The following is a 144,179-nucleotide window of genomic DNA, read 5'->3' as shown; positions in this document are numbered from 1 at the left end:
TTATTATTTTTATTTAAATATTTTAATGTAAAATACCTTTCACTCACTGTCAAACGCGTGTTGTCACGTAAATTTTCAGCTCACCATTATTAATGACACATAAATTTGGTCAATGGTCAAAGGGGTTTAAAATATTATGTTCTAATTAGTATAAGGGTCTAGTTGACAAACATGTAAGTAGAAGAGTTTACAATACAAACACGTACAAGTACAAAGGTCCACTAGACTATTCCGCCTAATATTTAGTGAATTCGAGGCCTTAAAAACCGTGAGGCCTAAAGCAAGTGCTTTACTCGCTTTAGCTTTCAGTCACCCTCCACTTATATATAAGAGTAACTTTCACATGTTATAACATTAAAATCATATTTGTATGTTATAACAATAATTTGCATAAATGTGCTCCATAACAAACATAAATTTGTATATTTTTCTACATATATACAAAAAAATAGTTGTATAATTCGCTATACATATACAAAGAAAGCAGTTGTATACTTTGCTATACATGTACAAAAGAAAGTAGTTGTATACAAAGATCAATTGTATAATATGTATATGTATAAAACGAGAAATGGAGAAAGGCAAAAGAAAACTAGGCAGACAAAAGAAAGTAGTTGTATAATTCGCTATACATATATAAAAGAAAGCAGTTGTATACAAAAGTCAATTGTATAATAGGTATATGTATAAAACGAAAAATTGAAAAAGATAAAAGAAAACTGGGCAGAAAAATATTTGTTTTGTATAATAAAAAGTGTATAGGATGAAAATATATGTAATTGCATGTGTATATACCATTCTCACGCTTTATACAAACAGAAACACAATTTATACCTTTCGTTTCTGTTTGTATAAGCGAGAGGGGCGAGAGAGATCTGGGAGAGTGGCGAAGGAGATCTGGGAGAGGGGAGAGAGGGGTGAGAGGGAAACGAAAATATATGTATATATACAACTTTCTCTCGATTTATACAAACACAAACACATTTTATACATTAATGTTTGGATAAAAGTGAGAGAGTCAAACGAGATTGCCACTTAACAAGAGTGACTAGAGAGATTTCACCAGGAAAAGAGGCGAAAGTAGCAATAGTTTGCTATAGGGTACAATTAAATCAAAGTATATTTATAGCATTTAATTTAAATTAATAATTTGTTATTATATACAATTTTTTCTATATATAAAGCAATAAGTAGAGCAGCTTCCGATAGTATAAGTCTTTTTGAAACTAATTTTTTTTTATATATATCACAAAAAATTGAGATGATTTATCGACAAACAAATATTTCAATATGGTTAGGGATGGAAATGAGTTATGAAAAATATAGGATAACACATTTTGGCTAGTGTGAGATCTTCGCATTTCACAGTGAATTAGAATGTGAAGAAGTTATTGTTTAAGGAATTATGTTCTAATTAGCTTCAAATATCATTCAAAACAAAGAGTGTCCAATCAATATCAACAATTGTTGGTAAAATTATATGCTACACACACTCTTGGTTGATCTCATTTCGTATTTATTTGTTTAAGCCTAAAATAACATCTTTTACCTGCAATAGTCAATCAAAGATTGGAAAATAGAGACATTAATTCGTTACTTGCATGGCACCTTAATGACCCGATCTCATGCGGAATCCTAAAAATATTTCCTCCTCTGTTCTTAATTTATAGGGAAAATTATATGAAATGGCAAACATTCACAACTAATTATATCATATGGGTATAGTTTAATTTATTTACATTATATAATTATAGTTTATTATTTTTTGCTATATTTTAATGGGGCCCACAACCTATTATGTAACCAATTGTATAAAAACCTTATTTTCTAATTTTGTATATAATTATACACAAAATAATTTTCTCTCTCCTTTTCACAATTAATTTTCTCTCTCCTTTTCACATTCTGACGTCTTCTCCTACATTTAATACTCCAGCTATCCGGTTTGAATTTTGAATTTTTGTCCAAAATTTCAACAATCCCTCCCGAAGTTGAAGTCCCCTCCCCAAGTTGAAGTCAATTTCGTAAGTACTCCTTAATTTTAGTTGATTACCTCTTTTTTTTCTAACTTATTTAAAAATTGTATATGTGTTCTGTTTATTATTTTTTTCATATATTTTGATGAAATAGTCGATTTTTTGTTCTTGATAGATCTAAAATTGGTCAAACAATGAACGAATCATCTACATCTTTCAGGATTACCAGAGGTACTCCTTTGCATGTCAATGTTGTTGACATTTTACCATCCTTTTCAATGGAGCTAACTCAAGAATTTGGGGTTAATGTAGGGTCTTTTGGAAAATCAAAACAAGTTATACAAGAACAAACCATGGAAGAGCTAAGATCAAAGAAAAAAAACGACCCTATGGCAGTTCAACAAGTTATAAAAAATGCCAAAGCTAGAGGAATTAAAATTGTAAAAGGAACAAGAAAGAGGAAAGATGTTAACATTGAATCAGAGGATAATGATTCTGAAGTTGTCGGATCTGATGAACTTTATAATCATGAGGTACTTTCTGAAAACATAAAGTTAGATACAATTTTTTGGTTAATTAGTTGTCAATATTCAAAAAGTATTAAATTAATTATTGTATATAGTATATTCCATGTTTAGTAATTGTATATAGTATATTACATGTTTATGTTATTTTTGGTTTTTGTATATATATACAAAATAGTAATTGGACTTAGTTATACAGATGGAAATTTTGTATATATGATTGGAATTTGTATATTAATTAGTTATATACAAATTATTGAAGTTATTAGTTTTTGTATATTGTAGTAGTTATATATAAATTATTGAATATAATGGCATGTTTAACTAATATATTCATGTACATATATCAATATAAATTATTTTTATTTTTTTATATATATATACAAAAAAGTAATTGGACTTACTTATACAAATGGGAAATTTGAATATATGATTAGAATTTGTATATTATATTAGTTATATACAATTATTGAAGTTAGTATATATTAAGTTTATATACATATACAAAAAATGATATGTATATGTCTGTTTTAATAGCTGGTAGTAGGGGATTGTATATTAAAGGCTCATTATTTTTTTATATATAAATATATACACAAAGTAATTGGATTTAGTTATATAGATGGGAAAATATCATACATGATTATAATTTGTATATTGTAGTAGTTATATACAAATTATTGAATATAATGTCATGTTTACCTAATATATTAATGTACACATATCAATATACAAAAAAGGTAAGTTCATATATATAAACAGAAATTAATCTGTGCATGACTTATTTTTTGATTTTTTATATATATAGGTAAGTATATATATACATAAATTAATTTGTACATGACTTATATTGTTTTTTTTGTATATATATACTATGTTTATTTCATACACTTTTTTTTATTTTTTAGGTAGTCAGATATATTTGCAAGAACCGTGAAAAAAGGACAATTCACATGCAATGTTATACGCAAATCAACACATTGAATGAGCTTCAGAATAAACTGCCTCCAAATCAATATAATCGTATATGTGCATCATCGTGTTTTCCACAGTTAACAGAAATGAGACGACATCACGTGCAAGCACAATTGTTTAGATGCATTATGTTGAGGGAGTGTCACGACCCAAACCGGGTTGCGACTGGCACCCACACTTACCCTCCTATGTGAGCGAACCAACCAATCTAACCTTAACATTTCAATATAATATCAACAGAAAGTAATGCGGAAGACTTAAACTCATTAAATAAAGACCAATTCATTAACTTCTAAAATTCAACATCTATTATTCCCCAAAATCTGGAAGTCATCATCACAAGAACATCTACGATCAAATGACTAAACTAAGAGTATTCTAAAAGCTAAAAATACATAAGAAGCTAGTCCATGCCGGAAGTTCAAGGCATCAAGACTTAAAGAAGAAGATCCAGTCCAAGCTAGAAGCATTAGCTCACCCTGGATTTCCGATGTAGTAAGACTGGCTTGAATTATTGTTGAGTTGAAGACGATGGCACGTTTGCTGCACTCCACAAATAAACAAGAAGAAAACATAAAAGTAGGGGTCAGTACAAAACACGGGTACTGAGTAGATATCATCGGCCAACGCAAAATAGAAATCAATATATACCAAGTAATATCATAAAATCAACTATGATACTCAACATGTAGCAACAACAAATACTATATCATTAACAATTACCGTCAAGTTCACACATGAGGACTCAAGCCTCGATACCGTACTCATTTGGGAATCATGTTCATTAGATTGAGTATATTAACATCTTTCAAGATTCATTATCTTTATTTCTCTTGTGTCGGTACGTGACACTCCGCTCCCTCAATATTCATTAATCCTCTTGTGTCGGTACGTGACACTCCGATCCCCTAAATCTATGTGTCGGTTCGTGACACCCGATCCCCTAAATCTATGTGTCGGTTCGTGACACCCGATCCCCTAAATTTACGTGTCGGTTCGTGGCACCCGATCCCCTAATACTACGTGTCGGTTCGTGACACCCGATCCCCTAATACTACGTGTCGGTTCGTGACACCCGATCCCCTAATACTACGTGTCGGTTCGTGACACCCGATTCCCTAATTCTACGTGTCGGTTCGTGACACCCGATCCCCTAATACTACGTGTCGGTTCGTGACACCCAATTCCCTAATTCTACGTGTCGGTTCGTGACACCCGATCCCCTAATCTCCTTCCATCAATTCATCAAGCCTTCTTTCTTACCAAGGCATCATCAATTTCATTACTTTATTTCATCAAGCCTTCTCCCTTACCAAGGCATCATCATTAAAAAGAGATTAGGTTTTTATCGAGATTTGGGATTCAATAACTTCATCATGCTTAATATAATCACAATTATATAATCACGTTCATGCATGCATACAATTAAGCACATAGCAGGGTTTACAATACTACCAATACATATCATTCTCTATTAAGAGTTTACTATGAAAGCATGAAAACCATAACCTACCTCCACCGAAGACTAGTGATCAAGCAAGCAAATTCCCAAAGCTTTGTGTTTTCCTCTTCGTTTCTCCTCTCTCGATCAATCCTCTCTCTCTCTTTGTTCTTTCTATTTTTCTTTATTCAAACCCTCTTTCTTTTACCCTAATTAGTATATAATTAAGAATAAAAGATAGCAATAATGACCCACTAATTAACTTAAGGTTACCTCTTTTAACCCCCAAGTAATTAGACTTATTAACATTAACCCACTAACTTTATAATTAAAGCAGGAATAGTCAAAAACGTCCCCTAAAACGTATCAAGAAATCCGACCCAGACTAGGATTACGCAGTCTGTGACAGCCCATCGCGCCTGCGACGGTCCGTCCTGCTGCCCCGTCACAGAGTTCAGAGACTCAATTTCTCTGAAGAGTCTGTGACGGTCCGTCACACCTGTGACGGTTCGTCCTGCCATTCCGTTACGAAGTTCAGAGAGTCAATTTTCAGTACCTAATTTCAGATTTTCTAAGTGTTTTGAAACGAGACCCTGCGACGGTCCATCGTGCCCATGACGGTCCGTCGTGGGGTCCGTCGTTTCTGCCAGTTTTTCCAGAATTGAAGTCTGCTGATCAAAACGACTAAACAGGTCGTTACAATAGATACCAATTTACCCATCGTTCGTCCCCGAACGATCACAAGAAGGAAAACAAGGACGAAAAGGAGTACCTGAATCTGTAAACAGGTGTGGATATCTTTCTCGCATATCAACCTCTTTCTCCCAAGTGGCTTCTTCAACGGGTCGATTCTTCCATTGAACTTTGATGGATGCAATCTCCCTTGATCTCAACTTGCGAATTTCTCTATCTAGAATGGCAACAGGCTCCTCCTCATAAGTCAAATTTTCGTCAAGCAAGACTGAATTCCAACGAATAATATAGTTTCCATCCCCATGGTATCTTTTCAACATAGACACATGAAATACCGGATGCACTCCGGACAGCCCTGGAGGCAAGGCTAACTCATAAGCCACCTCCCCTACTCGCTTAAGTACTTCAAATGGACAAATATACCTTGGGCTAAGTTTACCTCGCTTACCAAACCGCATCACCCCATTCATCGGCGAAACCTTCAACAAGACTTGTTCACCCTCCATGAACTCTAAGTCTCTAACCTTTCGATCTGCATACTCTTTCTGTCTACTTTGAGCCGCTAACAACTTTTCTTGAATATATTTCACTTTATCTAACGATTCTCTCAGAAGGTCAGAACCCCAAGGTCTAACCTCAAATGCATCAAACCACCCAATGGGAGACCTACATCTTCTCCCATATAGTGCTTCAAATGGGGCCATAAAAAATGCTTGAGTGATAGCTATTGTTGTAGGAGAACTCTGCTAAGGGTAAGAAGCTATCCCACTGACCACCAAATTCTATCACACATGCACGAAGCATATCCTCCAACACTTGAATCGTTCGCTCAGACTGACCATCGGTCTGAGGATGGAACGCAGTACTAAGGTCCAAGCTAGTAACCAATTCCGCATGCAATGTTTTCCAAAATTTAGAAGTAAACTGCGTACCTCTATCTGATATGATGGATAGTGGAACCCCATGCAACCGAACGATTTCTGAGATATAGATCTTGGCTAACTTCTCGGCATTGTAAGTCACCTTAACCAGAATAAAATGAGCAGACTTAGTTAACCTATCAACAATCACCCAAATAGAGTCGTACTTACCCATCGTCTTTGGAAGACCAACCACGAAGTCCATTGCGATTCTCTCCCATTTCCATTCCGGAATGGGCATCCTCTGAAGTGTTCCTACGGGCCTTTGGTGTTCATACTTTACTTGTTGACAGTTTGGACATTTGGCAATAAAATCTACAATATCACGCTTCATTTTACTCCACCAAAAGTGTTGCTTTAGGTCACGGTACATCTTGGTTGCACCCGGATGTATTGAATACCTTGAACTATGAGCCTTTGTCAGAATGGTGTTGATCAAATCATCGACGCGGGGTACACATACCCTTCCCTTAATCCTCAAAACACCTTCCTCATCAATTTGTGCTTCCTTAGCCTCTCCTCGCAACACTTTATCTCGGATCCGGATCAATTTTTCATCATTAAACTGCTTTCCCTTAATCTTGTCAAGGAAGGAAGATCTTGCCTCCACGCAAGCTAAAAATCCTCCCTTCTCATTTACTTCTAATCTCATAAGGTCGTTAGCCAGAATCTGAACTTCTCTAGCCAATGGGCGTCTAGAAGCTTGCAAGTGAGCTAGACTTCCCATGCTTCCCGCCTTTCTACTTAAAGCATCCGCTACAACATTCGCCTTCCCCGGATGATACAAAATAGTGATGTCGTAGTCCTTCAGTAGTTCCATCCATCTCCTCTGTCTCAAGTTCAAATCTTTCTGAGTGAAGACATACTGAAGGCTACGATGATCCGTGTAGACCTCACATTTAACCCCATATAAATAGTATCTCCATTGATTTAATGCAAACACTACCGCGGCCAATTCCAAATCATGAGTTGGATAGTTACGTTCATGCACTTTTAATTGTCTTGAAGCATAAGCAATCACATTCTTCTCTTGCATTAGCACTGCACCCAAACCCGAATAGGATGCATCACAATAAACAATGAAGTTCTTACCTTCTACGGGCAAGGTGAGAATGGGTGCGGTAGTCAACAAAGTCTTGAGCTTCTGAAAGCTTTCCTCACACTCATCCGACCATACAAATGGAACATTTTGCTTAGTCAAGTTCGTCAGTTGGGAAGCAATAGCAGAGAATCCCTTGACAAATCAGCGGTAGTAGCTAGCTAACCCAACAAAGCTCCGTATTTCTGACACATTAGTAGGTCTTATCCAATTCTTTACTGTCTCAATCTTAGATGGATCCACCATCACTCCCTCCTTAGAGACCACGTGTTCCAAGAAGGACACTGAATCTAGCCAAAACTCACACTTGGAGAATTTGGCATAAAGCTTCTTCTTCCTCAATAACTCTAACACCATTCTCAAATGCTCCTCATGTTCCTTCTTGCTCTTTGAGTATATCAGTATATCATCAATAAATACGATCACGAAGAGGTCCAAATATGGCTTAAAAATCCCGTTCATCAAGCTCATGAACGCAGCAGGGGCATTCGTAAGACCAAAAGACATCACTACAAATTCGTAATGCCCATACCTCATTCGAAAAGCAGTCTTTGGCACATCCGTTGCCCGTATTTTCAATTGATGATAACCGGATCTCAAGTCAATCTTAGAGAAGACACAAGCACCTTGTAACTGATCGAACAAGTCATCAATGCGAGGAAGAGGATACTTGTTCTTTATGGTTACCTTGTTTAGTTGTCTGTAGTCTATACACATTCGAAAACTCCCATCCTTCTTCTTTACAAACAAAACAGGAGCACCCCAAGGAGATGCACTTGGTCTAATGAAGCCTTTGCTCAACAACTCTTGAAGTTGTGATTTTAACTCTCTTAACTCCGCGGGAGCCATTCTATAAGGGGGTATAGAAATGGGGCGAGTACCCGGTTCAAGATCAATACAGAAGTCAATATCCCTATCTGGTGGCATACCAGGAAGATCTGCAGGGAACACATCCAGAAACTCACGGACCACCGAAACCGACTCAATCGAAGGTACTTGGGTAGTGTCATCCTTGAGATGTGCCAAGAAAGCTAAACACCCTTTACTAACCATTTTCTTAGCACGAAGAAATGAGATGATACGCACCGGATTGGAAGTGTAGTCACCCTCCCACACTAACGGATCTGTCCCAGGCTTGGCTAACGTCACCGTTTTAGCATTACAATCCAAGATCGCAAATTGCGGAGAAAGCCAAGTCATACCCAGAATTACATCAAAATCATCCATTTCTAAGATAACCAAATCTACATAAGTGTTGCTCCCCACAAAGTTCACCAAACAAGGCCTATATACCTTTTCAACTACCACAGACTCACCCACCGGAGTAGAAACACGAATAGGCATATCAAGTAATTCACAATGTAAATTTAGACCATTAGCAAATGAGGAAGATACATAAGAAAATGTGGATCCAGGATCAAACAATACAGAAGCCATGCAATCACAAACCAGAAGATTACCTGTGATGACAGCATCAGATGCCTCCGCTTCAGACCGCCCAGGGAAAGCGTAACAATGGGCCCTTTCGTTTGTTTGTCCGTTGCCCCTACCATGTTGTGATGTAGTGGCTCCAGTTTTCCCATCACCTCGACCATTTTGGTGACCACCATTACCTCGACCACCACGTCCTCCAGAATAACGGCCTCTACCATGACCACCTCTACCTCTAGCCATTGGGGGTCTATAACTCTGTTTGGGACAATTCCTCCTAATATGTCCAGTCTCCCCACATCCATAACACTCTCTAGAGTCAAGCATAGGCCTCTCAGAGAATTGTTGACCGGTCTGAGGTGGACCCCCAAATACAGTCTGTAGCGAAGACTGAATTGGTCGAACTGAGTAACCTCCGGAACCCTGTCCTCTAGAGTAAGAACCATTAAACTCACCTCCCTTTCGAAACCTCTTTGATGTCGATGCCATGGTGAATTCATCTGGCTTCACTCCTTCCACCTCTACCACGAAATCTACCACCTCTTGGAAGGATTTTGCCGTAGCCGCTACCTGTAAGGCTGAAATCCGCAACTCTGACCTCAACCCCTTCACAAAACGACGAATCCGCTCTTGTGGACTGAAACAAAGTTGGGTGGCATATCTAGATAGTGCACGAAACTTAGCCTCATATGCATTGACCTACATCCTACCTTGCTCTAGGCTCAAGAACTCATCCCTTTTCCTATCCCTCAAAGTCCGGGGGATATACTTCTCCATAAACAAGCTAGAGAATGAGGCCAAGTCATAGGTGGTGCCTTTGTTGGTTGACACTCAACTTGTGACCACCACCACATTTTGGCGTTCCCTTGAAACTGATAACTCACGAACTCAACACCAAACCGTTCTACTATACCCATCTTGTGTAGTAGTTCATGACAGTCAACCAGAAAATCGTAAGCATTCTCAGATTCAGCACCCTTGAAGACTGGAGGTTTCAATTTCAGGAACTTACTGAAAAGTTCATGTTGATCATTTGTCTTTATAGGTCTAGTAGTCAGACGTGGAAATGTGCCTATGTCCAATGAGGCATCCATACGAGGAGCCATAGTGGATGCATGTTGTACCTCTGAAACCGGAGGTGTTGGTGCAGAAAACACTGGAGGTGCCTGACCTTGATCAGACAACCCACTGAGATAGGCGAGAACCTGATTAATCATCTCTGGGGTAGGTTGGGGTGGCAATCCCTCATTCTGCACTTGTTCATTTTTCCCATCCTCCCCTTCTCTTATTACTTCCTCAGTCGGTGGAGGAGTCACTGCCGTAGTATCAGATGGGCTAGGTGCTCGTCCTCTTCCCCTAGAGGACGTCCTCCCACGACCTCTTGCCGCTGCTCTTCCTCGAGCTACAACCCAAGTGGCTGGCTCAGACGCACCCTGTCCCGCTGGTGCTGGTGTTGATGTTGGCGTAGTCGTTGCTCTAGTTCTAACCATCTGTGAAATAGAGTGAAGATGGTCAGATACCAATTTCTATCACCTAGATACCAATTGGACCCAAGTAATAGCACGAAAGAAGAAAGAAAGAATGGAATTTTCCTAAAGTCTTATAGCCTCTCAAGGAAAAGTAAAGGCGTCCCCCTACCGTTCCTTAAGACTCTACTAGACTCGTTCTTGTGTGATGAGACCAACGAACCTAATGCTCTGATACCAAGTTTGTCATGACCCAAACCGGATTGTGACTGGCACCCACACTTACCCTCCTATGTGAGCGAACCAACCAATCTAACCTTAACATTTCAATATAATATCAACAGAAAGTAATGCGGAAGACTTAAACTCATTAAATAAAGACCAATTCATTAACTTCTAAAATTCAACATCTATTATTCCCCAAAATCTGGAAGTCATCATCACAAGAACATCTACGATCAAATGACTAAACTAAGAGTATTCTAAAAGCTAAAAATACATAAGAAGCTAGTCCATGCCGGAAGTTCAAGGCATCAAGACTTGAAGAAGAAGATCCAGTCCAAGCTAGAAGCATTAGCTCACCCTGAATTTCCGATGTAGTAAGACTGGCTTGAATTACTGTTGAGTTGAAGACGATGGCACGTTTGTTGCACTCCACAAATAAACAAGAAGAAAACATAAAAGTAGGGGTCAGTACAAAACACGGGTACTGAGTAGATATCATCGGCCAACTCAAAATAGAAATCAATATATACCAAGTAATATCATAAAATCAACTATGATACTCAACATGTAGCAACAATAAATACTATATCATTAACAATTACCGTCAAGTTCACACATGAGGACTCAAGCCTCGATACCATACTCATTTGGGAATCATGTTCATTAGATTGAGTATATTAACATCTTTCAAGATTCATTATCTTTATTTCTCTTTTGTCGGTACGTGACACTCCGCTCCCTCAATATTCATTAATCCTCTTGTGTCTGTACGTGACACTCCGATCCCCTAAATCTATGTGTCGGTTCGTGACACCCGATCCCCTAAATCTATGTGTCGGTTCGTGACACCCGATCCCCTAAATCTACGTGTCGGTTCGTGACACCCGATCCCCTAATACTACGTGTCGATTCGTGACACCCGATCCCCTAATACTACGTGTCAGTTCGTGACACACGATCCCCTGATACTACGTGTCGATTCGTGACACCCGATCCCCTAATTCTACGTGTCGGTTCGTGACACCCGATCCCCTAATACTACGTGTCGGTTCATGACACCCGATTCCCTAATTCTACGTGTCGGTTCGTGACACCCGATCCCCTAATCTCCTTCCATCAATTCATCAAGCCTTCTTTCTTACCAAGGCATCATCAGTCTCATTACTTTAGTTCATCAAGCCTTCTCCCTTACCAAGGCATCATCATTAAAAAGAGATTAGGTTTTTATCGAGATTTGGGATTCAATAACTTCATCATGCTTAATATAATCACAATTATATAATCACGTTCATGCATGCATACAATTAAGCACATAGCAGGGTTTACAATACTACCAATACATATCATTCTCTATTAAGAGTTTACTATGAAAGCATGAAAACCATAACCTACCTCCACTGAAGACTAGTGATCAAGCAAGCAAATTCCCAAAGCTTTGATGTTTTCCTCTTCGTTTCTCCTCTCTCGATCAATCCTCTCTCTCTCTTTGTTCTTTCTATTTTTCTTTATTCAAACCCTCTTTCTTTTACCCTAATTAGTATATAATTAAGAATAAAAGATAGCAATAATGACCCACTAATTAACTTAAGGTTACCTCTTTTAACCCCCAAGTAATTAGACTTATTAACATTAACCCACTAACTTTATAATTAAAGCAGGAATAGTCAAAAACGTCCCCTAAAACGTATCAAGAAATCCGACCCAGACTGGGATTACGTAGTCTGTGACGGCCCGTCGCGCCTGCGACGGTCCGTCCTGCTGCCCCGTCACAGAGTTCAGAGACTCAATTTCTCTGAAGAGTCTGTGACGGTCCGTCACACCTGTGACGGTCTGTCCTGCCATTCCGTTACGAAGTTCAGAGAGTCAATTTTCAGTACCTAATTTCAGATTTTCTAAGTGTTTTGAAATGAGACCCTGCGATGGTCCGTCGTGCCCATGACGGTCCGTCGTGGGGTCCGTCGTTTCTGCCAGTTTTTCCAGAATTGAAGTCTGCTGCTCAAAACGACTAAACAGGTCGTTACAGGGAGTTGGAAGGTAGTTCTGTGAATGCATTACTTTTTTTTTTTATATAAATGGCACAACGCTTCGATTCACAATACGGAAATTTGCCATTATTTCTGGTTTGAATTGTTCTGATAATGCTGCTGACTTCTACTTTGATACTGATCAACCCAATAGAATCATCGATGAGTATTTTCTAGGGAATTCTCCTGTCACTAAAGCTCGTTTGGCTGAAGCTTTTAAAGCAAAGGTATCGGGTGACAATCAGGAAGATGCATACAAGTTTGAGATTCTATATCATATACATGAGTTTATCATGTCCGCAGAACCTATTACAACAACAATAGATAGGTTGGACTTTGATCTGGTTGAAACAGGTAGATTTATGTATTATCCGTGGGGTCGGAAGACTTTTAATGAACTTGCTAAATCCATAAAAAACAAGATAGAGCCATGTGGACAGTACAACAGAATTCAGGGTTTTCCACTTCCAATGCAAGTTTGGTTCTATGAATGTTGCTCATATGTTGATGACAAGATTGTTGTCAAGGTTTCTAGTCACATTCCTCGGATTATCAATTGGGTGACTAAGAACGACCATCCTCGGTTTGATTATTTCATGAAAACAATTTTTAATGATGCAGATAATCCGGTATGCATTTACTTAATACAATTTGTAAATTATTGATGTTAGTATACATTTACTTACTACAAATTGTATATTACATTTTTATTATATTGATTTATAATTTTTCGTTATTATGTAGATTAAGTTTAGAAATATTGAGCCAACAGCGATGGAAATTAAAATCCTCAAACTTCCACCATCGACAAAACAATCAATTTCTCAGGGCCTGCAGACTGATCACAATAAAGTTACAGATTCGGATGATGATTTCAAAAACCCGCCCAGTATAACAAGAAGAAAAGGAAAAGAAAAAGTTATTAAATGTTCTTCACCGATTAGAAAAAAAAAGCAATCTGTTACAGTCATCTCCATCAACAAATCCTCAACAAAGGCAATTAAGACATACATACGAAGATCAATGGCGCGCAAAGCCACACCTTCACAGTCCATTAATATCAACAGTGTTGCGAAACACAGTGATGCAGGTACGTCACACAACAATGAACATGTAGAGCATAAAAGTGTACAAGACAGAATACAAATGGGGCAAATTAAGAAGTCAACAAGCATTACAATTTCGCGTGATGAATTTGAAGCATTCAAAAAATCAGTAATCAAATATACAATTCAAATATACGTTATTTGAAAAGATTATATACAATTATTAATAAAATATGCACCTTTTTCACATAGGTCAAGGACGAGTTCGCTGATTTGAGAAAAATGCTTGAAGACAAATTCAAAACAGTGTTGGAAGCCATGAATTCAAAGGTATCACATGTATAAATTTTTTGTTTTAATTTTTTATATACAATATACTTTATACTAATGAATACAGTTGTATAATTATTTTTTTTGGTTAATGTCATCGATGATGATCAACAATCACCCATCGGAGATATTCATCACCAGCCCACATACACTCCACATGAACCCCAAAGTCAATCTGCAAATTTGACAGAACAAGAGGTATTATTTTGAAATATTTATACATTAATTCAGTTTATACACATATTGAAATGAAATAAATTTTATATAAGTAATTTCAGTTTATACACACATTGAAATTAAATAATTAAGAAGTATATAATAGTATAGCTCTAATTATAAATCAGCATATTACTGATTTTTATACTGAATATACTACAACATATTTTCTTATATTGTTTTCATTATTTTCAGGCTACATTTGAAGATGTCATGCAAGAAACGCATATCACTCGTGTTCATCAGTTAAATACCAAGTCTTCACAGTTAGGTGCACAAAAAAACCCGATAGGTCATCCAAGTGCATTAAAAGATCGTGAGGTATCCGTAAATGATTATATACATTTTAAAATTTATTATAATGTTTTATAATCAATTTGTTGGATATTTAAGTTATTATTTTCTGTTTAAGCTGGGAGATAACTTGCATGAACTAAACCAGAATTCCCCACTGTTGGATCAAGTTGTTTTGGGTGATAATTTGAATGATGTAAGTGGCACTGCCTCACAAGATCAATTAGTGTTGTATGCTAATGTGGATGCCCAGCAAAATGCCCAAAGGGAAACTGAAAGTAGCTCAAACAGTCGGGTAATATATAACATATACAATGCTGCATCTCACGAGCGTATTGCAGAAGCAGAGGAGTCTATTATAGTTGCAGCGCCTATACAAATGGTATACATGCCTGATTCAAATCAGGATACAGTTGTAACTGAATCACAGGATGAATTGCCAGACCATCTTCTTCCAAGCGTGAACACACTGCAAAACATTGTATTACAAAAACAAGTTGAAGCTGAAGTAACACCCATGCCAGCTGTTAGGCATAGACGCCCAGGTCCATTCAACATATCTCCGTACATGACTTCGTTTGGGTCGGACGCTGGTAAGCAACAATTTTTTATGTTTACATTTTCATAAATAATCATATTGTTTGCATGATGTAAATATTTATATACATATCTTTTTAGGTAGTTCGTCCCGACAACCAGTTGTGTTTTACATGAAACATCCTTTTGTTTCATTGTCTGATACGGAAGAGTCTGATTTGTTTTCAAATTTTTGGATATGGCTGAAAGAAGACTTACTCGTCAAGCATTACAAAAAGTAACATATATATATATATATATATATATATATATATATATATATATATATTTGTATACACTTGCATTTTTAATTGTTTGTTTTGTGTAGTTATTTTGTATTATGTATAATAGGAACTATGCGGAGGATCGCTACAAGAAAGGAAAGGCAACATTACCACAATTGTTTAATTTTGGTGTAGCGACAATTGACAACAAGAATTGGTTCTACAATATCGGGTTTGAGCGCCAGTTGATTGATAACTCGGTATGTTTCCGTTTTTATATTATTAAAAATGTTTAAATTAAATGAAATTGTATAATGTATAAATTATAATATTGTTAATCATTATATCACAACACATAGATGTCTTATTCTACTATATAAAGAAAAAGGCCAAATACTCCAACAGTAGCACATACAAATTCACAAATCTATGTTGCAATTTCAACTCTGTTTTTCTAAATGCTTGGAATGTATATTATGGAATAAAAGGTGACCTTTCTAAGGAAGTCTTAGACGAGATGATTATTGATTATATTACTGGATACAAGATGCTAGCGTATGCACCACGACACACAGTCGATGATGTATTCATCCTGGTTAACTTAGAAGGCAGGTTACATTGGATTCTGATTGTCATATCTTTCAATGATCGATGCATCAAGGTGTATGACTCAATCAATAATTCTCTTCACCACTCATTTGTTGTCAATCACATCAAGAAGTATGCACAACTTATAGCAATGTATCTTGTAAAGTCTGATTTCTATCTGGAGAAAGGTCTGGATATTGCAAGCCACCATCGATATCAAGGTCATACCGTATATGATTCATTCGAAATTGTATATGTGGAAGACCTTTCCCAACAACCAGCTGCTAGTTTGTAAGTTCAAAAATTCAATAAATTTATATTATATTGAACATAGTTACACTTTAAGTAGTATAATAACATTTGAACTTTTTTTTTCGTATATTTTTTTAGGGACTGTGGAGTGTATGTTGCGTCATACGCGGAGTTTTTGAGTGAGAGGAAAGACATTCCAGCAGATTTAGACCCAGAAGAAATTCGCCTTAGATACGGTGAATTGTTGTGAAATTACGGCAATCAAAAGATACAAGCCAGAGCTGTCAGTGATAGTGAAGCGCCTTTAAAACCCGTCAGGAATCGCACAGAAAACAACAGTTCTGAAAGGATTACAATCCATTAGTTTTACACCTTAGTTGTAACATTGTTTTGGTTTTTAGTTGACAGTTTAAATATTAGTTGTAGATTCTAAACAATTTTACCATAACTTTTGTTTTAATTAACTCGTAATATCATTGTCCTTGTTTTGAACTATCATTTTAGTGTTAAATATATGACACTATCTTTTTGTGTTATTTGGTATAACGTACTATATATATATATATATATATATATATATATATATATATATATATATATAATTTAATTGTATAAAAACTACTTTTAAAATAAAGTGTCTTACATATATATATATATATATATATATATATACACACACACACACACACACATTTTTCTATACAAATTAATGCAATTAATATATTTTAGGCTAATAATGTTTTATATTTTTTTATAAGATCTTGTTCTTTACTGTTGAACATTTTATCATGTTGAGTACATATATACAAATTCCATTTACGAATTGTTATAACGAAGATATATGTTATTCACTTTATTAATTGTATATATTTTATGGTCACACTCATTTCATTGTATAAGGTATATACTATATATTAGTGTAATGTTGTATAACGTATTATACAAATAAATACATACAGATACATTTTAGTTGAATATATATATATACATATGTAATCTAAATATGCACATACAATCTTATTTATAAAATATATATATATATATACAAATTGCATTTACAAAATTGTATAACAAAAGCTATATTTTGTTCAGTTTTTTATTTGTATATAGTACACACTAGCACGTATACTATGTATTTTATTGTATATGCACATACAATTAGGTTGCAATAAATATACATATATAATCTTATTGAATAAATATATACATGTACAAATTGCATTTACGAATTTGTATAACAAAAGATATATGTTGTTCAGGTTTTAAATTGTATATATGAATATACTAGCACTTATTCAATGTTTTTATTAATTGTATATGCATATCAATATATGTTGTTCATGTTTTATTTGTATATAAGATAAAAGAGTTTTATTTTATAATCTCTACTTGTTTAGTGTTGAACATTTTACATGTTGCGTATATATATATACAAATTTAATTTACGCATTTGTATAACAACTATATATGTTGTTCAAATTAATTATTGTATATCGTATATGCTAAAACTTAATGAGTATAATATTTACTTTTGTATGTCATACAACACACACATTAATGTACAACACATAACCAAATAAAGACGTAGTTTAAGTAATATGTATACAAAAACAAAGATTTCAATTAATTCATAATGCATATAGTTTCAATTCAAATTTAATTAGGAAAAAACAATCAGCCTTAAACATCTTTTGGCTTATTTCTACACGAACGCCTATTGTGACCTGCCATTCCACATGTGCTACATGTATTTTTCCCCTTAATCCTTGATAACTCTCTTGCTGTTTTTTTCCGAGGCTTACCCTTTGGCCTGCCAGGAGGTCGTTTAAATTTTGGAGGTAATACGTCATCAACAATAACGCTATCCAAAATCAACCATGTTTTTACATCCGGCAAAGGATGTATAGGCATATTATATGTCTTCAACATTGTCTTTGGTTTGTATAAATCTGAGCAATATTCATCTGGTGGTAGACTCTTCCATTTCAATACCGCCCAAGCATGTTCACAAGGTATTTCCTCGTACTGAAATCTTCCACATGTGCAAGTTTTTTTTATTAGATAGACTACAAAATATCTCCCATCATCATTAACATTATGAACATATTCCGTTGACGGTACAACCTGCTCATTTATAAGTACAATTAAATGAAATGATGTTCACACTAATATATAATATACAATTAAATTTGGTCAACACTCCTAAATATATACTTATTCTTAAATATTACCGTCATTCTTGTGCTCAATGCTTCATTGTCTGATAGTATGTCATGGTATTTTCCAATCAATGATGTGAATGTGCAGGTTGCTTCCTTCTTGTAGTCATGATTCCACCTTCCAAATAATAACCTTACCTCTTCGAGAAATTCAAAAATAGGTAGTTCTCTCGCTGAAACAAGTGCTGCATTTATACTCTTAACAATATTTGATGTCATGTGTCATCCTCTATGTACTTGTGCATAACAAAGAGCCCATTTTTCATATCCAGCTAAATCCAAATACTCTTTCACTCTTATATCTTCTTTTTCTACAGTATCCATTAACATATCAAATTCATTCTTTGTGCAAGTTTTTGCCATTGTATAGAATACACCAGATAACTTCTCATGAGATTTTCTAAACTTTTTTTTGAACGTTATTCCATAAATGCCGCATATAAGCATAGTGTGGGACATTACTGTATACATTTGTAACAGCCTTTATAATGCTCTCATTTCTATCAGACACAACACACATGTTACTCCTCTCACCGTATGCTTCTTTAAGTTGCTCAAAAAACCAAGTCCAAAGCAACATCATTTTCTGAATCAATAATACCATACGCAAGTGGAAATATATGTCCTACAATAATATCAAAATCATATATTAAATGTACATATACAACAGATTCAAGTATATACATATACATTATTATATATATATATATATATATATATATATATATGTATGTATGTATGTATGTATGTATATACCTGCGCCATATGTCGTGCTTGCTGCAACAAATGTCCCATTATATGGACCTCTCAGATGACTACCATCCACCACGACTACTGGTCTACAATGATTGAATCCTTGGATAATGTATTCAATGCAACAAATAGATACAAGAACTCATTATTCGTACTCTTTTTCATACGTATATGAGACCCCGGGTAAGTGATATCCATCATATACAAATACGCAGGTAGCTTTGCATATGATGCAGCTGGTGTACCCCTCAAAGCTTTCAATGCTTTCTCCCTGGCCCTCCAAGCCAACATATAGTTAACATCAACTCCTAGATCAATCTTAACATCTTTTCTTATATCAGCTGGTGTATATTTACGTTTATGATCTACAAATTTAGGTTTCACAATCCCTCCTATTAAATTGCTAGTTACATGTCTTTGCGAATAAACTCTATCTTTTAAAAGACATGTATGCTTTCGGTTGAATGCTCGAATTCTGAACATTCCAGATTTGTTGATATTAGAGGCCTTCATTAACCATTCACATCCTTTAGAATAACATTCCATAGTGTAGCTGCATTTGATTTTTAATATAGTATACAAATTTAGTTTACAATAGGCAATACAAACATTTATACAGTTTAAAAGTCAATATTTTGAGAGTCACAGTACCTTGTTGAGTTTGACCGAGTAGTTTTATACTGAAATCTCTCTTTAATCGCATATCTTTCCATGACTGCTTTCAAAATTGATTTTTCCTTGTATACTTGATCAACCTTAACATGCTTATTAGATTCATCTGAAATCACCCAAGTTGTATCAATCGATACAAACGCAACATTTGTATCCTCCGGTTCAACAACAATCATATCAGGACAATCATTTTCTCCAACAGTTGCCAACACCCCCAACTCTTTACACTGAGAAATCTGTTTATTACATGAATTCAAAATAGTTATACAAATAGGAAATTTGTTAAAATCAGTGTTGACCTTTTTTAGCATTACGTACACTCTGACACCCATGTCATTGTGTATGACCATTCGTTTATTGCTTTCTTCAACCTTGTAATTAATCTTCAAAGTCTTATTATTCATATCAACACCAATCTGTTTGGCAATAGTAGTATAAGAATCAAGAAACGTTGACTGTTCCTTAAAAACTACTCCCTCTATAGTATAATCAACGTAACTATTTGTATCGTCCCATTTTCCAGAATGCATAACCAAGATAGCTAATGAGCCCATTATCCGTACATTTATGACAAGAATATATATATATATATATTTCAAATAATTCAAATAGATCATATATACAATTAATACAACAATATTTATACAATCAAATTATAGAAACTATATACTATTATTCTTTTTAATATACAAACACTACATCTACAATAGTATATAAATCTATAAAAAAAAACACATGTTTTTTGAATATATACAATTATGACCACTGATTATATCTTTTCGATTACAAAATATACAAATTATGCGAATAACATATACAATTACATGAACAATATATAATTGTATATTACGAAAATTCAGCTTAACAAAATCATATTTTGAATTTTTTTTAAAAAAACACATCACACTAACGAATGAACACAAATATACAATTATGACCACTGATTATATCTTTTCGATTACAAAATATACAAATTATGCGAATGACATATACAATTACATGAACAGTATATAATTGTATATTACGAAAATTCAGCTTAACAAAATCATATTTTGAATTTTTTTTTAAAAAAAACATATCACACTAACGAATGAACACAAATTAAGCTTAACAAAATCATATTTTGATTTTTTAAAAAAAGAAAACCACATCACAATAACGAAAGAAAACAAATCTCAATTTCTAAATCCAATTTAACATTGTATAGTTATTGCAATAATAAACAAGAAATTTCATCGAAAAAAAACTTACCTGTATTCAATTGCAAAAATTGCTGAACTTCAGTTTCACAAAGAGCAAAAAAAAAATATTTTCGTTTCAATTGCTGTATGAATTTTTTTTTTTGAATTTGAACATTTAGCTTAAAAAAAGGGACGTTTCCCTAAAATTGTGGCATTATCTTAATTTATTGTTACAATATTTAACGCTTCAGTTACAAACCACTTTTTAAAATAGAATTGTATAAATAAAAAAAATAAAAACCTTTATATACAAAACTAAAGATACCTAAAATAACTAAACTATACCCATATAGTGTAATTATGTAAACTATACCAATATAATGTTATTTAATCAAATAAGTTTGTCATATATGAAATTTACCCTAATTTATATAACTGAATTTAATTTTAGTTATTGTCATACAAATATCTAACTTATTTAAATCATAAATTTTAAAGAAATAAAAAATTCTTAAACTTTGTTAAGTCAACCTAAGGATACATGTAGGGTTGAACACAAAATATCAAATATCGAATTTCAGAATCAAACCAAAATTTTAGTAATTTGGCATTCGTTATAATATTCAGAAGTAAAATTTTAGATTTACGATATTCAGATTTGGTATGAAATATTAGTGATTTGATATTTGTTACTTCCCAAATGCCGTATTATTTATTTAATGAGGGTCATATATGATCAATAGGTTTCGTCCATTACTCATTAGAACAAATTAACAAAAAAGGTTAAAATACTAAACATAAACAACCCAAATCATATTTTTTTTTAAGATATGCCAATTTACTTTTCTTGATGTTTTCTTACTTGTCTACAATAGAGGAGCCACACTATGTTCAAGGGGTTCATCCGAAATTCCTTCGGCGGAAAATTATATTATTTTTATATGGTTAAAATAATTTTTTAGGTATATATAATAGATGTTGAACCCTCTTTGGCTATTTCATATGTCTATTTTTTTAGATTTTGAACCCCCTTATCGAAAATTCTGGCTCTGCCTCTGCTTGTTGATCTTCTATATGTTGTGCCTCAACATAGAAAAATAAAAATAATTGATACAACAGATTTAACTTTGTAATTCAATCGACTACAACTGCAATACGATATTACCAAATACCGTATCGAACTAATTAAAGTTTGATTGATCGAATTACCAAATGAAAATTTAAATATTTATTATTTGAAATATATTTTTAGCTACCAATTATTAAACTCGAAATTGAAAATTTTTGAACTGAATACCAAATGTCCGCTCCTATTCAAACATGTGAAGTGGGTATAGTTATAATTGACATGTGAACAACCTAGCATGAAAAATGATAAGATAAAATGTAATAGATTTAAATTTATAATACAATCGGCTACAACTTTAAAGCGGTATTACCTAGGACTACGTATGGTTGCTTTGGTTCAATTTTAAAGGTTATCAATTTTTCTTATTAGTTGTCGGTTCGAAGAGATGCTAATCCGTAATCAAATCATTAAGATATTGGCTTATTGGTTATTGGTTTGTACGTTTTTTATCGTTATCATTTTGGTTTATCAGTTAAACTGTTAAGATTTTATACAAAAAAAATAAATTAAAAATCACTTGTGACAAACCAAATGAATCATGCACATGAGTTTTACAAGTTACATTTTGCTCAAAAACGAACATTTTTACATTGTAGAATAACCAAGTATTTGTGACTACAAAAAATAAAAGTAGGAAACCTAACTCTAAGTGAAGGACTTTATATACAAAAATGGTATAAAATATAGTTATTTAATTTACTACCGGCTTATTGGCTAACCCGTTAAGAGAAAACCTCAAACCGTTAAGAACCGATAATCTGATAAGAAAAAAAATAATCAAAACCCTTACCAAAGTTGCTAAATCAATAATCCAATATGAGGGATAAACCAAAACCTTTTTTTAATTCGAATTATCGATTTCGATTCAATCTTGAACAAACCTATTACCCAATACCGTACTGAACTGAAGTTTGATTGGCCTAAGTTACCTAATCAAAATTTAAATATCTAATATTTGATATCTACTTTTAGCTACTAATTACCAAACTCGAAAGTAAAAAATTCTGAATACCAAACGTCCACTCCTATTCATGTAAAAATAAAATAAAAAATGCTGGCTATGGGGTTCGAACCCATGCGCACTTGTGTGCAGAAGATCTTAAGTCTTCCCCCTTAACCTCTCGGGCAAACCAGCTTCATGTCCAAAGTTTCTAAAAAACCATTTTATTGTATTTGACTCTTATTTCTCTTTGTAAATCAGAAAATTTCATAAAAGTACTCTTACATAACTTATATTAGAAAATACAGCCAATTTTTTACCTTGCAAATCTGTTACCAAAATTCAATTTGTTATATACAATAATATGCATCTAGTATACAATACCATACAAAACTTTCATATTGATATTTATAAAAAGGGTCATATTTGTGTTTGTACTCTCACAAATAAGTTATATTTGTCCTTCTAGAGTACAATAGGGCTAAGTATGACCATTCTAACTACAAGGAAAAATATCACCCTATAGTTGGATGAAAAGAGCCAATATATTAAAAAATATAGCAAAGAGCTAATATGACTTTTTTGTGAGAGCATAAGAGCAAATATGACCCTTTTTGAGAATATACATACACATATATTAATGACATGAGGATTTAACGCCATAGGGATCAATATGACCATTTTTAGAGTACAAGGAAAAATATCACCCTAAAATTGGATGAAAAGGGGAATATGTTGAAAAAGTATTGGAAAGGGCTAATATAACTTATTTGTGATAGTAGTACAAAGCAAATATGGTCCTTTTTGTGAGTTTAAGCGCAAATATGATATTTTTTTAGAGTACAAGTGCAAATATATTGATGACATGAGGATTTAACATTGTAGGGATAAATATGATCAATTTTTTAGAAAATAAGGGCAAATATTACCCTGAAAGTGGGCGGAAAAGATAAATATGTCGAAAAAGTATATCAAAGGACAAATATGACTTATTTGTGAGAGTCAAGGTCAAATATGACCCTTTGCCGTATTTATTTTTCAAAATTATTTAAAAACTGGATATATAATATTATATATCCAATATACAATATTATACAAAACTATAAAAGATATATATACACTCATATACAAGAATATATAATCTTATATATTTTGTACAAAAATTTGACTTCATTGTTTTTTCTTGAATCTAAGGACCAAATTCACAAAAAAAAAAGAGAAAAATTTAAAAATGTCAATATTTTAGTATTTAATAGGACCACTTAGTCAGACTTTCAATATTTATTAAAAATGTCAATATTTTAATTTATTATATTGTTGATTTATGTATTTGTTTTTCTTTGATTTAACTTAATAAAATACAATTAAGAAAATAACAAATTAGAGAAAATCAAGGGAGAGAATCATTCAAATTAAGTAAATTGTGTTGAAAATATATTATTACTTACTTTACCGATTAGGAGACTAAAATAGATACAAATTCTCTCGTCTTCCTCATCATCCATTAACGACTTTCTCCATTGATGATCCTCCTTCTTCATAGAAGGCAAGACAACTGATCAAGGTTTTTGCCAGAAAAAAGGAGATCGATACATATTAAGAGACTAAGATGACAAATTCTCTCATCTTCCTCATCTTTCATTTACGACTTTCAATTCTTTATTGAGGATCCTACTTCTCCGTAGAAGACAAAACAATTGATAAAAAAATTTACCGAATAAAAGGAAATCGGTACAAACAAATAAGCATAAAAATGGAGGTTGGGCTTCAAGCTATTGAATTGGTGCTGAACAACACCAAGGTTGTTAGATGTGTTGCTACAGTCCAAAATTTGGAATTCTTTTGAAAGATTATTTCAAATTCAAAGTGTTTTGGATACAACAATTCAAAATTTTGTTCTGAAAACATTTTGACTTTGATGCAACAATTAAAAGATCAAAATTTGTATGTTATCCGTTTCAAATTTCTATGTTTGTTGATACAAAATTTGTATTTCTTGTCTGTGTTCGAAAATACATTTGCATCTAAATATAATATATGTAATAAAAATTGTATATTCAAGCAAATACAATTTATAATACAATTAAGTTCAAAATATATTTTTTACTTTGTGATCTGTTTGGGATACAAACAGTAAATGATTGAATAGTTTTGATCTTTTATGTTGGATGCTTGAAATACATAATAATTTGAAATCCTATTTAGTTGATGTTCTATAATTAGATATTGGATATAATATATTTTTGAAATACATATCAGATAAGAAATACATTTTTTTTCATGAAATACAATTTTCTTTTGAAATACAAAATTTGATTGTTACTATGATTGAAATTTGTATGTTTAGATGACTAGAATACAAATTTTGTTGAAATTTTAAGAAAAACTATACGTTTCTGTAAAATATACAACCCAATGTTGTATTCTTTCGAATGAACACGAATTTAAATAAGTATATCGATTATTCTGAATGAACACGAATTTACATAAGTATATGAATACAAACATGCTTCTTAAATAACTACAAAGTCATTTGACATATCTATTTGAATGAATACAAACTAATGAAGAGATATAAATTTTATTATACAAACACAAACATGAAAATATTAATGAATACAAATACACATATACATATTGAAATGAGTACAATTTAAGAAAGGATACAAGATTCTAAAGAAATATAGTTACTTTGTTCTTAAAGGACTACTGATCAATTTGTAACAATTTTTAATAAAGAAATACAAATATTATTATACAAACACAAGCATGAATCCTAGATATGTAACAAGAACCTAGAATATATCGTTCCAAAGGAAGCTCGGGGCCATTTTGTTACAAGAAGTGTGTAAACATGTTGATGGACAGGCAAAATTGTGGATTAATTGGGAAGAAATGCATGTACAATGAGACTTGTTGTACAGGAAAGTGTGTTAACACTTTGTTTCACAAGAGACATAGTGGTGGTAAGGTAACAAGTGTCAGCTATACAAATTAATTAAGGTTTGAGTTATTTGAGGAGAGGGAATAAAGGGAAAAAAAATTGTATGAGAGAGAAATGATAGTAAAAAATTTAGAGAGAGTATTTTTTTGAAGAATTTTTTTTTTCCAATTTCTTGAAAAAAATGTCGGAAGAGAAAAAGTTGGGATTTGATAATGACGGATAATTGAAAGAGTAAAATATGAGAGAGAGAGAAATTAACTTTTTTAGGCAAACTCATCGATGGCCATCTAAACTTGGTATTAATTTTCAGTTACACCTCAACTAAACTTTGTTCACTTTAGACACTTCATGTTATGTCTCGCTGTGTCAATTTGACACTTTTTGCTGATATGACATAGTAAGTGTGATACACTCACTGGACGCGCGTGAGAGCTTCATTTTACCAAATTTTATTTTATTTTTCTCCTTCTTCTTCCCCAATTTTTGGATACCATTTTCCAAGCTTAAAATTTTTCCATGGTGAAATAAATTTGACGATGCCACAAACAAAAAGTAAATTCTAGTGTCCTGAAATTTTAGGCTTTAATACTTTCACTTATTTTGTTGTTCTTCTTCCTCAAAATAATATGAGAAAAATCAACATAAATTTTAAGAAGAAAAAAACACACTCAAGAATGGCAAGAATTATATTTTCAGTTTTAGTATTCTAATCCATTTGTAATGTGTTCTCCCATCATAATCACTAAAAAAAGTCTAGATTGAGACTCCATATATATATATATTAAAGCAACAATTTTTTAGTTGCATTGTTCCAGAAATTCAGGCGAAAAAAAAAAAATCCCCGAAAAAAGTTAAACAAGTACATTACTACATTCACCAAATTAAACATTCAAATATCAATTTACCACCAAAAACGTTCTTATCACACGACATTCATAAACTAAAGAAAACAAACAAAATATAGCTTTTTCTTTTGACACATTTGGATTGGAGAGGGTCGGCCTGGTGGTGGGTGGAGAAGACAATCTTGGTGAGAGAGAGGGTTGGGGTTTGAGGTGGGGGTGGGATAATGGAGAAGACAATTTGGGGTGGAGGCGTGAGAATAACTTTTTTTAATTAAAAGTGTTTAATTTTTTTAAAAAAATTATTTAGTGAAATAATTGTCACATGTCAATGAGTCATTGGTAGTTTTTTCTCCTACTAAAGAAATCATCATTTAATAATTTTTTTATTATATATGTCATCTGTTGTTATTTAATTCGTAACTTTGACACGTCATTGCGACTGTGTTACACACACCTTACAAATTTGACAGATTATCAAAAAAGTGCTTAAATGACACAATTGAACATGATATGAGGTGTCTAAATGAACAAAACCTAATTAAGGTGTCTAAGTGAAAATTGATGCCAAGTTTAGGTGGCCACCAATGGGTTAGATCTTTTTTTTTTTAATATGAGAGAAGTAAATTGTGATACACACTATTTCTAAAAATAATGATATTTTGATATTTTTACTAATATTTTAAAGTATGGAGATTTTTACTAATTATGTTATATTTTTTGACTAGATTGCTATTTTTTTTTTTTAAAAAAAACCTCAAAATGTCAAGACCCAAACCGGGTTGCGACTGGCACCCACACTTTCCCTCCTATGTGAGCGAACCAACCAATCTAACCTTAACATTTCAATATAATATCAACAGAAAGTAATGCGGAAGACTTAAACTCATTAAATAAAGACCAATTCATTAACTTCTAAAATTCAACATCTATTATTCCCCCAAAATCTGGAAGTCATCATCACAAGAACATCTACGATCAAATGACTAGACTAAGAATATTCTAAAAGCTAAAAATACATAAGAAGCTAGTCCATGCCGGAAGTTCAAGGCATCAAAAGACTTGAAGAAGGAGATCCAGTCCAAGCTAGAAGCATTAGCTCACCCTGAAATTCCGATATAGTAAGACTGGCTTCAATTACTGTTGAGTTGAAGACGATGACACGTTTGCTGCACTCCACAAATAAACAAGAAGAAAACATAAAAGTAGGGATCAGTACAAAACACAGGTACTGAGTAGATATCATCGGCCAACTCAAAATAGAAAACAATATATACAAGTAATATCATAAACTCAACTATGATACTCAACATGTAGCAACAACAAGTACTATATCATTAACCATTATCATCAAGTTCACACATGAGGACTCAAGCCTCAATACCATACTCATTTGGGAATTATGTTCTTTAGATTGAGTATATTAACATCTTTCAAGATTCATTATCTTTATTTCTCTTGTGTCGGTACGTGACACTCCGCTCCCTCATATTCATTAATCCTCTTGTGTCGGTACGTGACACTCCGATCCCCTAAGTCTACGTGTTAGTTCGTGACACCCGATCCCCTAAATCTACGTGTCGGTTCGTGACACCCGATCCCCTAATTCTACGTGTCGGTTCGTGACACCCGATCCCCTAAATCTACGTGTCGGTTCGTGACACCCGATCCCCTAATTCTACGTGTCGATTCGTGACACCCGATCCCCTAAATCTATGTGTCGGTTTGTGACACTCGATCCCCTAATTCTACGTATCGGTTCGTGACACCCGATCCCCTAAATCTACGTGTCGGTTCGTGACACCCGATCCCCTAATTCTACGTGTCGGTTCGTGACACCCGATCCCCTAATCTCTTTCTATCAATTCATCAAGCCTTCTTTCTCACCAAGGCATCATCAATCTCATTACTTTAGTTCATCAAGCCTTCTTTTATCTCAAGGCATCATCATTAACAAGAGATTAGGTTTTTATCAAGATTTGGGATTCAATAGCTTCATCATGCTTAATATAATCACAATTATATAATCACGTTCATGCATGCATACAATTAAGCACATAGCAGGGTTTTACAATACTACCAATACATATCATTCTCTATTAAGAGTTTACTATGAAAGCATGAAAACCATAACCTACCTCCACCGAAGATTAGTGATCAAGCAAGCAAATTTTTCTCCAAAGCTTTGTGTTTCCCCTTCTCGATCGGCTCTCTCTCTATCGATTCCCTTCTCTCTTTTTCTGTTCTCTTCTTTTTCTTATTCCAACCCTCTTTCTTTTACCCTAATTAGTATATAATTAAGAATAAAAGATGGCAATAATGCCCCACTAATTAACTTAAGGTTACTTCTTTTAACCCCCAAGTAATTAGACTTATTAACATTAACCCACTAACTTTATAATTAAGGCAAGAATAGTCAAAAACGTCCCTTAAAACGTATCAAGAAATCCGACCCGGACTGGGATTGCGCAACCTGTGACGGGCCGTCGTGCCTGTGACGGTCCGTCCTGCAGGTCGTCGCAAAGTTCAGAGACCCAAATTTCCACCAAGGGTCTGTGACGGTCCGTCACACCTGTGACGGTCCGTCCTTCCCTTTCGTTACGAAGTTCAGAGAGTCGATTTTCAGTACCCAATTTTCAGTTTTTCTAAGTGTTTTGAAACGAGACCCTGCGACGGTCCGTCGTGCCCATGACAGTCCGTCGTTGGGTCCGTCGCCTCAGCCTGTTTTTCCAGAATAAAATCTGCTGCTCAAAACGACTAAACAGGTCGTTACAATAGATACCAATTTACCCATCGTTCGTCCCCGAATGATCAAAAGAAGGAAAACAAGGGCGAAAAGGAGTACCTGAATCTGTAAACAGATGTGGGTATTTTTCTCGCATATCCGCCTCCTTCTCCCAAGTGGCTTCTTCAACGGGTCGATTCTTCCATTGCACCTTGATGGATGCAATCTCTCTTGACCTCAACTTGCGAACTTCTCTATTTAAAATAGCAACAGGCTCCTCCTCATAAGACAAGTTCTCATCAAGCAAAAATGAATCCCAACGGATAATGTAGTTTCCATCCCCATGGTATCTTTTCAACATCGACACATGGAATACCGGATGTACTCCGGACAGCCCTGGAGGCAAGGCTAACTCATAAGCCACCTCTCCTACTCGCTTAAGTACTTCAAATGGTCCAATGTACCTTGGACTTAGTTTACCCCTTTTACCAAACCGCATCATCACCCCTTTCATTGGTGAAACTTTGAACAAGACTTGTTCACCCTCCATGAACTCTAAGTCTCTAACCTTTCGATCTGCATATTTTTTTTGTCTACTTTGCGCCGCTAGAAGCTTTTCTTGAATAGACTTCACTTTCTCTATCAAATCCTTCAAAAGGTCAGTACCCTAAGGCCTAACCTCAAATGCATCAAACCAACCAATGGGAGACCTACATCTCCTACCATACAATGCTTCAAATGGAGCCATATCAATGCTTGAGTGATAGCTATTATTGTATGAAAACTCCGCTAAGGGTAGGAAGCTATCCCAATGGCCACCAAACTCTATCACACATGCACGAAGCATATCTTCCAACACTTGAATCGTTCTCTCAGACTGACCATCGGTCTGAGGATGAAACGCAGTACTAAGGTCCAACCTAGTACCCAATTCCGCATGCAATGTTTTCCAAAACATAGAAGTAAACTGCGTACCTCTATCTGATATGATGGATAGTGGAACCCCATGCAATCGCACCACTTCCGAGATGTAAAGTTTGGCTAACTTCTCTGCATTGTAAGTCACCTTGACCGGAATGAAGTGAGCAGACTTAGTTAACCTATCAACAATTACCCAAATAGAATCAAACTTTCCCAATGTCTTGGGAAGACCAACCACAAAGTCCATTGCAATTCTCTCCCACTTCCATTCAGGAATGGGCATTCTCTGAAGTGTTCCTCCGGGCCTCTGGTGTTCATACTTTACTTGTTGACAGTTTGGACACTTGTCAATAAAGTCAACAATATCACGCTTCATTCTACTCCACCAAAAGTGTTGCTTTAGGTCACGATACATCTTGGTTGCACCCGGATGTATAGAATACCTTGAACTATGAGCCTCTGTCAGAATAGTGTTGATCAAATCATCGACGCGGGGTACACATACCCTTCCCTTGATTCTCAAAACACCTTCCTCATCGATTTGTGCTTCCTTAGCCTTCCCTCGCAATACTTTATCTTGGATTCACCTTAGTTTCTCATCATCAAACTGTTTTCCCTTAATTTTGTCAAGAAAAGAAGATCTTGACTCCACACTAGCCAACAATCCTCCCTCCTCATTTACTTCTAACCTCATCAAGTCGTTAGCCAGAGTCTGAACCTCTCTAGCCAATGGTCGTCTAGAAACTTGCAAGTGAGCTAGACTTCCCATGCTTACCGCTTTTCTACTTAAAGCATCTGCCACAACATTCACTTTTCCCGGATGATACAAGATAGTGATATCGTAGTCCTTTAGTAACTCCATCCATCTCCTCTGTCTTAAGTTCAAATCTTTCTGAGTAAAGACATACTGAAGGCTACGATGATCCGTGTAGACCTCACACTTAACCCCATATAAATAGTGTCTCCATTGCTTTAATGCAAACACTACCGCAGCCAATTCCAAATCATGAGTTGGATAGTTACGTTCATGCACTTTTAATTGCCTCGAAGCATAAGCAATCACATTCTTCTCTTGCATTAACACTGCACCCAAACCCGAATAAGATGCATCACAATAGACAATGAAATTCTTACCTTCCACTGGCAAGGTGAGAATGGGTGCGGTAGTCAACAAAGTCTTGAGCTTCTGAAAGCTTTCCTCACACTCATCCGACCATACAAATGGAACATTTTGCTTAGTCAAGTTCGTCAGTTGGGAAGCAATAGAAGAGAATCCCTTGACGAATCGGCGGTAGTAGCTAGCTAACCCAACAAAGCTCCTTATTTCTGACACATTAGTAGGTCTTACCCAATTCTTCACTGTCTCAATCTTAGAAGGATCCACCATCACTCCATCCTTGGAAACCACGTGTCCCAAGAAGAACACTGCATCTAGCCAAAACTCACACTTAGAGAACTTGGCATAAAGCTTTTTCTCCCTCAACATTTCCAATACCATTCTCAAATGCTCTTCATGTTCCTACTTGCTCTTTGAGTATACCAATATATCATCAATAAATACGATCACGAAGAGGTCCAAATATGGCTTAAAAATACCATTCATCAAGCTCATGAACGCAGCAGGGGCATTCGTAAGACCAAAAGACATCACTACAAATTCGTAATGCCTATACCTCATTCGAAAAGCAGTCTTTGGCACATCCGTTGCCCGTATTTTCAATTGATGATAACCGAATCTCAAGTCAATCTTAGAGAAGACACAAGCACATTGTAACTGATCGAACAAATCATCAATGCGGGGAAGAGGATACTTGTTCTTTATGGTTACCTTATTTAGTTGTCTGTAGTCTATACACATTCGAAAACTCCCATCCTTCTTCTTTACAAAAAAAACCGGAGCACCCCAAGGAGATGCACTGGGTCTAATAAAGCCTTTGTTTAACAACTCTTGAAGTTGGGCTTTTAACTCTCTTAACTCCGCGGGAGCCATTCTGTAAGGGGGTATAGAAATGGGGCGAGTACCCGGTTCAAGATCGATACAGAAGTCAATATCCCTATCTGGTGGCATACCAGGAAGATCTGCAGGGAACACATCCAAAAACTCGCGGACTACCAAAACCGACTCAATCGAAGGTACTTGGGTAGTGTCATCCTTGAGATGTGCCAAGAAAGCTAAACATCCTTTACTAACCATTTTCTTAGCATGAAAAAAGGAGATGATACGCATCGGATTGGAAGTGTAGTCACCCTCCCACACTAACGGATCTGTCCCAGGCTTGGCTAACGTCACCGTTTTAGCATTACAATCCAAGATCGCAAATTGCGGAGAAAGCCAAGTCATACCCAGAATTACATCAAAATCGACCATTTCTAAGATAACCAAGTCTACATAAATATTGCTCCCCACAAAAGTTACAAGACAAGACCTATACACCCTTTCAACTATCACAGACTCACCCACCTGAGTAGAAACAGGAATAGGTATGTCAAGCAATTCACAATGTAAGTTAAGACCATTAGAAAATGCGGAAGATACATAAGAAAATGTGGATCCGGGATCAAATAATACAGAAGCCATGCAATCACAAACCAAAAGATTACCTGTGATGACAACATCAGATGCCTCCGCTTCAGTCCGCCCAGGGAAAGCGTACCAATGGGCCCTATCATTTGTCTGTCCATTGCCCCTACCATGTTGTGATGTAGTGGCTCCAGTTTGCCCATCACCTCGACCATTTTGGTGACCACCATTACCTCGACCACCACGTCCTCCAGAATAACGGCCTCTACCATGACCACCTCTACCTTTAGCCATTGGGGGTCTATAACTCTGTTTTGGAGAATTCCTCCTAATATGTCCAGTCTCCCCACATCCATAACACTCTCTGGAGTCAAGCATAGGTCTCTTAGAGAAGTGTTGACCAGTCTGAGGTGGACACCCAACTACAGTCTGTAGTGAAGACTGAATTGGTCGAACTGAGTAACCTCCGGAACCCTGTCCTCTAGTGTAAGCACCATTAAACTCACCTCCCTTTCGAAACCTTTTTGATGTCGATGTCGTAGTGAAGTCGTCTGGCTTCACTCCTTCCACTTCTATCACAAAGTCTACCACCTCTTGGAAGGATTTTGCCATTGCCGCTATCTGTAAGGCCGAAATCCGCAATTCTGACCTCAACCCCTTCACAAACAGGCGAATTCGCTCTTGTGGACTGAAACATAGTTGGGTGGCATACCGGGATAATGCACGAAACTTAGCCTCATATGCATTGACCGACATCCTACCTTGCTCTAGGCTCAAGAACTCATCCCTTTTCCTATCCCTCAAAGTTCGGGGGATATACTTCTCCATAAACAAGCTAGAGAATGAGGCCCAAGTCATAGATGGTGCCTCTATTGGTTGACACTCGATATGTGACTGCCACCACATTTTGGCGTTCCCTTGAAACTGATAAGTCACAAACTCCACACCAAACCGTTCTACTATACCCATCTTGTGTAGTAGCTCGTGACAGTCAACCAGAAAATCATAAGCATCCTCCGATTCAACACCCTTGAAGACCGGAGGTTTTAATTTCAAGAACTTACTGAAAAGTTCATGCTGATCATTTGTCATTATAGGCCCAGTAGTCAGACATGGAAATGTGCCTATGTCCAATGAGGCCTCCATACGAGGAGCCATAGTGTCTGCATGTTGTACTTCTGAAACCGGAGGTGTTGGCGCAGAAAACACTGGAGGTGCCTGACCTTGATCAGACAACCCACTGAGATAGGTGAGAACCTGATTGATCATCTCTGGGGTAGGTTGGGGTGGCAATCCCTCATTCTGCACTTGTTCAGTTTCCCCATCCTCCCCTTCTCTTATTACTTCCTCAGTCGGTGGAGGAGTCACTGCCCTAGTATCAGATGGGCTAGGTGCTCGTCCTCTTCCCCTAGAGGACGTCCTCCCACGACCTCTACCACGGCCTCTTGCCGCTGCTCTTCCTCGAGCTACAGCCCCAGTGGCTGGCTCAGACGCACCCTGTCATGCCGGTGCTGGTGTTGGTGTTGGCGTAGTCGTTGCTCTAGTTCTAACCATCTGCGAAAGAGAGTGAAGATGGTCAGATACCAATTCGTATCGCCTAGATACCAATTGGACTCAAGTAGTAGCATGAAAGAAAGAATGAAAGAGTGAAATTTTCCTAAAGTCTTATAGCCTCTCAAGGAAAAGTAAAGGCGTCCCCCTACCGTTCCTTAAGACTCTACTAGACCTGTTCTTGTGTGATGAGACCAACGAACCTAATGCTCTGATACCAAGTTTGTCACGACCCAAACCGGGTTGCGACTGGCACCCACACTTTCCCTCCTATGTGAGCGAACCAACCAATCTAACCTTAACATTTCAATATAATATCAACAGAAAGTAATGCGGAAGACTTAAACTCATTAAATAAAGACCAATTCATTAACTTCTAAAATTCAACATCTATTATTCCCCCAAAATCTGGAAGTCATCATCACAAGAACATCTACGATCAAATGACTAGACTAAGAATATTCTAAAAGCTAAAAATACATAAGAAGCTAGTCCATGCCGGAAGTTCAAGGCATCAAGACTTGAAGAAGGAGATCCAGTCCAATCTAGAAGCATTAGCTCACCCTGAAATTCCGATATAGTAAGACTGGCTTGAATTGCTGTTGAGTTGAAGACGATGGCACGTTAACTGCACTCCACAAATAAACAAGAAGAAAACATAAAAGTAGGGGTCAGTACAAAACACGGGTACTGAGTAGATATCATCGGCCAACTCAAAATAGAAAACAATATATACAAGTAATATCATAAACTCAACTATGATACTCAACATGTAGCAACAACAAGTACTATATCATTAACCATTATCATCAAGTTCACACATGAGGACTCAAGCCTCAATACCATACTCATTTGGGAATTATGTTCTTTAGATTGAGTATATTAACATCTTTCAAGATTCATTATCTTTATTTCTCTTGTGTCGGTACGTGACACTCCGCTCCCTCATATTCATTAATCCTCTTGTGTCGGTACGTGACACTCCGATCCCCTGAATCTACGTGTCGGTTCGTGACACCCGATCCCCTAAATCTACGTGTCGGTTCGTGACACCCGATCCCCTAATTCTACGTGTCGGTTCGTGACACCCGATCCCCTAAATCTACGTGTTGGTTCGTGACACCCGATCCCCTAATTCTACAGGTCGGTTCGTGACACCCGATCCCCTAAATCTATGTGTCGGTTCGTGACACCCGATCCCCTAATTCTACGTGTCAGTTCGTGACACACGATCCCCTAAATCTACGTGTCGGTTCGTGACACCCGATCCCCTAATTCTACGTGTCGGTTCGTGACACCCGATCCCCTAATCTCTTTCTATCAATTCATCAAGCCTTCTTTCTCACCAAGGCATCATCAATCTCAGTACTTTAGTTCATCAAGCCTTCTTTTATCTCAAGGCATTATCATTAACAAGAGATTAGGTTTTTATCAAGATTTGGGATTCAATAGCTTCATCATGCTTAATATAATCACAATTATATAATCACGTTCATGCATGCATACAATTAAGCACATAGCAGGGTTTTACAATACTACCAATACATATCATTCTCTATTAAGAGTTTACTATGAAAGCATGAAAACCACAACCTACCTCCACCGAAGATTAGTGATCAAGCAAGCAAATTTTTCTCCAAAGCTTTGTGTTTCCCCTTCTCGATCGTCTCTCTCTCTATCGATTCCCTTCTCTCTTTTTCTGTTCTTTTCTTTTTCTTATTCCAACCCTCTTTCTTTTACCCTAATTAGTATATAATTAAGAATAAAAGATGGCAATAATGCCCCACTAATTAACTTAAGGTTACTTCTTTTAACCCCCAAGTAATTAGACTTATTAACATTAACCCACTAACTTTATAATTAAGGCAAGAATAGTCAAAAACGTCCCTTAAAATGTATCAAGAAATCCGACCCGGACTGGGATTGCGCAAGCTGTGATGGGCCGTCGTGCCTGCGACGGTCCGTCCTGCAGGTCGTCGCAAAGTTCAGAGACCCAAATTTCCACCAAGGGTCTGTGACGGTCCGTCACACCTGTGACGGTCCGTCCTGCCATTTCGTTACGAAGTTCAGAGAGTCGATTTTCAGTACCCAATTTTCAGTTTTTCTAAGTGTTTTGAAACGAGACCCTGCAATGGTCCGCCGTGCCCATGACGGTCCGTCGTTGGGTCCGTCGCCTCAGCCTGTTTTTCCAGAATAAAATCTGCTGCTCAAAACGACTAAACAGGTCGTTACCCAAAAATGACACCTTATCACCCAAACTTTTAGATTTAGGCTTGTCACTACATAACCAATCTGTTGCAACAATATTCACTTGAAATATAGCTTATTTGTAAAAAATCCATTTTCACAACTTTAAAGTTTCAAACTTCAACAATAGTTGAAAATCATTTCTCTATTGGATTTGTGAACGAAAAATTAATTTGTTATGCTTGTATTGTTTATGCAAAGATTGTTTCTCATCATTGTTCGGTTTTGTATACTAAAGATAAAATATATTGCATAATATTTTTAAAAAATATTTGTACCCAAAGATAACCTCCACAAATATGCATGACGGAAAAGGTGTAAAAAAGATTTTGAGGAGCAATTGAGTGTTTAATCATGCTAATACATGAGTTAAATCTATTATCAATAACATGAATTTCTATTTATTAGTAATACACTCTTCAATACATAATAAAATGTTACAGACATTAGTTATACATAGGCGGAAAAATCCTAATCAACTAACTAATTCATCAGCTCACATGTAGTGGCGGACCTAGGATTTTCGTTTAGGAGGTTCAAAAAATAAAAATATAAACATGTAAATAAGTCTTTCGAAATAGAACCTTTGAATTAATTTGGGTATAAAATCACATTTTTTGCATGTTTTTAAAATAAAAATAAACTGAAACTATAAAGGAAAATAAATAAATGTTGTTGCAAGGATTTGAACTTGGGATGTACAACTTAATATTTAGGGGTCGTACCATTGAGTCATCTATTTTTATTTGTTATGAAAGGTGTTCAAAATATATTCATTTACAAAAATACAAAAAAATTACCATATATATCGTGTATTTTTTTACTGAGAGTGTTTGGGTGAACACCCTGGACCTAAGGTGGGTCCACCCCTGCTCATATACCAGTCTTTCTAACAAGTAAAAACCAAGTAATAAACTAATTATGTAATAATCAATCTAATCAACCAACTAATAACCAATAAACACTAGTAACCAGTAAATCAATATTTGAATACACCCCCTCAAGTTAAAGGGTGTAGAACATTAAGTACACTAAGTTTGCCCAAAAAATACAAATATAGAGCTTTAATCAACCCCTTTATCAATAAGTTCAAAAAAAAACTTTGAGCATGAACATAGACATTTTCAACCACCCCTGCTTTGATCTTATTCCTCATAAAGTGACAGTCTATTTCTATATGCTCGGTCCTTTCATGAAAGACTGGATTGTTGCCAATCGAATGACTGATTTAGTATTGGTAGGTTTGTCTTGTAGCCAAACCCCTTTCTCTATTATGCATTTTAAGTAACAACTCTAGTAGCTGCCTTCCAATGTTACTTCTTAGGGAACTACATAAAATGATTAAGAGTTTTTATTGCATAACTAATATGTGATCTAGTGATGGTGGCATTAAGAAGCTCTCCAAAAAGTCTTTTGTATTGAATAATATCATTGAGGACAGTGTCTCTAGAGGAGCTAGTCATTGAATCATGTTCCACTAAAGTGAGTCTCAGGTTGGATTCAAGAAGTGTAGGAGCATGTTTAGCATCAACAATGCTCTAACATGTATTTTCTTTGATTCAGAATGACACCCTTTGAAGATCTCAATACCTCAATACCTAAAAATACTTGATCTTACCTAGATCTTTTAGCTTGAACGGCTTACGTAAATTGTCCTTAGCTTTAGTGATCAGTTTTGTAATTATTACTTGTGATTCATAGATCATCCGCATAAACTATACAATTACTAGATCTTCACCCTTATTCAAGGTAAATAAAGAGTAATTATGTGCACTTTGAGTGAAAACAGAAGCCGATAAGGTAAAATTGTATTGTTGGATCGATAACTCAAGATCTTTGGTATATATCCATATCAAATGAAAAAATGAGATCACTTCTTATGTACTCAACATGTCCTAATGAGTTTTAAGTTTCATGGTTTAGTGGCTTGCTTAAGGCAATACAATGACTTGAGAAGCTTGGACACTTTGATTGCACCTAATTTTTTAAAACCTTCAAATATTTACATTTGCACCTCTTCATCTAGATCATCTCGGAGAAATTCATTGTAGACATCTATTTGATATATATTCTAACCTTTATACACGATACTATGACTATTATAGCAACATGAGAAATTGTATATCCTTCTATTTTTATATACCTTTTAGCTATCAGTCTGAACTTAACCACTTCACCATTTTCCTTATCTTCCATCTTATATATCCATTTGAATTCAACTGTATTCACTCCCTTTGACAAGTTAACTATCATTTAAGTATTGTTAGTCTCAAAAGTTTGAATGGTTTTGTTTCATAGCTTAAAGCCACTTTTTATCTTTGGTTGTATGTCAAACGTATTTGTATTCTAACGTAATAAAAAACCTTTCTCAAAATAGATTTTATAACAAGGAGTTAAGGTTTCATAGCAATGATGATTCACCATAGGATGTCTAGTACTGCTTTGCTTCTTACTACTAGTGATGGCATAGTCCTTCATCCAAGTAAGTGATTTGATGCTTCTTGAAGTCCTTCTGATGAGAGAGTTGCAAGCATCAACAGTTTACGAAAAGAGGGTAAAACCACTTCTTTAGTGATGTTAGTGCTTGAATAATCTTAGATGAAGGTTGTAGTAATGAATTATCATTAATGACTTTTTTTGAGCGTCACTAATAGCCAGAGCATATTCATTATCTAAAATAATCGTGTATAAAATATGAGGTTCACTAGATCAATCAACTACAAAGGATAACCAAAAGAATGAACTGAAGGATCTATCTAAGATAATACTTGAGCAAATGAAAAAACTTCCTCCTGAAAATCACATCTCTATTCACTTAGAGTTTATTTGTTCTGATGTTCAACAATACATGGCTCTTTTGTAGCTTTAAGTAATTTATAAGGATAGCATGAAAAACTCGGCCTCCAAACATATTAACTTTTTTGGTAACACTAAGGCACAACAAACACAACCTCTGATACTTAGATGAGATAGAGTTGGTTGTATGAAGTAAAGAAGCTCATAAGGACTTTTCTTGTCAAAGATGAGGAGGACATCCTATTCATCAATTATATTACAACTTTGATGTCATATTCCCAATATCTAATAGACAAATTTAGCTTTAGCTATATTGAGAATGTGTATATGCTTCTTTTTTACCACACTATTTTTTTATTGTGTATGAAGACAATTACTTTGATGTAAGATACCTAAATAATGAAATAAACATTAGATCGATTCTTTTGATAGCAACAGTGGTTTCAGATTTCAATTCTACTAAATAAATTAATATATACATTTTGTTTTCATGTACAATTGTTAGAGGTAGTGCTTCTTATCCATAGTATAGGTCTTACAAGGTCCATATAATAAATTCATATAAACAACAGCAGAACTCAAAGATGTTCTAGAGTTACTAATAGAAAATTCAAGTCTAGTTTGTTTAGATAATGGACAAATTGAATAATTGTAGAGTACTTCACTATATTTATTACTTTGAACTAGATTTAAATGTCTTATGACTTGAATAGAAGCATGTTCAAGCCTTCTATGCCACAAATTGACATCCTACACTATTGTCTCTGCAGTCATCATTTTCTGATCATATATTACTTCATTCCTATGCTTTCATGCAATTATACCATTAAATATATACAATCCTCCATTTTATTTTTCATTCTCTTTAACCTTTCCATTGAAAAAGGTTCTGAAAGACACAAAATTCATTATACAAAGATATAAAGCATGACAATTCCTTTGTAATTTAGGAGACTGTTAAGAGGTTGATCTTGAAGTGTGATACATATAAGAAATTTTTCTACCTCATTATCAAACATACATGTTTCAAGATCACGATTGATTTCTACCTTGTTTGTAACACCCCGTGACTAGAAAGAAGTTAAAAATTGGAAATAGTCTTCTTTTGGAAAGAATATAAAAATCTGGAAAATCTGTTAAGTATGTTAAGTTAGGTTTTTGGTCAACTTCAAATGACCATAAATCCTATTTCAATATGAGTTAGGTGCATTTACAGATATAACATGAAAGATCTTGGATTAATCTTTCTAACGCCACTGAGTTCTTACGATTTCAAGTTTGTATGAGTGAGATATTTTCATTTGAAGTTGGGATATTCAAATAAGGAAAGTGTAATATGGAATTTAGAAGGGCATGGTCTTTTCCATACCCCATGACTTAATTTCATTTTTTGGTAATTAATTGGGATCTAAGCTAATAGAATTTATTTTACACTTCTATGATATTGAGTTAGGTTTTTAGAGAAGATAAAAAAATAAGAGAAAGGAGGAGGAACAAGAATCATCAAGTTCTTCAAGAATCTATTGTGGATTTTGTCAAGGAGTCATCCCTACGAGGTATGTGAGTTCTTACAACATTGCATTCATTCACCAACGCGTCAATCATGTTTACTTGAGCGTAAATTCATCCTAAAAGTTAAAAGTTTAAATATTTTTTATGTGTGTTCTTGAATTTACATTCTTTCTTGAATTGGGATGAGTTTGAGGAGTTCTTGAGAGTTTAGGGTCGATTTTAGAGTTGTGTTTGATTAGATTCTTGTGTATGTCACACCTCTTTTATTTTTTACAATGATTGAGGATATGACGGATTTTATAAAATATTTTTTTTGAAGAGTCGCTACTCGGTATTGAGTTTTTTAGGTGTTCCAAGTCACCTGATTGTTCTTAGTTTAAAATTTAAAAAAAAAACTCTTTTTTTAGCTACGAAAATAGAGATTGGGTAAGGAATTCTATTGACCGGAGAGAAGGTATGAGCCCCCCACGAGTCCCGTGGTTCTAGCACGGTCGCGTTATTAACATATATTTGGCTAAAATAATTTATTTATTTATTTTGGATAAAAGTGGAAAAATTGTATTAATTACTATTTAAAAAAATTTGATTGGCCTAAGAGTGTAATCGCACACAAGATCTCTTTTTTTTTTTTTACAAAAGAATACACACGAAGGATCGTAACCGAACACACGATGGTAATTTGAAGTTTTATCTTATTTTTTAAAGAAAAAAATACAATAATTAATTACTCAATTTTTTTTAAAAAAATAATGATAAAAATGCATGAAAGAAAATGGTGCAACATATATACCAAGAAATGATAAGTATTTATTTATTTATTATTATTAAAAAATTTCTAGCATTTACATTTATTGTTTTACCAAAAGAAAAAAAAACAAATAAGTTTTACTACTAGACAATGACAACAAAAGAAAAAAAACTTTTACAAAATTACAATTAAACACTCTTTTAAACTAAAGATATACTAGTTTTAATTTAATTTTTTTTATATTGATAAAAATTTAAGAAATGACCAATTTGGTAAAAAGAAAAAAATTTATAAAATGACTACCTTGACTTATTTGATAGAAGATTGCAAAATAGCAAATTTTCTACTTGTTAGATTATTAAGTTAAATTAGTCAAATTTGTATTTTTACTTTGATAGTCAATTCAAATATTTATTTAAGAGAATTTATTTTTATTTTTTTAGAAAAAGATTATATATATATATATATATATTTTTTTTTTTTTTTTTGCAAAAATAACCAGATTTACATTTTTCTTTTGTTGCAAAAATGACCAGATTAAACCCTTTTGCAAAAATGACTAGTTTTATATTTTTTTTATTTTTTTTCTTCAGTTCGTTTTTAAAAAGAAAGTTACCAAAAATCTAAAAAATGTGATTGTTATATTTTATTTTTTTTTACTTTTTTTTTTTACTTTCTAAAGTTAACATTTAAACTAAATATGATTAATAATATGCATGTACATCATAATAAACACAATCATATGAGAAACACTATAGAATAAACTAATAAAATTTACAAACTAAATAACATAAGGATAAACATAATCATACGAGAATCAGAATAAACTTGGTAAAAGAAATCGACAATTTTTTTTTAAAAAAAATAAAAAGAGCATAAACATTAATTCAAGATTACATTGAAATGTAAAAAGAGATACCTAGAGTTGATGTCAAGCAAATAATAGAAGCAAATTCAATTGAATTTCCAAGATAACCCTAGAGAAATATCTTCCTTTTTTTTTAAGAAGAATTTTTTTTTCTTCCTGCAATTTTCTTCCTATCTTTTTTTCTTTTTTTCTTCCTCCAAAAAAGGGGGTTTAAATAGATGTTCAACATTAAACCTCTTACTTTTCTTGAAAACTTAAGAGTCAATGCATGCATTGGACTTTTTGTTTTCCCAAAGTGCCTCCCAATATGGCCAATGAATTTTTTTTAAAAAAAAAAATCAGATTAATTGAATGATTCATTTGCCCTTTTAGATGACCCATTTACTTTATTTATTAATTGAATATAGTTATATGAGTCATCAGAAAATAATAGGCTCAAATATCATTTAGATGACCCATTTCTTTTATTCATTGTTTGAATAAGGGAAATGTAGCTAACTAGTCAAAAAAATTAACTTATTTAGTGATAATATCCATACTTTAATAATATTAGTAAACATGTCAAAAATGTCATTATTTTAAAAATAAATAATTATTTTGATATTATTAATATTTTCTCTTTCATTATTTACACCTTTTTCTCTCTCTCATAGATTACACATTTTCCTATATTTATATAATTGGATAGATATTAATGTCATTTTAATTTTTCTCTCTCTTTTCTTAAGCTTATCAATTTCTCTCTCTTACTTTTTTCTAATCAAATCCCCAGATTTGTCTCGCTTTTCTTACTCTTCTTTTCAATTTCTCTCTATAACATTCTTTCAAATCAATTCCACAGATTTTCGATTCAATATATTAATATTTTCTATTATTCTCATTTAATTTCGTCGCAAGATTTGATTTGAAGATTAACATTGATTTGGGTATTATTTTTTCAGATTCCTTATTTATTTACTTACTGTGATTTTACTGTTTTTTTTTTAAAATTATTTTTGTTTTATTTTTGTTCTTAAAACATTTTTTAGGGTTTGAGACTACATAATTCTCTCTTCAATGGATGTTTTCAAGAGAGTTACTAGAGGTATTGGACAAAATAATCAAAGTTCTTTCGATTTTCATCATTTAATTTTTTTAAACTCAAGAATTAAACAACAATGTAGGTTCAGCTTCTAAATCTAAGGAGGATATGCGACGGGGAAAAATCCGTTGATGTGCAAAATCCCACACAAATTCATAACCATAAAGTTAAAGAAAACCAATTTGTTGGAGAAGAGATTTCTTTTTGCATGTTCTCTGTCTTGCATGTTTAGTTTAATTTGTCTAGTAATTTTTAAGATTCAAAAAAATTCATGTTACAATGCGTTTGGAAGTGTATATGAAATTTTTATTATGTTATAGTTAGTATTTATTTTTGTATTTCATATATTTATTGTATTTTGTGTTCTGTTTTTTTTGTATGTTAGTTATGTCAATGTAACACATTGTATGAGTTTGATTGTGTATATTTCATAGTTTTAATGTTTTTTGTATTCATAGATTTGGAAGTGTATATTGAATTTTGTTGTTGTTTTAGTTAGTATGTATTTTTGTATTTCATTGTTTTATTGTATTTTATATCCATAGAATTGTATTTCATATATTTAATTTATTTTGTATTCTTTTTTTTCGTGATAACTATGTCAATGTACCACAGTTAGTATTTATTTTTGTATTTCATAGTTTTATTGTTTTTTGTATTCATAAATTTGGAAGTATATATTGAATTTTGATACTGTTTTAATCAGTATGTATTTTTACAATTAATAGTTGTATTCATTCAAAAAATGTTGAATTATTTTTGAATTTGACGTTTTTTTCTAATTTGTATTTATTCTAAAGGTATGTCAACTAGTTATGTATTTTATTTAAGAATGAGTACACTAAATATTCAATTATTTGTTTTCAATTTTATATTTCATTCATTTTTTCATCATACTATTTTTTTTGTATTTTATATATTATTATACAAAATTTTTAATAAAAACTGGAATAAATAGAAATACAAATAAAATAAATATTGAAATGAATAAATACAAGATTTTTGAAAAAAAAATAACTATAGGGGAAAAATATATGAATACAAATATATTTCATAATGACTATATAGATAAATTCGGCATACCTATTGGAATGAATACAAACTAATAAAAAACTATAATAAATATAAATTAATAATATTGTGGAATGAATATAATTTTAAAAAGGTAAAAATTCCGGAGAAAAAAAAAGAACAAAATTTAAATTTTATTTGAAAATGTAACTGATGAGAAAATTAAGGATCCTTACCTTTTTTTTTTTAAATACTCTCTCCCTTGATTTTCTTCCTTTTGTTATTAAATAATTATATTCTTTAAATAAAAAATAAATAATAAAAACAAAAATAAGACACATAACAAACTAAAATTTGTCATTTTTACTAAATATTGAAAATGTTGCTAATGAGCACTCTTAAATGTTAAAATATTGACAATTTTGAAAAATTTCCCTTTAAATAATACTTAATGGGTCATCTGAAAATAAAAGGCCCAAATGTCATGCAGATGACCCATTTCCTTTAGCAAAAATTGTATAAAATAGAAAATTAATAACCTAAATTAAATGAAATAGCTAGGGTTTGATTTAATTGTGCTCCATAGCAAACGTTGGCAAAAATTTGCCAGGCGTCTCTCTCCCAGATGTCTCGCTCACCACTCTCCCATTTTCGCCTCTCTCGCTTTATACACAGAAGTGTATAATTTCTGTTTTGTATAAAGCGAGAGAAAATTGTATATACACATGCAAAAATGTATATCTTCGTGTTATACACTTAATTATATAATTTACAAACATTTTACTTCAAATATTGCAGAGAAAAAGGCCAAAAAATTATACAATTGTGAATTATACAATTGCAGTGAAATACAATTTTTTCTAGCTTTATACAACAGAAGTGTATATATTGTGTTTCTGTTTTTGTTAAAGCGAGAAAAATATATGTCTTCTTGCTATACACTTATAATTATGCAATATACATACATTTTAATTCGATTCAACTGTATTGAAAGCTAATTATACAATTGCAGCGAAATAGGCCAGCGAATTATACAATTTAGGCCAGCGAATTATACACTTTTATATGTATAGCGAATTATACAGTTTTTATGTTTGCTATGGAGCGCAATTATGCAAAGTTTGCTATATTATACAAATATGATTTTTTTGTTTGCTATATGTGAAAGTTGCCCTTTCTTTTATTCATTGTTTGAATAATAGCTGATGGGCTATCTAAAAAAATCTAAAATAGGCCCAAATGTTGACCCATTTCATCAAGACCCAAACAAAGTAACCCACTGACACAAAATCTAAACATCTAAACAATTTTAAAGATCAAACATAACAAAATAATGCATAAAAAAGTAAAAAAAAAAAAATATAAAATGAAATAATAAATAAATAAATAATAATAATACTTCAAGCAAATCATCAACATGATTAACTTAAAGAACATTAATAACACAAATCTGATATCAAACGACTTATATGGTCAAACGAAAAAGATAATGATGAATTTGGATAAAGATTGAGGGGGGGGGGGGGGGGAGATTGACATAACTTCTGGATAAATGAAGGTCGCCGAAAAACTTTGTCAGAAAATTTTTTAACGGATTTTGAACTTAAAATTTATATCAAATGATGGCCCTTGAAGAGCTCTACACATTTATGTAAAGGGTTTGGGATGGAAATGATCAGAACTTTATAAATCTAAGAAAAAAAGTAAAAATTCATTTTTGGTTTCCTTAAATCTACTAAGTTTGACTATAGATATGGATGAAAGGTTTGTAGATTTAGGTAGAGGAGGGTGAAAGGAAAAGATGGTAAAATTTTAAAGATTTTTCGGCCAAAAGGTGGTGGCCACCGGGTGGTGGCGGCGGCAGCGGTGGCCGACCGACGGCATGTTAGCAAGGGGAAGAAGAAAAATATAAAAAAAAATCTAAAATAAAAAAATGCTAATTTTTAGAGTTTTGTATTTTTGTTTGGATCCAATAATAGCCCTTGGATCAAAATATCATGAATGATTGAGATTCAATCTTGACCATTTCAATTGACCAGGTAAAAATCAATTGGGCCATCAGAACTGATCTAAATTAGCCCAATTTAAATAAAATTGGGTCATTTGAGCCAATAAAATAATAAAAACAAACACCCAAAATACAAATAAAAATGAAATTCCTTACTAAAATATTACAGGAGTAAAATAAACACGTCAAAAATTAGGTGTTCACAGCATGCCCCTCTTTGCTTGGAAACATGAAGAGTTTTCAAGCAAAGAAAGTGAACGAAGTGGCTAATTTTTTACTATTTCAAACTCCGATGAAGCCATTTTTAAAAAGATGATCGAACCTTGCTTCAGAGGTTGCCTACATATCCTTAATTAAAAGAAAATCAGATCAGTGTAGTTCTAGAAACTTTGACAGCCGAAACTAATCAGAAACGATGGCCAAAAGATTGCTTCATATTGCTTGTCATCATCTACTGTTTAGAGTTACAAAGAAAAAAGTTAGAGAACTATGTCTCTCGACATTATAAATGTTACAAGATCCCTAATTGATGTATCTTCTTACGATCTTGTCGAGATCTTTCACTTGCTCTGTGCATTATCTTTGAGATCGATCTTCATGCTGTCTTGGCGGCTGGTGGATCATTCTTAAGTGCGTGTTTTAACATGAGTTGGTTGTTGAATTTCAAAACTCAAGATCACAAAATAAAGAACCCATGAAGAATATGTTTCCTTTTAAAAAAAGAAAACATATGAGAATTTTGAACTAGGAAGTATAACCCTAAAATGAATAGGTTAAGTGAGGCGTGTTTCCTTGAGAGTTCCAAATAAGACGCATTGTCATAAGATTGGATGTATCCCCAAAATGTGAATAGGGTGTGTATAACCTATGAATGTTGGTGCGTATTGCTCCAAATATGCATATGGTGTGTATTGCCCATGAATAGAGAATTGATCTGTATTGCATGTGAATAAGGATTGGTGCACCTTACATATAAATTCAGATTGATGCGTATTGTACGAAATTCAGACTGGTGCGTATTGCACATGAACACAAGATGATGTGTATTGCTCATGAATAAAGGATGTGTGCTTGTTGCACGAAATTCAGAAAGGTGTGTATTGCACATGAACAAAGGATGGTGTGTATTGCCCATGAATAAAGGACGTGTGCTTGTTGCACGAAATTGAGGTTGGTGCGTATTACACAAAATTCAGACAGGTGCGTATTACACATGAACAAAGGATGGTGCGTATTGCCCAAGAATAAAGGACATGTGCTTGTTGAACGAAATTCAGACAGGTGTGTATTGCACATGAACAAAGGATGGTGCGTATTGCATATGAACAAAGGATGGTGCATATTGCCCATACATAAAGGATGTGTGCTTGTTGCACAGAATTCAGATTGGTACGTATTGCACAAAATTCAGACAGGTGTGTATTGCACATGAACAAAGGATGGTGCGTATTGCCCATGAATAAAGAACGTGTGCGTATTGCACAGAATTCAGATTGGAGCGTATTTCCCGAAACTCTCGTATTGATAGGCAAAAATGTGAGTAGAATGAGATGAAACACCAAACATTTGAAGACATTGGAGATCTTCCTTTTTGTGATGTTTCCTTTTGACTTGTAACCCTGCATTTCTTTTTTTCTTTCTATGTTGAGCAAATGAAAGAGAAAATTGTTAGTTTAAAGTGGTGGTTGATTTGTGGCTTTGGTTCTCCAACGACTTGACCATACTCACGACCAATTTCTCCAACTCTGCTGCAACTCCTTGGTTAAGCAACCTTTGCATCTCCCTCTTCATTAACCAGGGGCCTTGATCTTTTGGTACTACCAAATATCATGGTGCGAGTGATGTCCAAAGAATGATGACCTTCATGATTTTTTAGTGAAGATCTGAGGTGTTTTTAGTCCTTGTTCAATGACTTGTCAACTCAGATACTCAGCTTTGCTTTTGGGAACCCGTAGTAAGCTTTGCACTCTTTACTTTATTTTGTCAAGAGATTATATCAAAAAGAGAAAAAAAATATCAAACTTAAGAGTACGAAAGATTGGATCAAGAAGACTATAAACTTAATGAAGGGTATTCCTTTAAAAATGAGAAAGAGAACTTATCTGAAGGCATATGTCGACTTTGATTGAACCATGCCATGCACTTGGACTTGCCCCCTGATCCGTTTGAGTTATTTAGTTCTCAAAATCTGAGTCATCGTCAATTGATCTGTGTGCCCTTTATGCAGAGGTGTCGAGAAATGATCATCTTTGCAGATTTCATTCATGATGTTCTCTCCCTTTATCTTAAGTTGTCCCTTTATCTTAAGGTGCCTGTAAGATTTTCACTTATAAGATTTTATTATTATTATTTTTTTGTCTTATGATGCCTATGAAGGTTTTCACCGATAAGACTCTCTCTCCCTCTCTCCTCTTTTTATTTTTTTATTTTTTTACTTACTTACTTATGGTACCCCCAAGGGTTTTCACTCGTGAGTTTTTTTTTCTTTTTTTTCCGATGTTGCCTTTGATGATTAATATCATTTTCAGATTTGACCAAAAATTCGGTTGCCAGAATAAACAGAATTACAATCTGACATTATTCTATATTAAAAAAATTAAAACAATGCCCCAGTTTTCTGTAAATACTGGAAAAATGATTTTTTTATATGATCGAACCCCTAAAGGGTTGCCTACGTATCCTTTCAGAATCAGGTCAAACATAGTTCAAAGTTCTGAATGAGATATTTTTGAAGAGTTGCCCCTAAACTTGTCGCAAAACCTTAAAATGCATTAGATGTAGTATCTTTTGACTAAATCTGGATTAACAATCATGCCCGTGATTTTTCCTTACACATCAGTAAGGTGCAGGGCTCCTTTGGACAATACTTCCTTGATAAGATATGGACCTTGCCAATTTTGGGCAAACTTTCCCTTGGCTTCTTCTTGGTGCAGGAGAATGCGCTTTAAGACCAGTTGACCTACTTCAAAATATCTTTAGTGCACCTTTTTGTTGTATGCACGAGCCATCCTTTGCTGATAAAGCTGAAAAAAAAAGACAGTCGTCAATTGTTTCTAGTCTATTAATGCGAGTTTCTCTAGTCGGGTTTTGACCCATTCAGTATCTTCAATTTCAGCCTCGACAATAATTCGAAGAGATGGAATTTTGACTTCCGCTTGAATCACAACCTAAGTACCATACACCAGCAAATAGGAGTTGCACCAATAGAGGTACGCATTGCTGTGCGATATCCTAAAAGTGCAAAAGGCAGCTTCTCATGCCATTGTCTAGTGCCTTAAACCATCCTTCTAAGAATCTTTTTGATATTCTTGTTGGCTGATTCCACAGCTCCGTTGTGTTTTGGTCTTTATGGAGTAGAATTGTGGTGCACAATTTTGTACAGCTCGCATACCTCCTTCATCAGATTACTATTGAGGTTTGCAGCATTATTTGTGATGGTAACTCTTGAGATACCAAATCGACAAATAATGTTTGAATGAACAAAATCCACGACCGCCTTCTTAGTGACTGCTTTGAATGTTATCGCCTCCACCCATTTGATAAAGTAATTAATTGCAACCAAAATGAATCGATGTCCATTAGAGGATTTTGGCTCAAGTGGTCTGATTACATCCATTCCCCATGCAACAAAGGGCCAAGAAGCAGTCATGGGGTGCAACTCTGAATGAGGTGAATGAATGATATCACCATGGATTTGACATTGATGACATTTTTTCACAAAGTGAAAGCAATCCCTTTCCATGGTAAGCCAATAATACCCTGCCCGGAGTATCTTTTTTGCAAGGACATATCCATTCATGTGTGGTCCACATCCCCTAGCGTGTACTTCATTCATAATTTTCTCGGCTTCTTCAGTATCCAAACATCTCAATAAATTCAGATCCGGAGTTCATTTATACAAAACATCCTCGCTAAAGAAGAAACCATTAGCCAGACTTCTAATAGTTGTTTTTTGGCTTTTGTTGGCATGTTCGGGGCATCTCCCTGTCTTCAAAAAATTCTTGATATCTGAGTTCCATGGCTCACCATCAGGTTCTTCTTCCACTGTATTACAATAGCCATATTGGTCCCGAACTTGAATCTCTAATGGGGTGATGTAAGTGTTTCCCAGATAGGGAAGCATTGAGGCCAATGTAGCCAAGGAATCGGCCAAATCATTATGAAACCTGGGGATGTATCTAAACTCTCTGTACATGAACCTTTTGCTAAGATCTTCAACACATTTTCTGTATGGAAGGAGCTTGAGGTCTCGAGTTTTCCATTCGCCTTGAGCTTGTCGGATAAGCAAATCGGAATCTCCTAACACAATTAATTCTTGCACACCCAAATCTATTGCCATATTTAGGCCCATGATGCAAGCTTCATACTCAGTCATGTTATTTGTACAAAAGAAGAAAAGTCGAGCTGTTGCAGGGTAATGTTGCCCTATGGGCGATATTAAAATTGCCCCAATTCCTTTGCCTTTTGTGTTGGTTGCTCCATCAAAGTACAATTTCCAGGCTTGATTTCCATTTGAACCTAATTCCTCAATTGAGTTAATCTCTTCATCTGGAAAATATGTATCCAATGATTCGTAATCACCATCGACTGGGTTCTCTCCAAGTGGTCTGCCAAAGCTTGGGCTTTCATTGCAGTGCGAGTGACATATATAATGTCAAATTCAGTGAGCAAAATTTGCCATTTCGCGAGTCTGCTAGTTGGGATTGGCTTCTGAAAGATGTACTTTAAAGGATCCATCCTTGATATGAGGTAAGTTGTGTAGGACAATAAGTAATGCCTTAACTTTTAAGCTACCCAAGTTAAGGCGCAACACGTCCTTTACAAAAGGGTGTACTTGACCTCATAAATAGTGCATTTCTTGCTCAAGTAGTAGAAAGCCTCCTCCTTCCTTCCTGTAGCATCATGTTGACCGAGAATACACCCAAAGGAATTATCTGTTATTAAAATATATCGAAAGAGAGGCCTGTCAGGTTCAGGCGATACCAACACGGGATGGTTGGACAAATACTCCTTGATTTTTTCAAAAGCTCATTGAAAATCTTCTGTCCATCTGACAGCAACATCCTTCTTCAGAAGTTTGAAAAATAGGCTCACATGTGGTTGTGAGTTGAGCAATAAACCTGCTGATGTAGTTCAACCTCTCAAGTAGACTCATGACTTCGGTCTTATTTTGTGGGGATGGCAAATCTCGAATGACCTTTATTTTGGAGGGATCCAATTCGATTCCACTTCTACTGACAATAAAACCCAAAAGTTTTCCAAATGGAACTCCGAATGCACATTTTGCTGGATTAAGCTTGAGGTCATATCTTAGCACTCTTTCCAAGAATTTTCTCAGATCTTGCACATGATCAACTTGTGTTTTAGAATTGATGATTACATCGTCGACGTATACTTCAATTTCTTTATGCATCATATCATGGAACATGGTGGTCATAGCTCTCATGTAAGTCGCCCCAGCATTTTTAAGTCCAAATGACATAACCCTGTAGCAATAAGTTCTCCATGGAGTGGTGAAAGCAGTTTTCTCAGCGTCTTCTTCATCCATCAAGATTTGATGATACCCCGCATAACAGTCCACAAAAGATTGCATCTCGTGTTTTGCACAATTTTCAACTAGGATGTGGACATTTGGCAATGGAAAGTTGTCTTTTGGACTAGCCTTTTTCAAATCCCGATAGTCAACACAAACTCTTGTCTTTCCATCCTTTTTCGGCACAGGAACAACATTTGCCAACCAAATAGTGTAACGAATAACTTGGATCACCTTTGCATTCAGTTGTTTCATTATTTATTCCTTGATTTTTTCACTCATGTCCGGTTTGAATTTCCTTCTTTTCTGTTGGACGGGTGGAAAATCAGGATAAACGGGCAACTTATGAACCACTAAATCAACACTCAAACCTGGCATGCCATCGTAAGACCAAGAAAATACATCTTTGTATTCAAACAAAAGTTGTATTATTGCCTCTCTAATTTCCTGATTGATATGTAAACTTATTTTAATTTCCTTAACATCCTCGGAACTTCCCAAATTGATTGTCTCAGTTTCACTAAGATTAGGCTTCGGTTTGTGCTCAAACTATTACAGTTCCCTATTAATTTCCCTAAAAGCCTCTTCTTAATCATATTTCACCTCTTGACTTGGTGATTCAAGAATAAACAACTCTTTGAAATCAGGGAGTGAATTTCGCATGCATGTCATGTTATCAAAACTGCATTTACAGAACTAAAAAATAGAGAATAAGAATGAAAAAAAGACAAAACTTACTAAGAAACTGAAATTTCATTTCATTGACATCAAAAAAGGACGGAAGGGTTGACAATAACAAAATAATTTGAACTATTCGGGCCACAACCCTGAGAATAACAAAAATACAAAAGAGTAGCAAAACAAACTACCACGACTCCTTCCTTATAGGGAAAGGAGTGGCTTCCCAATCGCTTAACTCAACACCTGAGCCCACGCATATTGGCATGACTTGTACCTTCACCAACTTGGACCATATTTACTTCACAAAACAACTGACTGAGATCCTCAATAACTTCTTCAATGTCATCAAGAGTGAATGAATCTTTCAATTCTAGACCTTGAGGTTTGATAAAAGAATGAGAAATATGAGGAAACGGTTGTGGCAACGACCAATCAATACTTTTGTAGTTCTTAGCTTTATCTCTATTTCTCTTGCTTTGTTTGTATTCGAGGCCAGAGGTGCCTTGGTTTCCTAAGAGAGTAATGGGATCCACGATTCCTTGCGAATATACTCCCAAACCTTTACCGAGTTGATAACCATATTTGAGCATCGTCGTTGCTACCATTGAAGCGGAAGAAGAGATACATGATTGGATGATAGATTCTCCTTCTTTAAAGAGATCGACTAATACAACCTCAAAGGACTAGTAAACAACAGGATCACATCCTTCGTTTGCCTAAATGTATGGGACAGATGGATCTATGTAAAGAGGTAATTCATCTTCCCCATGAACAATGTTGTATTCAAACATGACAACTTGTTATAGAGTTGATGGGACGGATCGAGCCATGTGGATCCATGGCGTTCCTAGTAGAAAATTATAAGATGTTTCCATATCCATTGCTTGGAACACAATCGTAAAGACTACTGGCCCAATTGTCATGTTTAACTTGATTTCACCAATGGTATCCCTCCTTGAGCCGTCATAAGCTCGTACAAGTACATTACTGGGTGCGAATTCTGTCAATGTTAACTTTCAAGCTTTGCAGCGTAGAAAGAGGACATATGTCTACCCTTGACCCTCCATCTATCATGACCGTCTTTACATAGTAACCTTCACATGTCACTGTAAGATGCAAAGCTTGTTGTGTCCAGCTTCCTCCTAGGGCAACTCATCATTAGTGAAAGTGATGGCTTTTGCCTCGAAAACGCGCTTGGTCATATTCTCCAACTGATTTACTGTGGTCTCTTTTGGCACATGTGCTTCATTTAAAACCTTATTCAACACAAGGCGATGTTCTTCTGAGTGCAAAAGTAGAGGCAACAGTGAAATTTGTGCAGGCGTCTTCTTCAATTGTTCCATGACAGAGTAATCTGGAAGCTTAAGCTTTTTTAGAAATTCTACATTTTCTTCTTCAGTAAATGCTTTCTTTAGTGGTACTTCAATATTTTCAGTCATCTTCCCTTTTCTTACATCTTCTGGAGAATAACATCTCCCAGAGCGTGTCAAACCCCCCGCTTCATCAACTTCTTCGACAATCTCCTTTCCTCGATAAACCACTGCGGTTTTGTTATAGTTCCAAGGGACAACCTTTGAATCAATTACTGGAAGCTGTTGAACGGGCTTAACAAAAATAGGCTCTTTTAACTTGGTCAAGCCACTTTGGTCATGTTTTGCTAATGAAAAGCCTTTTGATACATGCAACTTTGGCATAGATGCTCGAACTTCAATCCCCTTTAATACTCTCGGGATGCACAAGACTTTGGTGTCAAGATTGACACCTTCCACACTCAGAGATGCAACTGGGTCTAAACTCTTCATTGACTTGTCTTCTTCTCCGATCTTCTTAAACAACTTTCCCATTTTGCTGAGGATTTTTTACTCTTGATCATCACAAACCATACCCAATAAGTTGTTTTCAGCTGGAAGTGGGTTATTGGTCACAATGGGGGTGTTTTGATCATCTGTCACAAGAAAAACTCTGTGCTCGATCAGTTTTTTTATTGCTCCCTTCGAGGTCCAACAATTATCAGTGTTTTGTCACGGGGCTCCTGAATGGTATTCACATCTTTCATATGCTTGGAAACCAGGAGCATTTGGATTCAAACGATGTGGTGGGATACCCTGAATCACTCCTATCTTTCTTAACTTTTGAAACAAGCTGGAGTACGACTCTCCAAATGGAGTGAATTTCTTTTTTTTGTGCTTGATCTTGAGCATAATTCTGCATAAGAGGAGAGTTGTAAGGGAACTGATAGGGTGGCCGTTGTGGGCGAAAGTTTCCTTGATATGGGGCCCAAAAATGTGGTCGATTGGGAGTATGCACATATGAATGAGCATTTAAGATCGTGTACGGAGATGGAGATACTGATATTGAGGGGCATAAGGGTAGTAATGCTGAGGATAGCTAAGTTGTCCCTAAACTGATGTGTAAGGACAATTAGACTTTCTCTGAGCTCCCCTTGACCCTGATGCCAGTGAAATAACTTCCTCTTTCCTTTTACGATTTCCAAAACTTGTTGAACCACCTTGAATGGCCTGTGTGGTAGCTTTGATTGTTACCTGGCTCACGATCCTTCCTATTTTGAGACCACTTTTGACCATTTCCCCAATTTTGATTGTTGTGTGAAAAAGTCTTCCCATTGCGATTGTGAGGTGGTGGAAGTAGTCAGGATCTTGAGCCTCTATGAAGATATCAACCGATTCTTGCATATTTAATGCGGGCTTGACTCGGGCTGCTTATTCCCTCCATTTGATAGCATATTCTCTGAAGCTTTCACTTGGTTTTTTTCTTGTATTGGAGAGTGTATTACGATCTGGCACAATGTCGACATTGTACTAAAATTGTCTAAAAAAATCTTGAGCCATATCATCCCATATGTGCCAGTGGAAAATCTCTTGGCCTATAAACCATTCTGAGGCAACACTAGTCAAGCTCTCACCAAAATAAGCCATGAGCAATTCTTTTTTACCCCCTGCACTGCGAAGTTGATTACAGTATCTCTTAAGATGGGCTATAGGATCAGCGTGTCCATCATACTTATCAAACTTAGGGGTTCTGAACCCAGGTGGCAGGTGGACATTTGGGAACATACATAAGTCTTTGAATGTGACCCTTTTGTGCCCTCCTAACCCTTGCATGCTCTTCATGTGTTGCTCGATGCTTTTCATTTTTTTCAACATTTCTTCTTGCTCTGAGACTGGAGTGGGCCTCTCAACATCAATGGGGGAGCCAAATTGAACAAAGTTAGGGCCCCCAAATTCTATCCCAAGAGTATAGTACTGCTCCGGATGAGTGGTGAATTGTCCCTCTTGAGCTGCTCTTTGCGTCACAGTCGGTTGTGGGAGTGTATAGACCGGTGCAGTTGTTGTGACAGTGGGAGTATTCCTGAATGGCATGCCTTGAGGACGTTTTGTAGATGGCTCGGCCCCACAATTATCAAATGGACCATACCCTGGAGGGAAGAAAGATTCTGATATTGGGACCTGAGAAAATGAAGATCGGATACTAGTGATCTCAGGAAAACCAGGAATAGACGTTGGTGGTTCTTTTCCATTGGCCCGGGCTTGCCATAATATGTCTCAACGTCCGATTCTCTTCAATAGTGACTGTCTCTCTTGTTGTTGAATCAATTGGAGTATCCGCTGGATTCACCATAGTTTCAGTATTGGTTGTCATTGACGCTCTTACCTTAGACCTGGTAAAGTACGGGTGCTCTACCAGTTTACCACAAACCAACTAACGAAAGATAATTAGAGTTGATGTAGAATGAACAAACTTGTTAGGGGTTAGACAATTTTATAAATCAATCACACACTTATTAATCACATAGTAACACGAGTACAGAAGACTATTGTTTCATCCCATCTTTGCTTTGCTTACTGTCCCTTTTTTTTTGGAAAAAATAAATAGTTTTGAAAAAAAAATTCTGATCGGACCCTTTAGAGGTTGCCTACGTATCATGTTACTGCATGAATCAGATCATTACGTAGTTCAAAGATTTAGACAACTCAAAAAGATTAATTTAGAATTCGTTCACCAAAACTTCAAGAAAACAACAAAATTAAAAGGTTTAAACACAACCCGGATCAACATAATATCCTTAAACACCAAATTTTAAACTAAAAACCAAGTCTTTCAACAAATAAAATAAAACGAACAACTAAAAAAACCAACTAAAACTTCTTTTCAATCTTCATCACTTTCTTGGGGCTTTATTTTTCCTCCCAAGGTCTCATACAAATTCAACAACACCTTCGGCAGATGGGGAACAATGGTCCGTGCTTGCTCAGTCACTTCTTGATCATTCATCCGGCATTGATTTTTAATAACATATGAGGTTTGCTCTGCCAGTTGATGAACTTGAAGTCTAGCCCTTCCCATGTTTTGATGACAGTCATTTAATAAAGCCTGATGATCACCAAGATTATTCCTCAAGAGGGACTCTCTCCCTTCTGCTGCTTCAAGTTGATGGCGAAGTGTTGCTCTCTCGATGATCACTTGTTTTTTCCCCTCTTCGATATCAACATAATGATTGATTTTTCTCTTACATTCTTATAACTGATGCATCCAGCATGATCTTCTTTCTCGAATTTTTCCTTATGCCGCTTAAGTTCTCCCTTTTGATAGTGCACGACCTCTTCGGATGCCACTAAGTCCCTCTTCAATCGAGAGATCTCAAAACTCTGCTCCTTTTTTATCTGTCGTGCCAAGTGGATTCTACTATGCAATTCTTCCTCCAACCGGGTTAATCTTCCTTATGCATGCTTCAATTCTCCTTCCATATCTTGCAACTCTAACTTGTGATTTTTTCCTATTTGGACCTGTACTTCTTGTCGTGCAATGGTTGCTTTGGCCTTCTCCAACTCTTTTTTCAAATGTGTTATAGTATGTTGCTCTTTTCTTTTTCTGCTGGATCCTTTGGGAGTGTCACCAAATGTCCTTGGATCACGAAACCACGATAGGTACCCAGGAACCACCTTTCCTTTATCTTTCTCCACAACCATTTCACTTAGCTCAGAAATAATACTCCCGTACCAAATCTTCGTAATCTCTTTTGCTATTAAAAGCAAAATCTGGTGGAGTGTCATATGCAAATCTACTCATATCATCATTGGGTGTGATTTCTTGAACTCTGGCTAGTTGACGCATAACCCGAAGTGGGCATATGGTTGAACACCTCTAAGACCAATCAACACAAGAAATGAGATACCACTAGACATGCAAATGATATCCTTAGCTGGGAACCAATAATAACTCCACACTATTTTATCAGATGTGATCACTGAAAGTTTTTCTTCACTATGATTCCTTTTGGAAAATGAATTTTGGCTTCCCTTTCCTTATGAGAGGAACATAATTGCACCAATCTGGAGTAAACCTAGGCGCATGATCATGGTGATAAAGGTGTTCCGAAAACCATATTAAAAGCAAAATATTACAGCCTTCAAAGTACATTTCCCCCACTTAAACATTTAGTCAATGCACGAAACATATATGCCAGGTTCATAGGAATAATAGTTGGACTTTCCATTGTGGTCAACGTCTTCATCACACCAGCCAACCGAATGCCAATATGTTTGTCCCTTTTGGGGAAAATAATGAGCCCCAAAAATGTGACCATAAAAGCAAAACATCCATTTGCCTTCCAAGCCTCTTCACCCCCTTGATTACACAACAAGTTTCGATAGTTCTTGAATCCATCCCTTTGGCCGTATCTCTGGTATAGAAAGTCCAATGAGACCCACCTATTTTTCAAACTCTTTTTCTCTATTTGATTAATTTTGAGCAGTTCCAGGAATTTTTTGGCATCAACATGTTTCAGAATTATGGGTATTTTATTGCGTAGGTCAGCACCTCGAACAGTAGACCCCTTCCCCATGAAGTCGGCAATTTCTTCCAAAGTTAGTGTCATCTCACAATCAGAAAAACAAAATACTGTAGACACGTGATTTTTGACCAAATTTAAAGTTTAACACCAATTTTTAGAACATAAATAATTTTATCAATCTAAATTAAATATATTTTGACTTTTTATTATTTTCATTAAGTTTATTTAAAAGATATAAGAATAAACAACATAAATATAATTTTTTATAGATAAGTTTTTTTGATTGTTAAAAAAAGATATATATATATATATATATATATATATATATATATATATATATATATATATATATATATATATTATTTAAATAAACTAATATTTCTAAATTATGTTTTTTTTTTATTTTGTTGTTTTAATCATCCCTTCAGCTTTTATTTATTTATTTATTTACTTAAGGCAATTAATAATTATATAACTATCATTTCATATATATATATATATATATATATATATATATATATATATATATATATATATATAAACCTCGAACACAACCCATGATCCCATGTCCCCACACCCCACTCAACTCACACACAACACTCCCCACTTACCACCTTTATACATACTACACACACATTAAAAATAAAGGAGGACGGAAGAAACAAAAAAAGAGAGGACACGAAAAAAAAAAGAGAAGAGAGGAGAGATCAAGAAAAAGGAAGGCAACACACATGTAGGAAATATTATTCTCATCTTTTTACTTTTTTTAAAAAAAATCATAAACAAAGATTGAGTTTTGAGGTTCACTTTCGTGGTTCCTTTTTAGGATTATATCATTTCCTTGAATTTGATTTTCGCAAAAGGTATTATTCAATATTCATTTATAATATTATATTCATGATTATGTGGTATTTATTTTTCATGTTACGAATTTAATCAAGTTCTAGGTTGGTTTAACCTTTTCATTATAATATTGAAATACGCTAAATATGTGTATATTGTTAAAATTAGAACAAATTATGTATAGTATCGTATTTTAATCTTTATGGCTAGTATCTGGTGAAATCGTTCTTGCTCCTATTTAATCATAGTAATTAATATTTATTTTTTAAAAAAAAATTATTTTTATATATTTGTTAAATTGAAGCACGAGAAAAATTATTTAAATGATTGTATGTTCCATATAATCTGTAAAGTTAATTCCGACAGTACGCCTCATATTTATTTATTTGTTTATTTATTACCCCTTATAATTTTTAGTATGCATACTTTATTGTGAATATAAATTTAATTGTTTAAAACCTAATCTCTTTGTTTGTGCCTAAATATACTAGATTAGTAAAATAATTTATGATAATATTGAATGAGAAAATTTGTGAGATAGAGTTGATTTGTAATTTATTTAATGCTAATGTTAATAATCATCTAAAGAAAAATATTGAATATTATATTGAAAAAATAATTTTTGAATTGTTATAATATGCTTACTATTTTTTCTTTCAAATAATAAGAAATGAAAAATAAAACAAAAATAATGTAAACATTACCTACCTACATATATATATTGATGACCAAAAAGAAAAAGATCGGAAAAAATAAGAAAAGAAAAGAAAAGTAGTGAAGAAGGAACGTTCGAATTAGAAAAAGAATAATAAAATATATATATATATATATATATATATAATAAAAAGAATGTAAAAAATGTACACGAAAAAGTAAAAAATAATAAATACTTTAAAAATGAAAAGATACAAAAAGTATAGTGTTAAAAATATATAAAATATTTTATTATTATCATTAAAAAAAAACAAAACTATAAAAAAGGGTAAGAAAAGAAAAAGAAGAAAATCAATGTAAAAAATAAAAAAAACATAAGGAAAGTTAAACAAGAAAAAAAAACGTGAAAGATTAGTATAAAAAGAAATAAACGAGAGAAATTAAGAAGCAAGCAAATGTTGAAAGCATGAAAAATAAATAAAAAATTAATAAAAATGTGTAAAAACTTCACATGTTAATAAAATAGTGCAGTTTTAAATATGTTAATATAATCAAAGAATGAGGGTAAATACATTTGTCTTAATAATATAATATTCAAAAATTAGTTTAAGTCATAAAAGTCCATAAAGTGACCGTGCTAGAACCACGGGACTCGAGGGATGCCTAATACCTTCCCCTCGGTCAATAGAATTCCTTACCCGAACTGGTTAGCAGACTAAATAAAGAGTCATTTCCTTTTGATTAGGGATTAAACAAAAAAAAGGTGACTTGGAACACCGTAACTCAATTCCAAGTGGCGACTCTAAAAATATTAAAATAATCCCCTAATTAATAACGTTACTTAAATTGGAAAAACCCTTACGCCGCTGCACGGAAAAGAGGTGTGACATCTCTGGCGACTCCGCTGGGGACTAGAATTCGAGCTTGTAAACGTGGACTTCTACATGACTTTATTATGTATTTACGTACTTATCAATTTGTGAATATTGTGTTTAATTGCATAATATGTTATTTGATTGCTTATTTACCTTATGATAATATGTTAACTATCATGTAACTATCTTTCCTTGCTCATCCATCTGAGTCTTCTGAGATACTTTATTCGAAGACGCGATTATGCTCCCAAGCGATGAGATACCAGAGATGCAGCAACGCTCCTGGGAAGAATTCTATAGTAACACATGTCTTAGGATGGGAAGGACTAACAGTGAGGCCAGAAAGCCCTGCTACTGGTAAGCTGTCCCTTCTCGACTCGAGTAGTCCGCTCATTTTATGGTCAGTCTAGACACATTCCCTGTTAGATTGTTTACCTAGTAAAACAAGCCTCAACAATGACTATCCCTAATTAGATTCGATTTATCTGCATCATGCATAATGTTTAATTAATGGGGAGCTCGACACATGGGTCGAGCCTGTCTAGGAGAAGTATCCCTATTTGAGACTATCATGTACATTATTTGTATTATTTGTTGCATTATTGGAAAGACTATACAAATGTTGATCAGCTTTAGATGAATGAATAATGAAAAATTAATTATAACGAAAAATATCAAATTAAAGTTTTAAAGTAATCCTTTTATTAAACACAGTTTTTCAATCAAAATTCATATTTCTTTTACAAATAGAAAAATCTATTATTACCATCAAAGTTTTTCTATATAAAAAAAGATTGAAAATTTAATCAACAAAAAATAAAATACAATCGAATATATTAATATTTTTAGTTTTGGAAAAATTTTAAGGGCTATTTATATACATATTATTTATTTATTTTTTTCTCATTCTTCCTCTAATAACTATTTTTTAAAAAAAATTAAAAAATAAAAATTGTTTTTTTGTGTGTGTATGTGTATGATCTTTTTATTAAAAAAATAATATTAATTTTTTTGTGTGTGTATGATTTTTACGTTATTCTTCTTTTTTTAAAAAATAATAATAAAAATTACTTTTTTTGTGTGTATGATTTTTCCGTTACTCTTGTTTAAAAAATATATATTTTATTAAGCCTAGTTTGTCACTATCATAATATAGGGAAATATGAATCCATATGGAAAGGGAGATAAGAGACAAAGAGAGGACCAATCACCTCGATTCATGATATTGGATAAGGCCCCGACACTCTTGAAGACATGGTATGAAAATATGACAAACCATGGACGAGGAATGGTGTTCAAACGCTTGGGATTTCTACGAAGCCTTTTGTATGTTGAGCCACGACGGGATTTGATAGAAGCACTAGTGCATTTTTGGGACCCGTTAAGGAATGTATTCCATTTTTCTGGTTGTGAACTCACCCCCACCCTTGAGGAGATAGGGACATTCATTGGAAAGGGTAAACATCTTCACAAAGAAGAGCCTATGATACAAAAACATATCAATGGGAGGAGGTTTCTAGAATTACTGCATATAAATGAGAATGATATAGGTGGTTGTCTCGATAATGGATGGGTTCCGTTAGAATTTTTGTACAAAAGATATGAAAAAAGTGATGGATTCGAAGTGTATGAAAAGAAACTCCGTAATAATGGGTGTCGTCTGACCTGGGAAGCACACAGTTATGATGCCTTCGTGGTGGCTTTTTTGGGGATCATGGTATTTCCAAAAAAGGGAGGAAAAATTAGCACGAACTTGGCTGCAGTCATTACAGCTTTTGAGAAAAAGCCTAATATCACCCTCGTACCAATGATTCTGGCAGACATCTATCGTGCTTTAACTATTTGCAAGGATGGAAAAGACTACTTTGAGGGATGCAATATGTTATTACAACTATGGATAATTGAACACATTCGTCATCACCCTTATGCAGTGGACTTTAAAGTAGAATGGAATGATTATATTGGAGGCTACAAAGAAAAAATCAAAGATCATAGTTTTCCGAAAGGTATTGAAGCTTGGAAGCAACACCTCAATAATCTGACTGCTGACAAGGTTGTGTGGGATTATCATTGGTTTCCATCGGCCGAGGTGATATACATGTCTACTTTTCGATCGTTCATTGTCCAAATGGGTCTTCGAGGTGTCCAACCTTACATGCCACTTAGAGTCATGCGACAACTTGGGCGACGCCAGTTTCTACCACCTAATGAAGATATGCGTGAATTCATGTATGAGTTTCATCCCAAGATACCTTTAAGGCAATCAGAGATATTTAAGATTTGGGGGGGATGCATACTCTCAAGTCCCCACGATATGGTGAAGGATCGCACAAGAGGCGAGGTGGACCAAGCATACTTAGACTGGGTTCATGATCACCCCCTTCCTAAGGTTATGCCAGAAGGGTCAATAAAAGGACCTATAGATCGAGAAGCAGAAATTGAGGTTAAGATTAAGCAAGCTCGCCTCAAAGTAGAAAGAAGCTACAAATCTACTCTGGATATCCTAAGTAATGACCTGAAAAATGCTAAAGAGGAGTTGGCCCAACGTGATGCGATATTTGAAGTTAGAGTTAGAAAACACCGCTCTACCATTTTAACCTTACAAGAAGACTTGGGAATTTCCACAGGCGCTATGAAGCAACAGGAAGAGGAGTATAAGAAAGAAAAGGCCCAACTTATCTGCGCACAGTCTAGACTCCAAACTCAAGTTAAAGCCTCTATGGAACAGGAAAGAGAAATAGCAAGGCGTTTCAGTGCTTATCAGGAAGACTGTGATATTGAGAGAGGTCAAAGGATAGCCGAGCGAGATGCACTCCACCTTCAAATTGAAGAGCTCCAAGAACAAAGGGAAAATTTAACGCATGAAGTCAATACTGCTCACCATTGGTTACAGAATTGTTATGACAATATGGATGAAGCCAGAGACCGAATACTGCAACTCAGGGATGAACTCAACAATGTTTATGCTGGATATTTACACCAGAACGATGAGAGGTTGGGCCGACAGGCCCGTGCTTTGGCTCCATATCTACCGAAAGCGTTGGCGAAGATTTATAAGGGTCTTGGAGATGATTGAGATTCGAGGATTCAGTTTCTTTTCAAGTCTATTTTCTTAGTAGTGATTATTTCATTTTATTTTATTATTATTTTTAGTTTTTTGTCTTTCTTTCCGTTTTAGTTATTTTATTTCATTTAGAGTCTATCTAAGTCCTAGGTACATCTTTTTTTGTTGTTTTATTCAAATCCTTATTTTTAAAATATTTGAAAATGAATGAAAAAGATTTACTTTCGGTCACCTTATGTGCATATGTCATGCAAAAAAAATTATTATTAATATTTTTCTCGAACTACGCAAGATCTGATTCATGGGCCAAACATGATACGTAGGCAACCCAGGGGGTTCGATCCAAATTATTATTATTATTATTATTATTATTATTATTTTCTTTTCTTTCTTCTTTCTTCTTTCTCTTAAAAAATGATAATCATAATGATAATAAATAAATAAACAAATAAGTAAATAAATAATAATAATAATAAAGTATTAAAAAAATAATGAAGATAAGAATGCCTATGTAAGCCGGGATGAAACATGAGGTCCTCCATATTAGAAGTATGTATGTGGATACAATGTGCATAATTTCTTAACACTAATCGGTTTGTTACTCTATTCAGAGAGAGAGAGAGAGAGAGAGAGAGAGACAAAGAGAGAGAGAGAGAGAAATAGAGAAAGAAAGAGAGAGAGACATACTAGCTTAAAGGTAGTTGGTTTGTGGTTAAACTGGCATCACATCCTTACAACACAAGATCGAAAGGAAAATAGAAAATGGCCCCTAAAGACGAAAATGAATCAGACAATGATGAGGAGATCCAAAACCAGATGACTTCACAAGAAATAGGGACAACAGAAGAGATAAGGGCATTAAAACAACAAATGGCAGAGATGTACGAGGCTTGGATGAGTGGACAACCTCCACCGTATTCAATTAGAGACTATTTTAATACAAATATGTCTCACCCTATCCAGGTGTCGACAAGCTATCCGATATATCCCCCTGGATTCAGCCCCTACGCTAACACATCCAATGTTGCTGGAACTTCTATGGTTCGCCTTTCGAATACGCCTGTGATAAGTAATCCACTCTTTGTGTCAACTGCCCCGACTAACAGCATCCCGCAGCCAACGATGCTTCCCAAATCTAACAGCGATCCTCCACCCAAAGTTCGGCATGATCAGAGTTACACTCTTGAAGAGGCCATTAAAATTCCAAGCTCTCATCCCCACATTCATCAATATAGTTCCCCTGTCGAAATTGAGAAGATGGTCAAGAATGAGGAACATGAAGAAATGACTAAGAAAATAAAGAGTTTGGAACAGAGTATAAGAGATATGCAAGGACTAGGAGGCCACAAAGGAATCTCGTTCAGTGACTTGTGTATGTTTCCTCATGTCCACTTGCCTGCTGGTTTTAAAACTCCAAAGTTTGAAAAATACGATGGTCACGGAGACCCCATAGCTCATCTAAAGAGATATTGCAACCAATTGAGGGGTGCAGAGGGAAAAGAAGAGTTACTTATGGCCTATTTTGGGGAAAGCTTAATAGGGATTGTATCTGAATGGTTCATAGATCAGGATATCACCAACTGGCACACATGGGATAATTTGGCTCGATGTTTTGTACAATCCAATATAATATTGACATTGTTCCAGATCGCTCCTCGTTAGACAACATGAGCAAAAAGACCACGGAAAATTTTCGTGAATATGCTATCAGATGGAGGGAACAAGCTGCTAGGGTTAAACCACCGATGAAGGAGTCAGAGATGATTGACGTTTTTCTCCGGGCGTAAGAACCTGATTACTTTCACTATCTGCTTTCTGCCGTAGGGAAGACATTCGCTGAAGTTATTAAGGTAGGGGAAATGGTGGAAAATGACATAAAGTCTGGAAAGATTGTAAGTCAAGCTGCCTTAAAATCCACAACACAAGTGCTTCAAAATGGTTCTGGAAATATTAGAGGGAAAAAGAGAAGGGAGGATGTGGCCGCTATTGTATTAGCGCCTAGGACTCATGTCCAAGGTAATTCCTCACAACACTATTTTCCTTCCCAAGCTCCACAATATTATGTCCCATACACTTCATATTATGTTTTTAATGAACAACCAATTGCACCCCCTTCTTATCCACAATGGCGTGCACCAACTCAACAAAATCATCCACCACCCCCCACAAGTTCATCAAAATACTGCTAGAATTCCTTTCAGTCCTAGACCACAATATAAAAAGGGAAATGGTGTTAAAGATGAGTTCACTCTTATTGGGGAGTCGTATGCTAGCTTGTTCCAAAAATTAAATACGTTGAATGTTTTGAGTCCTATTGAGAGAAAGATGTCGAATCCTCCCCCGAGAAATTTGGATTATTATCAACATTGCGCATATTGTTCTAATGTCCCAGGGCACAACATAGAGAGATGTCGGTATTTGAAAAGGGTCATTCAGGATTTGATCGATTCTAATCGAATTATAGTTGAAAGTCTGAGTGGATCCAACATCAATCAAAATCCATTGACGAGGCATACTGAAACAAACATGCTAGAAATGATGAAGGGTCATGAAGAGTTCGCATCTCCGTATAAGCCAATCCTTAGGGTTGGAACTATCATTGAGAAGTCAGCAAATGTTGTTGATTTAACAAAAATGATGCCTTTAGGGGCGGAAAGTGTGTTAGAAAATTTGAGTCCATCAAACACACCCATCTTAACTATGAAAGGAGCCCTTAAAGATGTTTGGGCAAGTCCGAGTAAGGCAAAATCGTGTGTTCTAAAAAGGCCAAACAAACCTATCTTGATCGTGCAAGGGGCCCATATTCCTCCTGTGATTATCAGGCCAGTATCCCAGCTCCCAATGACTAACCCCAAAGTTGTTCCCTGGAATTATGAACCTACTGTCGTGACATACAAGGGAAAAGAAGTTGATGAAGAAATAGATGAAGTGGGAGGAATAGCCCGTTCAGGAAGATGTTATGTCCCGATGGAATTAAGGAAAACTAAAAATGACCAAATACAAATAAAGATTCCGGTCACTGAAGGAGAGGCAGAGGAATTCCTAAGGAAGATGAAACTATCAGACTAATCCGTGGTGGAACAATTAAGAAAAACTCCAGCCCAAATATCTTTGTTGTCTTTGCTAATACATTCTGATGAACATCGTAAGGCAGTAATGAAAATTTTGAATGAAGCACATGTTCCTAGTAAAGTTACAGTGAGTCAGTTAGAGAAGATTGCTAGGAGAATATTTAAGGTAAACCGCATCACCTTTTCAGATGATGAACTACCCAAAGAAGGTACAGGACATAACCAAGGCCTACATATCACTGTAAAGTGTGAACTTTCATATGTCACTCGAGTTCTAATTGATGGAGGATCTAGAGAAAATATTTGTCATTTATCAACTCTACAGAAATTGATTGTTAGTGCTGAAAGGGTCCGACCCAACAATGTATGTGTTAGAGCTTTTGATGGGTCAAAAACAGATGTTATTGGTGAGATAGAGCTCGTACTAACCATAGGGCCTGTGGATTTCGCTGTGAATTTTCAAGTGTTGGATATCAACGCGTCCTACAATCTATTGTTAGGGAGGCCATGGGTGCATAGGGCTGGAGCAGTCCCCTCAACGTTGCATCAAATGATTAAGTTTGAATACGACCGACAAGAGGTAATTGTTCATGGTGAGGGGGATTTGTCAATATAAAAAGACTCTTCCTTCCCTTTTATCAAGACGGATAATGAGAATGAGGCACTAGTTTATCAAGCTTCTGAGGTAGTGGTTATTGAGCATGTCCCCGAGGGGAGTGTCATTTCAAAACCAAATATGCCCATCGCGTCTGTAATGGTGATGAATGAATTGCTGAAACATGGGTTTGAGCCGGGTAAAGGCTTAGGAATCTGCTTGCAAGGAAGAGCTTATCCTGTGAGTCTATGAAAGAGCATCGGTACTTTTGGCTTAGGCTACCAACCTAGAGTCGAGGACAAAATGAAGGCAAAGAAGCAAAAGAGAGATGTATGGTTACTTACCAAGCCTATACAACCAATCTACAAATCCTTCATCAAAGCCCGCGCAACAGAATCTTATCAATCATCTTTTCCAGAGCCAGTGATGAAAGTTATCGAAGAAATGATCAACTATTTTCAAGATTTATTTGTCGAGGTTGATATGGTGGAACTCGGAGAAGGCACTAGCGACAGAGATGTGCAATTCATTGGTCCTGATGTCAATCTAAACAATTGGGAGGCCACCCCTCTCCCCGTTAAAGACGAGTCTTGGTAGTCTGTCTTATTTTTTCTTTTGTCATCCGATTCATTCAAGGATTGTAATTTGGATTTTATCTTGTCGTTTTATTTCAAACATTCTATTTCCATTTTCAATAGGATGTAATTGCATCTTTATTTCGGTTTAATATATTTGTTCATTTTCTTTTATACAGTTCTTTCTATGCCGATTCTAGTGATATGACATGCATGCAGAATTTTTCGCCAGATCTTTATATCCAATCTAATCTTCGACCTAATATTGAAATAATAAGTCGAGAAATCGAATATGATGAAGACAGAGTATTTGAAGAAGTAAGGAGGGATTTCAATCATTTTGAAAATAAGTCAAATCCAAACATGAGTGAAATTGAGACGATAAATTTGGGGAAACAGGAAATTATTAAGGAGACTAAGATAAGTGTACATGATTGACATAAAAATGACGATATAATCCAGGCCCTGTTTGATTACAAAGATGTTTTTGCGTTATCTTATGATGACATGCCTGGATTAAGCACTGACATGGTTGTTCACAAGTTGCCAATTGATCCTAATTTTTCTCTGATAAAGCAGAAGTTGAGAAAACTGAAAACTGACATGAGTGTAATAATTAAAGAGTAGATCACAAAAAAACTTGAGGCCAAAGTCATTCAAGTCTCTCAATATCCTTCTTGGTTAGCCAATATCGTACCTGTCCCTAAGAAAAACGGCAAAGTTCGAATGTGTGTTGATTATCGTGATTTGAATAAGGCAAGTCCAAAAGATGATTTTCCTTTGCCTAATATCCATATTTTATTGGATAATTGTGCTAAACATGAGGTTGCATCTTTTGTGGATTGTTATGCCGACTACCATCAGATTATTATGGATGATGAAGAAGCAGAAATGACAACCATGTTTCACGATATGATGCATAGAGAAATCGAAGTTTATGTGGATGATGTTATCATTAAATCTAAAAAATAGTCAGATCATGTGAAAGACTTAAGGAGATTCTTCGAAAGGCTCCACAGGTATAATCTCAAGCTTAATCCTGCAAAATGTGTATTTGGAGTACCATCGGGGAAGCTTTTGGGATTTATAGTCAGTCGAAGAGGTATCGAGTTGGATCCTTCAAAAATAAAAGCAATTCAAGAATTGCCACCTCCAAAGAACAAAACTGAGGTTATGAGCCTTCTAGGAAGGCTAAACTACATCAGCATATTCATTGCTCAACTCACAACAAATTGTGAGCCTATCTTTAAGTTGTTGAAAAAGAATGCCACAGTCAAGTGGACCGAAGAATGTCGAGAAGCTTTTGAAAAAATTAAGAATTACTTATCAAATCCCCCTGTGTTGGTTCCTCCCAAGCCGGGAAGACCTTTGATATTGTATATATAAGTACTGGATAATTCTTTTGGTTGTGTACTGGGTCAGTATGACGACACTGGGAAGAAAGAGCGGTCCATTTATTACCTCAGCAAGAAATTTACCATTTACGAAGCGAAGTACACCCTTCTTGAAAAAACGTGTTGTGCCCTAACTTGGGTAGCACAGAAGTTGAAACATTATCTTTCATCTTACACTACTTATCTCATCTCTCGTATGGATCCGTTGAAATATATTTTTCAAAAGCCCATGCCCACAGGCAAGCTTGCGAAATGGCAAATATTGCTCACAGAGTTTGACATTATCTATGTAACGCGGACCGCAATGAAAGCTCAAGCATTGTCAGATCATTTGGCAGAGAACCCTATTGATGAAGAATATGAACCACTTAAAACCTATTTTCCAGATTTAGAGATATCTTGTATCGATGAAGTTATTCACGATAACGATCAAGGTTGGAAGTTATTCTTTGATGGTGCCTCTAACAGGAAAGGAGTTGGAATAGGAGTTGTTCTTATGTCTGAATCAGGGGAATATTACCCTATATCAGCCCAACTTAGATTCTATTTTACTAATAATATGTCTGAGTACGAAGCGTGCATTTTGGGTCTGAGGTTAGCTGTTGACATGGGCATCCAAGAATTGTTAGTGTTAGAAGACTCAGACTTACTAGTTCATCAAATTCAAGGAGAATGGGAAACTCGAGACCCAAAGCTCATACCATATCAACATTGTTTACAAGGTCTTTGTGAATGATTCGTGTCGATAAATTTTAGACACATTCCCAGAATGCACAATGAGATTGCAAATGCATTGGCCACTTTATCTTCGATGCTCCAACACCCTGATGACGTCCATATCGACCCTTTATACATACAAATTTGTGATCAACATGCCTATTGCAACATGATTGAGGAGGAATTTGATGGTAAGCCTTGGTTTCATGATATCAAAACTTATCTTCAGTCTGGAGAATGTCCGTCAAATGTAACTAGTAATCAAAAAAGGACTATTCGACGACTAGCAAGGGGTTTTTTCTTAAGCGGAGGTATACTGTACAAGAAGACACCCGATTTAGGTCTTCTAAGGTGTGTAAATGCTCAAGAGGATTCCACAATCATGATTGAAGTACACTCAGGAGTTTGTGGACCTCATACAAATGGATATGTTCTAGCCAAGAAGATACTTCGAGCAGGATATTATTGGCTCACCATGGAGCGGAATTCCATATGATTTGTTCGTAAATGTCATGAATGTAAAATACATGGTTATTTAATACATTCTCCCCCTTCTAAGTTGCATGTAATGTCTGCTCCGTGGCCTTTCGTGGCATGGGGAATGGATGTTATTGGACCGATAGAACCAAAAGCATCGAATGGTCACAGGTTCATCTTGGTGGCTATTGATTATTTTACAAAGTGGGTGAAAGCAGTAACTTTCAAGTCAGTGACCAAGAAGGTCGTGGTGGATTTCATCCATTTCAACATCATCTGTCGGTTTGGTATTCCAAAGGTGATTATAACTGACAACGCCGAAAATCTCAACAGCCACTTAATGCAAGAGGTATGCCACCGATTTAAGATTGAGCATCGAAATTCGACTCCGTATCGCCCAAAGGCAAACGGGGCTGTAGAAGCTGCTAACAAAAATATAAAAAAGATACTTTGTAAGATGGTACAAAGTTCTCGACAATGGCATGAAAAGTTGCCTTTTGCTTTGTTGGGTTATCGCACTACAGTTCATACATCAGTGGGCGCTACCCCATATTCACTGGTATACAGGACTGAGGCAGTTATACCTGCAGAGATTGAGATCCCATCTTTACGAATCATTGTGGAGGCTGAAATTGATGATGATGAATGGGTCAAAACTCGGTTAGAGCAATTAAGTTTGATTGATGAGAAGCGTATGACATCAGTATGTCATGGACAATTATATCAGAAAAGAATGGCACGGGCATACAACAAAAAGGTCCGTCCCAGACATTTTGAAGAGGGTCAATTAGTGTTGAGACGCATTTTGCCATATCATGCTGAAACCAAAGGAAATTTTTCTCCAAATTGGAAAGGACCATTCGTTGTTAAAAGGGTATTACCCAATGGTGCTCTCTACTTAGCAGATATAGAAGGCAAAGTGACAGAAACGGTCATCAATGCTAATGTTGTGAAAAGATATTACATATGAATGAGTTTCAACATTAGAAACCCTTATGTTTGGGCTCGACATTTCAAAGGTTGATTCAACGGGATCTCTCGGTTATGCTGTTTCCTTGACGTTTCAAAAAAAACAAAAAACAAATTGCCTGAACTACGTTTGACTTGATTATTGTTTCGGCAAGATACGTAGGCAGCCCTAATATTGGGTTCGGTTCAACCAAATACAAATCCAAAAATTCATATTGTAGTATACTGGGGCAAAATTCGTTCGTTTATTCATTTGGTCTCTCATCTCAAAGCTCAAAATCAACCCCATCATCTAAAGTCAAAAAAAAAAAGTCTTTTCATCAACCCTTGATATGTCGAGAGTAAGTCGGTTAAGGCTAGGTAAAAATCCTGAATGGACGCCATTAGACAAATGTGAGTAAAAAGAAATAAAAATGAGAGAGTCTTATTGGTGAAAACCCTAAGTGGGCACCGTAAGGCGAAAAGGAGTTGAAGATCAAAGAGTCTTATTGGTGAAAAATATGACATGCACCATAAGGCAGACGTGAGCTGGAGCAATTAACATGATAGAGTTTTAGCGGCGAAGGTCTTCGTGAATATCACAAAGTCTATAAGGGTTCAAATTATTTATGGCTTCATTAAGTATTGGGATTCCACATCAAAATTGAATAATCAATAATGGTTAATGAATAGATTGGATAGCCAAGTCCGGAAATCAATTCAAATTGCATGGCATGATCAATAGACTCGGCTCCCACCCTCAGATAAGTTTTTCTTTCTTCTTCTTACAAAAAAAAAGTCTTCATCGAATCTTTTCTTTTATTCTCATATAGTTCGTAATTTTCTTATACTTTTTTTTCATCACTTTTTTTGGTATGTATTTGAGTCGAGTCTTTGTCAAAAAACTAGGAAGGAATTTCAAGACTCGCTACCAAGTCTCTAAACGGTACTAGGCAAAGCACCAGACTACTAAGTTAATCTGTCTTCAAGTGTTGAATTCGAAAATTCTCTGATCCTATGAAGGCTAAACAATGAGTGTTGTGATATAAAGACATCGAATTTAGGTCCCAAATAAGCAAATTTGGATGAAATTACTATCAATCAATAAGAAGTATTGATCGTTGGAAACAACCAAAGTGTCATACGTGTTTGAGCCGCCCTTGTCGAAAGATGGAACCACAAACCAACCACCACCTTTTCAAACTCACAAATTTTCTTTGTTGAAGCAGGGACACAAGTTGTTTCAAGATTAAGGATTCGAGGAACCTAGATGTTCAACTTAGTCTGCAGCGAGCGAAATGGAAACCCTACAATAAGGACTTATGGAATATTATATGAAAGTTGGCTAATATTTATCAAAATAGCAATTACTTGAATGTTGGAATATTTATTTTATTTATTATTATTATTATTATTATTTTTCTCCTTGAAGGAACTTCCAAATAATGAAGATAACATTCACAATGTTTCGTTGGTATTATTAGTTTGTTGAAAATTTTATTAGCAGGACCCTCCTGGATAGTGAGATTAACAGGACCCTCCTGGATAATGGGACTAGCAGGACCCTCCTGGATAATGGGATTGACCCTCCTGGGTAATGGGAATAGCAGGAACCTCCTGGATAATGGGATTAGCAGGACCCTCTTGGATAATTAGAGTAGCAGGACCCTCCTGGATAATGGGAATAGCAGGATCCTCCTGGATAATGGGACTAGTAGGACCCTCCTGAATAATGGGACTAGCAGGATCCTCCTGGATAATGGGATTAGCAGGACCCTCCTGGATAATGGGACTAGCAGGGCCCTCCTGGATAATGGGACTAGCAGGACCCTCCTGGATAATGGGACTAGCAGGACCCTCCTGGATAATAGGACATGCGAGACCCTCCTGGATAATGGGACTAGCAGGACCCTCCCTGATAATAGGATTAGCAGGACCCTCCTGGATAATGGGACTAGCAGGATCCTCCTGAATAATGGGATTAGATTACTTTCTCATAGGATTAACACTTCCTAGTCTAGATTTTTAGTTTTATTTTCACCTGAAATAAACACTTCCTAGCCGAAGTTTATGTTTTATATTTATATTTGCTAATAACTCACAAAAAATTTTCCCAGTGAAAACTGGGACAAAAAATTTTATTTTTTTTGTTTTGTGGTAGTTCTCAGGTTTTCTCAAGCGAGACCTGGATTTGAAATTCAAGAACAAAGTTCAAATTTTTTAGAATAATCAATTCCATGATGGTTAGAATTAGCTTCTTCAATGCATGCAACAGCCTAACTTCCACACATCTTTTACTAGTCAACTTTTGATCAAGAAAACACGCATTTATTCAAGAGCATTTTTCAAGTTGTCATTTTGAAGAATGTCAAAAGTTCCGTCTACGTGGCAAGTTCAGCCTCCATTCCAATTCTAAGTTAAGATATTCACTCAAAAATCAAGGTGATATCTTAAAGTCAAAATTCAAGTGAAGATTCAAGAAAAACTGTGTGGATTGAAGTTTGTACATTTGTTTTTCTTTTGACTAATAGTTTTCAATTTTTATGTAAGGATAAGAGTCGCGATCTCGAGCCTCGATGGAACCTCATTTAACTTCCAACTCATCACTTTATCTCCTCGAACTACAAGTGGCCTGATTCCCTTATCACCCGGGATATGTAGGATGTCCAAACAAGGACTCGATCGCACAAATTTTGGTCTTTCAAATAAGAGTTCGGTCAAAACTTGTCACTTTATCTACTTTTTTGTCTGAAAACTCTTCGTGTTTCCAGTCAAAGAGGGGCAAACTGTAGACACGTGATTTTTAACCGAATTTAAAGTTTAACACCAATTTTTAGAGCATAAATAATTTTATCAATCTAAATTAAATATATTGACTTTTTATTATTTTCATTGAGTTTATTTAAAAGATATAAGAATAAACAACATAAATATAATTTTTTATAGATAAGTTTATTTTGATTGTTAAAAAAAAGATATATATATATATATAACACTCCCCACTTACCACCTTTATATATACTACACACACATTAAAAATAAAGGAGGACGGAAGAAACAAAAAAAGAGAGGACACGGAAAAAAAAAGAGAAGAGAGGAGAGATCAAGAAAAAGGAAGGCAACACACATGTAGAAAATATTATTCTCATCTTTTTACTTTTTTAAAAAAAATCACAAACAAAGGTTGAGTTTTGAGGTTCACTTTCGTGGTTTCAAGTTCGTGGTTCCTTGTTAGGATTATATCATTTCTTTGAATTTGATTTTCGCAAAAGGTATTATTCAATATTCATTTATAATATTATATTCATGATTATGTGGTATTTATTTTTCATGTTATGAATTTAATCAAGTTCTAGGTTGGTTCAACCTTTTTATTATAATATTGAAATACGGTAAATATGTGTATATTGTTAAAATTAAAACAAATTATGCATAGTATCGTATTTTAATCTTTATGGCTAGTATTTGGTGAAATCGTTCTTGCTCCTATTTAATCATAGTAATTAATATTTATTTTTAAAAAAACTTATTTTTATATATTTGTTAAATTGAAGCATGAGAAAAATTATTTAAATGATTGTATGTTCCATATAATCTGTAAAGTTAATTCCGATAGTACGCATCATATTTATTTATTTCCCCTTATAATTTTTAGTATGCATACTTTATTGTGAATATAAATTTAATTGTTTAAAACCTAATCTCTTTGTTTGTGCCTAAATATACTAGATCAGTAAAATAGTGTATGATAATATTGAATGAGAAAATTTGTGAGATAGAGTTTATTTGCAATTTATGTAATGCTAATGTTAATAATCATTTAAAGAAGACTATTGAATATTATATTGAAAAAATAATTATTGAATTGTTATAATATGCTTACTATTTTTTCTTTCAAATAATAAGAAATGAAAAATAAAACAAAAACGATGTAAAAATATATTGATGACCAAAAAAGAAAGATGGAAAAAAATAAGAAAAGAAAAGAAAAGTAGTGAAGAAGGAACGTTCGAATTAGAAAAAGAATAATAAAATAAAAATATATATATATAATAAAAAGAATGTAAAAAATGTACACAAAAAAGTAAAAAAATAATAAATACTTTAAAAATGAAAAGATACAAAAAGTATAGTGTTAAAAATATATAAAATATTTTATTATTATCATTAAAAAAAAACAAAACTATTAAAAAGGGGAAGAAAAGAAAAAGAAGAAAATCAATGTAAAAAAAACATAAGGAAAGTTAAACAAGAAAAAAACGTGAAAGATTAGTATAAAAAGAAATAAAAGAGAGAAATTAAGAAGCAAGCAAATGTTGAAAGCATGAAAAATAAATAAACAATTAATAAAAATGTGTAAAAACTTCACATGTTTATAAAATAGTGCAGTTTTAAATATGTTAATATAAATCAAAGAATGAGGGTAAATACATTTGTCTTAATAATATAATATTCAAAAATTAGTTTAAGTCATAAAAGTCCATAAAGTGACCGTGCTAGAACCACGGGACTCGAGGGATGCCTAATACCTTCCCCTCGGTCAATAGAATTCCTTACCCGAACTCGTTCGCAGACCAAATAAAGAGTCATTTCCTTTTGATTAGATTAAACAAAAAAAAAAGGTGACTTGGAACACCGTAACTCAATTCCAAGTGGCGACTCTGAAAATATTAAAATAATCTCCTAATTAATAACGTCACTTAAATTGGAAAAACCCTTGCGCCGCTGCGCGAAAAAGGGGTGTGACAAATACATTATTTTTGGGATCCCAAAAAGGAATCAATGCCTCCACCACATCCCTTTAGGGTCAATCTCCATAAGATGCACTAAATGCCCCAAGTATTCCTTTACTCTTTTTTTCTCATGACTTCCATGTATGTCCACCATTGTCATAAATCTTTTGGTATAGTATCTATGAACATAAACTTTGGAATTCCTTCGCTTTTAGGCCTTTTTGAACCTTGACCTTTGGTCGATGGTGCCATTTGTACCTTTAAATAGAATTCAATAAAGGTTTTTATGACAAACTCTAATAGAGTGAAGAAAGAAACGTAAAAAAATAAAACACCATTTTTTACAAACACCAAACCCGAGAAGGGATGCCTACGTATCTCTTTTTTAGTGAGAATCAGGTGCGCGTAGTTCATGAAAGAAAAACTTCTCTTGGGAAGACTACCCCTTTTATTTTAATCTTTTTAAAAAAAAAACATTAAACTCACAAATTTATTTTGAAGATGGTCAACAATTTTAAGGCCTTCTAAAGCAACTATTTTTACATAGCATATAAAATGAACATTTTGGTCTAGCATAGATACATATCTTAAATTTCGCTAGGTTAAATGTACATGATGAAAGAAAAAAATAGCATACAAGAGACATTTTATCTAGGTTTAACATTTATGAAGGTGTCTAGACCGGTAGCAGAGCTATTTCGGCTTAACAGGTGGTCCAACCCCGCCTAACATGTGTACAACCTAGAATCAGGAGCGTAACCGCATACTAACTCATCCTAGACAGAAGTCCTGTAGAGCGTAACCGCACACACACTGTATAACAAAATTACAGAGACTCAGAGGGTGTGTGAGAGAAATACTTTATATACAATATAATATCAAAACAATGAATTGCTAAAATAACACAATCAGCATCCAATCATAAAATTTATCCAAATAAACAAAATAGCCAAAAAAAAAAAGTTAATGTACAAAGCTCGAATTCTAAAAGAATGGTGTCCGCAGCGGAGTCGCCAAATCTGTCACACCTCTTTTATTTTTTTTACAATGGTTGAGGATATGATGGATTTTTTAAAAAATATTTTTTTTAGAGTCGCCGCTCGGAATTGAGTTTTTTAGGTGTTCCAAGTCACCAGATAGTTCTTAGTTTAAAATTAAAAAAAAACTCTTCTTTTTTTTTTGTCTAAGAAAATAGAGATTGGTAAGGATTTCTATTGACCGAAGGAAAGGTATGAGGCACCCCCGAGTCCCGTAGTTCTAGCACGGTCGCTTTATTAATTTATATTTGGCTAAAATAATTTTTTTTTTTTGAATAAAAGTGAAGAAATTGTATTAATTACTATTTTGATTGGCCTCAGAGCATAACCGCACAAGACCCTTTTTTTCTTAGAAAAGAATACACACCAAGGATTGTAACCAAACACATGATGGTATTTAAAGTTTTATTTTATTTTTAAAGAAAAAAATACAATAATTAATTACTCAATTTTTTAAAAAAAATGATAAAAATGCATGAAAGAAAATGGTGCAATATATAGACCAAGAAATGATTAGTATTTATTTATTTACTATTATTAAAAAATTTCTACCACTTATATTTATTGTTTTACCAAAAGAAAAAAAAACAAATAAGTGTTACTACTAGACAATGACAACAAAAGAAGAAATTATTTTTTTTACAAAATTACAATTAAACAATCTTTTAAACTAAAGATATACTAGTTTTAATTTTATTTTTTTTATATTGATAAAAATTTAAGAAATGACCAATTTGGTAAAAAAAAATTATAAAATGACTACCTTGATTTATTTGATAGAAGATTGCAAAATAGCAAATTTTCTACTTGTTAGATTATTAAGTCAAATTAGTCAAATTTGTATTTTAACTTTGATAGTCAATTCAAATATTTATTTAAGAGAATTTTATTTTTTTATTTTTAATTTTTTTAATTTTTTTTAAAAAGATCACACACACACACACACACACACACACACACATATATATATATATATATATATTTGTATTTTTTATTTTTTTTGCAAAAATAACCAGATTTACATTTTTCTTTTGTTGCAAAAATGACCAGATTAAACCCTTTTGCAAAAATGACTAGTTTTACATTTTTTTTATTTTTTTTCTTAAGTTAGTTTTTCAAAAAACCAAAAACCTAAAAAAAAATGCGATTGTTATATTTTATTTTATTTTACCTTTTCTTTTTTACATACTAAAGATGACATTTAAACTAAATATGATTAATATATATATGTACATCTTAATAAACACAATCATATGAGAAACACTACATAATAAACTAATAAAATATACAAACTAACTAACATAAGGATAAACATAATCATACGAGAATCAGAATAAACTTAGTAAACAAAATCAATAATTTTTCTTTTTTTAAAAAAAACATAAAAAGAACATAAACATTAATTCAAGATTACATTGAAATATAAAAAGAGATACCTAGAGTTGATAACAAGCAAATAATAGAAGCAAGTTCAATTGAATTTCCAAGATAAACCAAGAGAAATATCTTCTTCTTCTTTTTTTTTAATAAGAAGAATTTTTTTTAAAGTTTCTTTTTTTTTCTTCTTGCAATTTTCTTTCTATCTTTTTCTCTTTTTTCTTCCTCCAAAAGAAGGGGGTTTAAATAGATGTTCAACATTAAACCTCTCACTTTTCTTGAATATTTAAGAGTCAATGCATGCATCGGACTCTTTGTTTTCCCAAGGTGCCACTCAAGATGGCCAATGAATTTTTTTTAAAAAAAAATCAGATTAATTGAATTATTAATTTGCCCTTTTAGATGACCCATTTACATTATTCATTAATTGAATATAGTTATATGGGTCATCAGAAAATAATAGGCCCAAATATCATTTAGATGACCCATTTCTTTTAGGAAAAATTAGCAATTAAGACAACTTTAATAACATATTTAATCAAATAACATTAATTTAGATTCTTTAGTGAAAATGACAAAATAGCAATATGTTTATTAATGTTACATATTTTATTAAATGTGTGTATTTCAGATTTTATTGTATATTGGTATTATTAATTTAATATATTAACGAAAACTCATTTATTGGATCAAAACATGGTCCAATAACATTTAATGAAAAAAAAAAGAAATTAATTAACAATTTCGTGTAAAGTTCCAAGAAAGGTAAAAATTAAACCAATTCAAAATTTTCAGCCAAATTTTCAAGTTTCTTTCACAAAATTTTCAGATTTCTTCATCAAAGCCATTGATTATCAAGGATTCAAGCAAATTTTCGACCTAGGATCATTATTAAAGCAGATTTCGTGGCGGCAAGGTTAGTTCAACTTTCGGTTTTGATTTTTTTTATGTTTTTGTTAAAGTTCTGATTTTCTTATCAAGATTTTATGGACAATTTATGTGATTTTTATTTTAATATCCATCATACATTTATGATTTTGTATTTTTTATCTATTTTTGTGATTTTCTTTCAATGTTTAAGATTAGGTAGATTATGAAAGTTCATATATATAGAATCATTGTTGTTTGATGTTCAATACACAGTTGTTAAAAGAATTTTTTTTCTTCAAATTTTTGGATTGTTGGAAAAAAAGAGTGTATTGTATGCAATGGCTGATTTAGTCAGAATTGCTAGAGGTATAAACAACAAAACTCAAAATTTTCTAGAATTTCCCTCATTTGATTTGTGCATTACTCAAGGATTGATCGAAAATGTAGGAATCTGGGGCGAGAATGGCACAAGAGTATAAAAATGGCAATTGATAGCTCTTCAAGAAAAAAAAAGGAAAGTGTCGTGCTATAAAACCCCTGTTGATCAACAAGAATATCGAAGTGATGAAGTATTACGTCATGACGATAAAGAGGTATTAAATTATTAACGAAACTATTTTTTATGCTATATCTATAGTTGGTTTTTGTGTTTGAAATTGCATGTCTTTCAGATTGGAAGCTTATAGTTTTAAATACATAAAAAAATTTGTATCCTTAAATGTGATGTGATAAATATCCAAAGCAAGTATAAAAAGTGTAAAAAAGAAAATCTACGAAAGGCAACGACTTGTTAATTACTCGACCATGTATCAATATAACTAAAAATACCAAAACACTAATATTGGATGCTACAAATTACCTTATAAGTAAGACTCAACTCATTTGCTTGTCAATATTAAGTAAAGGAATACAATATTTATCTTTATATATTCCAATTTAGTAGATTTCTCTCGAACTGTATTCTAGTAGCCATTATTTTTGCCCATATTATGTTTGTATACATATATTAGATTGTTGAATAATGTATTTATATTCTTTTCAGCATCTTTATGTATTCAAATTTTGATAGACTTATAGTATCAGTTTAGTTGTATTTTGTTATTTATTTCATTTTATTTTTAATGCCATCAATATTCATGATTCAGAATGAACATTCAATATTTTGTATACAATGTAGTTTCTCTTTTTCTATTTTGTTAACTAGTAATAGATTTATAATCAGTAATTTTTTAAGTATGTATTCATTTTATTGTTGAACATGTGCAGGCAAATGAATTTTATGTCAAAAATAAATCAAAAAAAGCTCCCCATATTCATTGTTTCTTTAATCATGACATAAAAGCTGACCTGGGAAGTATTTACGTGGACATGTATACAATGTGTTCTGTGAAAGCACCTGTTTTGATAATTATATGCAAATGCATCAATGTCGTGCTCGCGGACAAATACATAGGTGTTGCATGGCTTTAGAACTCAATTGTAGTTCTCGCCAAGCATTTGTAATGCGCGTAAATGGATCTACGTTGCGTTTAACTTTGAGAGAATTTGCTTTGATTAGTGGATTAAATTGTGTCAACGAAGAAAATGATTTCATCTTTGATGAGTCAGAATCAAATAGGTTCATGGAAAAATATTTTGAGGGTGTTAAGTTGATCAGGAAAATTGATATAATGAGGAGTTTTCATCGAAAAGTGTGGGGGGAGAACGATCAAGATGGCCTGAAGTTTGCAATTTTATACTTCATCCAGACAGTGATTTTTTCCGGTGAAAGAGCTACCAAAAAAGTTCCTAGATTATATTTTGATCTTGTTGAAAGTGGAAGGCACAGTCAGTTTCCATGGGGAAAAAAAGCTTTCTATTTGATGAAGAAGAGACTGAGCAAGAGGTTGAATAGTGAAAAACAATTTTACAGAATCGGAGGAATGCCTATTGTATTCTAAGTATGGTTGTTTAAGTGCAGTATGAGTATTGATTTCCAGGTCGCTCAAAAGGTTGATGACCATATTCCGAGGTTGCTCAACTGGCAGACGACCAATGAGAGTCGTAGATACAAGAAACTTATGAACACCATATTTAGTGATGTTAATAACAAGGTACTTAATTGACATATATTTAATAATCACCAAGTTGTATGTTTTCTTATTGTTTTTATTTATAATAGTAACAAAATGTTTAGGATTCAGATTAAGTTCAGGAACATTACTCCTAATCAAAGGGAACTTGAAGTATTGCAACTGCCATCGGAGGGTATCGAAAATCAAGCTCCACCTCAGTATTCTGATTCATCAGATGATGATCTAGATGATGAACTAATTGATAATAATGATGATCCACGAGAGGGAAGCTGTGACGATCAAGATTCTGACGATGATTTTCAAGCACCTCCTCCACAAGCAGTAAAGGTCAAAAAAAAAGGAAAAATTTGTTCCTCAACGTCACCTGTTAGAAAAAGGACAAAGAAGCTGGTGACTAGTGGATTCAACAGGTTGCAAAAAATTTGGAACCTCGAATTTCTGTTAAACAGCCGATGAAAAAGAATGTTGTATTCAAAAAGGTACTAAAGAAACTTAAGGTTATTTTAAAGCAAATTGAATGTCTACATGCATATCTAACAAATACAACTTTGAGTGATTATGATATTTCAGAGAACAAGAGGATTTGAAGTGGAAGGATGGTTGAAAGAGCTGTCAGATTTCATAAAAGAAGTATTTACCATATAGTACATCCTTCATAGTTATAAACTTATTAGAATTTTAAATTTTTAATAAGCTACATCATTATGTCATATTTTTAGGTTAAACAAGAGTTTGTTGAAATTCGCAATTTGATCAATGACAACTTCAAGACTAATCTGACAGCTATTAATTCAACACGGGATGAGCAGGAGGTTTGTTATTAAAAATAAAATGATGTAACGTATTTTAAATTTACATTTTTATTAATGATTTACGTTGTAATATAACACAACCCAGCATTCTGATGATCATATTGTCCCTCCAAATTCAAACGATGAAGATGGGTATGAACCACCATACACTTCCAATAAAGAATCTCCATCAAATCAAGTTCTGGTTGTTCAGTGTGACAAGTTAGAATCTGGAAATTCAGAGGTACTTGTAGTTTTTTTATTAATTTAGGTTGTATATACGATCCCTATTTTGGTGTTTTTTTACGAAAATTTTGAATTTATTCACTTTTATGAAGTTGTAACTTTTAATATTTGATTACATGTTTATTGGATTTTTATTTTTTTACAATACACTCAAAGCTTTAAATGACGGTAAATCAACAAATGTTGTGCGCCATGTAAGTCAAGATTTGTGTATCATTTTAAACTCAATACTTGTGTTATAAATCAACAATTGCAGGATGCATTACAACAAAGGCAGATCAAGCCACTATCGATGTCCATTTGGGTACGAACGGTGAAAAATTGATGATATATTAACCTATCAGCAATAACGAACATACGTCATTACCTACTCGTAGGAATAGACGTCCAGGTCCTTATAATACATCTCCGTATCTGACCAATTTTGAATCATCTGCTGGTACAGTATTCCATTTTTTAAATACTTTTTGTTAATGTAATCATTTTTTTTATTGCTAGTGTTAGTGTAATTTAATTTATAATTTTTGGAACCATTTCAGGTAGTTCATCAAGTCAGCCCCACATTTTTGAATTGAAACACCCATTTATATCTGATTTGATCTCTGGCAATTATGATATAACGTTGTGGGATACGTTTTGTTCATGGATTCGAGATGGATTACTTACAAAGTACGACAAAAGTAAGTCATTTGTTCGTGTTTCAACAACAGTTATTGTTTGGTGCAGCTTATATACAGGTTTTCTTGATTTTTTTTGTATTAAAATGTTGATAGTAATTACTTTTTTAATGATGGTATACTATTTTTATTTTTATTGTGTTTTTAGGAAGCATGATCAAGACCATTACAAGAAGAATCTAGCTGAAATTCCTGTGGCCATTAACCTTGGCGTTCTCCTAATAGACAATAAGAATTGGTTCTATAATCTGTATTTCAAAGGACAGTTATTGAACAATTCGGTAAGAGTTGTTTACCATTTATCTTTACTAACAATGATTGATTAGTAGTTATAGTATTTATACATTTGTCTTTAAATTTGTCAGCATGTTGATGTGATTTTATATTATCTACGGAAAGAATCCAAGTATGATGTTGGAGGAAGCTATAAATACACAACTGTAGATTGTATATTTAGTTCAAAGATCTCTGCTATTTGGGGAAAAATATTTGGATTTAGATAGCGATGTTGGTTGTGCCGATGAACAGCATGTCATTGGTGAATACATTAGAGGGTACAAAATGCATGTTGCTACACCTTGGCATACAATTGATTATGTTTTTTCCACGTTAAGGAGAAATTTCATTGGCTGTTGGCTGTGATATCATTGAATGATAAGTGTATCAACGTGTATGACTCATATGGGGCAGCAAGTCACGATGCAGCTATCATGGCAGAGAAGTTAAACTGTCTCAGCTGGTCCCTTTGAAGTAAATAGTCAATGACTATTACAACAATAAATGAATTGATGTATCGCAAGCTCAACAAGAGAATGAGTTCTTTAAAGTAGTATTCATAGATAATGTTCCTCAACAGTCACATGGGTCTCTGTAAGTTTGTGTTTCTTTTGATTTTACTATCATCAAATCATCAATATTATATTGTGTACTAACTTTTAATTTCTTATATTATAGGGATTGTGGTATTTATATGCCAGCTTTTGCCGAATACCTATCATATGGCCAAGGTATTCCAGCGAATATTTTGGATGCATCGTGTTTACAGTCAAGATACGCTACACTTCCTTGGAATTATGGCCAACAAAATAATGATGTTGGAGCAATAAGTGACAATGAAGCACCTCCACGATATAGCAGATTCAATGTAGCAATGGAGGAGATTGATACAATTCAAATAGATAAGTTGTTGTCCATTTTTTGATGTGTCATTATACATTAGTTTTTGTATTTCTATGAAACGATTTTAAAGGGTTCCAGTTCTTGTGTTTATTAATGTATAAAATCTTGAAGTTCTGGTTTCAAAGTTTTGGGTTAATATTAAAGTGTTTCAGTCCTTGTGCAGTTTATCTGACAGTGTTGTTCCAGTTAATGAATCTTTGCTACTTATAAAATCTATTTCTTTGTTGTTACAGTTAATGAATATTTGCTACATATTTTATTTTTCTTACCAAAAGAGCATACATGAGGCTTTGTGGTAAGTGAGGTAAAAAAAGCGTTTTATTTGTGTGTCAAGCTTAAGTATTGCATGTGGGTACACAAAACTCATTTTTGAAGTTTAAGTGCAATACATATGATTCTACCAACATACAATTTTTGTGACTCATACAAGTTCACACATACAATTTAGATAGAACAAATATAATGTAGATTAAAATCATGGATACGAATACATTTCGTTATAAAAGGTATACCAAAACAATTACAATAATCTAACAAAATGTATGCATTCATATGTTTCAAATGGATTTAAGACTTAATATTAAATTATTAAATTATAAATACAATTAATAATACTAACAACATAAAAAAGATAGAATATGTATAGCGAATATGAATACTTTTAGAGAGAAAACGAATACCAAAAAAAAATTGTATGCATTAAAATGTTATAAAAACAATTTATATTAAATTATAAATACAATTTAACTTGAATACAAGTAACTGCAATGGTTTTGTTTGTGACTCATATAATTTCACTCATACATTCTAGATAGAGCAAATACAATATAGCTTTAAAACATAAATATTATATCAAAAGATATTAATACCATGGATACGAATACATTTCGATAGAAAACGAAGAAAAAAAATTTGTATGCATTAAAATGTTACAAAAAATAATTTATATTAAATTATAAATACAATTCAACTGGATTATAAGTAACTGCAAAGGTTGTGTTTGTGACACATACAAGTTCACTCATAAACTTTAGATAGGTCAAATATAATATATATTGAAAACATGGATATGAATGAACACTTCTCGAAAGAAAATGTATACAAAAAAACATTTGCCGAATTCAAATAGAAGAATCCAACAATTGTATGCATTCAAATGGATGTAACAATTGGTATTAAAATATAGATACAATTAGGTTTCGAATACAAGTAATGGTATTCGAGAGAAGACGTAGAGCGAATACATTTCAAGATACAACCATGCACAAAGAATTTCATGTTATTTTATTAACCAAAAGGCATTAGAAATCTGGAAGCAACCTAACTCTAAAAATATACAAAAATGAAACATCATAAAATATACAATACGCGGTCCATTCCTACATGAACGCCTATTGTGCCCTTTAAACCCACACGTACTGCAAGATTCTTTCTCTTCTTACCATATAGCTCGCTATACGTCTTGTCACGATACTTTTTTGATGGCCTTCCAGGGAGCTTTTTGTGATTTGGAGGCTTCACTATATGGTCCTTAATATACCCAGGTACATTCCACTCGTTTTGATCAGGTAACGGACGAATTGGAATGCTATATGTATTCAACAAGTTACTTGTCTTATACAAGTCGGAACAATATGGCCCAACATCAAAATGTTTCTTCTTTAAAACGGTCCAAGCGTGCGAACATGGTATTTCATATATTTGAAACCTCTTGCAAGTACAAATTTTATTTTCCAAACAAACAATGTAGGTTCTACCTTCGTATACCGGTAATTCCCTTGCTTCAAATAGACAAGCATTTATGCACTCAGCTATGTTTGATGTCATAACCATTACTCGATCAACTGTTGCATATACCCTAGCCCATTTTTCATAACCTGCTAATTCCAAGTAATTTTTTACACGAACATCAACTTGTTCAACCTTTTCCATCAGTTCATCAAATTCAGATTGTTTGTATGCCTTTGCCATCCCATAAAAAACTTCCGACAGACTATTGTGCGACTTTTTAAATAGTGTTTTCACATTTTTGTACAAATGCCAAATACAAACATAATGAGGAACCCCGTCAAATACCCTCGAAACTGCCTTTATAATACTTTCGTTTCGATCGGACACAATGCACATGTTATATTTAACGTCATGCGCTTCTCTAAACTGTTCAAAAAATCAAGTCCAGGATGCATCATTTTCTGAATCAATAATTCCATATGCTAGCGGCAATATATTTCCTATACACAAAATATTTCATAAATTTATTATTTCATATAGAATAATTATATTAATCAACCAAACAAAGTGTATATATTATCATTCTAATACCTGCTCCATCAATAGTACTTGCAGAAACAAATATTCCATTGTAAGTCCCCCTGAGGTGGCTGCCTTCAACTACGACAATTGTTTTACAACACTCAAAACCTTTTATGAACGGGAAGAGAGAAATAAAAAGATAAAGAAATTGATTTTCATCGGTTTTCTTCATCCTTATATGAGATCCAGGGTAGGTAGCGTCCAATACGTATAAATATCTCGACAGTTTACCATAAGAACCAGATGGGGTACCCCTTAATGAAATTACAGCCTTTTCCTTAGCCTATCACGCCACTGAGTATGATACATTTACTCCAAGAGTTAGGCTGACATCTTGTTGTATATCCTTTGGCGTCAACTTCTTTTTATGATCAACTAACTTGGGTTGTATCATACCTCCAATAAGATTGCTTGTTGCTTAAATTTGTTCATAAACCTTATCTTTCAATGGACAAGTGTGATCATCTAAGAATTTTCTAATTCTGAACATTCCAGATTTATTGATACTTGACGACTTCAACACCCACCCACAATTATCAGAGACACAAACAAGTGTACAACTGTTTGAATAACACCATATTAGAATTAGTTAAAATACAAATAAAATATTTGATACAATGTAAAAAAACATAATGAAAAAAAAATTATAAGAGAATTCAACCTAATTAAACATACCATATTTGACTCGATCTGTCCGTTTTCCATTGGAATCTACGATCAATAGCGTATTGCGTCATCACAGCCTTTAAAGTTTTCTTGTCCTTATAAACTTGATCTTCCAACACTACCTTATGTTTGGTGTTTGTAATAATGTCGCAATTCATGTTATCACTATTGTTCGGCACACTAAGCACTAATGCTTCTATATCAACTATATCTATTCCATCAGGCCCACACATTTAGAATCCATCTTCAAACATATTTCTATCAGCTAATTGACAGTCATTCACAAATATGGATACACATATAGGATACTTTGATAATTCTTTGTTTTTTTTTAACGACACATACACTCTCACACCAATGTCGTTGTGTATTTCCAGAGGTGCAGTACTACCCTCTGTCTTATATTTAAGTTTCACAATGTTGAAGCTCAAGTCAACACAAATTTGCTTTGAAACAAGATCCAGTAGTTCTCTAAATGTCGCATGCTCTTTTAGCATAATTGCTTCTATACTGTAATCAACATAGCAATTTCCTTGTTCCACCTCCCAGAATGCATGACCAAAAAACTAATGCTTCCCATGGCTACAATAACAAGTATATAAGTGATGATCACATTTTTTTAGTATTTCAAAATCAAAAAAAAAGTGTCCAATCTACATTCAAAAAAGTGTATGTTTCAAACGGTACCAAAATCGGTAAAGATTGAACTCAAATTCACAACTTTTATCACACAGTAACAACCATTTCAAAATTAATACAAATAAAATTTCATATTGTTAAAAACAAGAAATAATAAAAAAAAAATACATAACTAATATGGATCTAAACAGAATCAAGCACATATCCAGCTGTACACATCATATAATCAGATATAATTATATTATTGTTACTTATCTTGTTCAGAGATTTTCTATTGATATCAATGGAACTTACAATGAGCTTCCAAAAAAAATTCAAATCATACAAACATTTAACGTTTTCATATTAAACATTTAAAAAAATACCTGATCTCGAAATTATGAATTACACTGAAAGGAATAAATTGTTGTTGTGGGATTCAAAAATTTCCGCTTTCAAAAAAATTTCATATTCGATTATATTTGCAGAATTCGAATTGTAGAATCAAGCTTCTTTATCAATTGAATAATTAAGGAGATAATTTTGTTTGTATATTTTTTATAAATATGAAGAACAAGGAAGAAAAAAAACGCTCAACTTAAAAGATGGTAAAAGTACAGCTTTTTAAAAAGTAAGTGAAGGATTATTAATCCTATTTACCTTTTTATGTTTTAATTTCCATTTTTTCTATAATTTTTTTTATAATATACATATCATATTAAAAGAAAAAATACGGTATTCCTAATCTAAACTAATTAAAACATGCTAGTTTTACTATATATTGAAATATTGTTACTGTGTCCCCAAAAAAACTAACATATTGTTGTTTTGATAAAATTCTCCTTTCTTTTATTCATTGTTTGAATAATAGTTAATGGGTCATCTGAAAATAAAAGGCTCAAATGTCATGTAGATGACAAATTTCTTTTATTCATTGTTTGAATAATAGCTGATGGGCCATCTGAAAAAATACCCACTAACACAAAATCTAAACATCTAAACAATTTTAAAGATCAAACACAACATAATAATGCAGGAGAAAAAAGTAAAAAAAAAATTAAAAAAAATAATTAACATAAAACGAAATAAAAAAACAAATAAATAATAATAATACTTCAAGCAAATCATCAACATGATAAACTTAAAGAACATTAATAACACAAATCCGACATCAAACGAGTTATATGGTCAAACGAAAAAAGGTAATGATGAATTTGGGTAAAGATTGAGAGGGGGGAAAGATTGACATAACTTTCGGATAAATGAAGATCCCCGAAAAACTTTGCCACAAAATTTTTTAACGGATTTTGTTAAAATTTATATCAAATGATAGCCCTTGAAGAGCTCTACACATTTATGTAAAGGGTTCGGGATGGAAATGATCGGAACTTTATAAATCTAAGGAAAAAATTAAAAATTCATACTTGGTTTTCCTTAGATCTACGGAGTTTGACTATAGATATGGATGAAAGGTTTGTAGATTTAGGTAGAGGAGGGTGAAAGGAAAAGATGGTAAAATTTTAAAGATTTTCTCAGCCAAAAAGGTGGTGGCCACCGGGCGGTGGTGGCGGCAGCGGTGGCCGGCCGGCGGCATGGTAGTAAGGGGAAGAAGAAAAATATAAATAAAATCTAAAATAAAAGAAATGATAATTTTTTAGAGTTTTGTATTTTTGTTTGGGTCCAATAATAGCCCTTGCATCAAAATATCATGAATAGTTGAGATTCAATCTTGACCATTTCTATTGACCGGTCAAAATCAATTGGGCCATCAGAATTGATCTAAATCAATCCAATTTAAAAAAATTGGGTCATTTGAGCCAATAAAATAATAAAAACAAACACCCAAAATACAAATAAAAATAAAAGTCCTTACTAAAATATTATATGAGCCAAATAAACACGTCAAAAACTAGGTGTTCACAGTGTACATATGTGGGTATCTGAATCTAAAGAAAAATGGAGAAAAAGGATCAAATTTTGGCATTTTGGGGTTAGAAAATGAAGAAGGAACATACCGGTCTAGATACCAAGTCCGCGTGGCGAAATTTTTCCTCATGGTTACAAAAATGTTCTCTGTGTCTCGAAGTGGTCACAGACCATTCTGCCTCCAAATATATACGCATTTTCACGTTGCGGACATGCTTCTAAACAGTGATTTCTTCATCTTTTCTCATGTCTAACAATCTAAAAACATTCTTAAACATCATGAGATCTTTCCAATCACAAATCACAATCATTGAATCCATAATTCAATTAAAGGATCAATTAAGAGTCAAGTCAAGAAAAGTTAAGAGCAAAGTCAAAAGAAGTTCATATAGTCTTTCAAAAAAATTTTACAAATGTTTTAACTTTGTTTTAATACTTGAGTTTTGATTTGAGTAAAAAATAAAGATTGAAGTTTTTTCCTAAAAAGAATATATGAGAACTATGTATTCCCAAAGAGTAAATGTTTTCAAATTTAAACAAGAAAGGAAATTGATATTTCCAAAAGAGACATTGGGCTAGTTTTTTAGTAAAGAGTAAATTTTCCAAATTTAAATAATAAAGGAATGTGAAAATTCCAAAAGAGACTTGGATCTAGTTTTCAATAAAGAGTAAATGCTTTCACAAGTAAGCAGGAGAGAAAACTGAGATTTCCAAGATAGACTTGAGCTAAGTTTTGAGCAATTATCTCAAACCACAGAAAGAATATTTTTAAACATAAAGAGCTAGTTTATTTTGGAGCAGTATTGAGCACCGATATGAGGAAAAGTTCATACAGCTCTGATCCACTATAAACTATGTAGCCACCATCAATAGAAAGGGTCATACTTTTTAGATGATTCCTTTAGTGATTTTTAGCATATATTAGTGGATCCACTTAGTAGTTCCGGTTTTATACCCTAGACTAGGTATATGACGGCACTGGCAGCGCGAGGCAAAACATTGTATCATCACAATAGCTCTTATGGTTGTAGGTTAGAGAAACTCCTACAAAAGTAATTGTATTCTTATATACATAGTTTATTTGTATTTTTACATACATTTCAAATGTATATGTATCCTTGCATACACACAAAGTTGACATTTCTTTTCTTTATATTACACTTGTTTTAAACTTCTTTATATTGAAATGAGTTCAGTTATGTTGAGTTGAGTTGAGCTAGGTAAGTTCTTTAGGTATTTTCAAGCTTTGTTTTAGAATTCCCTTCGCATACTCGTACATTTGATTTATTGATTTCATTTGACCTATATCTTCTTATGATGCAGACACAAGTAACTAGGATCAGCATTCAGCACCTTTTGATCCAGTTGAGCATTCAAAGTTTTGTGATGAACCTCATTGCTTCCAGATGATCCCTTTTATTGCTTTTAGTTTTATTAGTTCATTAGGATGTCATAAGTCTTGCCACATAATTTTTATTTGCACTTTATCCCCTAGGTTGTAGTATAAATATATGAGACATTCATTTGTAAATCATCAAGCATGTTTTAAAGCAATCTTCCAAGCTAATAAAAAGTTTTCTTCCAAATCTTGAAATCTTTCTAAGTTTTTTTTTTTACGTTATATTAGTGATCTAGCTTCAAAATACTTAAGCTGACCGTGAATAAGATGTCGAGTGTTGCACAGAATATCAGTAAGACTCTTATTTCGTGATAATCTAGTATCAAAGCAAAGATTTTTTCACTAAGGGAATGGTTAACGAAGGGGACATAAACGCCGCTAGCACTATCAATGTCAGGGTGAAAGGTGGAAAGAAGAATTGCGAGGGAAAAAGGGACCAAATAAGTAATGACAAAATGTTGCTCGACCCTACACCAAATGAGGTGCTAACATCTCACCCGCCTTCGACCACCAAACCAAGTGACGATGAACTTGGCGAGGAGGTCATCGACGTCACCGCTAGAGAAAAATGGGTCACACAGTTTGAAACAGCAAGGCAGGCGTGGAGATATTAGGTCGGTGTTTGAACGTGATCAATGAAAAGTTCAAGACTCTCGAGGACTTCACACTTGAGGAGACCGACCATCTTCGAATGGAGTAGGAGGGACGCCAACATGCCGAGTTTGAGATGAAGAAGTCTATCACTTCCTTGGAGTGACGGCTCATGGAGGCGTTGAGCATGATTGAAACCATGAAGGCCGAGATAAAAACATTCAATGAGGGCTTGAGAGTTGGAGAATTATCGTCGCTTAACCAAGATAAAGAGGCCAAGGTCAAGGCTCTCAAGCCACATGTGTTCAAATGCATCCGTGACGCACAAGAGGTGAAGAATTTCTTGTGACACTTGGAGAATTACTTCAAGTGTAACCAGTGAAGAGTGATGAAAACAAAATCAACACAGTTGTGTTATATCTTTTGGAGACATTCATGTTGTGGGGAGGCATAAGGAGTTGGAAATATGGAAGTGACTTTGCACCATTGACACTTGAAAGCAATTCCAAGTGGAGTTCAAGAAGACATTATTTCCTATAAACATCATCTATGAGGCGAACCACAAGTTAGGGAGTTGAAGCAGACAGGCAACACTCGGGCGTACATGAAGAAGTTCAACCACCTTCACGTTTCAGATTCCCAACCTCAATGAAGATATATTTTTCCACTTCATGGATAGGCTTTAAAATTGGGTCAGGACGGAGTTGGAATGCTGACAGGTCAAGGCTATCAATAAAGCCATCACGCATGTCGAAACTTTGACAAAATTCAAGCATAAAAAGCCTGAAAAAATTCAAGAGGAGGTGAGAGGTAGTCATGACCATATTGGGGGAGATCATGATGAAGTCGAGGAGCAGCGACCAGATCCCAAGAATCATGATACCTACAAGTCTAATGGCAAGAAGTTTGGACGTTAAAAGCAACATTGAGAAAAAGACAGATCCTACAAAGAGGAAAGATTGCTACATATGCGATGGGTCGCACGACTATGCAAGGTGCCCTGAACTGAAGAACATTAGTGCTATCCTGTGAGAGCGGAAAGAGAAGAATGCACAAGAGCAAGGATAAGGCGTATAGATGACACCGTTGGGCTTGATAGGACTATGCGGAGCCATCACGAAGCAGCCAGGGAAATAAAAAAATACAACGCGCAATGTAGACATCACGATCAATTGAAGACCCACTCGTGCTATGGTAGTCACGGGTGCAGAGGCCAATATCATTACCAAGACAGTAACAACGAGGTTGGGGCTAAGTTACAATCCAAGTAAAGCCTAACTCAAAACGGTCAATATACATTCCGAGAAGGGGGAATGGCCGCTAACTTGTGATGACAGGCAATTTGACTAAATGACTTTTTTAAATAATTTCTAAATTTTAACTAAGTATAGAAAGTTCCTTTTTCATTTTTATTTACTTACTATCATTATCATTTTTTCAAATTATTCATTTTTAAGGGAAAGTAACTAATGGGGATTATTCTAACGGAATAAATTCAAGTTGCAAGACAACTAATGAAATAAAGAAAACTAAAATAAAATAAAAATATTTATTAACTAAGCATAAGAAAAAAAAGGAACTCGGTAATTTAATTAAATAATAACCAAAATCTAAAAAAGTTAGTCAACACAATAACAAATAAATACAACAGAGGGAATATCAAATTTAGACTTTTGACCCAAACTCTATTAAATTGGCCTTTTGACCCACTTGCTCTCCTTCAATTTTTTGATTTGTCCGATCGAGCTTTGGCCCATTTTATGCAAAACCTGAGCTGCTGGGGAATTGTTTAAGGTATACATTTTGCGTATATCACTGTATACGAGCCATGTTCAATCAATTTTGGGCCTTTCGAAACCTGTATTTCGTCGAACTTTATATTCTCTGCATTTCACCTGTACTTCCACTTTTTTTTGTACCTGTATATCGTATATTGTGACTGTATATCAATGTATACAGCTGATATATCAACCTGTTTTCGACTTTTCGGGGATGGAAAATTTAATTTCCAGCCATCTATTCAACGTCTTCCACCTGTACACCAATTATACAGGGGCTGGCCGACACAAAAATAAATGATTGAACAAGAGATCGCAAGGAGGGAAATAGAGTTCATGACTCGAATCGATATAACATGCAACAAAAATGAGGATAATGAATTAGAAATCATGGAACATTTAAGAAAAATGGAATAAGAAGATTTACTGATCTTCATACAAGCAAACAAGTATAGAACAAGCTCTTTAAAAAAAGAAAAAAAAAAGCTACATGATGGTCATTATAAATCACATCAAGCAAACAAGTATAGAACAAGCTCTTTAAAAAAAAGCTACATGATGGTCATTATAAATCACATGTCAAGGATTAAAGGAAAGACATTAACTTCAATACACACTTTCTTAAGATAAGATCATAATAATCCTAAACAAATAAGAATTGAAATAAACCAATCAAAAATGCTAAAGGGTCACTTCTCGAGTAACTTTAAAATGTAAATAAAGAAGTAATTATACTTTGTTCAAAGACATGATATTCAATAAAGTTATAGTAAATAAAACAACAATACAGAGGCTGCACATGGATAAAATAAGATAGATCACACCATGATAAGTCAAAATAACTCAAAATATAAAGAGAGGAAAGCATGTTGCCTATTAGACAAATATCCCACTTCGAACAATAACAAAACTAAATTTATCCATGGGGAACTAAAGATGATACCTTCTTTATACTAGAGTGTCAAGATAACATTGGAGGCAATAGCCGACTAAATCATCTAAGCAAAGGAAAAAAATAGTTGCATCCAAATAACTAATCATAGAAACACTCACACAAATAGGCACAAAAGAACATCCACAGAGAAAAACGGTGATGGGTAAACACCAAGTAAATGACTAAGTTAAACAATCAGTTATACTAATGATGGATGTTTTCTAAATGATGCATGGACGGGAGAATTAATTTCTTTAAAAAAGATAACCTTGGTTAAATTGATACATAATGATAGCGGAGTTATGGACATATTATCATAAGTTGAAACCAAAATGATACATACATCAATCTGGCCAAGAGGGAACAAAGACTATATACACAAACTAGTATTAACAAGAAACCATCACAGTAAAAAGAACATGAAGGCAGTAGCCTGAGCCATGGTCACGTTCTTATCACACTGATGAAAAGCTAAAGCACACAACATCTCCACACTTCATACCCATACATCCAAATCACATTCAGGTCAAAGTGTGTATTATCATCGGAAGAAATTTCAACTGTACTAATATTGGAAAACTAAATTTTTTAACAAAACAAAGAAACATTAAGCCAAATTAGCTACTCTTACGGTAGGCTGAAGATAAAACACTAAAGAAGACTAATAAAGAAAGTGTGGAAGTGTACCTATTTCGGAGTAGCGAACAGAGACCAAACGAGTTAAAGATAACAAGCTTTCACCAGCGAGACGTTACTCTGAGGTTTCGATGAAAAAGAAAATAGAACCTAAAACACACTCTGTAATATCTATGGACTTTTGTGCCTATTTTTGCCTCAAAGAAACCTATGTATTTCAATGTATAGTTCACTTTGTATCGACTCCAAAACTTCCAACTTCTAACAATGAAGAAACGGAGGATATTTATAGGCCAAACTAGGGCTGAAAAGGGAGAAAATTTGGAGTGCAATTCGAAATTCGAATTGGAGATAAGGTTGAAAGTTGTCACTGTACCATTTTCAACGAATAGAGAATGGCGTCCGTCTGATTTCTGAGCGGAGGACGAAGAAGCAACACCATCTTCATACCTGGAAGATTCTTCGTATAGAGAGGAACATGCGCGAGCTGGGCTCGGGTCGTGATTTTGTTTTTGGGTTTCACGAAGAAGACGAGTGATAGGGGCCGAGTATTGTCGTTGGAATTTGGTATTGGAAAAAGGGGAAATTTTTAAAATATCTATATTTTGACATTTAATAGTTTTCTTACTCACGCTTTCAAAATGTCAATATTTATTTATATATTTTCTATTTGTTTGATCTCCAAGATTACAATTATTTAGAAAGGAGAAAATCAAGAGAGATAATATTTTTTAGAAAAAGGAATATATCACTTAAAATTATCATCACTTGCAATTTTAAAAAAAAAAAAAATCTTTTTTCATTCTATTAAATCAACTTTTCTTTTTATTATGTTTTCATTATAATTCTATACCAATTATTTTTACATTTTATATTCCCACTTTACTATTAAAATTAATTTTTTTTTACTTTCAAACTACAAATTGTACACCATTGATCAAAATTGTATTAAATGATTGCCAAATACATATTTCTTTTCTTTATATATTACAAAAATATTATTGATTATATCTATATGAATATGATTTATGATACATACAAGATTTTGAGGAAAATAACATATTTGGTGGAAATAATAAATCTGTTGAGGAAGGATATAATATTCTAAAAAAATAAATACAACTTGACTATGAAAGAAATAAGTATACAAGATTCTGGAAAACAGATAGCATACATAGTGAAAATAATATAATCAGGATACAATATTCTAAAAAAAATACAAATTAACTGTTAAAAAATAGGATACATATATGCTTAAGAAATTCAATTCCATATGAGATAACATACATAGTGAAACTGATATAATCAAAATATAATATTCTAAAAAAAATACAAATTAACTGTTAAAAGATAGGATACATATATGCTTAAAAAATACAATTTCATATGCGATGGCATACATAGTGAAAATGATATAATCAGAATATAATATTTTAAAAATATACAAATTGATTGTTAAAAAATAGCATACATCTATGCTTAAGATATACATATTCATATGAGATACGAATTTGAATGACTAAAAATTTTTTTAAAAAAATATAATGTTCTTAATAAAAATACAAATAATGAGTAAAAGAAAAATAATTGACAAACAAAAATTAATATGAAGACTATTCTGTGATGAATACAATTATGCAACCTTCTTCTTTGACTCTCTCTTTCTTCTTCATCTGCTTTGTTTCCTTTTTTCAATTCTTTTTCACCAAATTCAAATCTGAATTTGTGTTTACTTGTGCATTAGTAACCCTATAAGCAAAATTTAAAACATTAAATATGAATATACAAAAAAAAATCAAACAATATATTATGTATGAATGCTAATGTGGATAACTACAAATAACAACCTACTAATCTCAAATATGAAAACAAAATCATAAAAAAAACAAAAAATAGTGTTTCAAATACTAAAAATTCGAAATGCATAAATATTTGATGAGTATGTTAACAAACTCATATGAAAATAAAAAAAAATGACGAAAAATTTGTAATACATACAATCCAAAATTCAACATAATTTTTTATTTTGAAAATAAAATCTCGTGAAATCTCGCAAAATAAATTATGATTTCGAAAATACCTTTATATATTGAAAGATTTGTTAAATTAATCGATGAATCTGAACAAATTGGTATGAACTTGAATAATTAGTTCTTCTTCAACAATCATAGAGAAAACAATGGTGAAAATTTGGTTAAAGAAAAAAAAATTTGAAAACCTGAAAGATGAAAATAAATTTAATGGTATTAAAGTCTATGAAGAATTCTAAATGAATAGTGAAATTTAATGTTGGAGTGTTCTGAGAAATAAAAGGAAAGACAAATAATAGTATTTGATACAAATTATTTTTTAAAATATTGATATTTTGACATTTTAAATAATTATTTTAAAGTGTACATGGCAATAAGACAACATATAGACTTTATTGGCAATAAATGATCCACTTTAAACTTTTTAGCAAAAAAAATTATTTTAATATTTATTTGGCATTAAATAGCCACATTTTTTTAAAAAAAAAATAGAAATTTTTTTCCTGATTTTCTCACTCTATTTCCTAACAGTTATGTTTTTATTGTTTTTTTTTGGGATAATTGTATATAATAGCAAACTAATAATTATGCAATATACATAATATATATCTTCTTGCTATACACTTATAATTATGCAATATACATACATTTTACTTCTATTCAATTATATGCAAAGCAAATTTTATGCAAATAGTGCAGCGAAATAGGCAGCGAATTATACAATTGTGCATTATAAAATTGCAGTGAAATATGATAGCGAATTATACAATTGCAGCGAAATAGGCCAGCGAATTATACGATTGTATATGTATAGCGAATTATACATTTTCTATGTTTGCTATGGAGCGCAATGATGCAAACTTTGCTATAGCATACAAATATGAATTTTTTGTTTGCTATATGTGAAAGTTGCCCCTTTTTTTTCTTATCTCCTTATAATCTGTCAACAATTTTTTTTACGTATTCTTCAATTCTCTCTTTCTTTCCTTTTTTTCTCCCTCTTTCAACTTTAGAATTTCTATCCTTTTCACTAAATTATTTCCATTAAAGATCAATCACAACAGTAACTCTTCATAGTGAGTAACTCAAATCATACTAATTTTATTTATATTGATTGTCTGGGTAATTTTTTAAAAAGTTGAGATAATTTTAACACTGATTTTAACCCTAAAATAATGAATTGGAACTAAGTAGGAAGTATTAGAGTCAAAACGTTAAGAAACGATGATGACGTCTGGAGAGTCGTGAAATGTGTGCATTCTTGATCTTGGTTTTTGTAAATTGTCGTATTTGTATTTTTTGCAACATTTTCCTCCCCCAAAAATTTCACTATATCGTGATTTCTTGAATTGAGATTTTTTCAATTTTTAATAATTAATTAATTAATATATTTATGACAAGTTTTTAAAATATTGAATTTTGTTGATTGAATCTGATGACGAATATTTATTTTGTATCCAATAAATGTATCTAAATTTGTTAATGAATACAAATGAACACATAATAATTATTGATGAATTTCGTTGATTGCATTCCAAAATAGTAATGCAAACAACTGTATACATATGTAAAATTATAAACATACTAATGCAAATAAATGTATGGCGGCATTGTAAATGAATATGGACGATTGTATCCACTTCAATGTATACCTATGTAAATTTGAAAAATATTAATGCAAGCAAGTGTATACCAATTTATTATGAATAGGAACAAATGTATACAATACAAATATAAAATTAGAAAGATATTAATGCAAACAAATGTATACCACTTTATAAATGAATATGAACGAATATATCCAATATATAAATTTATAACTATATAAAATTTGAAAGATATTAATGCGAGAAAATGTAAATGTATACCAATTTATTATGAATACGAACAAATGTATCCAATACAAATGTATGTCAATCTATTATATGAAAACTGATAAATGAATACTAATGCAAACAAACGTGCACAAATTTGTTAAGTGAATATGAATTGAGTTCAAAAGCAAAATAATTGACAGGTAATAAACTCATAGGAATACCTTTGAAATAAGAATAATCATGATTAAAACATTATTTGTTAATTTTAAGAAAAAAATATAATTTTAAACTATATTTTGCTAGTTTTAAGTGGAAATGGTTGAAGATAGAATAGAGGTGGTATTAATTTTATTTTTAAAAATAAAATGCAAAATAATTTGAAAGAAGAAAGTTTTGAATAATCTTTTGCTAGTGTTAAGGAGAAATAACTGAAAGTTATAAGAGAGGTGGAATTGATTTTCTTTTATTATTTTAAAAAATACGTAATAATTTGAAAGGAGAGACAATTTTAAATAATCTTTTGCTGGTTTTAAGGAGTAATAGTTACAAGTTAGAAGAGAGGTGATATTAAAATTTTATTATTATTTAAAAATAAATAAAAAATATCGATAAGTTACTTTTAAGCTAATATGTGTCAACTTTTTATTTGTTTATTAATTGCTTATTAATATTGGGCTATATGTTACCAATTGTATGTAACACTTGTCTATCTATGTCAATTCCTCTTGCTGAAGGAAGTAAAATTGGGCTGGAAAGGTTTGGTAAATTGGTTTCTGGAGATTGCAAAAATAGAAAGGGCCAAAAGTGTTTGTCCAAATGGGTTTAAATGATTTGACTAATGACTAGATGAGATGAATTAATATTAATTGATTAATAAGCGTGTTAATCTTAAAGAAATAAAATAATTAACTTAATTATAAAATAATTAATTTAAAAATATAAACTATTATATAACTAAACTAATTAGTAAAATATTTAAACAAAAAATAAAATCTTTTGAGATAATTTTTGAATATTTATAAAAGGGATAATGCACAACTACTCATAAACACACTTATACTATACTAAGGTCTTATTACCTCCATAAACTTATTTTATTAATAATTTTCTACCCCTTTTCGGTCTACGTGACACTATCTTGTAGGCCCAACGTTGGTTGACTTTTTTTTCAAGTTAGTGCCACGTAGGCCGAAAAGGGGTAGAAAAGTACTTATAAAATAAGTTCAGGAGGTCAATAGGACCTTAGTATAGTATAAGTGTGTCTCTAAAATTTCGGGCATAAGTGAGGGGGTAATTGTGCATTTTCCCTTTATAAAATGTAATTATTATATGGGGAAATTATATAAAACATATATTGTCTAGAAGTTATAAAAATGATAAGAACAACTTTAAAAATATTTTCAACTTTATAAAAAAAATTAATTATTTCAAACCGTTTGAAATTTAGGAAGCTCGATGATTAATTTATATTGTGAAAACCCAAAATTAAATGTCAACAATGCAATTTTGTAACTTCTACAAGTGTGGTGATTTTTGCAACTAATGAATCTTTATAAAATTCATTTCGTCAAATCGCTCCTTTAATATCTACCTAAAATAAGAAGGCGTTTGTGGCATACATAATTTCACTAGGTAGTTTTTTACTAGATTGTGTACATCAACCATAATAACATATGACTAACATTATATGTCTTCCATTGTTCATGTAATTCTTATATGTATAATCTTCTAGTACAAACACCTTTAACAAAATCATATTATTTCCCCTTAAAATTTTTATCCTCGTCGATTTGCTTCAAATTCCTTAATTTTCAGATTCAGTCAACAAAACTCCTGAAGTATTTGACGAATTGATGTACATGAGATCATTCAAATCGATTTTAAGAGCCGTTATTGCTGCAACTCAAAATACAAAATTATCTAACTGAAAAAAATTTAACTTGTCTATAATTTTTTTCTAAACAGTCAATATTAACCTGGCTCTAATGCCATGTTAAACTGTGAGCTTGTAAGTTGACTAGTACATTGATGGAATGAGAAGAAGGAGAAACGAAAAGAATAAAAAAGATTTGATTAATATATCTTACTGAATAACTATCGAACATTTATTTTATAATTAAAAAATCACACATAAATATTTCACCAACTAACTAATTTTGCCAACTCACATGTTAGTTATCCAAAAGAACAAGTAACAAACTAATTAGGTAATAAATTAATCTGATTAATTACCAACTTATAACTAGTAAACCAATGTAATAGCAAACCAGATCAGTCCACTAGTAAATCAATATTTGAACACGATTAATACACAAAGTTAATATACGTATTATTTCTTATAATACATTCCATTAAATGATCCCTAATTAGAGCAGGGGGAGGAACCAAACAATATATAATGCCTTTATGAAACTTTTTATTTGATTTACCAAATCATTTGGTTTGACCCTTGAATTTTCTAATATAAAGGATTAGTCAATCAAATAATAGATAGATACATCGATTTTCCTACTCCAAACATGTAAGTCATTATCCCTATTTAAAAAAATATATATTTTGTGGAAAAACACAATCTATGTTTTATTTAATGAGCTCTAATGTTATATTAATTTTTCATTTCTCATTTTTCTTTAATATTAATCAAACGAAGACGACAATAATGTTGTCTTGTCTAAAATAAGTTGGTAATTTGCCTTTAATTTGAAAGATTAAATTTCTTTTACAAAAATAATGAGTCGATTAGACAAAATATTATATTACCACATGAAACGTTGGACACGATGATTATGTCTGGATTCAAATTTGGAATCTACAGTAGTACTTGTCCATTATCAAATGTTGTCCCATCCTATTTTTTAAAAAAAATTATTTTTTCAATTTGAAATGATTAATCCAAAAATAAGGTAAAATATATTATTAGTGATTCAAATAGTACTCTTAAAGTTTGTCATTTTACTATTACATTAACTCACATCACAAAACAAAAGGCCATTATTAGTGAATAGTGATTGAAAATAGGCCATGGCCATCATGTTGACCCTGACTCTGTTTTGACTCGTGCATGTCTTTTTTCTAAATTTGAAGAATTTTTTTTTAAAAGGAAACTATAGGTTTTTTTTAAAAAGTAATTTTTTTATGTCAAAAAGACTTAATAATTAGTTATATTAGTAATTGAATAAAAATTATTGGAAGAAACGGATTAATATAATAAAGTTATTAGCAGCTTTACATCTCAAAGAGCCGGAAGAATATACTTTATAAAAATGTATTAATCTATTTTAATAATTTAAAGATCTCTATTTAATTTTGATCTTATGACATTAATGTGCTTGAGCGGTCCTATCTCTGCTATGAGTCTTATGACTATTTAATGAAATAATATGTTTCACTAAAAATAAATTAAAAGAAAAGCTATGAATTTCTTTTTCTAAATCGCCCATACCTTACAAGTTCTTTGATAATTTGTCACTAAATAGACTTAGTGATGAATCTTATTGTTTAGCTACAAAATATTTCATTTCTAATTCATATTTTTCGAAAGTATTTTTTTCACACGGAAGACACATAAAAAAACTAATTTTTAGTAATTAAGGTAACATTTATAAATATTGAAGCTTTGAAAATTTTAAGTTGTTGAATCATGCAACACGGAGAGACTAATTAACTTTAATATAAAAGTGGTCAAGTGGTGGAAACTTTTTAAAGTTTAAGTATTTTTCAAATTAGACAATCAAAAATTAAAATGGAAAAAAAAGTGTATTTGTCAAATTGAACATCCCATATTTTCCCATTTGAGAAGTGATATATATATATATGAATGAACTAAAAGAAACATGTTTGCCAAATAAAACAACTATCAAATATAGAATTAGTATTTATAATTTTCAAAATTAATATTAAACCAGCTTTGATTTTCTTATAGATATTATTGTCTAAAAGACGTGATGCTAATTTTGTTTTGTTCCTAAAAATGCGACCAAACAACTTTTGTCTGCTTAATCACCATTTCTTTTTTTGGTTTAGTATTAGTTTTTAGGTTTAATCTTTGATTAGTTGACCTTGTACCTAATATTGATCTTCTGTTTGTTCATAAATGATTTTCTTAATCTGGATCCGCCTATGTGGCACTTTTAATATTCAGGAATTTATTTTTATGTTTTTTTCGTACTTTTAGGCTCTTTACCCTATTTTATTTATATTGTAAAATCCGTTTCTTCAATTATTATCCTTTCAAACTGTTGTATCCCTTCGATTATGTTTTTTTAGAAATTACTTATAAAAACTAGGAAAATTATATTCATTTTAGTATTTTTTTTCTTCGTGACAAGTTTCATCCATTAAATATAAAATTAAATATTCCTACATGATTGATGTAGTGAGTGCAAGGTTCAAAACTGGTCCAACAAAAGAAAATAAATTATTACTATTATTTTAAACATATCTTCTTGCATGTTACTATTGTTTTAACAATATTAATTTATATATTTCTATAATTGTCCATATATGAATTATAAATATAGCGGTGGTTTTAATGAATAGTTAAAAGGTTGGGAAATACAGCTTGGAAAAGAATTATTACAAAGAATAAATAATGTTTTCTATAATATTAGATATATCTAAATTTATATTTCTTGAAAATGAGGCAAAGATGATGTGGAACTGTAAAAGAATACGTGCATGGATGGATTACTCATCTCTGTGTCAGATGCTGCACTTCAAAGTGAACTTGAGCATCGTAGGTCATTAAGTTAGCAATAAGTTATCGTAGATAATTTGTTCGAGATAAATTATTCTATATATGGAATAATTTATTGTTAAGTTATATAAATTTCGTTTGTGTAGGATCAATTATTTAGATATATTATACTTTATAAAATTATATATCATATTATATTTTTGTACACGCAGATATATAAGTTCAGATACATATATCTCAAAATATACGGGGTCAAATTTGTTCTAAATACATTATATCCAAAAGAATCCGCATATACCTAGTAAACATACGCAAAAAGGAAATCTCTCTCGTCTCTCTCTCATCTCGCCGCCACTCTTGCATGGATCTCCAATACGTTGGAATCGCGCCAGATACATATTCGCATGTATATGTGATACGTATAAATCGTGTTCACCTCTCTCTCCAATCTCGTCTGTCTTTCTTCTTTGATAACAAAAATACATGTATCTAAATGTCTTCCTCAATATATAACAATAAATTCTTAACTAAAGATAAAATACGTAATATTTAAATTTTTCAAAAAAAATAAAAAATATGATAGTAAAATATGTAATTATATAATTTTTCCATTCTCATTATAACAAAAATGGTGGAATAACCAACGTAAGAAATACATAATGCCTAACCAAACGTACAAAGTATGTTTGAAAAGCCAAATCATATTGTGGGTAATGAAATATACTAAAAGATAATATATAAAATCTATTTCACTCGAAGATTATTATGCTATCTTTTGTAAGCTGTATTTATTATTTCAATGAATTCACAAAAATATATTTGAAAACCCAAAATCATTAAGAGGAGTAATTGAGAAGTTTGTATTTCTCAAAGAAGTGGTTAAGGAAAGTGATGTCACTTTAAATGGATCTGTGAAAGACAAGTGTCTTTGATACTTGTCTTGTTTTTATGATCGTCATTTCTGTCACGATATAAATTGTTGTGTGTGACTCTCACACTAATTTTTAGATTGGAAAATCAATTATAATCTTAAACCTAATCCATCAATGATTTCAAGAAACAAGGTCATTATATAAGACACTAGGAAATAATTGAAAGTAATAACGGATCAAATTCTCATAAGCTCAATCAATAATTCAAATTGTAGAAACAACTCTCTAGAATCTGAAAGTCATAGTACCAAAATTTTAAGTATTCAGAATAAAGGAAGCCGAGTTGCAGCCCTAGTATGAATCTGAGAGTTTAAAATGTTAGTGTTCGAAGAGAATGTACATAGAAATAGAAAAGAATCCATGACATCCCAAAAGATTAGCTCACCATTACATGCAGATGTCATTGATCTCACAAGTGAGGTCTCGTATTTCAATAAATATGACAATTACTCAACAAAAAAGAGTAAATATAATATGAATAATCGATCACAATATACTGATAAAATCATACAACTAATTCAAAAATATGAAAATACACAAGTAGCCATAATACAATAAATGCAGGTCAACACATATAGCAATAATTACAACAAATATTCGGAAAATTTTAATAAAAAATTCACTGTTGAAGATGCTACCAAACAACAATTTATAGTTGAAAGATATTAGAAGTGGTAGATGAACGTCGCGAAAGAGATAAAAATTCAAATTAATGAATATAAAAATTGCTTGAAGACTTGAAGGCCGAATGAATTTCTCTATCAGAAAAAATTGTTGTTGGAGCGTTGATCGGAAAATTATTTTGAGTCATAGAATGATTACAAAAATAGCGTAAAACATAAGCTATCAAACTTCACTATTGAGAATATAGAGACTCACATTTTAATTGAAGATTCTAATGGAAAGAAGTCATATAAAATTAAATAACTAGCACTCAAGACAAATTTAGTGTAAAACCAAAGTAATAATAATAACAGGAATGGTGATATATCTCAAGGTTACAAGACTGATAAACCCAAACTTTAAAAAAAATTGTTATTTCACTTGTGAAAATCAAGTTATTCTACACCTCAATGTACGAAAATTGTTAAAGATGACAAAGAAAAAAGGTTACTTTTTCAAAGCTAACTTAGTTAAAGGAGATGAGATTATTACAGGTGTCATCTCAAGTGTATAAAATAAGACCCACCGAAATTAACCATACTCTTGAATTTTTTTTTGCCAACACCTTAGCATGGTCAATTTGTCTGCCCCCTCTAGCTTCTTCACATAATTAGTCACACCTTATTAATGTTCTTTTGAGAAGTCATATGCACAACTAAAACTTATAATTCAGTGTTCAAATTTTACACATACAGGCGCATTCCCTCCTCCTCTGTGCCCAAGAGTTGGGTAGCATAAGGAAACAAGGCATGTAGCTTAGTGTCATATGTTGTTCAACTCAAGTGTCACACACTCTTTTTATTACTATTGTTGGGGTACGAGGCACAAATTTCTATGGAAACTAGGACCAAGTCATCGAAGGAAAAAAAGACCAACGACACTCCACGTGAACCCTCCACTACATCTTAACAGCTTAAAAGTAACAAACTCCGCTCTATAATACCCAACATGCGATCTCTCGTAACAATTCTAAGATGAACTCCAATGCATCCTCATTCTTAATATGATGAAATGATGGAGGCTTCAACTTCAGAAACTTAGTCAACAACTTACGGTTAGTCTCATTCATGATAGGGCTTAGTATGGGAAGAAAGAATGCATTAGTAGTTAAAGCCTCATCTATCTTGGAGCGGTGGTAGAAACGGGTTGAGTGGTTGGATTTTGAGTGGCTCCACTACCTGCTATCCCCACTCAAGAAGGCCAACACTTGTTGAACAACTTCATAAGTCATAAGGGGAAGGTATGCACCCCTAACTTTTGTCACCATCTCGAGTTCAACACCCTCCTTACACTTAACCTTCATGTCCTCCTCAACACGAACCTAGAGTGGGTAGGGGTCACCTATCTCGACGCATTTGTTGCACGAGATCCACCCTAGGCGAGTGTTGCTCTCCCTACACCCTGTATTTTCCTCTATCCCTGCCTTTTTTTATTCTCACATTGTCTGTTCTAAAGCTAGAGTTGCTACTCTTTCTCCATTTCGTCTAACGTCAATCATCTGCAGACAAATAAAGAAAGAACTAAGATACTAATTTGAATCACTAGCACAAAGGAAAAAAAATAAGAGAAAATTTCCTAAAGTCATGTAGCCTTATGAAGAAAAATAAAGACGTCTTGGGGAAAAAGAGAAATTCATGACAGTTTGAAAGAAGTATCTCATTCTTGAATTCAGAAAGTGCTGAAGTCACAATTGAAGTCGCAAAGCAGCAACCAAAACATGATATTCGACAAAGAAAGAACAAGTGCAATATTAGTACACAAAATGCATAGTGTACTAATAAAATCATCACCATATATGAAGTATGAACAACTGACCATAACTTAGTAAAACAGACAACATATGCAATAAACATGATCAACAACATTACAACAAAACTAACTCATTTCATTCATGGAGCCCACACGCAAACACTCACATGTATTAGGTGTGGTACCCGAGCCATATGTATTAGGTGTGTTATCCGAGTCAACCACATATGTACTAGGCGTGGTACACGAATCAGACATATATGTTCCAGGCGTGATACTTGATCCAATAAAAAGATATCATGTATAACATACGTGGTACTCAAGCCAACCGTGAGTACGTACCTCATGGTATCTGAGTCAACTGAAAATTACAAATTACAATTATAGTGTTAGGATCGAAAATAAGCAGGTGTAAATGCGGAAGCTAGCAAAGCAAACCTCGAAAGACCACGAGTAAGAAGACAACGAGAAATATACCAAAAGACACAAAGATTTAACGTGGTTCGGTCAATCGACCTACGTCCACAAAGGAGATGAGCAATCCACTATAAATATGAGAGTACAAAATACAGAGAGAAACAACCTCAACCAATTCACTCGGAATACATGGGAGGTTCACACAAGTGATAGCCTATCAAGCTTGTGACCCATAAATTCTCCCCCTAACCAAAACTCTCAAAGCCCTTAAGACTACATTGTGAATGCTGATTAAGTTAGAAGGAACATGCCTCTATTTATAGAGTCCTAAACTTTTCCCTACCAGAAAAAGGATTAGTCAATCCAAAACCTTTTCCTAAAAGGAAAACCTATTTATGGTAAGAAATTTAGGGCAAATAAAACCCAACAAATCTCCCCCTTGGCCTGAATTTCTAACAAAATAAATTTGTCCACCTTCTTCACTTAATCTTCAACAACTTGCTTCTCCTCTCCATAATCTCCTTTGCAAAATTTATGTCTCAACACAGAGAACCTCTCTGAAACAATTTCTCCAACAAAATCTTTGTTACCGTCAAAAAGGTTGCGGCTAGAACTACACCCGTCAAGATGAACACCTCTTTCTAGCCTGGTTTAATCATCGATTATCGAACCACTAATCCTGACTCCGTCATTGAATCCGGCTCTGATATCACTTGTTAGGATCGAAAATAAGCAGGTGTAAATGCGGAAGCTAGCAAAGCAAACCTCGAAAGACCACGAGTAAGAAGACAACGAGAAATATACCAAAAGACACAAAGATTTAACGTGGTTCGGTCAATCGACCTACGTCCACAAAGGAGATGAGCAATCCACTATAAATATGAGAGTACAAAATACAGAGAGAAACAACCTCAACCAATTCACTCGGAATACATGGGAGGTTCACACAAGTGATAGCCTATCAAGCTTGTGACCCATAAATTCTCCCCCTAACCAAAACTCTCAAAGCCCTTAAGACTACATTGTGAATGCTGATTAAGTTAGAAGGAACATGCCTCTATTTATAGAGTCCTAAACTTTTCCCTACCAGAAAAAGGATTAGTCAATCCAAAACCTTTTCCTAAAAGGAAAACCTATTTATGGTAAGAAATTTAGGGCAAATAAAACCCAACATATAATGCTTTAAGTCACACTTGTACATAGAAGCTTACACATTCATTTCGTGGTATTGATACAAGCTAACATTTTAGTTTATACTCTTTATATTCCCTGGCCATACATTTTACGTACTTATAAAACATCTGGCAAACACATATAACATATTTAAAAAATAAATAATTAGCACCTACCTCAGATCAACCCTGAAATACTCTATAGAACTTGAATTTTCCCCTTTTTATGATACCTAGTTTGTTCTTAGTCTATGAACAATCGATGTAACACATAATCAATATCCAAATAACATAAATACATCCAAATTATATCATAATTCCAAATCTCATGCCATTCTCAGGATTATTCCATCGAAATCATGATTTTTCACTATTACATTAAATAAAACCCTCCCCTAGGATCACCGACCCAGTTTTTAAGGCTCAACTATCGAATTACTAAGTTAGGGAAGTAATTTACTTACCTTTACTAATGATAATGATGGAAAATAGATGAAAGCTGCCCTAGGTCGCTCTTGCCTCTTTTCAAAACACAATTCCCGAATAATGAGCAATTTTGAATTTTTTTGCATTAACTGCGATTAACCTCCTATTGCGGGAATTAATTTCACTGCTATAGCGGCTTGCAGGGGATAGAAACATTGACGTTCTAACCAACCTCCTCGCGCCAAGCTCGTTTCTATTCACCCAAATTTACTTTCGAAATGTCATACAAATTCCTTAACGTCTTATTAGCAATAAGGAAATGAGACTTTACCAAGCGTTTCACTCCAATTATTTCCCCAGATTGCCCAAGACCTTACCTCACTCAAATTTTGTTTGAGTCTAGCCTGACTTGAAATTTTAAGTTTACTACTTCAAAAGTTTTCTCACTTATTTTCATTTACTATCAGTACTTTACCAATTATGACGAGGGAGGTCGTTATATAAATGATACTACCTCAAGTCAAAAGTGGATCTAAACTAATATACGTAAGTTCAACTTTTAAAGCTTTTTGATATCAAATTCATTACACTAATATGTTATATGTAATAATATTAATATTATCAAAATAAGTTATTGATAACAGATTGACCTATAATAGTTTTAGTGTATATATATATATATTTTGGTTTTGAAAAACTGGGTTCAATGAATTTGATATTTCAAAGTTACACCCGTGTCCCTATCTCTGGTCCGCGTTATAATATTTGCACATCCCTTTGAAAAAGACATTTGATGTTATTTCAAATATTATCAATTATTTTGAACATACATTTTATTTTGTTAAACACGATTATTATTTTGAACCAAGAAGTAATATATTAAATTTAAATATCATTATTTTTAAAAAGTGTATATAAAATTGACCAGATACATAGCAATTATGGTCATCAGGCGCCAACTAAATATTTGACCTATTTTATAATGTTTCTGCACGTGATGAACCCCACCCCCACCCCCCACCCTCCATCCCCCTCTCTTTATATATATATATATATATATATATATTACGAAAAATGGCCTAAAATATCTTTAAAGTATTGGAAATGGTACAAAATTACTCTTCATCCACCTATTAGCTCCAAAATTTCCTTTCCACCCACTTATTGGGTCCAAAATATCCTTATCATCCATCTTTTGGTTCAAAATTGACGACTTATTTAACAGTTTATATTTAAACTATTTAAATATTTTTTTAAATACATGGCGTTCAACTATCTGTTATAATTTAACTTATTAATATAATTTATAATCAATCCACTACCACCCTTTACTAATTAAACCCCTCCAAATTAATAAATATGTCACATTATTAATGCAACAATAGAAAAGTTACTGCCAATTGAGTGTTTTTAAGAATTTGAGGCGAAAATATCTATAGAAGTAATTATCATACATTCAAGTGTCTAAATAAAAATTACCGATAAACTTAAAAGTCTGACTATGTTTATCTTAATTATTCTTCCGTATCAATTATGTGATGTTACTTCATAGGTAAAATTTTTTCAAAATAATAGATTAAAGGTTTTAAAACAAATCATAAATATTTATAAAATTATATTTAAAAAAAGTGCATGAATTAATTCGGGATGTATTACTTCTTTACCTTTAATCATAAATTTCTAATTCAATCTTGAAAGAGAATACTATAGAAAGTATCCTCCTAAATAAGCATCTCAACTTAAATTTAATTGGGGCTTCAATTCGAATTCGAATAATTTTGGATGTCATTTTCAGGAATCTATAATTTCATCGTGTTGTAGTAGAGTTTATGACGATTTTGATATAATAATTGGATTATTATTTGGGTGCGGTTTAGTTAGTAATGAGTGGATAATGAGTTGGTTTATAGATTATATTAATAAATTAAATTATAACCAATAGTAGAACGCCAAGTATTTTAAAAAATATTTCAAGAGTCTAATTTTAAAACAATTAAAGAAGTGGTCAATTTTGAACCCAAAGGTGGATAACAAGGGTATTTTGGAGTCAATAGGTGGATGAAAAGGATATTTTGGAACCAATAGGTGGATGAAGGGTAATTTTATATTATTTTCAATACTTTAAGGATATTTTAGGCATTTTTCCGTGTATACTTAAAGGCTAAGTATTTGACTAACTGTTTGTTTGATGATACTATTATAAATCAATTTGTCACAATACTTTATTATGATAATATTAATATATATTGTATTAATATTATTATTCTTAAAATTGTATCTCTTTATAGTTATGAAATTGCTTTGATTGAAAAGTAAGTTGATAATATCACAAGACAAATGAAAGAGTTAGCTAGAGTCTTTCATTGTACTTACCGGAAAGAGGATAACAGCAAAAGTAAGATGCATATTTCATTTTATACAATAAATGTTTTTCCCATTAAATTGTGCCAGAAAATATAAATTTACATCATTTCTCTAATTTATTTTCACCTACAATAAACTAATTAAATTATGATGGTAAAATTATTCTATGATTGCATATATATATGAAAATGATAGAAAATATTCTGAATTGGAAAAGAGAATACTATAACTATATAGAGGCTTAGAGAAAATAAAATAAATGGCAAACTGATGTGTCACAGTTGGAACGTAATTAATTAAATGTATTTATGAATTCACACTTCTATTTAGTTAGTTATTATGAAAATGATAGATTTGTTTTTTTAAAAGAAAAATTACTAATAATTGGACTGAAAAGTTGGGCACATATATTAATTATTTTTTTTTTTGTAGGGGCTAGTCAATAGCATGACAAAAAGATTGAACCTTTTCTTTATACAATTTTGATTTGAACGAACTACTAATTTTGTTTTTACTTGTCGGCAAATAAATGATTTTGACAATGATTTGATATTATAATCAGTTGATTACCCTTCAATACTTCCTCTATATTGGAAAATAAAATAATTTCAACTTTTTTATTTTTAGAAAAAAGGTCTCAACATAAGTCATTAACAATCAAAGATGTATTTTAGGTAAATAAATCTAAACAAAACAAATATTTGTCATTAGTAAATAACAGGATAAGGCATAAGACTCCTCTTAAATAATGTAAATTATCAGTTACATATATATTTAAAATTATGTGAGAATTTTATTACCTTTTTAAACTTAAATTTTGTAATATTTATATTTTAAATCATATGATGGTTGAATTTAATGGTACAAGATGATACTCATTTTTGCATTTGAATAGTTAACTTAACTTCACTCTTGCACTAATTTTGATATCTATGAAAGTGCGTCACTCATTTTGATATCTATAAAATTATTTTGATACTTATTTTACATAGATTTTCTTCGTTTATGAAGTTGTCATACTTTTAAAGTTGATATTATTACGAATGTTCTTCATTTGTTTGATGTATAAAACATACTAGTTGTTGTTCTTGTTCATGTCATTGGATCAAAAATGGACCAAAATTAAATCAGTCTAACTATCACTTAATGAAACTTACCTTTAAGTTTTTGATAGTTTTTTTTAATCACACAAAACTCCAAATGCAGACCTTCACTTCACTCATGTCGCATCTATATGATTCGTAACATCATATCGTTGATCTCCAGAGTTTTTTGAGTTTATATCGTTGATCTCCAGAGTTTTTTGGATCAAAAACTCAAGATACATAAATTTTTCTCTTTAGAGTCTGGAAATAACGTGTGTATCAAATCTCACTTTCACGCCTGAATCATGCGTTTGCACCCAGGAATTTACACTCTAAATACTGTGTGTCCCTACCACCTTCAAATATTGTCATTAATACTAAATCATTTTTAGTTTCTAAAAAAAAGGTTAATTTAATGAATCACTTTTGATTTATAGTTTCTAAAAAAAATGTCAATTTAATGAACCACTTTCGGAGCCAATTCTATATAAACAATAACATATTTGAAGCTTCATTATTTACGTGTAAATTTGCTTGCTTGGCCAAATATAATGGAGTTTCACCCAAGTATTTAAAAAATTGCCCTAAAATTAAACACAACTTCAAATAAACTGTGCATCCAAAAAATAAAATTTTATTATTTAGCTTAAATAATTATTTGGATAAATATAAAATATCTAAGAATCTCACCCAAACCAGATACATAATTGAAACAAATAGTTACTATATCTAAATAAAAAAGAAAACTCACCCGCTGAATATATGGATAACAATAGGGAGGGACGGATGCAGGGAGGGTGGTGGGGGCTTAAGGTTGTGCGGGGCAGATAATTCTTAAAAAGCTAATGCCGATTATATATTTATGCAATTTTATACGGGTTCAAGCACATTTTACATTTTATAAGAGTGATAGAATATTATATATTAAGATAGTTTCTTTAAAGTTACTAAATAATTTAAGATAGTAAATAAAAATGATTCAATCAGAATCAATACAATTTCTTATATGCTTTTCAATTGACCTATAAAATATAAATTTTAAGTTGTTATCTATTAAAATTGTATAACTTGATGAAAAATAAATTTATTTTCATGAATTTTATTTTTAGTATCAAACTTTACTAGAAAATAAAAATTAAAAAAATTATGCGGAACAAATCTATGCGAGACGAGATAAGACAAGTTGACAATAAAAAAAATTGTTATACGAAGCGCGACAGATTAAACTTTTTACAGATTAAGATCAACCCGCCCATCAACGCCCCATTGCCATCGTTAAATTCCATTGTTTCAACTAAAACGAACTAAAAATAATAAATCTCTAGCCAAGCTTTTTATTTTATTTTATAAATTTTGAATCAGTTTCACATTGCTGCTAAAAATTACTTATTTTAAAAAAATAACATTTTATATTTGCTAATTCATTTGAAAAGTATTTTTTATAAGCAAATTGTGTTTGACCAATTTTTCTAAAAGTGTTTCTAAAAGTAGAAACAAATGACAAATATTAATGTATTTTTAATACTAAGATTAGTTTATAGAAAAAACTATTTTAAATATCAATTATAAAATACATTTAAAAGCAGTTTACAAGTTTATCAAACATTCAAATTTTTAGAAATTTTTTTTTCTCAAAATAAATATTTTTAACCTTTTAACAACAATGTCAAACTAACTCTCTATTGTAAAAGAGAAAAATATTTATGATTAGAATAAATTTCCATTGCATAACTTTTTATTTGATTAAAAACAAAAATAAAAATGCACAGTTGCATAAAATAACCACAACATTTAAAGAACTGTTGAGTCTGACTCTCTCGTAATTATTTAGATGGTTAAAGGTAAGATCAATCCTTTTTAACAATATAAAGATAATATTGAACAGATCTAATTCATGAGTTCACTTTGTCATTTTTTTTTTCCACACATCTTCAGAGCGAAGATACACTACATCTGGTTTACTCGCGAATATAATTAAATATTATAAAATAACTATCTTTTTCACCAAGGCGGTAATTCCTTCTAAGAGTATATCCACCATGAAGAATTATACAGTTGACAAGTCCAACATTAGAATTCGAGTGACGAAAGACAACTTCATAAGAAACTCTAGATAAATTTATTTAATTACTTCTAGTTTTTTAGACTTCAGGATATTTTTGGTGAACTTATTTGACGAGGAGTAATCCTTTTCCTTTTCCTTTCCTTTTATTTTGATAAGTTAGAATGTAAGGATATGCCATCACCTCTAGTTTTGTAATGCGGACAGGGGCGGACCCACGTTGGGTTCAACGGGTTCACCCGAACCTCCTTAGTAAAAAATACACGATATATTTAAGATATATTTTCTGTATTTTTGGAGATGTATATATTTTGAACCACTTTAATAACAAATAGAAATAGATGGCTCAGTGGTAAGACTCCTAAGTATTAAGTTGGATGCCCGTCGTTCAAATCATGCAACAACATTTATTTATTTTCCTTTTTTAGTTTTAGTTTATTTTTTTTTAAAAAAAATCAGTTATGTTTTTCAAGCATTTTTTAGCTTTATTTTTTAATTTAAAAACGTGTTAAAAGTGTGATTTTAAATCCAAAAAAATTCAAAGGTCCCATTTGGAAAAACTTATTTACACGTTTATACTTTTATTTTTCAAATCCTCTGAACAAAAATTCTGAATCCGCCACTAAATGTGGTTATTAAATTTCACCCCTTCATAGTCATTTGAGTTATCTATTAATCCATTTTAAAGAAAATCTTTGGGGGGAAATGTGGTTGGAACAATTAAATCATTGTATATGATGATTGATAACTAATTAAATAAATATCCATCGAAAAGCTGATTTTTTTCACAAGCCTAAAAGGGAGTAAACTCATGCTTTTGTCATGTTACCATCTAGAGAGTAAAGACTATTGTATAGTCAAATTTCAGGAATAATTATGACCAAAAAAAGTATGTGGTGCATTAAATAAATGATGTAAAATTCACAATGGGCGGTGAGTTATTATGCCTTTCTTTTTCTCAAATTACCTATTTTAATTTACTTTTTTGTATTCATTAATTGTAATTAGCTCTTTTAAGTAATGTAATTAGTTATACAAATTATAAAGATTTAAGTTTATAAATCAATACCCTAGTGATATATAGGTACCACCATGAGACATCTTCACATGGATGCACACACATCTATTAAGTTATTCACATTTCATTTCATTTGTGCATTTAGTGATTGTATTAAAATTTAAACTCGAATTCTTTTTTTTTTTTTACCTTTTTTAATTCTTTTCTTTTGCCTTTTTTTTTAATTTTGAACATGTATGGTGGAATCTCTATAATAATATATTTTAATATAAAAATAATTTATTTTAGAATTGATTTTTAAATTATATTCGCTACAATAATTATGATATATAGCTACGAAATTAATAGCTATGAAATTAAATTCGTCATTAATTATTCGCTTTTATATAGTCACAAAATTTACTTTTCATGCTTAAATATATGAGACATTTACTTTTGGTGACGAAACATAAGAACTTGTAGCAAATTTTTGTCCACTAAAATTATCCACCAAAAAATTATTTGGCGTCATTTTGTTAAGTAGTGTTAATCACGAATTTAAAGTTATCGGTGACACACTATTTCGTCACTAGTAGTGTATGTAATTCATGACAAACTAGGACATCAAATTCGTCACTAATTATTCGCTTTTAGTGAAAATTTTTACTTTTCGTGCTTAAATATATGAGACACATACTTTTAGTGACGAAACATAAAAAATCCATAGCAAAGTTTTGTCCACAAAAGTTTCCGATCAAAAAATTAATTGACGTCATTTGTTAAGTAGTGTTAGTCACGAATTTAAAGTTATCGGTGACATATTATTCCGTCACTAATAATGTATCTAATTCATGACCAAAAAAATTTTATCGTATAATTTATTAAATTTTGGACACAAAAAAAATTCATCTAAAAAAATATGTTATTACAATATCGACAAATTAGAGTTCGTAGTTAAATATTATAAATTTTAGCTATGAAAATTTATATTTATTTATGACATTTATTTCGTCACTAATAATATAAATAATTGGTCACAAGAATTTTTAGTGACAACAAAAAAATTGTCACAAAATATGTAAGGTGTTAAATAGCGACGACTTAAAATTTGTAGTACTTAAATTATTTGCTATGAAAAAATTCATACCTAATACAATTTTTTTTTTGCTACAATTGTTCATAATTACAACTGAAAACTTACAAAAAGAATAATATAAGTGATTCATAAGAAGTAGACAGAGTCCATTCGTCAATTGACAAGTGAAAATATTAAACTATGAATTCGGTCGATTTTGTAAAAACAAAAAAATTTCAATACATCAGTTTTCCTAAATTATGCAATTATAAAATGCATCATTTGAAAAATACAATCCGGGTTATAAGTATTGTGATTGGGCATGGTTCTACCACTAGATACTAATATTTGTTGGTTTAACACTTTTGTTTTTTATTTGATACACTTTCATTGATAAGCACGATAAAAAATAATAATTTGTCAAGCCTTTGTGCTAAGTTTTGTGCATGTCTATTGATTTCTAATTGGTAAACTACATAAATTAAGTCGGTCTATTTACTTCTGTCTATAAATATGTACATATTTAATAGTAATTTCACATACGCAAGTAGAGTAACTATATAGAGATAACATCGACTTACAAACTTAGACTTTGCAAAGGTGCAATATATTTCATGAATTTCTATTAAATTTTTTCATTAGTGTGAAAATTGAAATAAACTAAAAACTAAAAGCACAAATAAAAGAAATCACTAATGAGGATTCCAAATGTATTATGATGAAATACTATAGTATTGGTATCGATATTCAACTTGAACTGGTTATTCATTTTTTTAATAAAATGAAAAGTTTAATTTTAAATAAATTTATTATTGTACTGAATAATTTTTAAAATTTACAAAAATAAATAATGACAAAAATCGTACTGAATATATTTAAAGATACTTAAAAAATACACAATTTAATTAAAATATAATCGACATTTGAATAAATTGTGAGTGATAAATTGTCACGACCCAAAATGATTTGTCAGTGGCACCCACACTTACCTCCTTAGGTGGGCGAACCAACACATCTAAACCCCAACATATACCAATAGTTCAACTATAAATAATATAAATAATGTGGAAGCTCCAAAAGATACTAAGCAACCAATTTAAATAAGTTTCTAAAGTTTAATACTTATCATCCCAAAATCTGATAGTCATCACATCAAGGACATCTAATCTCCAATACTAAGTCTAAGAATATCGAATACGCTAAAATAAAGAATAAAATGGTATGTGTCCGAAAGTATAGGACATCATGTCATGACCGAGAGAATCCAACACAAGCTTGAATGGATAGCTCACCCTGGAACTTGATATGCGGGAGGCTGGCTAGAGCTGAGGGAAATCAGAAGTCATAGGTACACTCGCTGCATTTCATAAAAGGAAAAGAAAGAAGAAAACAAGTAGGGCTCAGTACGAGGCAACATGTACTGAGTAAGTATCATCGGTCAACCCAAAATAGTAACTAATATACAAAGAATAATAGTATGAACTCAACTATAGAACTTAACATGTAATAAGCAACAAACAACATGAACAAGTGTCAATACCAATAAAGTAAGCACGCATTAAGTCAACGGTATCAAGATCACACATGAGGACTCAGGCCTCCAAACCAAACCATTTTGGGAGTTGAGTTCTTTGAGATTGAGTATCTTCCATTAATTCAACATATTTATCCTTTAATATTATCGTGTCGGAACGTGACACTCCGATCCAAGAATACCGTGTCGAAACGTGACACTCCGATCCAAGAATACCGTGTCTGAATGTGACACTCCGATCCAAGAATACCGTGTCGGAACGTGACACTCCAATCCAAGAATACCGTGTCGGAACGTGACACTCCGATCCAAGATATCATTAGTTTATCGTTTAGTATCACCACTTTTTCATTCGTTAATAATATTTCATCTAGCCTTCTTTATTCAAGGCATTACTTCGATAGAGATGGTTTAAGATTATACATTCTACGGTCTCGGGATTTCAGACCAATCACAAAACACACGACCAAGCCACACAAACATACAATCAAGTACATAGAAAACTTCACAATATCATTCAATGCGTATCAATCACTATTAAGAGTTTACTATCAAATAGCATAAACCATAACCTACCTCCACCGAAGAATCGAAGTCAAGTAAGCAACATCTTCAATGCTTTTTCTTTCCTCAATGACTCTGAATCTTCCCAATCTATAAAGTATATGATATTTGTAAGTAGACACACTCAATTGTATATCAAGTTTCAACATTGATTTCAATTAATAGGTCAAATCCTATATATCTTGAATTTAAGACTAAGCTTAAGTCTCAATTTCTTTAATATTATAAATGTAATAGAACACACATAAGGTTTAATTACCCATCTCAATATATCATAATTCCATTCATAATATGATATACAAATCCATAATATTATTAAAATAAATTCCACTGGTTACGGACCAGCGAATACCAACACCTTAATTGATCATTAATCCAAAGTCAATTCATTAACTAACCAATCATTATTCTTCACTAATTATCCATCAATTCTTATCTTTTCCAAGTCCAAGAACGTTAACAACATTTACCATTTGCAATTTAACTTACCACTCCATTCTCTTCTTTCCATTCACAAACTAATTCAATGTAATAATAATAATTATATAATCTCTACATGCATGACACTCCAACTCCACCAATGGCCTTAACGATAGCCATACAACATCACATTTAATAGGCTAATAATAATTTTCCTTAATTATCAAACCAACATCTATGTTGCCAAGAAAACTTTTTCATTCAACCTATTTTTAACCAAACACACTAAATATAATAATATTATCCATCAACTAAAAATTAATAACATTATTATGTTATTACTAAGCAACACCAACAATTATGTCTATATATTCTCTCATATAATTACTTAATAATTTCAATTCTTCTTTTCAATCATCAACCTAAATTCTTTTTCAAATTTCAAGGCACTTTAGTGGGTATTAAATCCACTCAAATTACACACACTAATATTAACAATTTGCCTTGTCACATCAATATTTACATATGCATACAAGTATTAAAATATGATAAAAATCTCTATACCTGGAGTCGTCCGTTAAACTTGTCGGCAGTGCCAAGAACCGAGAGAATAGGCGCATGCTATCTGTCCTCTGAGAACTAAACAATAAAACCCTTCTTTCTTTTATTTAATTAATTTATATATGGGTATAAATTATGGATTAATAACATATTACATCCTATTAATTTTAGTATTGTCTTCTTTAACCATCAACTAAATTAATTATTAAAACTACCCTATTAATTTTATAATTATAAGTATGAATAGTCCAAAACACCCACTTAAATCCATCAGAAAGTATTTTCTAACATAAAAATTTCTAGTGCCCAAACCGACTACACGGGTTGTTACATAAATTTCATTCATTTATGAATAAATATAAATAATCATATAATATATTGTTTCTACAGAAGTTAAATTTGAAATAAGTGAATGAAGTATAAAATAAAACAAAAATGAGCGATAAGAGAGAGTTTGTCTGATAGTAAACACTCTTCACTCTCAATCTTAAGGTTGTGAGTTTGATTCACCAAGGCAGCATAATGTGCGAGCTCCTGGCCAGGGTTGAAAAAAATTGAGATAGGAGATATATACATGATATATAATATATATATCATTTTTATAATGATAAATTTTATCATATATACATTTAAGAACAAAATAATTTTTTGTATATAGAATATACTCATTAGTGACGAAATTAGATTTTGTTTAACTACAAAATACATATAATTTTAGACACAATTGATTTTGTCACTGATTGAAGTAAAATAGTTAGTGACGATATAATTTTTTCGGTAGTAATAACCTTTTTAGTGACAAAGCATACTATTAACTACAAGAATATGCTTTTTATAACAAATAAATTTGTCACAAATGTTTAAGCATTTGGGGACAATTTTTCTTTTTGTAGTTAATATATTACTTTTAGCGGACGAAACACTAAATCGTCTTTGTATACTTTTAGAGACACACATTTAGTGATGACTGAGTGACGAATTATTTTTCATCACACAAGATTTTTAGTGACGAAATATGATTTATTAATGACAAAATTATATATCCCTGATAATCGAATTTATTGTAGTGGTTATATTATTTGTTTCTAATAGAAATTCACTATAGCAATAAAAAGAATATTTGATTTGATAGTGTCTTTGTAAAGAGGTTTGGGTAAATCATTATATTGTGTAATATTTCACAAATATAATAAATCACGGTTGAAAATAAAAATAGTGTGAGTATCTTGCTTTTTTAAAGGAGATTCAAACCCATTGCGACATAATATACATTGATTCAACAAAATCACTCTTGATGTGTCCCCTTCAAGATATAATAACACACCAACACCGTACAACTCAAGCAACAATGGATTAGTTGAAGAGTCCAAAGCTCCACATAAGAATACCTTCCTTCAACATATAAATACTATCTTTTGTATAGTGAATATAATTGAAGACTTACAAAATTTTCTTTCTCTCAACTCTCTATTTCATTACTACACGCTACAATATTTTTTCACGCTTAACATCTTTCTTTTTACCTCCCTTCACAAAGGAAGAAATACCACTATTTATAGATGATAAATTCTTCCTTGTATTGAATAGAAATAATGTGGATAATAATGTAGGCAAATGAGTGGAGAAATCATGCTTTGGAGGTTACAAGAGTCACAAGGCATAACAAGGTAGAATAATGAGTAAAATTAGTAGTAGATCATGGCAATAGTGGTTATAAAATGAGTATATACACTTAGGACCCGTTTGATCATGCGATATGGAATTATGATATCATAGTATGAAATTATGAGATGAATTTGTTTGAACATACAATATGAAATCTTTGTGTTATATATTTTCTCATAAACATAAGAATCTCATAAGTTGTAAAATTACTAAAGTAGTCTCAATTGTTTATTCAAAATCTTATCAAATAAAAAATATTATAAAATCGCATAATAAATTATTAAAAGTTATTTGTTCTCCAGTTAATTAACTGTTTCATCTAACTTTAATTCAATAAAAAAAAAAGTTGAACATAAATTGTAGTGTTATAGTCTTTAGTATAATCCTCCAACATAATACATACAAGCTTCTCCGTTGAACTTGCATTTCTCGACATGTGACCGATAAGAAGAGACAACATTGTTACTTTGAGTCATTTGTTGGTCAATATCATTCACGACTATATTTTCATGCTCACAGACCATAAATATTTCATCACTCCTTTCGTATTCTCGCAAATTATTATGTAGCATTGTTCAAGTTATGACAATTTTCAGTTGTGTGTCAATATCATATGGTTCGTGCCTTGTTTCACTTGTTTGCAATTACATATTTTTCAGTGCTTTAATTTCGTGCTAAAATCAAACATATTGAAAGTAGTGATTATCAAACAAACATTACTAATTTTGTCCTTTTCATATTAAGTTGCTTTAAACATTTGTATATGTAGCCTGAAGTTTTTTATTATGAAAAAATAAAAAAGTATTACTCCCTCCGTTCTTATTTATATTCACCAAGTCAATTCATACTTTATCATTTATATTCATTAAATTTAAAGCAAGAAAAAGTTTTAAAAAGTAATGATGTGATTATTATTTTTTTATTCACATATGATATAAATGGTTAGTAGAAATAAATGTAGCGTTGTTTTGACAGAGTATAAACTTGTGGGTCAACTTTTGTATTTAAAAAATCTCAAATCAAGATAAGAAATTTCCAGTCATGATTTCTGGAGAAATATTGTATATCATCTCATAATATGAAATCATTCGTGAAATAGCATGTCCAAACGCCGATTTTATCTCATGATTTCATATCGGGATATGATATTGGATTGTCAAACAACCACTTAATATTTTAATTTTAATATTAAATGCATAAACACCAACATATTATTTTGATTTGGACTGCAAAATTGGTATTTAACCGAGACAAACTCTAAATATCATATATGACCTCAAAACTATAGAATTTAAGATTGGATAGTAAGACGATGAGGGACAAGCTTCATTATTGAGAGGGAAAAGATCTGATCACTAGCCAATTAAGGCCCCAAAATTCGAAAGGTGTTTACCAAAAAACACAATATTTTAATTAGAATTTGTAAAAAAAAAGAAAGAAAAGAAAAGATAAAAGCAAGTGAGTTAAGGCCAAGCAAGTTTGATTTCTTTGTGCTAGATCGCCAAGATAGTGATTTATTACAAGTAAATAATCTTTCCAAAATTTATAGTACAAGAGGGGGAGATTTTTATGCCTCATTAATTCATGGAAGACACAAAATGGGGAAGAATAAGATAATAATTTAAAGTTACCTAAATTTTTATTATGTCTTGTATTCTTTGCAAAACTTCCTTTTATAAGTCACAAAAACTCAATTTTTGCCTCAATGTGAAACGTCGACATGCTTTGGAACTAAACAACTATCTCATAGATTGTGTCAATGTTTTGATGTCTTGCTTGAAGGTGATATGGGCAAATGGGCATTGATTCTTTGACTTCTGGTGGTTATTATGATCGCATCCTATTGGAAAATGATATTTTCAATTTGAGGACTCTTTTGGATGCTCGGTTGCTTAACAACATTACACAAGCTATATTTTGTACTTTTCGTGTTATACCGGGGACAATCTTCTTTTAATTCACCCTCGATCTTCTATGAATGTTCCTCTGAGTTTGACTTCACCAAGTCATGTCATGGTATATTTTATTAGGACTCATAGTCCATGTACTTGTAGGACTCATAATTTGTATTTTGTGTTGTATGAGGTTACCTATTTCCCTTTGTATTCATTATATATATATATATATATATATATGAACAAATATGTAACCATGGATTATCGAGCCTTTGGTTATTTCTCTGCACATGATATCAGCCGTTCAGGGAAATCCAATAACAAATCAATAGTCTACGACTTTCTTTTCTATCGTCCCATTAGTTCCTCCGATAATATAGCTTCTCAATCACTTCCTTTTTCTACATCAGATACTACATCTACCCAATCACATCTGTTGTTTCATCAGGATTATCTACCTCATCCGTTTCAATTCCTCCCCTGCCTTCTTTTTCTCATTCTCTTCCTCTCAACATTGTTGGGCCAAGTATTCTTCCAACTTCTTCTATAGGCCAAATTAGCCTACCTTCGCGTACACCTGACATTGGAACAATAGAACCAACAATTCTATCTCACTTCCACTTTATCGCGACTTTGGTTGTTCCTAATATCACTAACTTGGTCACTATAAAACTTAATTTTTTTTAAGATAATCTTACATGGCGTACTCAATTCACCTCATTGTTGATCTCTCAAGAACTTCTTGGTTTTGAGAATGGCTCTACACCTCAACCCACTCAACTTTTATGTAATGTCTCAAGCAATCAGCAAGTTAGCCCACTCTATTGTTCATGGGTTAGAGTTGAACTAGGTGTACGATCTTGGTTATTTACGACATTGTCTCTAGAGGTCCTTGTCGATATTCACTTGTTACCTACCCCATGTGATACTTGTCTATCCTTACATAGACGCTCTATGGATGAGAGTCAGGCCAAATCCATAGAACTTAAGCGTCAACTAACTACAATGCACACATTTGACTCTATGACTATTGATTAATATCTCCGAGAGGCTAAGACGATCATGTTGAATCCATCCCATTGTTTTAGTCAACTTTAGCTATTCAATTGGTACAAGCAATTGTTAAAAATGAATAGTAATTGGAGTTGAAAAGAAAAGATTTGGTAGTTGGCAAATTGGTAAGATTTGCAGCCATTTTTGACTTTGCTATGTTTACATATGTCATTAGTGACATAGGTATGGTTTTATCCTTCTATAAATAGAGCATCTTGCTCATTTGTAGAACACACCAAGTTAGAGAGAAAAATCATTTTGAGAGCAAAGTGAGGTATTTCATAGACTATATAAGAAAATAGTCCGTGAAGAAAAATAGAGTGTGAGCGATATTTTAGTAAGACGGAAACCAAAAGATTTTTGTTCCTTTTGAGTGTGTAGTAGTCACATCGAGTGTTGTATTCGTGACTAAACAGTGTAAAATTCCTTACTATAGTAATATCAGTTGCTCCTCTTGGCCCGTGGTTTTTTCCCTTATTCAGAAGGGTTTCCACGTAAAATTTTTAGTGTCGTTATTTTCTCATTTTATTTCATCACTTTTACCATATATACTTTTTTGCTTGTCCGCATTTTTTCCCAACAAACTGGTCTCATAGCCAAGGTTTTATCTGAGTATGCTCTGTGGTTGCAGCAAAGTCTGAACTTCCACATCAAAAAAGATTTACTTTGATTTGCGATAACTATATTTTTTGGGGAAAACAATGGAAGCCAACACAAGTAGAATGGTTACTTTGAATGGTGTTAATTATGCCATTTGGAAGGGGAAAATGGAAGATCTGCTTTATGTCAAGAATTTTTATTAACCAGTATTTACCACTGTAAAGCCTGATAATATGACAGATGAAGAGTGGAATCTGTTGCATAGACAGGTTTGTGGATTCATTATGGGTCGACGATAATGTGTTGAACCATATCTCTGGAGAAACACATGCTCGAACCCTTTGGGAGCATCTTGAAAGTTTGTATGCTCGAAAGACTGGCAACAACAAAATGTTCTTAATAAAGCAGATGTTGAGTTTGAAGTATCATGATGGCTCTCCGATGACAGACCATCTGAATAATTTTCAGGGGATTATGAACCAATAATCTGCTATGGGCATCAAATTTGATGAAGAAATTCAAGGCTTGCTTCTTCTTGGTTCCCTTCCAGATTCTTGGGAAACATTTAGAACGTCATTGTCAAATTCTGCTCTGGATGGTGTAATCTCTATGGATTCCACCAAGAGTAGTGTTTTGAACGAAGAGATGAGAAGAAAAACTCAAGGTTCCTCTTCGTCGGATGTCCTGATAACTAGCCCCAGGGGGAGAAATAAAACTCGTAGTTCTCAGCATAGAGAACAAAATAGGAGCAAATCCAAAGACATACTTAAGGATATTGAGTGCTATCATTGTGGCATGAAAGGGCACACAAAGAAATTCTGCAGGAAGTTGAAGAGGGAGAACAATAACAAAGAGGAAACTAAAGAAGATGGCAACGAAAACTGCCTAGCCACCATCACCACCAAAGATCTTGTTACCGTTCTTGATGCAAACATGATAAATATTGCTTGTGATGAGTCAAGCTGGGTTGTGGACACAGGGGCCGCATCTCATGTGACATCAAGGAAGGATTTTTTCTCTTCCTACACTCCTGGTGATTTTGGAACCTTGAGTATGGGTAATGAGACTATTTCTAGGATGGTTGGTATTGGTACAATTTGTTTGGAAACTAGTGTTGGAACTAAACTAGTTTTGAACAATGTGAAACATGCTCCTGATGTTCGTCTGCACCTAATTTCTGTTGGTGTTTTAGATGATGAAGGATATGTTAGTACCAACGGTGATGGAAAATGGAAGCTCATTAAGGGTTCCTTGGTTGTGACTCGTGGTAACAAACGTCGTGGTCTATACTGGACTACAGCCTCTACTTGTGTTGATATGGTGAATGCGGTTGAGAGCGATAGCTCTTCAACATTATGGAACAAGAGGCTTAGCCACATTAGAGAGAAAGGACTTAATGTTCTAGCCAAGAAGAAATTATCGTCAAATTTTCAAAGTGCTAAATTAGAAAAATGTGAGCACTGCTTGGCTGGTAAACAAAATAGAGTTTCCTTTAAGTCCTACCCTCCTTCGAGAAAGACAGAGTTGCTTGAGTTAGTGCACTCAGATTTATGTGGTCCAATGAAGACAAAGACATTGGGTGGTGCACTTTACTTTGTCACTTTCATTGATGATTGCTCGAGAAAACTTTGGGTCTATGTCTTGAAGACTAAAGACCAAGTGTTAGGTGTCTTTAAGCAGTTTCAGGCTTCAGTTGAAAGAGAAACTGGAAAGAAATTGAAATGTATTCGTACTGATAATGGTGGTGAATATTGTGGACCATTTGACGAATACTGCAAGCATCAAGGTATTAGACACCAGAAGACTCCTCCCAAGACTCCTCAGCTTAATGGTTTGGCTGATAGAATGAACAGGACCTTGATGGAAAGAGTTAGATGTTTGCTTTCTGAAGCAAAGTTGCCAAACTCATTTTGGGGTGAGGCTTTATTGACCGCTGCACATGTTATTAATCTATCTCCTGCTGTTGCTTTGCAAAGTGATGTACCAAATAGTGTTTGGTATGGAAAGGATGTTTTCTATGACCATTTGAGAATATTTGGTTGCAAAGCTTTTGTACATGTGCCGAAAGATGAGAGGTCAAAATCAGATGCCAAGACAAGGCAATGCATCTTCATTGGATATGGCCTAGATGAATTTGGTTACAGGCTATATGATCCAATTGAAAAGAAACTTGTGAGAAGCCGTGATATTATTTTCATGGAGAATCAAACAATTGAAGATATTGACAAAGCGGAGAAGGTAGAATCTTCAAATTTTGATGGTATAGTCCATCATGATGAAGTTCCTCACACAAGTGTGCATGATGTTATTGGGTTTGATAATCATGGTGACGCCCAGAATCATGTATCAAATCAACATGTTGATGTTGATAATAACAATGATATTGTTATTGATGATCCTGTTGTTCATGAAGTTGTGGACGAATCAAATATTCCGCTTCGGAGGTCCACAAGACAGCGGTTTCCTTCCTCCCGTTATTCACCCAATGAGTATGTGTTACTCACTGACGGGGGAGAACCTGAATGTTATGAGGAGGCCATGGAAGATGAGCACAAGAATCAATGTATTTAAGCCATGCAAGACGACATGAAGTCTTTGCATGATAACCACACTTATGAGTTGGTAAAATTGCCCAAGGGCATGAGAGCTTTGAAGAACAAGTGGGTGTTCAAAGTTAAAGTTGAAGAACACAACTTGAAGCCCAGGTACAAAGCTAAATTGGTTGTTAAGGGATTCAGTCAAAGGAAAGGTATTGACTTTGACGAAATATTTTCTCCTGTTGTGAAAATGTCCTCGATTCGCACAGTTCTAGGTTTGGCTGCTAGTCTTAATTAAGAGATTGAGCAGATGGATGTGAAGACGGCTTTCCTTCACAGTGACCTAGAAGAAGAGATTTATATGGAACAACTTGAGGGCTTCAAAGTAGATGGTAAAGAAAATTTTGTATGCAAACTCAGAAAGAGTCTCTATGGCCTAAAATAAGCTCCTATACAGTGGTACAAAAAGTGTGAATATGTTATGGGGGAGCAAGGCTATAAGAAGACTTCTTCAGTTCATTGTGTATTTGTACAAAAATTTTCTGACAATGATTTTATCATCCTTTTGTTGTATGTGGATGATATGTTGATTGTGGGCAAAAATATTTCCAAGATTGACGAGCTAAAGAAAGAGTTGTGTAAGTCTTTTTCAATGAAAGACTTGGGTCATGCCAAGCAATTTTGGGCATGAGAATTACTCGTCTTAGAGATAAAAGGAAGATTTATTTGTCCCAGAAGAAGTACATTGAACGCGTATTGGAGCGCTTCAATATGAAAAATGCAAAGCCTGTGAGTATACCTCTTGCTGGTCATATGAAGTTGAGCAAGAAGATGTGTCCTACAGCTAGAGAGGAAAAAGAGAACATGACCAATGTTCCATATTCCTCCGTTGTCGGAAGTCTAATGTATGCAATGGTGTGCACTAGACCTGGTATTGCTCACGCAGTTGGTGTTGTCAGTAGATTTCTCAAAAATTTAGGAAAAGAGCATTGGGAAGCTGTGAAATGGATACTCAAGTATCTTAGAGGAAGCTCAGATGAATGCTTGTATTTTGGAGCATCAAATCCAATCTTGAAAGGCTATACAGATTCTGATATGGCAGGTGACCTTGATAACAGAAAATCCACTACTGGATATTTGTTTACTTTTTTCAGGGGGAGCTATATCATGGCAGTCAAAGTTGCAGAAGTGTGTTGCACTATCTACAACTGAAGCTGAGTATATTGCGGCTACTGAAGCCGGCAAGGAGATGATATGGCTAAAGCAATTTCTTCAAGAGCTTGGTTTGAATCAGATGGAGTATATTGTCACTTGAGCAAGAACTCCATGTACCATGCAAGAACAAAACACATTGACGTCAGATATCATTGGATTCGTGAGAAAGTGGAGAATGAATCATTTCACGTCAAAAAGATTCACACAAGTGAAAATCCTGCAGATATGCTGACCAAGATGATACCAAAAGACAAGTTCGAGTTATGCAAAGAACTTGTGGGTATGAGCTCTCTCTAAAGAAGTTGAAGATACCTTCTTCCAGTAAATAGGACTGGAAGAGGAGATTTGTTGAATCCATCCCATTGTTTTAGTCAACTTTAGCTATTCAATTGGTACAAGCAATTGTTAAAAATGAATAGTAATTGGAGTTGAAAAGAAAAGATTTGGTAGTTGGCAAATTGGTAAGATTTGCAACCATTTTTTTGACCTTGCTATGTTTACATATGTCATTAGTGACATAGGTATGATTTTATCCTTCTATAAATAGAGCATTCTTGCTTATTTGTAGAACACACCAAGTTAGAGAGAAAAACCATTTTGAGAGCAAAGTGAGGTATTTCATAGACTATATAAGAAAATAGTCTGTGAAGAAAAATAGAGTGTGAGCGATATTTTAGTAAGACGGAAACCAAAAGAGTGTTGTTCCTTTTGAGTGTGTAGTAGTCACATTGAGTGTTGTATTCGTGACTACACAGTGTAAAATTCCTTACTATAGTAACATCAGTTGCTCCTCTTGGCCCGTGGTTTTTCCCTTATTCAGAAGGGTTTCCACGTAAAATTTTTGGTGTCATTATTTTCTCATTTTATTTCATTACTTTTACCATATATACTTTTGTGCTTGTCTGCGTTTTTCCCAACAGATCACAGACTCCCTTGCAACAATTAATTGTCCATTTTCCTCTCAAGATCTTATTGATCAGGTCCTTATTGGGTTAGAAAAGTAATATGACACATTGGTTGGTATAATTACTCATTTTCACGGCCAACTATCTCTTGAAGAACTTCACACCAAACTTTTGCTTCATAAGCAAAGGTTACAAACGCTCCAAAGAATTAGATTCTGGTGCGGCTCAAAATGTATCCTTGAATTCCTCTTCTACATCTCAAGGAGGTCGTGACAAAGTTCGGTCTTCCTCGTATAGAAGTCGGGGTCATGGAGGAAGAGGCCGAGGCTCATTTGGTGGTCGCAATCAACAACATTTTACTTCATCCAACTCTCCACAAAATAGTTTTCAGGAGTAGTCTTCATCAGGTATGGGTAGTGTTTCTCCTATTTTTTATAGTTCACAATTTTCTAGCTCAAACATCACCATTGTCGGGAATCTTAGGAGCGCACCCGTCTTCTACTTGTTGGAAAATAGCATATACAGCGGAAGCATTCCAGAATCATACATCTTGCATGAATATAAATAACAATCACAAATAGTTATCTCATACAAAGTATGCTGAAAATTAACTCAGGATTACCTCTTGAAGCGTGTGCAGATATCTTGAAGTAAATCCAACTCCAGTTCTATAGTCTTCTACAGTGATCCCAATCAACAACTAAACTCTCTCAATACTTGGGTGGGCAAGTATTGTATATAATTCTCTATCTATCTAGGTTAGAAGAATCCCTATTTATAGAGATGTCTTCCTAGTCCAAAGAGGAGAAGAAAGCAAATTTTTTTTTCAAGAAAAATTGAAACACACGTTTCTTCCCTTCAAAAAAAAACTCACGCTACTTTTCCATCTTTTACTAGAAAATAGGATTCTGAGTTCTAGTTAAATTGGGCACTAGAGGGACCACAGAATTTATTAGTGAGGCTTCCTATTATGGAAATAATTCTAAATAATTAATTTGAATTATTCTTACCATAATAAATTACAAATCATTCCACTAAAAATTCGTAATTGAACTCCTCTATTTATTTCGAAATTCACCACTAAACACTTATTTGATTCCCCATGTTAAGATTACCGATACTAATCAATAAATTAAATTACTGACGAATTTAATTCATTGATTAACTTCTTTTAGAGCAATACTTAACTTATTTCATGTGCCAGATTCATAAATCTACCGGCCGGGTTTACACATGAAAACTTACAAGCTTCTCATAAAAGGTGTATCATCAATCTCTATACTGAGACATGGATTCCATCAACTAACTAATTATTTCACCAATATATATTATTATCATCCAATTTACTAGGCATATTGACCCATCTCAGAATCTCACCTTTTAATAAATCAAAATGATAAATAATATATACAGATCATAATCGTTATATCAAGATTAAGAATATAAGTACATTTAATAGTTTAGAGAATATGTTTTTATCAGTCAGTCTAAAACAACTATCTCTGTTTGGTCCCGTTCAATACATACCAAATGCACTAGCACGAGAAGTTAGAACTATGCCATTCTCATAATCAAGATAAATTACATTTAATCTCGTGCTACAATCTTTCTGATGATTTTGTCCAAATTTTCATCTATGATTGTGAACTATAAATTTTAACTTATAAGAACTGATGATTTAATCTTCTGTGTATAAGCTTAAACTCTATACACCAAATCATCTACTATATAAGTTAAGGACACATATATGACAATTGATCTATTTAATGTAACACTTTGTTGAATTGAATAAATAAATAAACAATTGTTCAATGTTAATACTATATCAAAACGCATGGTTAATAGTATATCCTAACACTATTTCATGTCAAATTTGCGGGTATCTTGATCATTCTACATTACAATGCACTAATCGTTTCAATCACACTTTTGTTGGTGAAACAAATGATGTTATTTGGTACTCTGACTTGCTGCGGCCGCTCATATGACCCCATATGAAGATATTTTTCTGCGAAAATCCCCTTATATTGGTCTTGATTGTGTATTCGTTGGTAATGGTACTTTACTTGATATTAAAAATATTGAATATTCTAAGTTACCCTCTATATCTCGTCCATTACACTTGCACTCCATGTTTCACGTTCCTAAACTTCGTCATAATTTAATTTCTGTAAAGAAGTTGTGTAAGGATAACATTTGTTCTATTGATTTTGACTCTTCTTTCGTTTCTGTTAAGGACAAAGCTATGGGTCAAACTCTCAAGGAAGATTCCAGTGAGGGTAGCATCTTCATATGTGTCTTCTCATTCTCAAACATGTGTTTCTATTCGTCAATCTGGAGATATTTGGCATCATCGATTAGGCCATACTGGAGTTCAATTTTAGACTGTCTTGGGAAAAATAATTACATTAGCTTGCTCAATTCTGTTCATAGTGATTGTGTCCCTTGTCGGCTCAGAAAATTACAATGTTTACCCTTTTAAGTTGGAAGATCACTGTAGTTCTTCTCCTTGTTCATTCAGATGTATTTTGACAATCATTTGTTTAATCGAACTTGGAATTTGTTATTTTTATTGATGATTTTATCTTATGAAAAATAAATCAGAAGTGTTTTTACATTTTGTGCTTTTTCAAAAACTGGCAGAGAACATATTTAACACTAAAATAAAGATTTCTCAAAGTGATGGAGGCGGCGAATTGGATAACACATCTATGCACTCACATTTTTCTAACTCAGGTATTTTCTTTCGTAAGTCGTATCCCAAAACTTGTCAACAAAACGGGGTTGCTGAATGGAAACATCCACACATTATTCCAATAGTGCGTACCATTCTCGCAGAGGCTAATTTACCATCACAATTTTGGGTTGGTGCTGCCTATTATGCTGTTTATACTATTAATAGACTGTCAACACCTATTTTACAAGGACATTAAAAACTTCTTTTGATAAATCACCATATTATAATTTTCTTAAAGTTTTTAGTTGTGAATGCTTCCCTAACCTTTTTACACAAGCTTACACCTCGTTCGGGACTGAAAAACAAATTGAAATAATTTCTATCCCCATTGACGACACCAAACTATTTATCGAAAAAATCAATAACATTAGAATAAAATGGATTAAAACAAATAGGATAACACCAATCAACTTAATTTTCTTTGGGCTAAAAAGCCAAGGTCATGATTTCTTACAAGTAGGTTGTCTTCTAAAAAATAGATAGTATAAATGAGAGGGATTTTCCTAGAAGATACTAATATAAAGTTGTCTGAGATTTTCTAATGCCTTTTATTCTTTGTAAAGCCTCATTTTGTAGGCCACAAAAACATAATTGTTGCCTCAATGTGAAATAACGACTCACTTTGACACTGAAAATGCTATCAATAACATGTACCTACATTCTATTTCTCGCTTGAAGCGGATTGGGCCAGGTGAAAATGCAACTGTATTATTTGCACTAACATTCAAAAGTTTTTCGCGTTATACCGAGGACAATCTTCTTCATTCTCCTGAGATCGTCTACCAATGATCCTTTGAGTTCGACTTTGCCATGTGTCATGGCATGATTCACTTTTTTCCTTATATTCAATTTTTTCCCCTATATGATAGAACGTTTCGATATGAAACAAAGTCATATACTTTTTTATTCACAAATAATAATTCCATTTTTTCTTCTCCTTTTGCATTCAAAAGAATAATTAAAAATAATTCAACCTTAAACTCATCTAAATATGGCGAATAATAACAAAATTCACTATCAATGTGTAGAGCTAGCAACAGATGATATGCTCATATTGATGAAATTATTATTGATGTGATAAAAATATATAGTACCAAAGATAACATTAGAAAAATGAGAAAACCATAATTATGATCGAACTAATTAAAGAGTCCGTAAATTACGGATCAAAGTTATTTAGTGAAATTTAACCAAGGGTTAAAATTTTGAAAACACAACCAGCTGTAATCTGACAATTTAAATTGAGTAGATTCATTCCGTACACCTCATTTGGAACTAGTGATGCAGCTTCAAGTTAGATACTCTAATGACCATAATACCCTCACCTTTGCAAAATATCTCTTTGTCCAATTTATATACACAAATTAAAAAAATAACTCCCTTTTTAATTAGTAAAAAAAGACATATTTTCTTATTTAACAAATAATTAATAGTCAAAATTTATTCATATTAAGTTTCACTTGTTTAATAATAAAAAGTGTATAAAATGTGTTTTTCTATTTAAAATTTATTTTTTTGAAAATAAATATTTGAAACATTTAAAAAAAATTGTTTTTGTTTAGAGGAAGTATCTTACATCACACTTTTTTTTTTGTTTCTTTTGCCTTGTTTGAAATTTGACTCATCGTCCACATACTTTTATTATTTTATATTTATATTATAATAAATAATTGGGAAGTAACACTAGTCTTTGTTTGAATTTATTTAAGTATGAAAATAGGCAAAACAGTTTGACAACTTGTCCTATAAAAATACATATCATAATACTATATATATTTATTTGTCTTCTTAAGGAATGATAAAGTCAAGGGAGGATCGAGTTTGAGGTATGGGATATGCCAATATAATATTATAATAATAATTAATAATCTAAATGACAAATAATTATTTATTATGCAATATTTCAAACTATGCTATCTATGAAAAATATTTATCTAAATCTTGTTTGATTCCACTTGTAATTTTGTGGGTGTTATACAATAGTTTTTGCCTATAAAGATAAATAAGTGAAAAACAATAAAATTAATAGTAGTTTATATCATTATTCACTAAAAAGTGATTATTAAATAGCTAATCTGCACATTATGAAGAAATTTATATTTTTAATTTTATAAATTTACGATAGAAAGCAGTAACGATAACAATATATTTTCTGAAAATTCACTAAGAAGAGTCTAAAAAGGACAAGTTATACATAAATTTTATTACTATCTCCTTAAAATAAGGAGACTATTTTAGAAATACTCCAATTCAAATACAATAATAAAAAGTAAATAAAAAGAATAATCATTTTTTCCTTCCTATATAGCTTTCTCTAGAACTACTAGAACGTCTAATCATTCATTTATTTATGCTAATAATAGCAAAATATGTGGCTAATATTACCAACTGATTTTTCTTCTCTATAATTAGGAAAAAAGATTTTAGTTTCCATTAATAGCTTTTAACCCAATTAAAATTATGAAGATATATTTTTTTTAAAAAAATTATGAAGCAGGGGTATAATTGGAAAATCAATAAACAATTATATTGACAGGTGTAATTACCGACAAACTCGGAGGTCGGCAATTGTCGGCCCGGTGAACCGGGGAGACAACATCGTCATTTAATTCATAAAAAAAACAATCTTTTTTTTTAAATAATTTATTTTTGGTTAAATAAATAAGTACTCCACTAAACTAATTAATGATCAAATAATTAGTGATTAATAAGTTCCACTTTGCAAGTGGGTGTAAATAAATTATGGCACTACCTTAGAATTTAATATTATTTCAAATATTCCTTGACCATCTTTTTCACTATAAATTACATATCATGGTTTACAATTTTTTTATAGTAATAATAATAATAGTAGTAAGAAAAAAATGATAATACGTGTCTTGAAAAAGTATGAATATTTTGGTATTTTTTTTAAAAAAAATATATTTTTTAAGAATCAGAAATTTTTAATTTATTTTCAATGTCAGAAAAACTCTGCATATTTTCAATATTATGATTTATCATTCTTTCAAATTCTTCAAAATATTAAATTTCAACTTTAAGGTTAAATATTATAAATTTTATGGCTAAATATGTAGGAGTTTAACTCCGATAAAAGTGAAAAAATTTCATGGTCAAATAATTTTCACTAATTCTTTATTTTTAAAAAATGTAAAAGTTATATTAAAAATAACTACAAATGATATTATTATGATTAACATAAAATAAATAAAGTAGTCCTTTGTCACATGGATTCATTCATTTCTATCTACTCATTCTTGCTTATAATTTTTTTTGTTATTACCTCTTCCCTCTTTCTCTCTTTCTCCATCTAAATAATTAAAAAAATATCAAAGATTTTCATCATTCTCAAAAAAAAAGCTCAAGTTTTTGGATCTGCAAACCATACAAGCCTTGTTGATTTGATGATTAACAAAATCATCAAATGTATTGTTAGGATTAATTTCAGCAGTTTTTCATGAAGCCTCCTTGGTTGTTTTTTTTGTACGTATGAAATCATTTCATATGTTTTTTTCTTGATTTATTGCGAATATGAAGTTGTATTTAAAACAAACAAACCCTTTTGGGGGTTTTCATTTTTGGGTTGTTTTCCATTTTTGATGAATATACTTGTATGTTTTATGTTATTGTTGTTGTTGCATATGATAAATGTATATATTTTTTGATTCTTGGGGTTGTATATTGATGAAAAAGGAATTTTGATTGAATCTTGCTTTATTGTGTTGTTAGATATTGTGTTGGGAATGTTTATGGATCCTAAGCTTGTTTTTAAATGCTTTGTTTCTTCATTTGCAAATCTATTTAATTCTCTTTAATTTGATTAGTAAGATTAATGAATTGTTTGAACCTTCTAATGATTCAAGTTTTTTTTGATATTATGGTTTGTATGTGTTTGGATTATTAGTCATTTGATACCCTCCTTGCAAATCTGGACTTGTACATTTTTTTTTTGTGGATAAGCATGACCTCTACTAATTTTATGGGATATGTGCATCTCTCACCAACAATTGGTAAAGGTGACTCTCTTCATCGGGATATGTGTCATCTTTTACCAACAATTGGTATTCGTAACTCTGTCCATCAAGGTTCAATTGGTATTCGTAACTCTGCCCATCAAGGTTAGGACAGATGGATATGGATAGAAATCACCTGGTGTCTTTGTTTCGGGTGGGATTTGAACCAGAGACCTCATAGTTGGTTCTAAATAGCTTTATTGATCAATAAGTTATACCTTGGTTAAATCTGGTCTTGCGCTTCCCCTTTTTGATGAAATGAGGATGTATGCAATTCGTTTTATTTATTTGTTGTTTATAATTATTAATTGTTCCGTGTAGTAATCCGTTTGGTGCTTCTTGATGTTATTAAGCATTGGTGACTATTCCATGTTGTTTTGCGATTACTTATGTTTAATTTTTTGGGGGCTGATTTCAGATACTGCTGATTGAGGAAGTTGAATATTCTATTCGATGTTGATGATGGAGAATAGTGAGGTTGAGGAGAACTTGTTATCTATCGGTGAGCCTAAGGTATGCTTATGAAACACTTAATGTACAAATGGTTGCTTTCATTTTCCATTTTATTGGATCTATGTAGACTTACAACTAGGAAAATTTTTAAAGTTGGGTTTTGAAATGAAAACACCTTGTATACTCGACGCTGATTAGCTTTTTCAATAACCTTTTCTTATCTAGTTGACTTTTTACAACCTGTCGGTGGATATGATGGTTTAAGTAGTTCTTTTATATCATCTAAGTTTATACTTGTTTGATACTTATATGGGTTTCTTGATGTTCATTTATCATATTTCTATAAGTAATAAAGTTTTGTGTTACATAGTTACATGGAGGAATGTGCAAGAGCTTATCGGCTGTATATGCAAAAGTGCTGGGAATATTTCCTGAACTAGAAGCTGCAAGACCAAGAAGCACATCTGGTATTCAAGCATTGTGTGCTTTGCATATAGCCCTTGAGAAAACAAAGACTGTTCTTCAACATTGTGCTGAATGCAGTAAACTTTACCTGGTAATGATGGTACCTTTTTAGTTTTGATTGTCAATATTGAGAGAATGTTTTTTGGCAATCTTCGACTGTACTGTATTATTAATTTCTTAAGAGGGATATGAATGTGCCTTCTTATTCCTCTGGTGAGTTACCTTGGGTCCGGATCCTACATAACAAGATTTCCTATTTATTATGTTTCCTAACCACTTCCCAAGTTGCTTGGGGTTGACGTCTTGTAGTTGTTAATATCTAACAACAGTTTCCAAATGGAATACTTGATCAACTTGAAAGTTTTTAAATGTAAAGTGCTATTTCGTAAAGATATAACTATAATTTATTTGCTCATGCAGTATGTTTATTACCAAACAGAAGTAGTAAGAAGAGACGCTACCGAATTTTTCTTAATGGTTACAATGTCTGTCCACTAAACTTTCTTTTTCTGACAATTTATATTTATTGAAATGTCTTTGTTTTCAGGCCATAACAGGTGACTCTATAGTTCTGAAATTTGAGAGAGCAAGATGTGCTCTTGAAGATAGTCTAAAGCGTGTTGAAGATATAGTACCACAAAGTATTGGCTGTCAGGTAACATTCTCTTATTTCTTTGTATGCCAAGTCAATTTGTTTCTTATTGTAGTAAAATTTAAGCTCTTGTGCAATGTGATAGTGGATTTTTTTTCCATTTTGTTTTGGGGAGGGTGCTGTATTAGTGACGTCGGTCAATTTGACTAAATGGAGTTTTGCACATTAATCATTTCTTAAGGGCCATCACCTCTTGGCTGTTTTACATTTTGGTTCTGATGGTAATCTCTATATTTTTTCAGATCTCTGAAGTTCTGAATGAACTTCAAGGGATTGAGTTCTCACTTGATCTGGCGGAGAAGCAAATTGGTGATGAGATAATTACATTGCTTCAGCAGGGAAGAAAATTCAATGGTAGTGACAACAATGAACTTGAGTCTTTTCACCAAGCTGCCTCAAAACTCGGTATAACTTCTTCCAGAGCTGCTCTTAGAGAAAGAAGGGCTCTGAAAAAGCTTGTTGAACGAGCCAGAGCAGAAGAGGATAAACGGAAAGAGTCAATTGTTGCTTTTCTTTTGCATCTCATTAGAAAATACTCAAAGTTGTTTAGATCTGACTTGTCAGATGACAATGATTCACAGGGTTCAACACCTTGTTCACCCACGGTTCAGGGATCCTTTGAGTATGGTATTGGAGCTGGAGGCAATATTCATGCTTTTGACCGGCAACTTTCAAAGCTTAGCTCTTTTAATTTCAAACCCAACTTTAGGAGAACAGACCAGACGCCTGTTCCTCCTGAAGAGCTGAGGTGTCCTATCTCATTACAGTTGATGTATAACCCTGTGATAATTGCTTCTGGGCAATCATATGAAAAGATTTGCATTGAGAAGTGGTTCAGCGATGGGCATAACACATGCCCAAAGACTCAGCAGGAGCTCCCTCATCTTGGTTTAACTCCTAATTATTGTGTGAAGGGTCTGGTTGCTAGTTGGTGCGAACAGTATGGGGTTCCGATTCCGGATGGCCCACCTGACTCCCTTGATCTCAATTACTGGAGACTGGCTTTGTCTGAAAGTGAGTGCACGAATTCCAAATCTACGGGAAGTATCGTTTCTTGCAAGTTCAAAGGTGTCAAGGTGGTTCCTTTGGAAGATAGTGGTATTATTGAGGAGGCCGAAGGGACTGAAGTAGATGAATCTGTCCAGGAAGATGAGCTTCAAGACAATTCTCTTGAAAGATACGATGACTTCTTAGCCATCTTAAATGAAGGGGAAGATTACAGGAAAAAGTGCAAAGTGGTAGAACAGATAAGGCATCTGCTAAAGGATGATGAAGAAATCAGGATTTATATGGGAGCAAATGGCTTTATTGAAGCACTACTAGGGTTTTTGGAGTGTGCTATACAAACCAGGAATGAGATTGCTCAAGAAATCGGAACCATGGCCCTCTTCAACCTTGGAGTAAATAATAACAGGTGTGTGCTCTTGTGTTTTTTGTTATAGTTGTAGAGTTGTAGATCAATTTTTTCCTAAGGACTTCTTGCCCAGGAATAAGGTACTTATTTTGTTCAGCTGTCAAAATAGTATATGCCTTTCTGATGAACTTCTTGCGTTGGCATCGCACAGTTCAAACAACTTTGAATTTCTTAATTTCTCTAATTGTCCATAAGTTTTTTCCCTACTTAACAACTGCATCTTTCCGGAGAAATCGAGTTCTCTTTTTACAGTCGTACTACTCCAGGTTTTATCTTATAAAAATGAACCAAGTACAATTTGTTATGGTACTTTTACTTGCTCACTTTGCTCTTCTAACTGTCTTGTCACGGTACATGCTTCTACTCTTTTGAGTAGTGGGGTTGTAGGTAGGATGTTCATATACATTGGCTTCAATAATTAAGGTGGACTTGCAATTTCATTTTTCTTATTTATAACACAAGTTGATATTTCAGACAACTACAATCTTGTTTGTTCAAATGAAAATCATTCAAAGGAGATGAAGTTAGGTTAACAAGTACTTGAAATTAACAACAACAACATAAATAAATAAATAAAAGAAGATGTTAAAAAGAACTTGACTATATGTTCTGGATATCTTTGATGATCTCTGCTTAGCATGATTTATTTCATATCTCTAGCAATTTCCCTCTATAAGCATTAAAATAGGTGATGTATATCCATTATAATAATGATCATAGTATTTATTGGCCTAGGTGAAGTACTTCCAGACTTTAATGCCTAGAATAATCTTGGTGCATGATGTTTAGCTTGGTGTTCAAAATTTTTCCATGTGCTTTCAATATTTTTTTATGCTTTGATGAGAAGTGTAGACAGTTCTGACATCTTTCCAACTTGCACTTCAGGAACAAGGAGTTGATGCTGGCGGCGGGTGTTCTTCCTTTGCTGGGAAGAATGGTTGCTACTTCCAGTGCAATCAGTGCAGCGACAGCTCTTTACCTGAATCTTTCGTGCCTTGAGGAAGCCAAGCCCATTATTGGTTCTGGTGAAGCCATTCCATTCTTGATCGGAGTCCTACAGCGTGAGACCGATACTCAATGTAAGCTGGATGCCCTCCATGCACTATTTAATCTCTCCAGTAATCCAACAAATACTCCACACCTTCTGTCAGCTGGCATTCTGGATGGACTGAAAACTCTTATGTCATATACGGATGACCATACGACAGAAAAATGCATAGCGGTTCTTATAAACCTATCTCTAAGTAAATCTGCAAGGGATGAAATTGTGTCATCTCCTGGTCTTATCAGTAGTCTTGCAACGGTTTTGGACGTTGGGGAGCCTTTAGAACAGGAGCAAGCTGCAGCTTGTATGTTGATATTATGCAATGGAAATGAGAAGTGCAGCCAAATGGTCCTTCAAGAAGGAGTGATACCTTCATTGGTGTCGGTATCAGTAAATGGGACTATGAGAGGAAAGCAAAAAGCTCAGAAGCTTTTGATGTTGTTTCGTGAACAGAGACAGAGAGAACCCTCACCAGTTCAAACTCAACCGCGGACTGAAAACACCGAGACATTGGACATGCCTTCTGAAGATTCCAAGCCATTGTGCAAGTCAACCTCGCGGAAAAAATTGGGCAAGGCATGGAACTTCATGTGGAAGACCAAGAGTTTTTCTGTATACCAGTGTTAAATATTTGTCATTCCTACCACTAGTATGTAAATCTCTAATTTATCTCATCTTCTGTCCTATCCCAATGGGTGAGTTCAGTTTTTCTTTGTGGAAGAGATGTACAGGTCTGGACACTTTAAGGCTTATCCATGAGTTAATGCTATAGCTCCATCCTTCACAGGGAAAAAAAAGAACAGCCATTGAATGTGAATATAAGCTGTTATTTCCTGAGATGTATGTAGCAATACTAGCTGTTATTTCCTGGAGGGTTCTTTATCGAATCCAAAATGAAGGATACCGGGATATCGTATAACGTTCTTATTTCACATCGTTATCATGCACCTTTGTTGGTGGGAAGTAACAGGTGGAACTCATTGTATGTTGGTTTGGCAACCATTGTTACAGAACATTAGCAAAGACATGGAATGAGAATGCAAAAAGTACATAGCACAAGTAAATTTTTATTAACTTAGTAAATTTTACGCTTGTTTCTTCCTCCTCTCCTTGATTTCCCCTTATGTTTTCTCGTCTTTTTGGCTTCATCTATTATCTCATCAACTTCATTTTCTACAATGATTTTGTCTTTGCGATCTTCTTTCTTCTTGTTGATAAACTTAATTAGTCCATCAAGTGCAATGTCTGCTTCATCACTTTTCATTAGCTCTTCTGCAATCTCTGCTGGTGTCACATTCACTTCAGTTATAAGCTCTTCTATTTCACGGAATTTGTAGTGTTTTTCAAGGCCAAGGTAGTTTGAAGCAAGGATCTTGAATCCACTAGGAGTGCAATAGGACATGTGAATGTGCATGTCCATTCTTCCTGGCCTTATCAATGCAGGGTCTAGTCTTTCTTTAAAGTTGGTAGTGAACACAATTATTCTTTCATCTCCACAACTCGACCATAGTCCATCAATGAAGTTCAGCAATCCAGAAAGTGTAACCTGTCCATGAAAACTATGTCAAACATGACTAAGAAACAAAGCAAAGAATGTGTAATATTCTTAATTAGGTTAACCTGACTTTCACTATCATTGAAATTCTGTGCACCATCATCTCGATTGTGTAGTTGAATGGTGCAATCAATGTCTTCAATAACAATTATTGATCTGTTGTTGGTAGAGACTAACATTCTTCTGAAATCAGCGTTACCACGCATGCTTGAAAGTTCCAAATCATATACATCAAACTTCAAGTAATTAGCCATAGCTGCAATCAAGCTAGACTTGCCTGTTCCTGGTGGTCCATACAACAAATATCCCCTTTTCCATGCCTTGCCAACTCTTCTGTAGTAATCTTTTCTCCTAACAAATCGTTCTAAATCGTCTATAACTTTGTTCTTCTCTTCAGGATCCATTGCTATTGTATCAAACGTCGATGGATGATCAAGATTCACACTTTCTTCAACATAAATACCAAGTGGAGAAAGTTTTATCACCTTGTTTTCCTCCTTTATAGCTTTTGATCTTTCAAGAACAAATGGCAAATAAGTTTTCATCACCATTTCTTTGTAACTCTTAATAAAACTAAGTTCATACCATGTTTTTTCAACTTTATCTAAAGAAAAATAACCATCATCACAACTTGTCTTTTGACTCTCCACAACTTTCAACTCCCAAATAAGTTCAACTCCTTCAAATATATCAATGATTTTCTCATCTTTGCTAATGTTGACAGCAAATTTCTTTTCTTTCTCTGCTTTAGAGATTTTGACTCTTTGTGCTGAAGAGGACACTATAGTCCCTAAGTATAGTTTAGAGGCTTCAAATATTTCATTTGGAGTGATACCATTGTTTTCTTCAATGATGAGGGTAATTTGGGGAGAAATATTTCCTATAAAGATTCCAACTTTAGACAATATTTTGTCTTGGAGATTTTTGGGTATAAGTTGGTTTGTCATGTTTTTAACCTCAGAGACTAAAGTTCTAACTAGAACTGCTGAAGCAGTTAAAGTTGTATATGCTGATAGAACTGATGTTGTTGAAGGCATTTTTGAAAGGGAAAACATATTTTTTTTGGAGTTTTAGACAAAGTAATTTGTATTTGAATTGGTTGAAGTTATTTGCCAAGAAGTGGCATTTATAGTTGTTAAAAAAATGAAAACTTTCATGTGAAGCTTTTGGAAATATTGTTGATTGAGGCATGTGAATGACTTGGTCCAAAAGCTTGTTTAACAATTAGAGAATGATAAGGTTAGAGTTGTAAATGGACAAAGGTTGTGAAGCAATTCTTGGGAAGGGTCTTGTTAAATATGTAAAAAAAAGGGGGGAAAGTGGGAATTATTCAAAAATAAAATTTCATGGACATTAT

At 33.0% G+C, this 144,179-nt stretch overlaps 8 protein-coding genes, 3 long non-coding RNA genes, 2 other non-coding genes and 1 pseudogene across 14 annotated transcripts; 5 read left to right on the top strand and 9 right to left on the bottom strand.

Annotated features, from left to right (window-relative positions):
* The first annotated feature begins 2,329 nt into the window (after positions 1–2,329).
* Positions 2,330–15,756, top strand: LOC138348634 (uncharacterized). Its single transcript, XM_069298192.1, has 8 exons — positions 2,330–2,529; positions 12,929–13,403; positions 13,519–13,989; positions 14,073–14,150; positions 14,562–14,687; positions 14,779–15,253; positions 15,339–15,474; positions 15,588–15,756. Exons 1-8 carry the CDS (start codon positions 2,330–2,332, stop codon positions 15,754–15,756), a joined length of 2,130 nt encoding a protein of 709 aa, XP_069154293.1.
* Positions 15,757–17,980: 2,224 nt separating this feature from the next.
* On the bottom strand, positions 17,981–18,882 carry LOC138348633 (uncharacterized). Its single transcript, XM_069298191.1, has 2 exons — positions 18,757–18,882; positions 17,981–18,424 (listed from the first exon to the last, which is right to left on the bottom strand). The coding sequence occupies exons 1-2, from the start codon at positions 18,880–18,882 to the stop codon at positions 17,981–17,983; spliced, it is 570 nt and encodes a 189-aa protein (XP_069154292.1).
* Positions 18,883–23,306: 4,424 nt separating this feature from the next.
* On the bottom strand, positions 23,307–23,389 carry TRNAL-UAA (transfer RNA leucine (anticodon UAA)). The gene has a single exon. It is a non-coding gene; the product is annotated as a tRNA-Leu (tRNA).
* Positions 23,390–50,315: 26,926 nt separating this feature from the next.
* On the bottom strand, positions 50,316–51,344 carry LOC138348513 (uncharacterized; annotated as a pseudogene).
* A 13,849-nt stretch (positions 51,345–65,193) lies between these two features.
* LOC138348632 (uncharacterized) lies at positions 65,194–66,093 on the top strand. Its single transcript, XM_069298190.1, has one exon. It carries the CDS (start codon positions 65,194–65,196, stop codon positions 66,091–66,093), a length of 900 nt encoding a protein of 299 aa, XP_069154291.1.
* Positions 66,094–73,762: 7,669 nt separating this feature from the next.
* LOC138348631 (protein app1-like) lies at positions 73,763–76,798 on the bottom strand. The gene is made up of 3 exons (XM_069298189.1): positions 76,766–76,798; positions 74,006–74,176; positions 73,763–73,960 (listed from the first exon to the last, which is right to left on the bottom strand). Exons 1-3 carry the CDS (start codon positions 76,796–76,798, stop codon positions 73,763–73,765), a joined length of 402 nt encoding a protein of 133 aa, XP_069154290.1.
* A 4,887-nt stretch (positions 76,799–81,685) lies between these two features.
* On the top strand, positions 81,686–85,215 carry LOC138348630 (uncharacterized). Its single transcript, XM_069298188.1, has 14 exons — positions 81,686–82,156; positions 82,205–82,318; positions 82,409–82,627; positions 82,711–82,779; positions 82,871–82,930; positions 83,020–83,112; positions 83,198–83,335; positions 83,594–83,610; positions 83,715–83,776; positions 83,877–84,057; positions 84,163–84,295; positions 84,380–84,461; positions 84,514–84,568; positions 84,969–85,215. Exons 1-14 carry the CDS (start codon positions 81,686–81,688, stop codon positions 85,213–85,215), a joined length of 1,941 nt encoding a protein of 646 aa, XP_069154289.1.
* A 1,328-nt stretch (positions 85,216–86,543) lies between these two features.
* On the bottom strand, positions 86,544–87,164 carry LOC138348629 (uncharacterized). The gene has a single exon (XM_069298187.1). The coding sequence runs from the start codon at positions 87,162–87,164 to the stop codon at positions 86,544–86,546; it is 621 nt and encodes a 206-aa protein (XP_069154288.1).
* A 7,105-nt stretch (positions 87,165–94,269) lies between these two features.
* LOC109120368 (uncharacterized) lies at positions 94,270–96,684 on the bottom strand. The gene is made up of 2 exons (XR_002027834.3): positions 96,106–96,684; positions 94,270–94,762 (listed from the first exon to the last, which is right to left on the bottom strand). It is a non-coding gene; the product is annotated as an uncharacterized lncRNA (long non-coding RNA).
* A 4,320-nt stretch (positions 96,685–101,004) lies between these two features.
* Positions 101,005–101,106, bottom strand: MIR7981a (microRNA MIR7981a). The gene has a single exon (NR_161778.1). It is a non-coding gene; the product is annotated as a microRNA MIR7981a (primary transcript).
* A 3,646-nt stretch (positions 101,107–104,752) lies between these two features.
* LOC112941544 (uncharacterized) lies at positions 104,753–110,598 on the bottom strand. Its single transcript, XR_003246814.2, has 3 exons — positions 109,995–110,598; positions 108,109–108,302; positions 104,753–107,690 (listed from the first exon to the last, which is right to left on the bottom strand). It is a non-coding gene; the product is annotated as an uncharacterized lncRNA (long non-coding RNA).
* A 21,780-nt stretch (positions 110,599–132,378) lies between these two features.
* On the top strand, positions 132,379–133,103 carry LOC112941479 (uncharacterized). Its single transcript, XR_003246739.2, has 2 exons — positions 132,379–132,539; positions 132,725–133,103. It is a non-coding gene; the product is annotated as an uncharacterized lncRNA (long non-coding RNA).
* A 2,813-nt stretch (positions 133,104–135,916) lies between these two features.
* LOC101265333 (U-box domain-containing protein 45) lies at positions 135,917–142,104 on the top strand. Of its 2 annotated transcripts, none has more exons than XM_010322697.4 (6): positions 135,917–137,392; positions 137,657–137,751; positions 138,062–138,247; positions 138,704–138,811; positions 139,051–140,222; positions 141,108–142,104. In XM_010322697.4, exons 2-6 carry the CDS (start codon positions 137,692–137,694, stop codon positions 141,892–141,894), a joined length of 2,313 nt encoding a protein of 770 aa, XP_010320999.2. In that variant the 5' UTR covers positions 135,917–137,392; positions 137,657–137,691; the 3' UTR covers positions 141,895–142,104. The 2 variants fall into 2 exon arrangements, with proteins under 2 accessions (XP_010320999.2, XP_004239199.2); XM_004239151.5 differs by having other exon boundaries at positions 136,058–136,708.
* LOC101265639 (AAA-ATPase At3g50940-like) lies at positions 141,105–143,979 on the bottom strand. The gene is made up of 2 exons (XM_004239152.5): positions 142,888–143,979; positions 141,105–142,813 (listed from the first exon to the last, which is right to left on the bottom strand). Exons 1-2 carry the CDS (start codon positions 143,875–143,877, stop codon positions 142,343–142,345), a joined length of 1,461 nt encoding a protein of 486 aa, XP_004239200.1. The 5' UTR covers positions 143,878–143,979; the 3' UTR covers positions 141,105–142,342.
* Positions 143,980–144,179: the final 200 nt, after the last annotated feature.

The sequence above is a fragment of the Solanum lycopersicum genome, chromosome 5 (genome assembly GCF_036512215.1).
Source record: "Solanum lycopersicum chromosome 5, SLM_r2.1".
NCBI classification, from domain to species: Eukaryota; Viridiplantae; Streptophyta; class Magnoliopsida; order Solanales; family Solanaceae; genus Solanum; species Solanum lycopersicum.
The sequence above is the reverse complement of the archived record's forward strand: the minus strand, read 5'-3'. Positions and strand labels throughout refer to the sequence as shown.

What these genes read in the sequence shown, in the direction of transcription:
- LOC138348634 (XM_069298192.1), top strand. Translation starts at nt 2,330, where the DNA reads ATGGAAGAGCTAAGATCAAAGAAAAAAAACGACCCTATGGCAGTTCAA. An exon ending in TTGAAGCATTCAAAAAATCA is followed by an intron (nt 13,990 to 14,072) that starts GTAATCAAATAT and finishes TTTTTCACATAG; the next exon opens with GTCAAGGACGAGTTCGCTGA. An exon ending in TGGAAGCCATGAATTCAAAG is followed by an intron (nt 14,151 to 14,561) that starts GTATCACATGTA and finishes CATTATTTTCAG; the next exon opens with GCTACATTTGAAGATGTCAT.
- LOC138348629 (XM_069298187.1), bottom strand. Translation starts at nt 87,164, where the DNA reads ATGGCAAAGGCATACAAACAATCTGAATTTGATGAACTGATGGAAAAG.
- LOC138348630 (XM_069298188.1), top strand. Translation starts at nt 81,686, where the DNA reads ATGGCTTTAGAACTCAATTGTAGTTCTCGCCAAGCATTTGTAATGCGC. An exon ending in CTCCTCCACAAGCAGTAAAG is followed by an intron (nt 82,628 to 82,710) that starts GTCAAAAAAAAA and finishes TGGATTCAACAG; the next exon opens with GTTGCAAAAAATTTGGAACC. An exon ending in TGTCAGATTTCATAAAAGAA is followed by an intron (nt 82,931 to 83,019) that starts GTATTTACCATA and finishes TCATATTTTTAG; the next exon opens with GTTAAACAAGAGTTTGTTGA.
- LOC138348631 (XM_069298189.1), bottom strand. Translation starts at nt 76,798, where the DNA reads ATGACTCTTTATTTGGTCTGCGAACGAGTTCGG. An exon ending in TGGTCTGCGAACGAGTTCGG is followed by an intron (nt 74,177 to 76,765) that starts GTAAGGAATTCT and finishes CCCATTATTCAG; the next exon opens with GAGGATCCTGCTAGTCCCAT. An exon ending in CCATTATCCAGGAGGGCCCT is followed by an intron (nt 73,961 to 74,005) that starts GCTAGTCCCATT and finishes CCCATTATCCAG; the next exon opens with GAGGATCCTGCTAGTCCCAT.
- LOC101265639 (XM_004239152.5), bottom strand. Translation starts at nt 143,877, where the DNA reads ATGTTTTCCCTTTCAAAAATGCCTTCAACAACATCAGTTCTATCAGCA. An exon ending in TCAATGATAGTGAAAGTCAG is followed by an intron (nt 142,814 to 142,887) that starts GTTAACCTAATT and finishes TTTCATGGACAG; the next exon opens with GTTACACTTTCTGGATTGCT.
- LOC101265333 (XM_010322697.4), top strand. Translation starts at nt 137,692, where the DNA reads ATGTTGATGATGGAGAATAGTGAGGTTGAGGAGAACTTGTTATCTATC. An exon ending in AATGCAGTAAACTTTACCTG is followed by an intron (nt 138,248 to 138,703) that starts GTAATGATGGTA and finishes CTTTGTTTTCAG; the next exon opens with GCCATAACAGGTGACTCTAT. An exon ending in CACAAAGTATTGGCTGTCAG is followed by an intron (nt 138,812 to 139,050) that starts GTAACATTCTCT and finishes ATATTTTTTCAG; the next exon opens with ATCTCTGAAGTTCTGAATGA.
- LOC138348633 (XM_069298191.1), bottom strand. Translation starts at nt 18,882, where the DNA reads ATGGCAAAAACTTGCACAAAGAATGAATTTGATATGTTAATGGATACT. An exon ending in GGGCTCTTTGTTATGCACAA is followed by an intron (nt 18,425 to 18,756) that starts GTACATAGAGGA and finishes ATAAATGAGCAG; the next exon opens with GTTGTACCGTCAACGGAATA.
- LOC138348632 (XM_069298190.1), top strand. Translation starts at nt 65,194, where the DNA reads ATGGCCCCTAAAGACGAAAATGAATCAGACAATGATGAGGAGATCCAA.